At 40.3% G+C, this 116,220-nt stretch overlaps 2 protein-coding genes across 5 annotated transcripts; one reads left to right on the forward strand and one right to left on the reverse strand.

The window, feature by feature from the left end:
• Positions 1 to 60,363: 60,363 nt before the first annotated feature.
• Positions 60,364 to 68,562, forward strand: nprl2 (NPR2 like, GATOR1 complex subunit). 4 transcript variants are annotated; one of them, XM_079840970.1, is made up of 11 exons: positions 60,364 to 60,496; positions 60,651 to 60,742; positions 61,394 to 61,562; positions 61,643 to 61,751; positions 61,838 to 61,974; positions 62,510 to 62,607; positions 66,683 to 66,719; positions 66,798 to 66,891; positions 66,991 to 67,105; positions 67,255 to 67,397; positions 67,478 to 68,562. In XM_079840970.1, the coding sequence occupies exons 1-11, from the start codon at positions 60,413 to 60,415 to the stop codon at positions 67,543 to 67,545; spliced, it is 1,146 nt and encodes a 381-aa protein (XP_079697096.1). In that variant the 5' UTR covers positions 60,364 to 60,412; the 3' UTR covers positions 67,546 to 68,562. The 4 variants fall into 4 exon arrangements, with proteins under 4 accessions (XP_079697096.1, XP_079697095.1, XP_079697097.1 ...); XM_079840969.1 differs by having other exon boundaries at positions 66,967 to 67,105; positions 67,478 to 68,161; XM_079840971.1 differs by having other exon boundaries at positions 66,798 to 66,882; positions 67,478 to 68,161.
• On the reverse strand, positions 68,350 to 112,729 carry uqcrc1 (ubiquinol-cytochrome c reductase core protein 1). Its single transcript, XM_079840968.1, has 14 exons — positions 112,594 to 112,729; positions 110,897 to 111,158; positions 109,254 to 109,394; positions 99,264 to 99,350; positions 98,627 to 98,756; positions 96,622 to 96,820; positions 93,009 to 93,088; positions 92,790 to 92,905; positions 92,567 to 92,710; positions 78,165 to 78,325; positions 77,965 to 78,050; positions 69,591 to 69,679; positions 69,402 to 69,477; positions 68,350 to 68,853 (listed from the first exon to the last, which is right to left on the reverse strand). Exons 2-14 carry the CDS (start codon positions 110,957 to 110,959, stop codon positions 68,789 to 68,791), a joined length of 1,437 nt encoding a protein of 478 aa, XP_079697094.1. The 5' UTR covers positions 110,960 to 111,158; positions 112,594 to 112,729; the 3' UTR covers positions 68,350 to 68,788.
• Positions 112,730 to 116,220: the final 3,491 nt, after the last annotated feature.

Here is a 116,220-nt window from a genome sequence, read left to right on the forward strand (position 1 = left end):
GACTTTTGTGAGTCAAAGTTATAGCGCCACCAACTGGCAGCAGGAAGTGTGTCACTTTCAAAAATGCTTTGAATCACCATCTTATTTTCACCCCATTTACTTCAAACTTCATCAGTATAATGTGAAAACATGACAGATAGAGACGTATGAAATGGATTCCTGAAATTTCAAATACTGTTGCCATGGCAACGTGTCAAAGTTTAATAATCTTTTGGCTGTTCTGAGGCTCTTAGCATGCTTGAAATTGCTTGAAACTGCTTGAAACTCAACACACACATCAGAGATATCAGTCAGTACACAATGGCAAAGCCTCAGAAACGGGTGGGGATGAGGGGCTCTCTAGCACCACCTTTTGACAAAAGTGAAGGGCTTCGTTTCATCTACAATCACTAAACTCAGTATATATATTGACCTCATCGAGCCGGACAACTTTCTAATTTACAGTCATTAGCTCCGACCAACAGGAAGTCAGATATTTTGGTTTGAAGGTGAATTTTTGGTTAAATCGGGGTCTGAGTTTTTACGTTCTCCTCGTAGGCGATTTATTCAATCTCCACCAAACTCTATTGTGTCCAGCAAACGATTGTGGTAAGTGGTAAATTGGATTAATCAACAAACACGGTAAGTCATGTCTTCTCCTGTCATTATCACCTGCAGTGCATGTCGCATGTTTAGTGTAGGCTTCTCCGCTGGCGAACAGGGCTTCACATGTGATAAATGTAAGGAGATAGTTTGGCTGACGGAGAAGATTTCAGAATTAGAAACACGCATCCATACTTTATCTGAGAGTAGTGAGGATGTAACAGCTTTAGACACTGATTTGGATGCGAATAGCTTAGTGAACTCTGTACATTCTTCGGTTCCGGCTACAGGGCCCTCGCAGCAGGGAAACTGGGTAACAGTGAGGCAGCATAGTCGCAGACCAAAGAACCGCTTTTCCGTTCCGGTTAGAACATCAAACAGGTTCTCCCCTCTCAGTGAAGCACCCACTGAGTATCCTGTTGAAAGTGCCCTAGTCATTGGCGATTCTATTACACGGAACGTGAAGATAGAGACACCAGCCACCATAGTCACTTGTTTACCGGGAGCCAGAGCACCTGACATCAAAGCAAATTTAAAAGTGCTGGCTAAAGCTAATCGTAAATTCTCTAAGATTATTATTCACGTCGGCACTAATGATGTTCGACTTCGCCAGTCGGAGATCACCAAAATTAACATTAAAGAGGTGTGTGAACTCGCTAGTACGATGTCTGAGGCTGTTTTTTGTTCTGGACCGCTCCCGGCAAAAAGGAGTGATGAGATAGTTAGCAGACTATCATCACTCAATGGCTGGTTGTCTAAGTGGTGTCTGCAAAATAACATAGGGTTCATAGACAATTGGAAAAGTTTTTGGGGCAGACCTGACCTGTTGAAGAAGGATGGCATCCATCCCTCTTGGGGTGGTGCCGCTCTTCTCTCTAGTAATCTGGCACATAGTCTTAGAGCTAAACCTTGACTCACTAGGGCCCAGGTCAGGAAGCAGACAAACTGGCTAAACCGACCGTCTGCTAGCTGTCTCACGTTACCGGAGTCAGATAAATCCCAGCACATAGAGACTCTTTCACCTAGATATTATCATATAGAGACTGTGTCTGTTCCCCGAATTAGTAAATACAAAAAAACATCAAAACCATTCAACAGTAAAAATTTAATTGACGTCCAACAAATAAACAAAATATATAATACAGATGAACAATTGATAAAGCTTGGGTTGCTGAATATTAGATCCCTTTCCCCAAAAGCGCTTATTGTTAATTATATTATTACAGATAATAATCTAGATGTGCTCTGTTTGACAGAAACCTGGCTAAAACCTGACGACTACATTACCTTAAATGAGTCCACCCCCCAAGATTATTGTTATAAACATGAGCCGCGTCTGAAAGGTAAAGGGGGAGGGGTTGCTGTAATTTATAATAATACCTTCAGTATTACTCAGAAGTCTAGTTTCAAATATAATTCCTTCGAAGTTTTGGTGCTTTATGTAACGCTATGTAGTGTACATGATAAAACCCGTTCAACATTTGTGTTAGCTACTGTATACAGGCCACCTGGGCATAATACAGACTTTATCAAAGAATTTGCTGATTTTCTATCAGAGTTAGTACTGGCCGTAGATAAAGTACTAATTGTTGGTGATTTTAATATCCATGTAGACAACGGAAAAGACGTATTGGGATTAGCATTTAAAGACACACTAAACTCTATTGGAGTTTGGCAACACGTGTCAGGAGCCACTCATCGCCATAATCATACTTTAGACCTAATATTGTCACATGGAATAAATGTTGATACCATTGAAATTCTGCAGCAGAGCGATGACATCTCAGATCATTACTTAGTATCATGTATACTTAATTTAGCTAAGGTTGCAAAGCCGCCCCCTCGCTTTAAAAATGGCAGGACAATCACTGCCGCTACTAAAGATTGCTTTTTAAATAATCTCCCTCATCAGTATCATCTGCTCAGCATCCCAGATAGTATAGAAGAACTCGATGTTGCAACAGAAACTATTGACTCTCTCTTTTGCAGTACTTTAGACACAGTTGCTCCTCTGCGCTTAAAGAAGATTAAAGAAAATAGTCCAACGCCGTGGTACAACGAGCACACCCGGGCCCTTAAAACAGCAGCCAGAAAAATGGAGCGCAGCTGGAAGAAAACAAAATTAGAGGTATTTCGTAATTCGTGGAAAGAGCACATGATCACATACAGAAAGGCTGTAAAAACTGCTAGATCTGCTTATTTCTCAACTCTCTTGGAAGAAAACAAACACAACCCAAGGTATTTATTCGATACAGTGGCTAAATTAACCAAAAATAAAGCTTCAACTTCTGATGATTGTAAACAGCACAGCAGTAATGACTTTATGAACTTCTTCACATGTAAGATTGATAATATTAGGAAAAATTTTTTAACCATGCAGCCGTCTAATACAGCATCACAACAGACAGAGCATTGTAGTGTCACTGAGGAAAAATTACACTCATTCACTGCTATAGGAGAAGAATTGGCTAAACTCGTTAAATCATCAAAATCGACAAAATGTATGCTCGACCCTATACCAACTAGGCTATTAAAAGAGATGCTACCAGAGGTCATAGATCCTCTTCTTAATATCATTAATTCATCTTTGTCATTAGGATATGTACCGAAAACTTTTAAGTTGGCTATTATTAAACCACTTATTAAAAAACCGCAACTTGATCCTACAGATTTAGTCAATTATAGACCAATCTCAATTTCAAAATACTTGAAAAGGCAGTGTCTTCACAATTATGTTCCTTTTTAGAAAGAAATGGTATCTGTGAGGATTTCCAGTCAGGATTTAGACCGTATCATAGCACTGAGACTGCTCTCGTCAGAGTTACAAATGATTTGCTCTTATCATCCGATCGTGGCTGTATCTCTCTATTAGTGTTAAGGCCCATTTATACTTCTGCGTCGAGTGTACGCCGTAGTGTACGCCGTAGGCTACGCGCGTAGCCGACGCCGTCGTGAGCATTTATACTTCTGCGCTGTTGTCTGCGTCAATGTGCAATTCCACATGCAGACGCTAGTAGGCAGTGTCCTCGGGCATGTTGGTGTAATCAAGACAACAGCCGAAGAAGAAGCAGCTTGATGTGTAGAATCTGTACATTCATGTCGGAATATCAGCAGCAGTGAGAGAGCGGCTTTTCTTGCAGCTTGAGTTGTTGTATCTAATACAAATTTAGCATCTCTAGTTGATTAGTAAAGTTAAATAAGGCGATCTGGCGCTGGAATGCATTTGTGAAACCATGCGGAGCTCGTGGCCGCTGTTTTCAGCAGCGGTGGCTCAGCAAGCGATTGTTGTTGCGGAGACTTCATTCACGAAATATACCCTAATGTGTCCCTGTTCTTGATATACAATTACTGATTAACATCTTTGGTTTTAATGAGAAAATAAATAAACTATATTCAGCGGATCTATGTATTTATTTACTACCATAAAGAATCGCTGGACTGCAAAATAGTGTGTTATAGCAGACGTAAGGAACTATCATCCAATTTCTGGACACACACACACACACTCCTATCGCAGATTTTTTATTTATTTATTGACCTGAGGGAATGGTTCTGGCAGACCAATCACAGCGCTTGCGGTCCGCGTAGAATTGACGCGTTGTTACATTTTTGGTGAGGTGCGCGTCAGGCTACGGCGTAGGGTACGGCGTATCCAACGCGTCTATGCGTAGGGTACGCCGTACCCTCTGCGTGCACTCGACGCAGAAGTATAAATTGGCCTTTACTCGATCTTAGCGCTGCATTTGATACTATCGACCACAACATTCTTTTGAATAGACTCGAAAATTATGTAGGTATTAGTGGAATTGCATTATCATGGTTTAAATCATACCTATGCGACCGTTATCAGTTTGTAGTAGTAAATGAAGATATGTCACACCGATCGCAAGTTCAAGATGGAGTACCACAAGGCTCAGTGCTAGGACCGCTACTCTTCACCCTGTACATGCTACCACTGGGAGATATCATTAGGAAGCATGGCGTTAGTTTTCATTGTTATGCTGACGATACTCAGCTCTATATTTCTTCACGCCCTAAAGAAACTTACCAATTCACAAGATTAACGGAATGCATAGCTGATATAAAACATTGGATGACTGGTAATTTCCTGCAACTCAATTCAGAAAAAACTGAATTTTTAATTATTGGACAAAAAAGCTCCACAAGTAGTAACCTAGAATACTGTCTAACACTTGATGGCTGTTCTGTCAAGTCCTCGTCGTCAGTGAGGAACCTGGGTGTGCTCTTTGATACCAATCTTTCGTTTGAAAGCCACGTTTCTAGCATCTGTAAAACTGCTTTCTACCATCTTAAAAATATATCTAAATTACGGCACATGCTCTCAATGCAAAATGCTGAACAGTTAGTTCATGCGTTCATGACCTCAAGGTTAGATTATTGTAATGCTCTACTGGGTGGTTGCCCTGCTCGCTTAATAAATAAACTCCAGCTGGTCCAAAACGCAGCAGCTCGAGTTCTTACTAGAACCAGGAAGTATGACCATATTAGCCCAGTTCTGTCAACACTGCACTGGCTGCCTATTAAACATCGCATAAATTTTAAAATCTTACTTATTACTTACAAAGCACTAAATGGTTTAGCTCCCAAATACTTGAGCGAGCTCTTAACATATTATACTCCATCACGTCTACTGCGGTCTCAAAATTCTGGCCAGTTAATCATACCGAGAATATCCAAATCAACTGCAGGCGGTCGATCGTTTTCCTATTTAGCACCTAAACTCTGGAACAGTCTTCCTAACATTGTTAGGGAAGCAGACACACTCTGTCAGTTTAAATCTAGACTAAAAACACATCTCTTTACTGTGGCATACACATAAAACACTTTTTCAATGAAATGATTGTTAGGCTGCATTAACTAGGTCAGCCGGAACCGGGAACACTTCCCATAACACCTGATGTACTCGTTACATCATCAGAAGAATGGCATCTACGCTAATGTTAGTCTCTCTGTTTTATCCCGAGGTTTACTGCAGTCAGCTGGATCCGGGCCGTATCCAGTTCAGATGGTGGACCTGCGCCCAGAGAAGACCAACACAGGACCCCGAAGTGTCTGAGAGACCGTGATTAGACTCCCCCTGCTACTGCCTCATCGACACGGCATCTCAATAAACCCGTCTCCAGCGTGTTGCCTCCGATCATTCGAATATTGCACTTTAATAATTATTTAATCAACATCATCCTCAATAAACCCGTCTCCAGCATGTTGCCCCCGGTCCCTCGAATATTCTGATCTATTATGACCTCCGAGCTGTAAAACTGCCAGAATAATAATAATAATAATACGCTGTTTGTTAATTGGCCAGAGGAGAACTGGCACCCCGACTGAGCCTGGTTTCTCCCAAGGTTTATTTTTCTCTATTAGGTCACCTAATGGGGTTTTGGTTTCCTTGCCACTGTTGCCTCTGGCTTGGCGTGCTCAGTTGGGGACACTAAATTTTTCAACTAAACATCGAAATACATCTAAATAATAAACTAAATTAACCATTTAAACTAAATTACTGATCAAATTATTGATCTAAAGCCCACACTGTCACTGTATGATACTTGAAATTTTTCCAGAATGGCTATACAGCTGAATAAAATTATGCTGCATTATTTTCCTGTTTAACACTGTAAAGCTGCTTTGAAACAATCTACATTGTTAAAAGCGCTATATAAATAAAGTTGACTTGACGTGTGTGTGTGTGTGTGTGTGTGTGTGTGTGTGTGTGTGTGTGTGTGTGTGTGTGTGTGTGTGTGTGTGTGTGTGTGTGTGTGCTTGTTTATGTGATTTATTAGGGACACAAATTTGTATAATGACATGGGTATTACACTGTTATTACAACGTAGTGGTTAATGAGGACATTTCATGTGTCCACATAATAAAAATATCTTTAAAAACATACTAAATAATGTATTATTAAAATGTAACCAAGTAGCTTTAAAAATATACTACAAATTACAATGAAAACATGGTTTATGAGAATATTTCCTGTGTCCCATAAATTAAATAGCTTTAAGGGGTTTGTGTGTCTTTGTGTGTGTGTGTGTGTGTGTGTGTGTGTGTGTGTGTGTGTGTGTGTGTGTGTGTGTGTGTGTGTGTGTGTGTGTGTGTGTGTGTGTGTGTGTGTGTGTGTGTGTGTGTGTGTGTGTGTGTGTGTGTGTGTGTGGGCATGTTTTTGTTAAATATCAGGACACAAAAGTGTATAATGACATGGGTATGACATAGGTATTACAAAAAGAGGGTGAAATATGAGGACGTTCCCCATGTCCTCACTTTTCAAAATGCTTATAAATCATACAGAACAAGTTTTTTTTTCACAGAAAGTGAACTGCACAGTCTCCTGTGATGGGCTAGGTTTAGGGGCAGGGGCAGTGTAAGGGGATAGAAAATACGGTTTGTACGGTATAAAAACCATTACGCCTATGGAATGTCCTTACATTTCACAAAAACAAACGTGTGTGTGTGTGTGTGTTTGTGTGTCCACCAACTGGCAGCAGGAAGTGTGTCACTTTCAAAAATGCTAAATCACTGTCTTGTTTTCACCCGATTTACTTCAAACTTCATCAGTATAATGACAAAACATGGCAGATGTAGACATACGAATGGATTCCTGATATTTTACATACTGTTGCCATGGCAGTGTGTCAAAGTTTAATCATCTTTTGGCTGTTTTTGAGGCTCTTAGCATGCTTGAAATTGCTTGAAACTCAACACACACATCAGAGATGTCAGTCAGTGGAAATGGGCAAAGCCTCAGAAATGGGTGTGTTGGAGGGGTGTTTATTACAACATAATCATGGTTTATGAAGACATTTCATGTGTCCCCGTAAATCAAAATAGCTTTAAAAGTACTCAGTTTCATACTAAACAATGTTTTAATAAAAATGTAAAAATGCAGAATGTTTTCTGTGATGGTAGGTTTAGGGGTAGTGTGTGTGTGTGTGTGTGTGTGTGTGTGTGTGTGTGTGTGTGTGTGTGTGTGTGTGTGTGTGTGTGTGTGTGTGTGTGTGTGTGTGTGTGTGTGTGATATGTAGGCTTAGGGGTAGTGTAGGGGGATAGAATTTACAGTTTGTACAGTATAAAAACCATTAAGTCTTTGGAATGCCCTCTGCCTGTCTTTCCCCTTCCCCCTCTCTATCACTCTCTCTCTGTGTGTGTGTGTGTGTGTGTGTGTGTGTGTGTGTGTGTGTGTGTGTGTGTGTGTGTGTGTGTGTGGAGGGGGGGGGGGGGTCTCTCTCTCACCCTGTGAGTATGTGTGTGTGTGCCTTTCTCTCAGTCCTTCCCCTCCCCCCTCACTCTCCCTCTATCATTGTGTGTGTGTGTGTGTGTGTGTGTGTGTGTGTGTGTGTGTGTGTGTGTGTGTGTGTGTGTGTGTGTGTGTGTGTGTGTGTGTGTGTGTGTGTGTGTGTGTGTGTGTGTGTGTGTGTGTGTGTGTGTGTGACTTTCTCTATTTATTTTTTATATTGGACCACACATATTGATTTCAAATATATTCAACATATTTTTTTCAGAGAGTGAAATAAAAAAAACTTTCTCCCACCATTTAGATTTTATTTCTTTTTGTTGTTAAAATCTTGTGAATCTTGTTCAATGTGCAGAGTGCCTCTCTCTCAGTCCTTCCCCTCCCCCCTCACTCTCAGGCTCACCCTGGGTGTGTGTGTGTTTGAGTGTGTGCGCGCACGTGTGTGTGTGGTGTGTGTGTGGGGGTGTCTCTCTCACCCTGTGAGTTTGTGTGTGTGCCTTTCTCTCTCGGAATGATAATTTACCCCTTTCGTATCATAGACTATCACAAAAAACTATCACTTTAGTGTGAATAAGTAAAAAAGAACTACAAACACCTTGAATTAAATACTGGCCTTCTGGACTTACAAAATTTTGAGCAGGAAAATATAACTTTTATTTATTTTATCCTATGACATTAAAATTAATCTAGATTTAAATTACATCATGGCTGTGGCTTGTGGTGATAGTGGCACCAGTTGCTGCGGTAAATGTGGCATATTCGAGCGATTTCTAAAATATTCTCCTGTTTAAATGCATATTGCCTGCCGTGCACAGTTAAGCTGATGCCACCGGCGTGGCGGTGCCACCGGCTTGGGCCCGTCATCGCTGCTCGCAGCTTTAATTCTTCTTCTTCTTCTCCCGAATGAATCGCTTTTTTGGGGGCCTAAACACGCTCGAAAACTCACAAAACTTTCAAAACGCGTCCAAATTGGCGAAAATTTACGTCTGTTATGGTATTCAGAATTAGGCGTGGCAAAATGGCTCAACAGCGCCACCTAACGTAGTGCCCCTCCCGCTACGTTTCACATACAGCTATGAAATTCGGTATACACATGTAACAGCCCAATACCTACAAAAAAGTCTCTACGTGCAAAATTTGAAAACCAACAGGAAGTCAGATATTTTTAATTTTTTGTTGCAAAATGTGCCATTTCCAGACGTTGTACTTTAACGAACTCCTCCTAGAGATTTAATCAGATCAACATCATATTTGGTCAGTCTAATCTAAAGGCCTTGGTAATGTTATATTGTGAAGATCTTGAGTTTTTCCTGAAGGGCGTGACCGTGGCGGCCTGACAAAGTCTGATGTTTCGCCATGACACAAGAAGCTGTTGTAAGTCAGGCATACAATGTCCAACCTGCCACAAACTTCATATTTTTGATAAGAGTCCTGGCCTGAAGACATCTACATATGAGTTTCAGAATTAGGCACTGCAAAATGGCTCCATAGCGCCACCTACAACATTTCAACTAAGTGCCCCTCCCGCTACGTTTCACGTACATGTATGAAAGTCGGTAGACATATGTAACAGCCCAATACCTACAAAAAAGTTCCCTGGTACGAAATCTGAAAAACCAACAGGAAGTGAGATATTTTGATTTTTCTTTACTAAATTGTTGCAAATTTTCCCATTTCCAGATGTTGTACTTTAATCAACTCCGCATAGAGATTTAATCAGATCAACATCATATTTGGTCAGTCTAATCTAAAGGCCTTTGCAACGTTAAATTGCGAAGATCTTGAGTTTTCCCTGAAGGGCGTGTCCGTGGCGGCCTCACAAAATCTGATGTTTTGCCATGAAACAGGAAGTTGTTTTAACTGGGACATACAAATGTCCGATCTGCCCCAAACTTCACATGTTTTATAAGAGTCCTTGCCTAAAGACATCAACATGCCAATATTCAGTGACAGTCATAGCGCCACCTGTGGGCAACAGGAAATTACATGTTTAACACTGTGATGAACTCCTCATTGAGATGTAACCAAAACAACATCCTATTTGGTCAGTCTAATCTAAAGGCCTTGGTGATGTTATATTGTGAAGATCTTGAGTTTTCCCTGAAGGGCGTGTCCGTGGCGGCCTGACAAAGTCTGATGTTTCGCCATGACACAGGAAGCTGTAGTAAGTCAGGCATACAATGTCCGATCTGCCCCAAACTTCACATGTTTGATAAGAGTCCTGACCTAAATCCATCTACATGCAAATATTCAGTAAGTCATAGCGCCACCTGCTGGCAACAGGAAATGGCATGCTTTATACTATAATTCACTCCCAGAAACACTTTTAAATATGCCATGAAATCCCAAACATGCTAGAAACACAATGAATCTTTCAACACATGGATACGTGCTACTGTATGTGATTTACGGTATTAAACAGGAAGTTGTTGTAACTCAGGTATACAATGTCCGATCTGCCTCAAACTTCACATGTTTGATAATAGTCCTGACCTGAAGACTACATGGCAATATTCAGTTATAGTCGAAGTGCCGCCTGCTGGCAGAAGGAAGTGTGGCACATTGAAGTGAGTTTGCCATATTTCTCCTATATTGACCCGCTTAAATGCATGTCGCCCACTATTCACTGTTTTCCTGAGGCCACCGGGTGGCGGTGCATGTGCGAGGGCCCTTTCATCGCTGCTAGCAGCTTTAATGGGGTTTTGGTTTCCTTGCCACTGTTGCCTCTGGCTTGGCATGCTCAGTTGGGGACACTCAATTTTTCAACTAAACATCGAAATAAATTAATAAACTAAATTAACCATATAAACTAAATTACTGATCTAATTATTGATCTAAAGCCCACACTGTCACTGTATGATAATTGAAATGAACTGATGACATCAGCGTTTTCTCCAGAATGGCTATACAGCTGAATAAAATTATGCTGCATTATTTTCCTGTTTAACACTGTAAAGCTGCTTTGAAACAATCTACATTGTTACAGTTTTTCTAAATTGCTTTGGCACAATTTTCGAAACAGTCTTAACATTCTCTAAACCAGTGGTCACCAACCTTTTCAAGCCAAAGATCCCTGACCTCAGCCTTGATGAAAGGCAAGATCTACCTATAGATTTTTCATGGCCGATTCAGAGGTTTTTTTATTTCCGAGACCATCTGTCGCTTTTTTTTCTTTATTTAAGCAAATTAATTTGTTGTTTATTTGCTCTATAACAGGCCAAACTGACCTTAAAAAAAATTGCCATTTGAAATGTGAGGCAACCACTGCATTTTAATTACGATCCAAACAAAGATACACATATGTAGCATGAGCAGTTGTTTTTTATTTAAATTATTGCATAATTTCAAGACTTAGAGTAAATACAGAATGCTCTGACTTTAGCTTTGTGAAATTGTAACATAAGACACACCTGCACAAAACAAAAACAGATGGACTGAATAAAAATGCTAATTCACTCTCTGACAGTAGGAGGTGCTTATGGAAAACAAGCGTTTATTTGGGGACCACTGTAAAATGCCATAGAAACTATTCTGAAGACAGTCAGTTTTGTTCAGGGATACATTCATGTAACCCCCCCTCCCCAATTCAATATCTATATTTTTCTTCCTGTAGTTCAAGCTTCCCAAAGAGTGATCTTGCTGGGCCTATTAGGCTGGTCCACTTCCACATGTGTTTTTACAGATCAGATATTTATCTGATTTATAACCATTCCATTTACACTTGGCCACATAAATGTGTCTCCACAAAACGGATATAAATCCAATCTTCAATTCCCACGCTATATGCCTGTTCACATCATCACGTATATGAGTTCACATCACCAACATTTTATTGATCAACAGTTAAAGTCCTCATGAAATCAAAATCGATCTTATTTAATTTGTTAGCCCACATTACAGGTCTTAGGGTGAACAACTAATCCGTGCAAGTTAATACACAGAAAAAAATTGTTTGCCGCGGTAATCTTTAATCAAAATCTGAAAAGTAACTTCCGGTCTTGAATGGCGTTCCCTTTCCGATGACGACTATGCGCCGGCTTGGGTTTGAATATCCTTAACCACTCCCCTCCATCCGTTAGTCCGCTATGAGCGCGAGATGGAGAGGAGGAGCGCTGAAGTAAAACCCTGCCCTCTATTCAATATTCCGTTTCACCTGGAAATACGTCACAGCACTGAAATAAAGTCAGTTGCAACTTCCGGTTCACTGGGACTTTAATTCAAGGACCGCGAAATGAGAGAGAGAGTGGCATAAGAACTGATCAATTTGTTTCTTTACCTTTAATGATGATGATGATTGTGTATTGAGCGTCTGCAACTTTTACTTTAATTTGCGTCAGTTTGCTGAAGAGATATTCAGCTGATCGTGTGCGGCGATGCGTGCTGCAGTAGCGCTGTCCTATCTAACTATAACATCGGTCGATTTGTGCTGTGCGAATTTTGAGGTTGCAGAGAATACATTTTGGGAGCATATGTAGCTATTTCGTGCCTTGATAATGTGTTTGTAACGCTCGTACACAGAGAGGCCGGATAGCTGGCCTGAATGGTTGTAGCCAAGTTTAAGCAAAACTCACGTATCTTTCACAGGGGTTTATTATCAGCATCGTCAATCCCACGCACACATGGGGCAGTTTGCAAAACACTCCACTAACAACAGCGTTACTGAACAGAAAATAAACAGTGCAAAGAGCAACAGAAATACACGCATAAGCCGCGTTTCCACCGAAATTACCCGGAACTATTTGTACCAGGAACTTTTTTCCCAGGAACTTTTTCTCCCCCAGACCTGCTACAATCTGCGTTTCCACCGCGGTCTAAAGTACCGGGGAGATTAGGCAAATTAGTCCTGTGACGTGGGAATGCGCGCGACTGCTTCTCCCAGTCACCGACGGACAGTAATCACTTTTGCGCGATACTGTCTGCAACAATAACAAGTGGAGTCTTCCTCAAATTTGAAATGAAGCAGGACCACACTTATGGCTTCACTTAAGTTGTGGTTATAAGTTATTATACTACATTCACATAGTTATACATTTAAAAATATAATATTTGGGTTTTCTAGATATGTTTATGTGCATATTCAGAAAGACTTGCGAGCAGCAGCCCTTTTATTTGCTTCCTACACTATATGAATACAATTAGAATGTGGTTATATAGTTAGAATGTGGAAATTAAAGACAGTGACATTTTACACATTTGACTTTATTTTAGACAGATTAGTTCTTACAAGATTAAAATAAAAGTGTGTAAAGACAAATAAATTACTAGAACAATAAAATGAAAATATAAAACGTGAAAACAACAATATAAAAAAAAAGTGTATTTTTCAGTAACCTGTCCAAGAGCTGTGCCAACACGTACAATATATAAAGTACAAATGTGGTAGTGCAAATGCTTCATTCAAGCGGCTGGTCATTGTGGCTACTTCTTGAATGACTGGACAAACTGTCCAAGAACAGACAGAAACCCGGTCTGAAAGTCCCTCTGCTTTCTTCTGCTTCTGACTGGTGGAATGCCAGCTCTTGCCTCCTCATCTCTCCTCGGTCTGGCTCTCAAGTAACAGCTGAATATATTGGTCACGCTGTTCTTGTCCATGCTGCAAGACGGCCCGGTTAGCATCCTCCATGTCCCTCAGTGCATCAAGAAAGTCACAGTCCCTTTTCCTTTTCTCTAAGTAGAAAAATTGCACAGAAACACATGGAAATTAAAAGGCAACCATGAAACAATAGAAACCATAAATTAATTATTTAAAGTGTTTTCACTACAAATAATGAACAATTGTTTGCCCAGCTTGAACAATGCCCAGTGTGCAATTTTTATCATGGGCAATTTAAGTTTACAATTAAAAACAACAAAACTACTCAAAACCATTAAGGATTATACATCAGTTTTTAAATATATACACATTTTTGTCAGCTTTATACCTCGGCGTGTGTGTGTTTCGGCAGGAGACACGGGACGAGGGCTAACGTGTACTGGTGACCGAGGGGGAAAACATGCTGGTCTCCGTTGCCTGCAATTCATTGGGGCCACTCGTTACGTCTGGAAAAGCACGTTGAAAAAGTTACTGCAACGTGTTTAAACACTGCAACGAGTTTAATAGATGATACCAAGATGAGATATTTACCTTCAACCCACTCGGATTCCTGGATGGTTTCCAACAACGCACTAGCAGAGTCTTTCGTTACCGCTGCACCAGAAAAGGACGGTCTGTGTCCCAACAACGCGTCCAGGCGGTCATACCACTTGTTGATACGCCGGTCGGAACCGCTCCGGTTGTTATGATCCTTTAATTTCTTGTAATCTTGTCTTAATTTCTTCAACTTCTCTCTGCACTGTTTTCCAGTGTGACTGGAACTGAGTCGATATCTTCAGGTATACCTTTTCATTGCGGGTCGCCGTTTCCAGTTCCCTCTGGATGTCCTCCTCCGCATATATGCTCAATAAAGCCTGAACCTCGTCGTCGGTCCATCGGTCAAATTTTTTGTTGAACTCCATTGCTGCAAAGAAAATATTTACTGAACGCAGAACCCACGGAACCCACCTCGCAAAAGACTTGTAAATATGGTGGTGGAAAAAAAAATGCTGCGAGAGCTCAACCAATCAGCATGTTCAGCGCCCAAGTCCCACCCTCGAAAGTTCGCGAACTTTTAAAAAGTACCACCTCGCAAGCAGGGCCGTTTGGAGGGGGAAGTATTTACCCGGAACTTCATTTAGACCCTGGTTCCTGCGGTCGAAACACACCGAGTTCCCCCCCAAAGTTCCTAGTTCCGGGGGAAAGTTCTTGCGGTGGAAACGCGGCTTTACATGCGATGTTCATAGATCAAGCTCCATCCACGAACTGCCCACTCATCAGCGAGTGAGTGAGTGCATGCGTTCTGCCTTAAAGGAGCAGTACCTAATTCTACTTGTTACATGTTGTTAATTATTTTTCGGTTATTTATCGGGAGCTACCGGGACAGTGATAAAGATCGACCAGTCGATCGCGATCGACGGGTTGGCGACCACTGCTCTAAACTGTGAGTGCAAATGTCATAACTGTTTGCAGGAACTTCAAAACTCTGCAAAATGTAGTTACTCACCCAAAACATTTAATTCATGCTTCAAAACCTAGTTATTGTGTCAATAATTTGGCCAAGGCCACCAAAATCTAAAGTATTTTTGTCATTGTGTGACCCACACTGGTCAAAATGTTTAGTTGTTTTTTCACCACAACAGTCAACCATGAAAATGAAGGGTTTAAACAAAAATCTCATATTTGTTAAGAAAAGTCAATAGCATGTAGAAGAAAAAAAAAGTCTATGAACATTTGTATTTTTACAGTGTTTATTTTTGTACTTCATGTGTATATACACAATACAAGTGTATTTACTGTACATATAAAGTAACTGACAAGAGTAACAAGATTTCACTTTAAATTTCATATTTGTGTATTACCACAAATACACAAACAACAAATAACATTCATGAGGGAAAAAAAAAGAAAAAAAATTATTCTTGGTGGACATCTTGTCGCTCACGTTGGTCAGGCCAAAGATTTTCATCAACATCACATCTGATGTTTTCCATTGCCACACACCGTGGAAAAAATCTCCTTGAATGCCGCACCCATCCCCTGCAATGGTCAGCTGTGATGTCCTCACATGCATCATTCATGGCATCCAACAAAGACATCTGATTTTGTGGTCTATGATCATACACTTTCCACCTCCATGCTGAAAAAAACTCTTCTATTGGATTTAGGAATGGAGAGTATGGTGGAAGGAATTCCACTGTTATCCTTTCATGTGCAGCAAACCAGTCCCTAACACTGTTGGTTCGGTGGAAGCTGACATTATCCCAGACAACAACATAACAGGGACGTCACTAGGATTGGAAGACAGGGGGGGCTTAGCCCCCAGGGTATTTGTAACTTGCGTTTGCAAAATCTTTGCACTCACATCTAGAGCTACACTGACGTCAACAACCAGTCAAGAAACCAAGATTTTAAGAAGTAAAACGTGACAGACATATCCTCTTCTTCCATTTCTACTCTGTTAAAGAAAAGTTACTGTAATGTTAGCTTTTAGACACATCAAAGCTGATTGGGGAATTTACTTAGGTCAGATTTTGCTCCTGATGAGTTACTATAAGCAATGACTTATATTGTCTGTCTGCTCATGTAAATGTATGAAAAGGTAATAGCATACTATATCTAATTCCTCTCTATATAAGATAAGTTGTCCACAGAATGCTATTTAATTACACAGAACCGCATGTATTCAACCCATTTTTTTCAACCCTAAAATACAAATATACCGCTAAACCTAAAATTGAGCTAAACCTATACAAATAACACAGCTGTGCAGTTTTCACACCCTATACTAAATTTACCCTATACAATAGCCTAATTAGATAACATTGTTTAATATTTGAATCACAGCTTATATAGTGTTTTGACATCGACAACCCAAGTGCATTTTACCTCAAACTTGCGACTAGTTAACTTTCTAAAATAGCAATCGCTTCTCGGGTCGACATTAACTCACTGACAAAATTATATTCTGAATTAAAAATATTTTATACCACTTTTTAATGTGTGATTGTGTAAAGGTGTTCACGAGATACCAACCTTTCGCGAACTTGCTTTCAACGTCGAACACTCGTTCTCAAGAAGACGGCGGTGAGCACGGGCTGTGTGTGTGTGTGTGTGCGTGTGTGTGTGTGTGGGTGGGTGTGGGTGTGGGGCGCGCGTGAATGAGAGACGCAGGGAAAGGAGATGCAGCGGAACGTTATTTGCTCTATGAAAGACATTGATAATAAAGACAAAAACTTAGGACATTTAGGCCCGGTTTCACAGACAGGGCTTAGACTAAGCCAGGATTAGGCCTTAGTTCAATTAGGACATTTAAGTAACTTTTATAAACGTGCCCAAGAAAAAAAACATTACTGGTGTGCATCTTTAGACAAAACAATGCCACTGACACATTTAAAGATTTGTCAGTGCAAGATTCTTTCAGTTAAAATAGCTCAAACATGCATTTTAGTCTAGGATTAGCTTAAGCATTGTCTGTGAAACCGGGGGGATATCTATCATTTTATTTTAGCTAGTTTTGCCAAACACATTATAGATTTGGTTAGTTATCGTTTTTTTGTAATGCCTCGTTTTTATTTTTATTTCAGTTAACGACAACCCACCTAGTTTTCGTTTTTTCGTTAATGATTATAACCTTGGTAACGGAGATGAATCCTCCAGGCAGTTTCTTGCAGGAGCGCTCCGGTCTGCAACGCTCTGAAAGCTGCCACAGTTCACCAACGAGACGCGATCATCTTGATAGCACAACGACTCTTTGTACTTCTGTCCAAATACCGACTTTTCGGCTATTTTTTTGTAGCTGGATATATATAATTTGTTGCATCTAAATATGAATGAGGATACGGTTATTGATAAATCAAATTGTTATTGTTGTTCTTATTATCATTTAGGGGGGCTTAGGAACATTTTGGGGTAGCTTCAGCCCCCCTAAAATAGGCCTAACGACGTCCCTGCAACATAATTAGGCAAATGTGGTCTAACTAAACCTCTTTCTTGTTCTGGAATCAGGTCTCTGTAAAGTGCATTTAGGAAGGCCAGGAGAAATTGGGTATTATAGGGCCCAATGTGTGGAATATGTGTGCTCACACCGTTCTCTGTAATGGCAGCACACATTGTAATATTGGCCCCACGTTGGCCTGGTGTGTCAATTGTGTGTCAAAAACAAGAATGTTGGTCGTTTCATGTACTTCTAACTCCATGATTCTCTATGAAGAAACACAGAAAAAAATTTAACAGTAAATGTATTTTCTTATGGGTTTCTGAAACTTACAGTAAAGTAATACAGGCATCTTAGAAAAACAGGAAAACTCACTAAGTGCACACCAATGGTTTACCTGGACATACTGGTACCGCAACGCCTTGACTCTTTCACTGTTCCTCTCAAATGGCACCTTATAGAGCTGTTTCATAGTCATCTGATGTCTTTTTACAGTTTTTCTCCATTGGTTTGGCTCATTTCTTGAAACAGAAATTACATTCTCAAAATTGTAAGATCATTTGGCAAAACAGTCTTACAGTTCAGCACAACACTATAGCTCACTTGCAAAAACTAATATCTCTCCCAAAACTGTTCACTCATGCTTCAGAACTAAATTCCTTTCCCATATAAATAGTTAGTGCCACGAAAATGGTAAAGATCGTTCTCAATTGCTTTGGCTCATTTCTTGAAACAGACCGGACGTTCTCAACACTCTTAGTGCTTTTGCCAAAATAACGTGGATGGTTCGGCACAACACCATGGTTCACCTGCAAAAGCTCATACCTCTCCCAAAACAGTTCACTCATGTGCCAAAACTAAATTTCCTTCTCATTTAAACAGTCAGTGCCCTCAAAATGCTTCGTCCCTTTGGCATTGTGTAAGCACTGCAAGTCAAAATGTTTAGATGTTTTGTCACTATGACAGAGGACCATTGAAATATCCTTCATGTCCACCTTTCAGTCTTAGCCCAGTCCTTCATTTTTGTCTAGCTAACAGAATACAATTGTGTATAAAACTGAAAAAAGAGAAATGGGATTTTAGGGTAAGAGCAGGGCTGGACTGGTAATCTGGCATACCGGGCATTTTCCCGGTGGGCCGACGCACTTTGGGGCCGATACAAGGTTATTTATTTATTTAATTTTTTGCCACGGACTGGCCCATCATGCAGGGACAGCGGCCCATTGGTTTGTCTTCTGAATTGACAGGCCAAAGCGAGAAAGACCTTCCCTCCTCCATAGACTGTGTCCATATTAGGCGCTGTTTAAAAATTTGGGCGCATGAAACTGCAAAAGGCGAATATCCGCGCAACAGCGCTGCCGCAGACGAACGTGCGTTTCATACATGAAATGAATTAATATGGGAACATTAAAGGTTCTGTGGTGAACCAGCTGAAAACAGCCGCGACCATGTAAATACATCACGAGGTAAATTGGAAAACAGCAATACACACAACTACAAACTTGTCACTCTAGCACAATCAAATTCAATAGTTTATTATTATTTATTTATTTATTTTCGAAACCATATACCTATGGTAATGAGGAGCATGATTTTACCTATGACTACCAGTTAAATGAAACTGACCTACAGTTAAACTCACTCTCAACCAGATAGAGCAACTATTGACTACCATAGTAGGAAAAAAAATACTATGGTAGTCAATAGTTGCTCTATCTGCTTTGTTACAAACAAAGGTTTGGAACAACTTGAGGGTGAGTAAATGATGACACAATTTTCATTTTTGGGTGAACTATCCCTTTAAGGACAAAGCTTTTTTCTCTGTAAATGTTTTATGAACTTTTTAATAGATCTAATGAAATTTAACAAAATGTTATTTCAATGAGAACCTCATGAAAGATATATATATCAGTGTGTTACATAAATTAGGTGTTAACTCTCGAACATTTTTTATTGTTTTTAAAGGGGTAGTTCAACCAAAACATGTGAACATTTACTCACCCTAATGTCATTCCAAACCTCAATGAATTTATGTCTGTGTAACATAAAAGAAAATCATTTGAGTCTTTTTTTGTCCATACAATAGGCTATTCAATGGTATAGCCTACAGTTTGGTTGCCAACATTCTTCAACATATCTTCTTTTATGTTTCACGGAAGAGAGAAAGTCATACAGGTTTGGAACGACATGAGAGTGAGTAAATGATGACAGATTTTAAAAGCAGTAAATTCACTTTAATGTATCCTAGCTCAAAATCAGTGGTTTACTGTCAAGTGCATTTCTGTGTGACAAAAGTCAACAATATTACGTTTGTTATCTGCATTTGCAGTAAATTCGATAATATCCATCATTAGTTTTCCTAGATTTATGTATTTACTCCAATTTAAGGCCCTAACCCCAGTTAAAAAATTTAAGGCCCTAACCCCAGTTAAAACATTCAAGAGGAACTCATGGGCCAGATGGGCTGGATTTGCCAGGGCCGAATTTTAGCCCCAGTCCAGCCCTGGGTAAGAGTACCCTCCAAGGTTTGACATCACACATTGCACTTATACTGCCAAGGAAATTGTAACCATTATCATTCACACACATAAAGTAACTTCCATACATCAGAGTAAAAAGAAAATGTATACAGCATAATATACTGCAATATAACACACAAACAAAAAAACAATGAAAATTACCGTCCTCACAATATACTGTAATATAATACACAAACAAAAAAACAATGAAAATTACCGTCCTCACCCTCCTGGCCATCCACACGCTGCTGTTCTCAATCTTACTGTAAACACTTGTAATATTGTAAAATTTCTACTTTTCTAATTATATAATCTGGGTTTGATTTTTTTCAGAGATATTTTAAGAGTAAAGTATATGAAACAGTACACAAAAGACTGGTACTGCATATTGATGAAAATATTTATTTCTCTCCACTTTGTAAAATCATTCGATTCATTCATGCATTTTCAAAGGTTTGTTTCATCTGCTGAGGTTGGGCTGAAGTCTCTGTCCAGCCTCTCTCAATGTCAACCCATGGGTACTCAGTAGAATCGCATCTGATAAATTTGGTCCCCGTCTTCTTTGGCCACCGCCTACTCCAGGTCTACCTTTTCCTACCCCCCTCTTCCCCTTCCCCTCTCTTCCCCTCTCATCCCCCCTTCCCCTCTCTACCCCTCATTACCCCCTTCCCCTCTCTACCCCCTTCCCACCCCTCTCTACCCCTCTCTACCCCCTTCCCATCCCTCTCTTCCCCTCTTCCTCCATGGGCTCCCCCTCTCATCCTCTTCCTCGAGCAGGCAGTTGCCCTTGTTCATTTACTTAGCCAAGTGCCTCCATGTTCAGAAATTGTACTGGACCTGCATGGTCAAGCTCTTTACATACATGTTTGGCAGCTTTCAGTCATGGACAGCACCTGTCAGGTAACTAAACATACTGTTTGATTGGTCATCTGAGATGTGTGAAAGTCCTCCTTCATTAGTCAAGATCTAGTTTCACCTGACTGTCAATTGCTGTAGTAAATTTATCAAATGTTTCAAGGGATTCATATATGGTATTCATGGTATTATGTTCTTGTCTAATTTTGACAATTGAACAGACTATTGTGCATCTAAGGATTTATAAAAAATGACGCTGATACGTTTTGGAGCGAACAACCATTAGACTGAGAATCAAACAATCAGTTTAGTTCAACAAGATCTATTCACTTGGAAATTTTGCTAAATGTAGGCTACCTGTACTTAATCATTTGCAAAGATGTACTGAGACATTGAGACGTGTACTTAGACATTTGCAAATTGAAGAAATGAATGAGAAATGCTATTCTGTTGTGAACAATTGCCAAGTGGTTTGGAGATTTGTCCATGTTGTTTTGAGAATGTAATTTCTGTTTCAAGAAATGAGCCAAACCAATGGAGAAAAACTGTAAAACTCTGTCTATGGTGGAAATGCTGACAGAATTTATATTTGCAAAGACATTATTGTCATTTTTGATTGCACTTTGGATCTCTCTTAGCCTGATGGAATTGTTGGCTATGACCATGTTGCAAATTTCTTGTTCTTGCAGTTGGTTAAATACTGCTGCTCTGCCACCAGCGCAAGGTTGTCGTGCAGTTCTATAGAATAAACAAATAGACTTGCATTTACCTTTACAGTATTGTTGTTTATAATGTAAAAATACTTTACATACTGTAAAACTAAAAAAAACATATTTACCTGTTTTCCCTACGAAAGGTGTGCACAATTGATGACACTGTAGACCTGTTTACATTAGGCTGTACTCTTCGACCAGCCTCTTCCATTGTAAAACCATGATTTATGACATGATCCACAAGTGTGGCTCTGATTTCATCAGAGACTCTGACTCTTCTATTTCCACCTCTTCCTCGATTATTTCTTCCTCTACCACCACCACCACGTATTCTTACACGCCTTCCAATTGCTCTTCCACAAGCATGTTGCTGCAGTTCAGGGTTGTGAACGTCCTCCATTCTCAAAAACTTCTACAGCAGTGATTGTGCTGTGGGCAATCTACATATATATATATATATACTGCCAAAGTTGGTATATATATATATATATATATATATATATATATATATATATATATATATATATATATATATATATATATATATATATATATATATATATATATATATATATACTGCCAAAGTTGATTGGTTACGTAAATGGTTAAATGGTTGATTCATATTAGAGGTAATTTGCAATTAGATTGCGAATGCAATTAGAGGTCATGTGCCAATTTAGCAGACATTACAAATAATGTAAATGTTAGATATATTTTAGAATATACATTCATGTATACTAATTATGATAATTGAATAGATCGTTTTGAATGTGATGGCTTACACAATAAAAAATGTCTGAGAAGTTCTGAAGTGTTTGACAGTGTAAGTGAGAATCGAGTCATCTGTTTTGATCAACAAGCCATATGCAATTATTTGTTGTCCAAACTGCAGACAGTTGTATGTACTCTTTGCACACATGTGCCAAAGCATTTGCAATTTGCTCAAATCAATAAGAAATTCCAATCTGATGTGAAAAAGAAGCGAATTGTTCAGAGATCTGAACTTAATGTTTTGGGAAATAAAAAAATAATTTGAGAACTGAGCCAAAGCAATTGAGAAAAACTGTAAAAGCGCTATATAAATAAAGTTGACTATAGAAATATGCTTGACATATTATGACAACTTGTTCAACCATTTTGCATGTAAAGACTTATGCTATGAACTAATGGCTAAATGTTGTGGGGGGTGAGACTATTCAACAGAGACCCATTATAATACATTTTAATCAACATGACGTAACAGCAGAGAATTGTACATAATCATTTGCATGGATGTACCAAAGCATTTGCAACTTGTTCAAAGAAATGAGAAACTGCTTTTTTGATGTGCACAAGTGACACAATGATGTGAAGATTGAACAGGTAGTTTTGAGAATTTCAATTCTGATCTGAGAAATGTACCAAAGCAACTGAGAAAAACTGTAATAAACTCTAGAGTTTTCTGTGTCAGTGTCGGCCGACGATGTTGATTCGCCAAGAGAAAAAAAAAGCACATTTCATTACATAATCAGATAGTAGCCTATTTCTTTTCGTTTTGAATTGTTAGACATTTCAAGCGACATTTCTCATGTCTGTGAGACACGCTCCAGTTTGCATGCAATGCAATTAAATTGCGCCAGCACCTCCATGTCACGATTATATTGTCTGCTATATTTGCTTATTGTTTATTAAATCCAGCCAATTGGATGAAACATTGATTAAAATTAAGATACAATTTATACAAAACGAAAAAAAATTTAAAAAAAAGGCTTTTTATAAACCATAACTTAATGGAGTGGTCAAAATAATTTCTTACTCATGCTGTTCACTTTTCATAATCAACATAGCCTGAAAAAAATATATATCATTATAATATTTAAACATAAATATGAAACAAAATCAATTTTCTTAATGGCTACAACACTATAGTAGCCTTCAGTACAGATACATTTCATGTCAGAGGGGATTTGAACGAACGTAGTTTTACTGTTGAGCGGTTCATGATTGGAGCGTTTTGCCGGATTTTGCCGGAAATGCAGAAATAAGCCATCATTTTGTTTTATTTGTAACTCTTTGGTAGATTATACATTTATAATTTCTATTGCACTACTACTAGGCCTACTAATAAAACCGATCTCTGTGGTAGAGACCTGCACTCCCGCGGGAGCCATCGCAATGGAGCGCAGCACGGGACTAGATTTGATGGCCAAGTGCGGGTGGTAAGGTAGCTACTAGGGATGGGCAACAGTGGTCGAGTACTCGAACGTGACAGCGATCATCGATCAAGAGAACGATGATCACCCTGAAAAAAAAATATTTGTCTCTTTTTTTATTGGTTATTGCATCGTTTTGCGCGGTACCGGAGGTCTGATTGGTTAGTGTTATACAGCACACCTCCAGACCGCGGCAAAATAAAGTGAAACTGAGGCGTTCACTGCAGTGATGTCTGGAATCACTGTGATCATTGAATGGTTAGTGCAAGCATAGCATTATAATGAGAACACGATGGAAATAGAATGCTGTAAATTATCTGTGCTTAGTTCCCTGTGTATCAGCTGTTAAAGGAAATCCACAGAGAAACTAGCGAGAACACTCAGACTAGCGCATGAAGTTCATGTGCGCATTCGCGTCCTTTTCTGCAGATGCACGTTGTAAGATTACTTTTATGTTGTCTATCTGATTAATCTAATATAAGAAGCGTTTGGTTGAGCTTGATAAGCTAGCAAAGCGCTGCCGTAATACCGGCTGTTGTTCATTCTCTTCAGTTTCAGCTCAAATGTTTTGCTCGACATGATGGTTTAGAGACAGTCATATTCTTTTTAGATAGGCTATTTCTTTCTCAGAATCATTGATCTTAGTAATGCAGCAGTGCTATACTGTTCTCATATTTTTTAACAGTAGACCTAGTTTATTTCATGTCCTTTTGTGGTGATTTATGTCGTAATAGGTTCATAATAATCTTCATATTAATATTGATATAGGGTGCGTTTGGTTGAGTTTATTAACCAGCTTGCAAGCTCTGCAGGGTGGTGTTATTTCACAGTTTCAGCTCAAAGGCAATGCTCAATATTACTGACTTGGTTATTTGAGACGGTCATTTTATTTCTTTTTCAAAGACATTTATGCATCATAATATAGCAGTTATTTTTTGTTTTATATGTTCATGTTTTCATATACCTGTTTTCATGTCACGTTTGTATTTGTCAACAACCATTTTCATAACAGTTTTCATTATCTCAATGACGGACATGCCCCGCCCCCTGCACATGCCCCGCCCCCGAGTACTCGAGTAATCGTTTTTGAGACCTATCGATGATCGAAATGAGAAATTGACAAAAATGCCCATCCCTAGTAGCTACTCATGTGTGTGCGGGAGAATAAAATGATTCTAACTATTCAAATAAATTGTTATTCATCTATTGCACAAAAGCAACAAGAACAACTAAAACAAAATAAAACCTATTTCAGGTTTAACCTATTAAAAAAAAGGACAAATAAAACCTATATGTCCTGCCTGATCGAGTGTTTGTAGCTCGGTACAGCTTTGCTTTTGAATCTCTATTTTATATATTTTCTTTGTTGTTTATACTCCTAAATATAATTTACTCATCACCATATATTGTTTAATATTGCCTATCACGTTAAATTTGACATTGCTAACTTTTAATCTAAATCACTATCACAACGCGTTAGCATTTCACTAACCTGTTAGCCTGCCATCCGTGCATCCGGGTCTCCTGTTTTGTCTCTTGTGCCTTTTACTAGTCCATCAAACAACTGTGGTGAATTTGATTAGTCAACAGAGTCCATCAAACAACTGTGGTAGGTTGGATTAATCAACAAACACGGTAAGCAATGTCATTTTCACCTGTTATTGTCACTTGCACTGCCTGTTACATGTTTAGCATATCCTTCTCTGTCAGCAAACAGGGCTTCACATGTGATAAATGCAAGGAGATAGTCAGGCTGATGGAGAAGATTTCAGAATTAGAGACACGCATCCAGACTTTATTTGAGAATAGTGAGAATGTAAAAGTTTTAGACACTGCTTTGGATGTGACCAGCTTAGCGAACTCTGTACATTGTTCGGTTCCGGCTGTAGAGCCCGTGCAGCAGGCCACTGGGTGACTGTGAGACGGTATAGTCGTGGATTAAAAAAAACGCTTCTCCATTCAGATTAGAACATCAAACAGGTTTGCCCACGCTCAGTGACGCACCTGCTGAGAATCCTGTTGAAAGTGCCCTAGTTATTGGCGATTCTATTACACAGAACGTGACATGTTTACCGGGAGCCAGAGCGCCTGACATCAAAGCAAATTTAAAAGTGCTGGCTAATGCTAATTGTAAATTCTCTAAGATTATGTATTATGTCGGCACTAATGATGTTCGACCTCGCCAGGCGGAGATCACCAAAATGAACATTAAAGAGATGTGTGAACTCGCAAGTAAAATGTCAGAATCAGAATCAGAAAGAGCTTTATTGCCAAGTGTGCTTGCGCACACAAGGAATTGTTCTTGGTGCTGAAGCTTCCATTGCACATATACAATACAAACACAACAAGAACATAGTAATACAAATTCTAAGAATAAAAATATGAAAAATAGTATAAAAAATATAAGGTCACAGTTACGTTTAGTCAGAATAAACATTTACAGATTATGAACATATTTACAGTATTTGAGTAGTATGAATATATAAATATAAATAATCTGCTGAGTTTAGAAGATTGCACTAAACAGTCAGAGTATTGCACTTTGGGGGGGTTAACTGTTCAAGAGGGAAATGGCCTGTGGGAAGAAACTGTTCCTGTGCCACTAGATGTTCTAGTGGCCAGTGATCGGAGTCGCCGTCCTGATGGTAACAGTTCAAACAGGAGGTGTCCAGGGTGAGTGGAGTCTGTGATGATTTTCCCTGCTCTCTTCCTCACTCTGGAAGAGTACAGGTCCTGGAGGGTTGGCAGGGGAGCACCAATAATCCTCTCCGCAGTCCGGATTGTGCGTTGTAGTCTCTTGATGTCAGATTTGGTAGCTGAACCAAACCAGACAATGATGGAAGTGTATAAGATAGACTCAATGACAGCCGAGTAGAACTGAATGAGCAGCTCCTGTGGGAGGTTGAACTTCCTCAGCTGATGAAGGAAGTACAGTTTCTGCTGGGCCTTTTTCACAAAGGAGTCAATGTGATTGTCCCATTTCAGGTCCTGAGAGAGGGTAGTGCCCAGGAACCTGAATGACTCCACTGCTTCCACAGTGCTGTTCATGATGGTGAGTGGGGGGAGAGCTGGCTGTTCCTCCTGAAGTCCACTATAATCTCCACCGTTTTGAGCGTGTTGAGCTCAAGGTTGTCATAACTGCACCAGACAGCCAGCTGTTCAACCTCCAGTCTGTAAGCAGACTTGTCACCGTTTTGGATGAGGCCGATGACAGTGGTGTCGTCTGCAAATTTCAGGAGCTTCACAGAGGGGTCTTTAGAAGTGCAGTCATTGGTGTACAGGGAGAAGAGCAGTGGGGAGAGAACACACCCCTGGGGGGCGCCAGTGCTGGTAGTGAGAGTCCTGGATGTGAGTTTCCCCAGTCTCACGAGCTGCTGCCGGTCTGTCAGGAAGCTGGAGATCCACTGACAGATTGAGGATGGCATGGAGAGCTGGGTCAGTTTAGCTGAGAGAAGATCAGGCATGATGCTATTGAAGGCCGAACTGAAGTCCACGAATAAGTTCCTTGCATAAGTCCCAGGTCTGTCGAGATGTTGCAGGATATAATGCAGTCCCATGTTGACTGCATCATCCACAGATCTGTTTGCTCTGTAGGCAAATTGAAGAGGATCCAGCAAGGGTCCAGTGATGTCCTTCAGGTGGGCCAGAACCAGTCTTTCAAACGACTTCATGACCACAGACGTGAGAGCGACAGGTCTGTAGTCATTAAGTCCAGTGATATGGGGTTCCCTTTCAGTCGGTCACGTTCGACGTACGTCGGACCTACCGACGAATTGGGATCACTTCTGGGAGCCCCTATCAGCTTCGAGCTATATAGAACCGACCAATGAACAATTGGTGTGCGAGATTTGCATCTCGCGCTCCGCCCCGCACTGCGGGTATAAACAGGAAGTGAGAGCAAATGAACGCTGTCATTCACTTCTGAGCCAAACGGCGATTGAAGAAGACTCTCAAAATCAGTTTTGAGTTCACAGCTTCTATCAGGGAGTTATTGAAGACCGGAGAACGAGAGAGAGACGAGAGAGAGACGGCACATTCCAGTGGGGTCGCGCTGACTCATCGGCTGCCTCTGCGAGACAGAGAAAAACTGCTGTTTTCACAGCAATTCACAGTTGGTCTGGTGGGCATTTTTCCTGTTTTGAGTACAGGCACGGGCTGCACCAAACCCTGTGCGCTGTCACGTTTCCCCCTGAGTGCTTCAGCACAGAGCGTTTCCTCACAAAAGAGCTTCACGGGTGACGTTGCGTCTTTCTCAAGATGGCATTCCACCCGTGCGTTTCTGGATGCGGTCGTTCCCTGGCGCCTACTGACGGTCACAATCGCTGTCTTACAGGCGTGGCGGCGAGGCGGCGTTTGTGGATGGTTCATGTTCCCACTGCGGGAACATGACTATCTCGGAACTAAGATCGAGACTCTCCTACCTCCGGGGAGGCGGAGTCCCCTTACCCATCCCACGATCTAGTGCTACCCCTAACCCGGGTAGACCTACTTCTTTGGATGGCCAGGGTGATCTGAGGATCACGTTTAGGGCAAACCCGGCGAGTGAAACTCCGCAGGCCCCTATTCCCTCGGTTCCGCAGCCGGCAGAGCTCCCGAGAGAACCCGCTGGTCCCTCCCATGGGCGGCCAGTGGTGACTTTCGGAGCTCCAGCAGACGAACAGATGTCGATCGCTGCATCGGAGGGGGAGTTTCAGTCCTCGGAGGATGAAGGGTCAGCTGTAGTGCCTCCCTCTGGGAGAGTGGCAACGGCTGCCCCGGACCCTGAGATGACTACTATGCTTGCCCGGGCCGCCGAAAGGGTAGGGCTCGTGTGGAACCCTCCACCGTGTCCCGAACCCTCTAGGTTGGACGATTGGTTCCTCGGGGCGGGTCGCGCTGGTTCTCCGACACCTTTCTTCCCGGAGGTGCATGAGGAGCTCACGAGGTCGTGGACGGCACCTTTTTCTGCCAGAAACCGGCCGAGTGACTCCTCCCCCCTCACTACCCTCGACGGTGGACCAGCCAAGTGTTACGTGGGGATCCTGCCAGTGGAGCGCGCCGTCGCGATGCAACTGTGTCCGGCGACCGCCTCCAACTGGCGCGGTGACCCACGTCTCCCGTCCCGAGCCTGTAAGTTCTCTTCCAGTCTGACTGGGAAGGCTTACAAGGCTTGCGGACAGGCTGCGTCCGCTTTGCATGGCATGGCGCTGCTGCAGGTCCACCCGGCCCAAGCGCTCCTTGACATGCACGATGGTAGGCCTGACCCAGAGCTCCTCCGGGAGCTCCGGACGGCGACGGACCTCGCCCTCCGGGCGACGAAAGTCACCGCCCGTTCCATCGGTCAGGCGATGTCCACGCTTGTGGTCCAGGAGCGTCATCTCTGGCTCAACCTGGCCGACATGAGGGAGACCGATAAATATCGGTTCCTGGACTCCCCCATCTCGTTGGCTGGGTTGTTCGGCGATGCGGTCGAGAGCTTTGCCCAGCAGTTCTTGGCCGGCCAGAAGCAGACGGAGGTCATCAAGCACATCCTGCCCCGGCGGCCCGCTGCTGCCTCCACCCCGCCGCCGGTGGCACCGCCTCCGACTGCTCGTCGCCGAGGACGTCCACCCGCCGCCTCCGCCCCCGCCCCCGCCAAGGCGCCGCAGCAGCCTAACACCAGCCGACGGCGTGGGGCCGGCCGTGGGAAGGATGTCCAGCCCGCTCAGCCCGCTCAGCTCGCTGCCAAGCCAGGTGGCAAGTGTCGTCGCAAGCGACCCTGAGACGGGCCGCCCAGAGATGGAGGAAACTGCTCTTAGGGAGATGGCTGCAGTACCACTCCCTCCCCCGGAGGAGGGCCGGGGGAGAATCTTTTGTTTGAATTCTATTCCGCCGCTGGCCCCAGTGACTTCACGCTGGCACCCAAAACTTCAATAAAAGAGCAGTTTCCAATATCTCTGGGTGCCAAGAGGGAGCGCTTGGCGGTGGTCGACGCTCCCATGCCTCGCCACCCTCAGGTGCCTCTCGCCAACAGGGGACGCCGGCTGTCGGGACTTACTCAAGCGGCCTCCCCACACTCGCACGTCCCCTCCACGGATGCAGGTAAGTGTTGCACAGCACACTCAGATCCCGCTTCGGGCTGCTCCCATGCTGTCCGAGCCGGATCCCTGCGTTCCGCCTCGCTGCCCCGCTGCGGGTACGTCTGTGGTGCCATTGGTCCCCGTAGCTCGGAGTCTGGGAGCCTGGCTAGCGCTTCCCAGCCCGTCTCGGTGGCTCCTCCGTACCATCAGACTCGGCTATGCGATTCAGTTCGCCCGGCGTCCCCCCAAGTTCAGGGGCGTTCACAGTCCTACTGGCGAAGGACGCGATGGAGCCGGTCCCTCCAGCCGATATGAGGTCCGGGTTCTACAGCCCGTACAACTTCATTGTACCCAAGAAAGGCGGCGGGTTACGACCGATCTTGGACCTGCGATTCCTGAACCGGTCCCTTCACAGGCTACCGTTCAGGATGCTAACGCAGAAGCGCATCTTCGGGTGTATCCATCCCCAAGATTGGTTTGCAGCGATCGACCTGAAGGACGTACTTTCATGTCTCGATTCTCCCTCGACACCGGCCCTTTCTGCGCTTCGCGTTCGAGGGACGGGCATATCAGTACCGCGTCTTGCCCTTCGGCCTGTCCCTGTCGCCCCGCGTCTTTACGAAGGTTGCGGAGGCGGCCATTGCTCCCATGAGAGAGCATGGTGTTCGCATCCTCAACTACCTCGACGACTGGCTGATCCTTGCCCAGTCGCGGGAGCCGTTGTGCGAACACAGGGAAAAGGTGCTCAGTCACCTCAGCCAGTTGGGACTTCGGGTCAACTGGGAGAAGAGCAAACTCTGTCCCGCACAGAGGATCTCTTTTCTCGGTATGGAGATAGACTCGGTCGCCATGACAGCGCGCCTCACCGAGCCTGTTGAACTGCTTGAATTCGTTCAAAGGCAGGACAGCGGCACCACTGAAACATTTTCAGAGGCTCCTGGGGCATATGGCATCCGCAGCCGCAGTAACGCCGCTGGGATTGCTTCATATGAGACCGCTTCAACGCTGGCTACACGACCGAGTCCCGAGATGGGCGTGGCACAGCGGATCCCTCCGCGTCCAAGTGACTCCGAGGTGCCGCCAAACCTTCAGCCCCAGGTCGGACCCTTCGTTTCTACGGACGGGAGTTCCCCTAGAACAAGTGTCCAGGCACTCCGTTGTCTCCACGGATGCCTCATCCACGGGCTGGGGTGCCACGTACAATGGGCTTGCAGTTTCGGGTCTGTGGATGGGGCCTCAACTGCAATGGCATATCAATTGCCTCGAGTTGTTAGCAGTTCGTCTTGCACTCAGCCGCTTCAAAGTGCCGCTCAGAGGCAAGCACGTTCTGGTCCGGACGGACAACACTGCGGCCGTAGCGTACATCAACAAACAGGGTGGTCTACGCTCCCGTCGCATGTCACAACTCGCCCGCCATCTCCTCCTTTGGAGTCAGAAGCATCTGAGGTCGCTTTGTGCCATTCACATTCCGGGCCTGCTCAATCGTGCAGCCGACAAGCTGTCACGTCAGCCGGTGCTTCCGGGAGAGTGGCGACTCCATCCCCAGGCGGTCCAGCTGATCTGGAGTCATTTCGGGGCCGCACAGGTAGACCTGTTTGCCTCCCCAGAGACGACCCACTGTCAGTGGTTTTATTCCTTGACCGAGGGAACCCTCGGGTCGGATACCCTGGCCCACAGCTGGCCCCGGGAAGAACGCAAGTATAAGTTTCCCCCAGTGAGCCTTCTTGCACAGACACTATGCAAAGTCAGGGAGGACGAGGAGCAGGTCCTGTTGGTTGCTCCGTACTGGCCCAACCGGACTTGGTTCCCGGAAGCGATATTTTTTTCCCAGGATGGTAGGGAAAGTACTGCCTTTTTCGTCTATGATTGGCTAGAAGGGCTCTCCTCCGATTGGTTATATATCTCACGTTCATGGCAGGCTGTCAGCTAGTCTGTTTTGATCGTCGTTAAACGAAGTCAATCCAACATAGCCTACTAAGAAAAGCGCTATATGTGCGTGTCTTCAGATTTATATTTCAAGTTCACAATTTCATAGCCTGTTTAGATTAGTCTTAGCTGTTTCCTAACCCTAACTCTCAATACCTGCGCCAAAACCATTTATTACTGGAGCTGTTCTCCCTGTCCGTTGATTTATACCTAATCCTAACCTCAAGATGATCCGGTATGATGTTCTCCAAGTTCTGGGACAAGACCCACCCACTTTTTACGATCAATGATATTGGACCCACTCTCTTTTATCGTCTCTAACATTCAGCACATGTCTGTTTACCTACCCCTAATCGATAAACACTTATTATTAAACACATATTAGACGCTTTATTTCCACTTTTCTAATATTTTCTTAATTTGTATTGAAAATAAATGCCTTTCCGATTTGATATGTGATTGGAAAACGGAGAAGATTGATTTCGGCGAAAGCCGGACTCGAACCGCGGGTCGATTTGTGTCAAAACTAGATGCCGTACGTCTTACCCCTACACTACTGTCACTCTCAATGATATGAAGATTTACGTAATTTTGTCTTCCGACCTATACGTTTACCTAGTAAAGCGGTATATTTGTACTTAATGTAATTGGCATCTACTCCAGTAAAAAATTTCTGAGGACCCACCCACATTTTTTTTGCTTCCGACGCCCATACACACACACACACACACACACACACACACTAATTACTAGTAATGTTTAACATACAGTTAATGTTGATGCACTAATATTGTGTAATCCTTACCTTGAAATGGCTAACAAATGTTATTTGTTTTGGAAAGAGATTGTTTCTATAGAAGATGGGACGAATCAGTACATTAGCATGACACAGTGGCCCTTAACCACCACATTTCTGTGTGGCTTTAAAGTTACTGTACAGTCAATTTACCCATAGTGTTTGCCTCAACTAGATACACCATGTGAACTTGGATTATAAATCTGATGGCACGCACACGACAGCCTGGCCTGCCATGAACGTGAGATGACGTTTCACGGCCAAATCAAATAACCAATCGGAGGAGAGCCCTTCTAGCCAATCATTGACGAAAAAGGCGGTACCTTCCCCTACCATCCTGGGAAAAAAAATATCGCTTCCCGGAACTAGTGCTCGTCGCGACAGCACCTCCCTGGCCCATTCCTCTGAGGAAGGACCTCCTGACTCAGAGATGGGGCACCCTATGGCACCCGCGTCCAGACCTCTGGAAACTCCATGTCTGGTCCCTGGATGGGACGCGGAGGTTCTAGATGACCTACCGCAAGCGGTAGTTGACACCATCACTTCCACTAGAGCCCCCTCTACGAGGCGCCTCTATGCGTTGAAGTGGAACCTTTCGTAGATTGGTGCTCTTCTCGCCGAGAAGACCCCCGAAGATGTTCGATCAGGTCTGTGCTTTCCTTTCTACAAGATGGGTTGGAGCGAAGGCTGTCTCCCTCCACCCTCAAAGTCTATGTTGCCGCTATCGCCGCTAATCATGAGCTAGTAGATGGAAAATCTCTAGGTAAGCACGATCTGATTGTCAGGTTCCTGAGGGGGGCGAGGAGACTAAATCCGCCTCGCCCTCCCTCCTTACCCTCTTGGGACTTAACTCTGGTGCTGACCTCACTACAGAGAGCGCCCTTTGAGCCTTTGCAGTCAGCTGAGTTGAAAATCTTGTCGTTAAAGACAATACTCCTGACTGCGTTGGCCTCCATCAAGAGGGTAGGGGACCTGCAGGCATTTTCGGTTGACAAACCGTGCCTGGAATTCGGGCCTGTTAACTCTTATGTGATCATGAGACCCCGGCCTGGATACGTGCCCAAGGTTCCCACTACTCCCTTCCGGGATCAAGTGGTGAGCCTGCAAGCGCTGCCTTCGAAGGAGGCAGACCCAGCCCTAGCTTTTCTCTGTCCCGTCCGTGCTCTCCGGACTTACGTGGACAGAACGCAAAGCTTCAGGACCTCAGAGCAGCTCTTCGTCTGTTACGGAGGACAGCAGAAGGGAAAGGCTGTCTCCAAGCAGAGGATGGCCCACTGGATAGTGGATGCCATCGGCTTGGCGTATGAGTCCCATGACGTGCTCTGCCCGCTCGGGTTAAGAGCCCACTCCACTAGGGGTGTTGCTTCTTCCTGGGCGCTGGCTCGTGGCGCCTCGCTGACAGATATTTGTAGAGCTGCGGGCTGGGCGACACCTAACACGTTCGCTAGATTTTATAGCCTCCGTGTAGAGCCGGTATCTTCCTGTGTATCTTCCTGCTCTCATCAGAGTTACAAATGATTCACTCTTATCATCTGATCGTGGCTGTATCTCTCTATTAGTGTTACTCGATCTTAGCGCTGCATCTGATACTATCGACCACAACATTCTTTTGAATAGACTCGAAAATTATGTAGGTATTAGTGGAATTGCATTATCATGGTTTAAATCATACCTATGCGACCGTTATCAGTTTGTAGTAGTAAATGAAGATATGTCACACCGATCGCAAGTTCAGTATGGAGTACCACAAGGCTCAGTGCTAGGACCGCTACTCTTCACCCTGTACATGCTACCACTGGGAGATATCATTAGGAAGCATGGCGTCAGTTTTCATTGTTATGCTGACGATACTCAGCTCTATATTTCTTCACGCCCTGAAGAAACTTACCAATTCACAAGATTAACAGAATGCATAGCTGATATAAAACATTGGATGACCGGTAATTTCCTGCAACTCAATTCAGAAAAAAATTAATTTTTAATTATTGGACAAAAAAGCTCCACAAGTAGTAACCTAGAATACTGTCTAACACTTGATGGCTGTTCTGTCAAGTCCTCATCGTCAGTGAGGAACCTGGGTGTGCTCTTTGATACCAATCTTTCGTTTGAAAGCCACGTTTCTAGCATCTGTAAAACTGCTTTCTACCATCTTAAAAATATATCAAAATTACGGCACATGCTCTCAATGCAAAATGCTGAACAGTTAGTTCATGCGTTCATGACCTCAAGGTTAGATTATTGTAATGCTCTACTGGGTGGTTGCCCTGCTCGCTTAATAAATAAACTCCAGCTGGTCCAAAACGCAGCAGCTCGAGTTCTTACTAGAACCAGGAAGTATGACCATATTAGCCCAGTTCTGTCAACACTGCACTGGCTGCCTATTAAACATCGCATACATTTTAAAATCTTACTTATTACTTACATAGCACTAAATGGTTTAGCTCCCCAATACTTGAGCGAGCTCTTAACATATTATACTCCATCACGTCTACTGGGGTCTCAAAATTCTGGCCAGTTGATAATACAGAGAATATCCAAATCAACTGCAGGCGGTCGATCCTTTTCCTACTTAGCTCCAAAACTCTGGAACAGTCTTCCTAACATCGTTCAGGAAGCAGACACACTCTGTCAGTTTAAATCTAGACTAAAAACACATCTCTTTACTGTGGCATACACATAAAACACTTTTTCAATGAAATGATTGTTAGGCTGCATTAACTAGGTCAGCCGGAACCGGGAACACTTCCCATAACACCTGATGTACTCGTTACATCATCAGAAGAATGGCATCTACGCTAATGATAGTCTCTCTGTTTTATCCCGAGGTTTACTGCAGTCAGCTGGATCCGGGCCATATCCAGTTCAGATGGTGGACCTGCGCCCAGAGAAGACCAACACAGGACCCCGAAGTGTCAGCAGAGACTGTGATTAGACTCCCCCTGCAACTGCCTCATCGACATGGCATCTCAATAAACCCGTCTCCGGCGTGTTGACTCAGATTGTTCGAATATTACAATTAAATAATACTTAAATCGATATGTCATCCTCAATAAACCCGTCTCCAGCGTGTTGCCTCCGATCATTCGAATATTGCACTTTAATAATTATTTAATCAACATCATCCTCAATAAACCCGTCTCCAGCATGTTGCCCCTGGTCCCTCGAATATTCTGATCTATTATGACCTACGAGCTGTAAAGCTGCCAGAATAATAATAATAATACGCTGTTTGTTGATTGGCCAGAGGAGAACTGGCACCCCGACTGAGCCTGGTTTCTCCCAAGGTTTATTTTTCTCCATTAGGTCACCTAATGGGGTTTTGGTTTCCTTGCCACTGTTGCCTCTGGCTTGGCGTGCTCAGTTGGGGTCACTACATTTTTCGAAATAAATCTAAATAATAAACTAAATTAACCATTTAAACTAAATTACTGAACGAATTATTGATCTAAAGCCCACACTGTCACTGTATGATAATTGAAATGAACTGATGACATCAGCGTTTTTTCCAGAATGGCTATACAGCTGAATAAAATTATGCTGCATTATTTTCCTGTTTAACACTGTAAAGCTGCTTTGAAACAATCTACATTGTTAAAAGCGCTATATAAATAAAGTTGACTTGACTGACTTGACTTGACTGTGTGCTCACTTCCCATACTCAGTAACACCGAAGTGCCTGTTCCAGTGTCGGCTTGCTGCGCCATTCCCTCCCCTATGGTAGACGGATACGTGCGCTTATCTGCTCCAGTCGAGTTCCCCAGAACGGCGAACCCTGTTGAGTCCTCCGCAACCCCACGGCAGTCGGACGTGGCGGAGCGTTCGACGCCAGGTCTAACACTCCTATGCATTGGTGGAACTTGTGTTAGGCTGGGTTCCATATGTTGTGACCCCCACGGCGGTCCCATATGTGTATTCTTCCACGGTACGGCTCCCTACGGCCCATGTCTTTCCCTCGGCAGAGTCTCCTCTGCTGTCTCAGGAAGGTGTTGTCCCCCTCCTCTAATTGGCCGGGGCCACCCCTGGGACTTCCGTAAGTTGTGCTGCACACGGCCAGCCCATACGTGTTTTCTCCACATGGTAACTCCCTCTGGGCATGATGTGGCTTCTGCAGCTGCCTTCACGGGCACGATTTCCCAGCGTTATCCAATACAGTCAGCTGAGTGGGTCTCGCGGAACAGCAGCTTTGACTCTCCCTGCGTGAATCTCCCCGCCCGCATCAGATCGGGGTCTGAGGGGCTCATCGCTGGGCGCTGGAAGTGGTAGTAACTATGGCGTTTTCCAAAGGGATCCCAAAGACGTACGTCGAACGTGACCGACTGAAAGGGAACGTCTCGGTTAGGTATGGTAACCCTCGTTCCCTGAAGGAGGGAACGGAGACTTATGTTCCGTCGCCACAGTTGCTGTACCATCACTGCAGGTCGAGCCACTAAGTTTGGCTCCTCAGTGAAAAACAGCGTGCATTCGCTCTCGCTTCCTGTTTATACCCGCAGTGCGGGGCGGAGCACAAGATGCAAATCTTGCACGCCAATTGTTCATTGGCCGGTTCTATATAGCTCGATGCTGATAGGGGCTCCCAGAAGTGATCCCAATTCGTCGGTACGTCCGATGTACGTCTCCATTCCCTCCTTCAGGGAACGAGGGTTACCATACGTAACCGAGACGTTTTTTGGGGACGGGAATGATAGTGGACCGTTTGAAGCAGCAGTGAACTTCACACTGCTCCAATGATCTGTTGAAGATCTGCGTGAAGACTGGGGCCAGTTGGTCAGCACAGGCTTTCAAACAGGCAGATGAGATGCCGTCTGGGCCTGAAGCTTTCCTAGTCTTCTGTTTTTTGAAGACTCGGCTCACATCCTCCACACAGACCTTAAGCTCGGGTTGGATGACAGGAGGGGGGAGGAGAGGGGGAGCAGGAGGTGATGGGGGACGTGTGAATTGCAGATCAGAGCGGGTGTGTGGTGTGAGACTGAGCTTTTCAAATCTGCAGTAAAAAGCATTCAGCTCATCGGCCAGTTGTTGATTCTCAGCAGATCGGGGGGGGGGGGGGGGGGACTTGTAATTGGTGATATTCTTCAAGCCTGTCCAAACTGAAGCAGGGTCGTTGGAAGAAAACTGGTTTCTCAGCTTTTCAGAGTAGCTTCTTTTAGCAACTCTGATCTCCTTTGTCAGTCTGTTTCTGGCCTGGTTATACAAGACTTTATCCCCACTTCTGTAAGCATCCTCTTTGGCATGACGAAGCTGTTTGAGTTTCCCAGTAAACCATGGTTTATCTTTAGTGAATGATAAGAATGTCCTGCTAGGAATGCATGTATCCTCACAGAAACTGATGTATGATGTTACAGTATCTGTAAGCTCATCCAGATCGGTGGTAGCAGCTTCAAAAACAGTCCAATCAGTGCAATCGAAGCAGGCTTGTAAGTCCAGCTCTGCTTCATTAGTCCATCTTTTTACAGTCTTTATTACAGGTTTAGCTGATTTCAGTTTCTGCCTGTAGGTCGGTATAAGATGAACCACATAGTGATCAGAGAGCTCCAAAGCTGCCCGTGGGACAGAGTGATATGCATTCTTTATTGTGGTGTAACAGTGGTACAGTATATTACTGTCTCAGTATTTTGGCAGTTCAGGGGAGAGATTTGCTTTATTAAAATCCCCAAGCATGATTAAAAGAGAGTCTGGGTACCTTTGTTCAGTTTCAGCTATTTGTTCAGCCAGCTGTTGTAGCGCCGCGCTCACACACGCGTCTGGAGGGATGTACACATTCACGAGAATGAACTAGGAAAACTCCCGCGGCGAGTAGAAAGTGTAACAACAATAAGTTTTGGGGAATAATTAATTCAAATGGTATGAATATTCATGGGTTTATGAATATTATTAGCTTGTTGTACAGAAAAATTAACGTATAACGGAACCTTTAATCATTTAAAAGTAACCTTTATCCAAATTGATTTCTTCATCAATTATCAATCTTACAAACCTTAAGAAACATTGATCTGTTTGATCAGGACAAATAATATCTCTTATGTTTGCACAATTTGTATTACTGAAGTAGTAATACATGAAAATCAAGCTTAAATGGGTAGCTTAGATCTTACGCTTCAGTGACTTCGAGATTTGTGAGCAAAACAATAAGGATTCAATTTAATGCAATTATTGAGTTTTAATAAAACACTATAGAATACAAAGCTACGAATCACACGGGGGTAAATATGCATATATATAGGAGAAACAAACGATATGGTACAAACAAGGAAAAATCAAATTTAACGAATAAAATCAAAGGGAAGAAAATGATGGAAAGAGAGAATCCACGAGGGAGAGAGAGAGAGATGAGAGAGAGAGAGAGAGAGAGAGAGAGAGAGAGAGATGAGAGAGAGAGAGAGAGAGAGAGAGAGAGAGAGAGAGAGAGAGAGAGAGACAGACAGTTCACCACAGCCCTTCAGACATTTATGATTTCGTGAATCAGGATTAATTTAAGACAACCTCGTACAAGCAGTTTAAGGTGAAATATAATACTTGCATTAGGCTCTCTCGTGTATGTGTCTGAGTTCGAATCGTCGTGGAAGTTCGCTACGGAGGTGAGTGTCCGGGAGAATAGCTGTGAAGTTCAGGAAAGTGGCTCCAGAAGTTGCAGGTCCGTCTCTCTCTTTTGGCTTGGTGCCAAAGGGGTCCTTCTCTCAAGGGGAGGGGCCGAAGGCCAGGGTCGTATTTTCCTCGTAGTGGCAGAGCGCAAGGAGTTAATGATAACTTCTGCATTTATAGATGGAGTGGCCGAGCCCGACTTATGGAAAGATCCAATCACGTCCGTGGAGAGATCTTCTCGAGAAGGCGCGAGTGTTCCATTGTTCTCTGAACCCCCCTCCTCTGAGTTAATCAATAGGGTGGAAATTCTAAGCCTCTTTTCTTTAGAAAGCTGGTATTTCTGAAATTATGCATCAAAATCTGATTTTTGAACCAAATTTGGCCTAGTCATAATTTTGCGATAACAGAGATACTAAGAACGGTCATTCTGCGATTTGCGCGTCCAGATATACAAGATTATCACAGTTACTGGCATACAGGTTTTGATTTACAACAGTAAACATCCTAGTTATTCTAATACATTGTATAAAGACATGAAATCAACGGATTATATATATTTGAACATTATTAAGACAGTTCTTTAAGTCCCATGTTTTAAGTAACACGTGTTGTGCAAGAATTGTCTTCTTTCCTGCGTGCTATGTATGTATGTGTGAAGTCATGTGGATGCCTTCAGGCTACACCATTCGATGCTCCATTCTTTAGACTCAGACAATCTGGCGGACATCGTGGTTGTTCATTAACGTCGATATCTCTTACACACACACCCCATTGTCTATGTCTGATTTGATTAGGAGAGTCACGAGTTGGTGTGTAGAAGCCTCATCCGGTGATGTATTCGGCCCAAAATCTGATTGAATCGGGTCATTGTTGCTACAAAAGGTTTACAGTTTATGAAGTGTGGCTCTAAATTAGGAGAGCACATCTTCTTCAGCGTTGTTACATCTGAACACCAACTTTCGTTAATGTAGAAACACAATCCACCACCTCTCGTTTTCCCTGTTATTTCCGCGATGCGATCCGCTCGGAACAGCTGGAAACCCGGCAGATATAGTGCGTTGTTCAGGATGGCTTCACTCAGCCAGGTTTCAGTGAAGCACAGTGCAGCAGAGTTTGAAAAATCTTTGTTAATGCGGGTGAGGAGAAGAAGTTCCTCCGTTTTGTTAGGAAGGGATCGGAGATTCGCAAGATGAATACTAGGGAGTGCAGTGCACCGGCTCGCTTTCCACGTCTGCATCTGGCCGCGCGTTTTGAAGACACAGCTGTGGCTCCGACGAGGATATCAAACAAAACGTCAGAATAATCAAAAACTGCAGAAATGTTGTCTGGTGTGTGTTTCCTAATGTCCAGTAGTTCGTCTTTGGTGAAACTGATCGGAAAAGAATGACTGAACGCAGAACAAACGAACAAAAACAACACAATAGCTGAAGAGCTCCATACCGAGGCTGCCATCCACAGCGCCATCTTGTAAGACATATAGACAGGTGAAGTAGTTTGCTCTGTTCCCCTCCCTGTTCGTCGGAGTGATGAGATACTTAGCAGACTATCATCACACAATGGCTGGTTGTCTAAGTGGTGTCCGCAAAATAACATAGACAATAGGAAAAGTTTTGGGGGCAGACCTGACCTGTTGAAAAAAGATGGCATTCATCCTTCCTGGGGTGGTGCCGCTCTTCACTCTAGTAACTTGGCTCATAGTCGTAGAGCTAAACCTTGACTAACTGGGGCCCAGGTCAGGAAGCAGACAGACTGGCAAAACCGACCGTCTGCTATCTGTCTTACGTCACAGAAGTCAGATAAATCCCAACACATAGAGACTCTTTCACCTAGATATTCACATAGAGACTGTGTCTGTTAATATCCATGTAGACAATGAAAAAGACGCATTGGGATTGGCATTTAGAGACATTCTAATCTCTATTGGAGTTAGGCAACACGTGTCAGGACCCACTCATCGCCGTAATCATACTTTAGACCTAATATTGTCACATGGAATAAATGTTGATACCATTGAAATTCTGCAGCAGAGCGATGACATCTCAAATCATTACCTAGTATCATGTATACTTAATTTAGCTAAGGCTGCAAAGCCATCCCCTCACTTCAAATATGGCAGGACTTTCACTGCCGCCACTAAAGATTGTTTTGTAAATAATCTTCCTCATTAGTTTAATCTCTTCAGCATCCCAGATAGCCTAAAGGAACTCGATGTTGCAACAGAAACTATTGACTCTCTCTTTTCCAACACTTTAGACACAGTTGGTCCCCTGCGCTTAAAGAAGATTAAAGAAAATAGTCCAACGCCATGGTACAATGAGCACGGCTGGAGCGCAGCTGGAAGAAAACAAAACTGGAGGTTTTTCGCATTTTGAGGAAAGAGAGCATGATCGCATACAGAAAGGCCGTAAAAAACTGCTAGATCTGCTTATTTCTCGACTCTCTTAGAAACAAACACAACTCTAGGTATTTATTCGATACAGTGGCTAAATCAACCAAAAATAAAGCTTCAACTTCTGATGTTTGTGAACAGGAGAGCAGTAATGACTTTATGAACTTCTTTACGTGCAAGATTGATAATATTAGGAAAACAGTTATAACCATGCAGCCGTCTACTACAGTATTACATCAGACATTGTAGTGTCACTGAGGAAAAATTACACTCATTCACTGCTATAGGAGAAAAAGAATTGGCTAAACTCGTTAAATCATCAAAATCAACATGTATGCTCGACCCTATACTGACTAGGCTATTAAAAGAGATGCTCCCAGAGGTCATAGATCCTCTTCTTAATATAATTAATTCATCCTTGTCATTAGGATATGTACCGAAAACCTTTAAGTTGGTCCACTTATTAAAAAAACGCATCTTGATCCTACAGAATTAGTCAATTACAGGCCAATCTCAAATCTACCCTTTCTGTCAAAAATACTTGAAAAGGCAGTGTCTTCACAATTATGTTCCTTTTTAGAAAGAAATGGTATCCGTGAGGAATTCCCGTCAGGATTTAGACTGTATCATAGTACTGAGACTACTCTCATCAGAGTTACAATTGATTTACTCTTATCATCCGATTGTGGCTGTATCTCTCTATTAGTGTTACTCGATCTTAGCACTGCATTCGATACTATCGACCACAACATTTTTTTGAATAGACTCGAAAATTATGTAGGCATTCACAAGTTCACACTTATATATAATATAATTATGGAGAGTAATTTAATGCGTATTTGGCGTGCTGTCCCAGGGGGAGAGGGCTTCGAGCTCAGACTTGGCCCGAACCCAGAGTACCCCCGTCTATGTAAGTGGTTTAGAATTAACGTGTGGAGAAGGGGTGGTGGAGGGATGCTAGGAAACTGTCGATGGACAGAGGTAAGACGGCTGCGAGTATACAGGTGCTGGTCATATAATTAGAATATCATCAAAAAGTTGATTTATTTCACTAATTCCATTCAAAAAGGGAAACTTGTATATTATATTCATTCATTACACACAGACTGATATATTTCAAATGTTTATTTCTTTTAATTTTGATGATTATAACTGACAACTAAGGAAAATCCCAAATTCAGTATCTCAGAAAATTAGAATATTACTTAAGACCAATACAAAGAAAGGATTTTTAGAAATCTTGGCCAACTGAAAAGTATGAACAGGAAAAGTATGAGCATGTACAGCACTCAATACTTAGTTGGGGCTCCTTTTGCCTGAATTACTGCAGCAATGCGACGTGGGATGGAGTCGATCAGTCTGTGGCACTGCTCAGGTGTTATGAGAGCCCAGGTTGCTCTGAAAGTGGCCTTCAGCTCTTCTGCATTGTTGGGTCTGGCATATCGCATCTTCCTCTTCACAACAACCCATAGATTTTCTATGGGGTTAAGGTCAGGCGAGTTTGCTGGCCAATTAAGAACAGGGATACCATGGTCCTTAAACCAGGTACTGGTTGCTTTGGCACTGTGTGCAGGTGCCAAGTCCTGTTGGAAAATGAAATCTTCATCTCCATTAAGTTGGTCAGCAGCAGGAAGCATGAAGTGCTCTAAAACTTCCTGGTATATGGCTGCGTTGACCATGGACCTCAGAAAACACATTGGACCAACACCAGCAGATGACATGGCACCCCAAACCATCACTGACTGTGGAAACTTTACACTGGACCTCAAGCAACGTGTATTGTGTGCCTCTCCTCTCTTCCTCCAGACTCTGGGACCCTGATTTCCCAAGGAAATGCAAAATTTACTTTCATCAGAGAACATAACTTTGGACCACTCAGCAGCAGTCCAGTCCTTTTTGACTTTAGCCCAGGTGAGATGCTTCTGACGCTGTCTATTGTTCAAGAGTGGCTTGACACAAGGAATGCGACAGCTGAAACCCATGTCTTGCATACGTCTGTGCGTAGTGGCTCTTGAAGCACTGACTCCAGCTGCAGTCCACTCTTTGTGACTCTCCCCCACATTTTTGAATGGGTTTTGTTTCACAATCCTCTCCAGGGTGCGGTTATCCCTATTGCTTGTACACTTTTTTCTACCACATCTTTTCCTTCCCTTCGCCTATCTGTTAATGTGCTTGGACAGAGCTCTGTGAACAGCCAGCCTCTTTTGTAATGACCTTTTGTGTCTTCCCCTCCTTGTGCAAGGTGTTAATGGTCGTCTTTTGGACAAATGTCAAGTCAGCAGTCTTCCCCATGATTGTGTAGCCTACAGAACTAGACTGAGAGTCCTTTGCAGGTGTTTTGAGTTAATTAGCTTATTAGAGTGTGGCACCGGGTGTCTTCAATATTGAACCTTTTCACAATATTCTAATTTTCTGAAATACAGATTTTGGGATTTTCCTTAGTTGTCAGTTATAATCATCAAAATTAAACGAAATAAACATTTGAAATATATCAGTCTATGTGTAATGAATGAATATACTATACAAGTTTCAATTTTTGAATGGAATTAGTGAAATAAATCAACTTTTTGATGATATTCTAATTATATGACCAGCACCTGTATGTACCTCTTATGTTGATTAGCTGAGTGCTCTCCACCTGTGTCAATTATCTGAACGTGCTTCTCCCGAACTTCGTTAATAAAACATAATTCAGTGGAATTGCATTGGCATGGTTTAAATCATACCTATCTGATCGTTATCAGTTTGTAGCAGTAAAGGAAGAGATGTCACACCGATCACAAGTTCAGTATGGAGTACCGCAGGGCTCAGTGGGGACCGTTGCTTTTCACCCTGTACATGCTACCACTGGGAGATATCATTAGGAAGCATGGCGTTAGATTTCATTGTTATACTGACGATACTCAGCTCTATATTTCGTCATGCCCTGAAGAAACTTACCAATTCACAAGATTAATGGAATGCATAGCTGATATAAAAATTTGGATGACCAGTAATTTCCTGCAACTTAATTCAGAAAAAAAAATTTTTTTAAATTATTGGACAAAAAAGCTCCACAAGCAGAAGCCTAGAATACTGTCTAACACTTGATGGCTGCTCTTTCAAGTCCTTGTCGTCAGTTAGGAACCTGGGTGTGCTCTTTAATACCAATCTCTCATTTGAAAGCCACGTTTCTAGCATCTGTAAAACTGCATTCTACCATCTTAAAAATATATCTAAATTACAGCACATGCTCTCAATGCAAAATGCTGAACAGCTAGTTCATGCGTTCATGACCTCGAGGCTAGATTATTGTAATGCTCTACTGGGTGGTTGCCCTGCTCGCTTAATAAATAAACTCCAGCTGGTCCAAAACGCAGCAGCTCGAGTTCTTACTAGAACCAGGAAGTATGACCATATACAGTTCTGTCAACACTGCACTGGCTCCCTATTAAACATTGCATACATTTTAAAATCTTGCTTATTACTTACAAAGCACTAAATGGTTTAGCTCCCCAGTACTTGAGCGAGCTTTTAACACATTATACTCCATCACATCTAGATGTCTCAAAATTCTGGCCAGTTGATAATACCGAGAATATCGAAATCAACTGCAGGCAGTCGATCCTTTTCCTATTTACCACCAAAACTCTGGAACAGTCTTCCTAGCATTGTTCGGGAAGCAGACACACTCTATGATTGTTAGGCTGCATTAACTAGGTCAGCCGGAACCGGGAACACTTCCCATAACACCTGATGTACTCGTTACATCATAAAAAAGGATGGCATGTTGGAGACAATGTAACAACTCTATGGCTGATTATTTTCATATATTTTGGAAATGTCCAGCAATTCAGTCTTTTTGGTTAGAGATAGTCACTGAAATAAAATTGATAATGGGATTCGAAATGGAGAACAGCTTTGGTACTATATATTTAGGAAACATACCAACTGTATGTACCTACCAGTACCTACTTAAAGGATTATTGGTTGCTAGTAAAAAAAACAATAACTAAGGAATGGTTGCGTGAGAATCCACCAACAAAAGAAGAGTGGATTGTGATTGTAAGAGATATGTATAATATGGAAAAACTGACCGTCTCTCTAAGATTAAAAATGGATACATTTTACAAATACTGGTCAAAATGGTTAATGTATAGGATTGTGGATTGGACATAAGGAGATATTGTAAGTGTACTGAAATTAGTTTGTTATTCATTTCAGACATTTGGGAGAGTAACCCCTGATATAAAATTAACTGTATATGAACACCGTAAATGTACATGATACCTGTAATTGAATGTGACACCCATTGTGACCTGTCTGTTCTGTTTTTTTGGGTTTTTTTGTTAGTTTTTTGTTTTTTTTGTTCTACTAAAATCTCTGTAAAAAAAATAAAAAGTATTACAAAAAGGATGGCATCTACGCTAATGTTAGTCTTTCTGTTCTATCCCGAGGTCTACTGCAGTCAGCCGTATCCAGGCCGTATCCAGATCAGATGGTGGACCTGCGCCCAGACAAGACCAACGCATGACCCTGAAGTGTCTGCAGAGACCGTGTCAATTACACTCCCCCTGAAATTGCCTCATCGACACGGCATCCTCAATAAACCCGTCTCCGGCGCGATGACTCAGATTGTTTGAATATTCCTATTTAATAATTGTTAAATCGATATGTCATCCTCAATAAACCCGTCTCCGGCCTGACGGCTCCGATCTTTCGAATATTGCACTTTAATAATGGTTTCATCAATACGGCATCCTCAATAAACCCGTCTCCGGCGTGTTGTCTCCGATCTTTCGAATATTGCAATTCAATAATTGTTTCATCAATACCGCATCCTCAATAAACCGTTTCTGGCGTGATGACTCTGATATTTCGATTATTCCTATTTAATAATTATTTAATCGACACATCCTCAATACACCCGTCTCCAGTGTGTTGCCTCCAATCTTTCGAATATTTCGATCTATTATGACCTCTGACCTGTAAAGTTGCCAGAATAATAATCATACGCTGTTTGTTAATTGGCCAGAGGAGAACTGGCACCCCGACTGAGCCTGGTTTCTCCCAAGGTTTATTTTTCTCCATTAGGTCACCTAATAAGGTTTTGGTTTCCTTGCCACTCTTGCCTTTGGCTTGGCTTGCTCAGTTGGGGACGATAAATAAATACAATTTTCAACTAAATATCCAAATAAATCTAATTATTAAACTAAATTAACCATATCAACTAAATTACTGTCACATGAAAGATAATAAACAAAATATTACTTAAGCGTTAACGAAAGTGATTTAGACCTGGGTTATCATGTCCTTGTTTTGCGCTAGGAAAACCAACATATTAACCATATGTGGTTTCAGGGAGGATCGCATGGGGGTAACAATATTCCCTGCGGCACTGAAAACCCTTTCCGGCGGTGCGCTGGTTGCACAAATACACATGTATTTGGGCACGATTTTGGACAGCAGCGGAAATCTAGACTGATTATTGCGCCATCAGGACAGTGGATTCGCGTTGGAGTCGATGCACTCCTCATGTAGATAGCTTGTGAGCTTGCCCTTCGTATCCAACCACTGACGCACTGGCAGCGATCTCTTCGTCCTCCACTCCAACCATCTCTTCAATGAGTGCAGCTTTTGTCTCCGTGTCATTAATATGATCGCCCCTATATCGATCTACTAATTAGCCTACCAAAATAAATTCTAGGCTATACATTTTAAATTAGGCTACACACGTCAGTTGTGTTTGAATTAATGTTGATTCTTAACACAAAATGAGACAGAAAATATATTATTTTATAAAATGCTATACTGTGATAAAGGCTATGTCGATTAATGTTGCATTATAGATTTATATCATTCTTATGAAAATTCCCGAGATGGCTTAAAGAACACAGTTAAACACAGTATCATCGCAATCGTGAGTTTAATTGTCTTCATATTTCATTCATCAGTGAAAATGTCTCTATCTGCATGTTATTCAGCTGATGTCCATATAAGGGTTTTCCTGGAACGTCATAAGTTTAATACTTCTATGAATCTCACTTGTGGACTTTCCGCCTCCATATTGCTAACATCGCCTCATTTTGGGCAAAAATAGAAAAATAACACTAAAGTACTTTGTAACGTAGTAACTTGAGTAGTTTTTCAGCAAACTATTTAAATGAGGCCAATTGCTTGTTGAGTGCCTCCACCTCCCGAACCACTGAAGGTGGTGGGATAAGTGCAGACGCCCTCTGAGAGCCCCAAAGGGAATCTGGAAGATGATGGAGTGGTTTAGCCAGATTCCCTCTGCTCCCTCTGAGAAGATGCTGTTACGTTCCCTGACAGAGAAAACAGGAAGATCTAAAAGCGAGTGAACAATGATTTATTAGTCTCAACCAACACAGTGGCAAGGCACAGAGAAAGTTTGAGGTGCAGGAAAACAGGTGGTCCGTGATGAGATGAAGGTGGCAGGTGGAAGTAGGGATGGCAGATGCGAAACAGACGTTTCGGGGCTTTGCCGAGATCCCGAAGCGCAGATGTTTCGAAACACTGCTCCGAACTGTGATTCGAAACACCCATGTCACGTGACTATGGCTAAATGAAGCTTCAAAGTGTTTCATCAGGTGGCGCCTTCCGAAACTGCGTTGATTAAAGGGGGCGGGAACAAGCCACACAGTCACACATCTGTATAAACCTAATTCACCACAGTTTAAAAGTGAAGTAAATCCATCTTCACCTTGTGGATTTTTGTGAGAGGAGAGTGATTTTGTGATAGCAGTGATTTTGTGATAGCAGTGAGATTTATAGTGCGCTTTGGTTAGTTATATTTAGGCTAGATTTAAATTAGATATATTGACTGATAGGTATAGACAGTGACATATAGTTAGGATAGATATAGTGACACATTCATATAGGCTAAGTTAGATAGTGACAGATAGATAGCACAGCATAAATTAGATATATAGAATTATATAGATATAGATTCATAGGTGATATATAGATAGATATATTAATAGAATATATAAAAAATGGAGGCTGCACGCAAGAGATGCCGTACATCTGTGGTGTGGGAGCATTTCCATTTGGAAGCACCAAATAAAGTGAGATGTGTGTATTGTGATAGGCAGCTAGCCTTCTGCAACAATACATCATCCATGTATTTACATCATCCAAAAATATTTGTGCATGCCAGCAACAAGTGTCCCTTGTGAGAGGATTTTTTCAAAGGCTGGAGAAATTATATGTAAAAAAAGAAGTCAGCTGAGTCCTTCAACAGCAGAGCAATTCATATTTTTGAATAAAAATGTTTTGTGACAAATGTGACACGTTGTGGCTTTATTTATTTTATTAATGTTCATTTTGTATAACAAACAAAATATATATAGTTCTTTACAATGACGAGGCTACAGGTTACAAAACCAAGATCATGTAGTTGTCAGACAGATGTTAAAAAAAAATTTTTTTACATGGATAATTGTCAAGGTATTTCAGATCAACACATGGAAATGACCACTAGATGGCGCCATAGAGACAGGTGTCAGATTGATTCGAAGCTTCGAAACAATATGACACATTTGCTTCAACTGCTTCAGTGCTTCACGAAGCCTCGGTCTGCCCATCACTAGGTGGAAGAAGCCGACCCAGTGACGCAGGGAAGCAACAGGCAGACAGGATCAGTGGAATCCAGGAATCCGGAACGAAAGGAACTCCAACGAAGAACACCGAACAGACAGGAACCCACAAGACACACTGCAACGATCTGACAACAAGGCTGGGTAAGAGACAGGTACATGTAGACCAGATAATGAGTGAAGCAGGTGAGGGCGATCAGATGATCAGCAATCAGTAACCATGGCTCCAACACAACCATACAAACACAGAGAGAATGAGACAATGGATTCATGAACCATGACAGATGCTCTCTGGATCCGGGGCCCAAAGAAGTCACGACTGCTTTTTCTTGACTGTTCTAGCAGAGATGACTTACCTCAGGTCAGTCATCCCCCTAGGCAGCTAAGTCTGTGTGGCCTTTCAGCCCACCTTTCTTTGCTCCTCTCTCTTTTCTTTCTTGGACCTAGGCTCCGGTCAAGCATGGCTGGAGGAAGCTGCCCGGCTCTTGGGCCCAGCGAGGGATTAGCTCCTTGAATGCCGGCGATTAGCATTTTTGCCTACTGATACCTGTCAGAATGTGTTCCTCGTTCTGCCTGAATTTGCAGAGCGAGCTTCAAGATCCAGAACGGGGTCCTCTGAGTCAACCGAAAGAGCCAGAGATAGGGAATTATCCATCTAAAAATCTCCTTCTACTAACTCAACCTGTGAGCCCCATGCCTGGAGTCGCCGCACTGCCTCAGCAGTAGCAGGAACCAAACAACAAAGTGCAGACACTTGACTCTCATACCTTGAGATGAGAGCCAAGTGGGATCAGAGCTTGTGGATGCTGAACGCCCCGCAATGCTGACAGTCAAACCCCTTAAAGGGATACTTCACCCAAAAATGAAAACTCACCCTCAAGTCATCCTAGGTGTATTTGACATTCTTCTTTCAGACGAATAAAATCGGAGTTATATTACAAAAGTCCTGGCTAATCCAAGCGTTATTATAGCAGTAATAGTTGTTCTATTTTTGAAGTCCATAAAAATTGCATCTGTCCGTCAAATAACGTGCTCCACGTGGCTCCGGGGTGTTAATAAAGGCCTTCTGAAGCGAATCGATGCGTTTGTGTAAGAAAAATATCCATATTTAAAACTTTATAAAGTAAAGTTTCGTCCGACCGCCTTCCATGTTCAATTAATGGAAAAAGTGTTGAAAGTCCTCTGCCGATCGAAAGACTAACGCGACCAGGTACGCTTGTCATGACGTCATGTACGCATCTTGAGTTTCACTTTCAACTTTCAACACTTTTCCATGGAAGGCGATCGGCTGGAACTTTACCTGATAAAGTTTTAAATATGGATATTTTTCTTGCACAAAGCATCGATCAGCTTCAGAAGGCCTTTATTAACACCCCGGAGCCGCGTAGAGCACATTATTCGATGGACAGGTGAATTTTTTATGGACTTCAAAAACAGAGCAACTTTTATTGCAGTTATAATGCTTGGATTAGCCAGGACTTTTGTAATATAACTCTGATCGTGTTCGTCTGAAAGAAGAATGTCATATACACCTAGGATGACTTTGAGGGTGAGTAAATCATGGGCTATTTTTCATTTTTGAGTGAACTATCCCTTTAAGAACTGACCTATCATCAGATGAGAATCATCAGATGTAATATAGTGAGGACAAGGAGTCACAGGACACACATCCTAAATCTCACCTTTGACATGATAGAAAGCTTCTGACTCAGACACAAGACATACGCTCAACAAACACATGACTTATGAAAACAAAGAATCTTCGTTGCTTCGTGACGTCCATACATTCGTCCAATTGGATTAGTGCATTTTAGTGTTGTCAGAAGATCGGTACTTCGGTACCAAGTCGGTACTAAAAAAATGTAAACGTCACGGTACCAGGTTTTCTTAAGTACCGGTGGTACCGAAAACCCGGCCAACCCGGTTCTGGATGCGGAATCCGAAAGGTGCGCAGTTGCGTCGTCTTCATAACAGCACTGAGACATGGCGACCGGTGGTGCTGATGCAGTGGCTGTAAATCCACTTGTTGAAAAGAAAGGAAAGAGCCACGTATGGAAATATTTCGGATTTGTGGCTGATGGCGAGGGGAACATCATTGATCCTCAAAAGCCAATCTGTAAACGATGTAACAGAAGTTTTCTCTCAAAAGGAGGAAAAACGTCGAACTTAAAGGTCCCGTTCTTCGTGTTTTTTTGAAGCTTTGATTGTGTTTACAGTGTGCAATATAACATGTGTTCATGTTTCGCGTGTAAAAAACCACAGTATTTTTCACACTATTTACTTATCTGTATACTGCTGTTTCCACTGTCCTAAAAACGGCTGGTGATTTCCTTGTTCTATGAAGTCCCTCCTTCAGAAACACATAACGAGTTCTGATTGTGCAAGCGGTTCCTGTGCTGTGATTCGACCACAGCTTAGCGCACGTGAAAGCGGTTCCTGTGTTGTAATTTGACAGCAGCTTAGCGCACGTTGGAAAGGTCACGCCTCTTAACGGAGAGATGTATGCGTTCAATAATCTCTACAGCGTCCCTGGGAAAGCCAAACAAAGGTGATTTGACTCCTGGATGAAAATAACAGCGTCTCGATGACATGGCGATAAACACACTCAACGCAACAGTTCATTTTCTCCACGCGACCGTCCGCTTCTCCACGTGGGACAGCAACAAGACCGCGCCCCCTTTTTCGCGTTTCTTTGTGGGCGGAGGTTAGTCTGTTCTACTGCTCTACTGACGTAATTAAAGAAGGAAGTACCAGGATGTAGTCCAAGCCAGCCGTTCGCTGTAGGCTTTGAAAGGGAACTTCTGTTAAATAAAATATCTCGCTTGGCATTGAACTTTGAGCTTTATAATTTTACAGGTATTATTTATGCTCTAACAGCAACATTACACACTAACTAAAGTTTGAACAATGGAATCGCGAAGAAGGGGACCTTTAATAAAGCACCTCAAAGACAGACACCCAGATCTGATGAAACAGTTCAAGCAGGTAAGTTTAAATTTTATTTCATATTTAGAGCTTCTGTTATGAATAATATACCATATTTTAATTTTAATGTCGGATTGAAATAAACAAAACGTTAGCCGTTTGCATAGTAATCGTAAGCATATGTGGTACGGCTAACGCTATAATGAGTGTTAGAATGACGCAGTTTAGATTAAATAAAAGTACATTAATATAAAACACGGGTTATCTTCTGTTCACTGTGCTAAAACTATACAGTTAGATAGTACCATTCATTAACATTAGGCTACTTCATGCATTATCTAACATCAACTTACATTGAGTGAACAATATATTTTTACAGTATTAAATCATGTTTGTAAATGTTATTTATTTAATACAAACACTTGATCGTTCCTGTTTGTTCATTGTGCATTAAATAATGTTAGTAGATAAAACTGTTGATTTTAAAAATGTAAAGGTACATTTAATTAACGAATAAAAATAATAAAATCTTTTTTTTATTCAATATTTTTTATTAAAAAATAAATTAAATATTTTAGCTGATGTCAATGATCTAATGTTGCATTTGATCAGATTCAGCCCATTGTTTTACTTTTAAATATTTCCTTTTACAGCTGCAGGCTGAGGAAGATCAGGAATCATCTACAATGACACCCCAGCAAACTCGAAAACAGACAACAGTTACAAATGCTTTTTGGCAGCAGCAGAAATATGACAAAAAACTCACCTGAAGCAAGAAAACTGAACCGAGCTGTTGCTGAATTCATATGTATGGATAAAGTGCCCATTTACACTGTTGAAAAATTGGGATTTCAGCAACTGCTTCAACACTTTAACCCAAAATACCATCTTCCAAGCCGAAACTTTTTTATGTACACAGAGATTCCCCGCATCTACAATGACACCAGAGACCTCATAATCCAGAATCTTGGAGAGAAACCGTTTTACAGCTGCACAACAGATCTTTGGACAAGCAGAACTGCAGACACTTTTATGTCTGTAACTATGCAGTACATTACTAAATCGTGGGAATTGCAATCCTGGTGTCTTGGCTGTTGTTGTGTGACACTGTCACATAAGAGACATGTTTTATCCACTCTATTTAATTCAATTATATGTATAATAGAGTTTTAATTGGTTTACATGTTTTCTAAGTCCATTTTATTCCTCTTACCATCTCAAGTGTGTATATATCGTTAAGTAGTTAAGGGTTGCCTTTTATGTGACCAGTCACATGACAGGAAGAAGGAAATGCATTGGTATAAAGAGAGCAGCATGAGAAACAAACAAGAGGGGGAAAAAAGATCACTATCAGACACTAAATACTACCTTCTGGATTGTGGAGTTTCCAACCTGTGGACTCACCTTTTCAGTCACAACTGCACACGTTTAGATTATCTTTTTCTTGGGTTGTGTATATACACTGGAGGATACTCACATTGGGACGTGACAGCACACTAGGATGCTTGGACTGTTTTAGGGTATGGTACTTTGGACTCTATGCTTTTAGCAGCCTTAGTTTTCCTGGTTTTACTGTGTTGTTTTAAAGTCTCAGGTGAGCTTTGTAAATACACCATTTCAAATTAATCTCATCTCTAGTTCATGTCTCATTCTTTTAACACCTAAATATCTCACACAGTAAAATCTGACCCCATTTCAAATATTGTAACCCACCCACTTGGGCTGAACGTTACATATGGTGGCCCGTACGGGGAACGTTTGAGATTATAAAGGCTGTGTTGAGAAGAAGTGTTAAAGATGACGACTCAGTTGGATAATGATGATGCTGCTGCATTTAAAACATCTGTGGATTTTAAGGATGAATGGATGTTACCCCAGTGTAATTGTGAACAGCTTCGCTCTGAAGTACTTTCTCTTAAAAACCTTGTTTTAAAACTGGAGAAGGATTTTAAAGACTCGGTTGGAAGCCATTTGAATCGTGAAGTATATTTTAGAGAGGCTGTGAATGTGAAGTTCAGTAAGATGGAGGAATATGTGAAAAAGGCTGTGGTGGAATTAGAGAAAGAGGTTGTTGAGTGCTTTCGGAGGAGAGATAAACAGTGGGCGAAACAAAGAAAGGAAATTAAATCCCAGGAAGCCACTGTCCCACCTCCTACAGAAACCGCCAAACCTCTGCCTTCTACCATCAGCTCCTCTACTCCTCAAACTGACTGTTCCACAATCTCAGCAACTTCACTGACCAACAGCAGAGCAAAGGAAGGAACTACCTTCGCCAAGACCTCATCAGGACCAGATGTCACCTACATCTTCTCTGTCCTTCCCTTTTCCAGTGAGGAAGTCAACAGTGCACAGCAGGATGATGTCACACTTCCCATCTCCCCTTCCACACACCAGACTGACGGGATCACAATGATAAACCACCAGGGCTTGCTGTACCGACGGATCCAGGAGGAGGATGGCCAGCACCGTTTGCAGCTCATTGTTCCGAAGGCCTTGATCCAACGAACGCTACAAAGCATACACCAAAGGACCACGGAGAGACATCACGGACAGCTAAAAACTCTCCTCAGCATCCTAGAGGTAGCCTGGTGGTCCACGATTCGGAAGGATGTCTGGCAATATGTGGGAGACTGCGAAAGGTGTACCTTCATCAACAAGAACAAAGAACCATCTCGTCACCCTGCATCAACACTAACACCCACATCAACCATCAAGTCAGGAAGGAGGAATTTACCGGGGGAACGGCGTGCGGGCAAAGCTGGGTATAGAAAGCACCAGGGAGGAATCGCGCAACCTATCCAGGGTTACCCAGGCTGGTATCGACTTCCACCATTCTGTAATGGTTCCCCAATCCCTTCCAGCCAACTAGTGCCTGCATGGGAGTGCCTGGTTTTAGCTAATTTATTTCAAAGACATTTCAAGACACACTTTGAAGTGGATACCCATTTTATGGACAATGGATGACAGTACTCTGGAGAGGCTGGTTTCTTGCCCGTGGTGCCGTAGGCAAAGGGGGGAGACTATGTGACACTGTCACATAAGAGACATGTTTTATCCACTCTATTTAATTCAATTATATGTATAATAGAGTTTTAATTGGTTTACATGTTTTCTAAGTCCATTTTATTCCTCTTACCATCTTAAGTGTGTATATGTCGTTAAGTAGTTAAGGGTTGGCCTTTTATGTGACCAGTCACATGACAGGAAGGAGGAAATGCATTGGTATAAAGAGAGCAGCATGAGAAACAAACAAGAGGGGGAAAAAAGATCACTATCAGACACTAAATACTACCTTCTGGATTGTGGAGTTTCCAACCTTTGGACTCACCTTTTCAGACACAACTGCACACGTTTGGATTATCTTTTTCTTGGGTTGTGTATATACACTGGAGGATACTCACATTGGGACGTGACAGCACACTAGGATGCTTGGACTGTGTCATGTCATTGGTTCATTGGGGCTACTTTTATTATTAAAGCTACACTGTGTAACTTTTTTAATTTATTCTTAGCTAAAAACACTTAGTTCTTTCAAAAATATATGTGCTCATTAATGTATATTTACTTCTTTCAAGTAATAAAAGTATTCTCGTAAGTTTATAATATGCCATTGAAAATACATACGGGTAAGGTGTTTGAATGCGGGTCGCCATGTTGCCCCTCCATCTTGAAAGTACATTAGCCAAAGAGGGACATACCCGTAAATTCAAGCTTCGCCTTTCGCGTTTTAACACTCGATGGCACCGTGTCGAATGTGGACGAGGTCGAACTGGAAGCCATGTTAATCTTGGACTAAATCGGCCACCGTAGGAGTTAAAATTGAATTGAGAATTGAGAGGAACAGAAACTAAAATTCTCTGGATGGTCCTATATACCTTTTCACCACTAGATGGGGGAAAATATCACACAGTGTAGCTTTAAATTAATATTACAATTAATTTGCCCCGCAATATTTCACAGAGCATTAACGCATAACCGAAGTGCTGCGAGGATATAAAGATTAGTTAGATTAGCTTACTCCTATTTAACACAAAATACTTCTTGATTCATGAAAAAAAAAAAAAATTCAAAATGGGCCACAAGTGAAATATTAAGAAAATACATTTGATTAACCTCTCATCGTCTCTAAGAGAATATGTGTTGTAATAATTTCACTTTTGGGCCCAAACAAGGGGGCCAATTATGTAGTGAATTTACCTTCGTCCATCCAAGGACGTTAAGTAAGGTAGTGATTGGTACTCACGTCACCGCTGACGTTGTGATTTTTGGATCACACGTCACTTAAGGTGTGGTTATGAGTACATCAGATGACCACCTTCCCCCTTTCTTAGTTTGGACACTAGTCAAGGTCTTCTACCTTGGCTCTATGAGAACTCCAAACAGGAGGCAGTTCAGTCATTTTAGATTGAATGTAAAGTGGGGAGAGTTGGTCAGCTGATTTATCTGAAAGATTGGTGAGATTTCTAACTTGTAGAGCCTTTTCTGTATTATCAGCACAAGTAAGACACAATTGTAATAAAATAGATTTTATTAACAAAAGATAAACAAGAATAACTAACACAACTACTAAGTGAATACAATGAATGATAAAGGAATAAAGTGCATAAGAGATACATAAAATACATGTGATTAAGTTGAGTGTGGCTATGGAAGAGTTGCGTTATCTTATGGAAAGATATACTGTTGTTTCTCTGAAAATAAGGTGAAGAACCTTATATGTATGCATCAAACAAATAACGAAAGGTTATTTGGTATTAACTAGCATCAGTTAAATTACCTCTAATGTAAATTAGAAAATCATATACTGATAATATACAACAATGCCAAGGTTTCTGGAAAGAGGTTTGGTTAAGTAATATTTACGTTCCACTTTGTTGAGGAAGCAGTCCGATGGAGGTGACTTCTTCCAATGGTTGTGCTGGGTGACAATGCAGTGGGAAAGGAGCTGGAATCCGTTTCAACAGTCTTGAACACGAAGATCTGTGGGATGCTGATCTCCTGGAGCACCAAAGGGTCCAAAAATCTGGAACACGCAGATGAGGCCCTGAAGTAGGTAGAAGGTCCTTAATCTGGAACACGCAGACGAAGGAACCTCAAAGTGAAGGTTTGCTCTCCTGAGCTTAACCTTGTTGCAAATGTCTCTGTGTGTCTTCTGACTCTGTAGGTCAGACACTCAGGACTTGGTCAATCCCCTATTGTCTCTCTGGCATGGAGACTCGGGACGTGCTGTAGTCTCGCTGGACTAAAACTCTGAACGTAGTGGTTGTTAATGTCTCTTTCCTCACAGGCTGGAGGCTCAGAACGTGGTCGTATCTGTTGCTGCCTCAGCAGCTGTAGACTCAGATCCTCAGATCTTTTGTTGTCTCTCTGGATGAACCAGAGGCTCAGAACTTGGTTGCTCTGTCACAGTCTCATCCTCGCAGGAGAAACTCAGAATGTGGTGAATTGTTACAGTCTCATCCTTGCTGGTGAGACTCAGAACTTGTTGAACTGTTACAGTCTCATCCTTGCTGGTGAGACTCAGAACTTGTTGCTCTGTCACAATCTCTCTCAAGGAGAAATTCAGAACAAGATGTGTCTGTTGAAAGGGTACCTTTATTCTTTTCCGAATAGGAGGAGATTGCAATTTGGCGCTTCTCCATTCCAGTGTTGCGATTGGCTGCTGGCATCAGAGGGGGTCCACAGTGAGACTCACCCTCCTTTCTCCTGTGGAACTCATTTGCATACTGTACACAGTTAGAAGTCTTTAAAGGGTCTTTAAAGTTTACCAATGCATTTCTCACTTTCCAAACCACCATCAGAATACCCTTGGCAATATTCTAAACAAATAGAAACCAAATATGATGGGAAAAGATTGAACTGTTCATTCATTAACAGCTGATTCTGTGTAAGATGTTGCATTACAAATAGCTGTCACTGAGAATACTTATTTCTCTTAATAAGTATGAAATGGATGTGTGTAGTTTACATCAGTCTTAAGGTTTCCAAACATAGTTATGAATGGATTTAGATGAATCATTGTGGTCTTTGTTTCACCCACTACTGCTGAGGTCCTGTGGAATTTTTATGGCAGTCATAGACCAGGACACTAGAGATGTGGGTGAAGGGCAGGTACTGCATTTGGGCCAATGAGATGTCTTGTCCTTCCTGGGCTTGGTACAAGAGCTGGGCTGCGTTCAGCCCCGACAAAACGTTGCAAAACGTTTTTTAAATGGGAACGGTGCTGCGTTGAACACCCTGTTCTGTTGAGGCAAGAGTTGTAACTATGGCAGCCGAGAAGGCCATTCTTTGTGTTCTTTTTGAGGAATTTTTGGAGCCTGATGAAATCGATATAAATGCGTTTTTAATACTGCAAAATACATGCAATCACTGCCCTTGCCGTCCAGAATAAAAGACAACATCCCAATCCCATTTAATGAACCTTTTTATCTCCTGGTAATCAATTCTAACTTAAATCATTTTATTTCTAGTTCTTACTTTTTTAATAGCTCGTATTTTCTTTCTCACTTTATGTCAAGCAATTACCATATATGAAATTTGGTATATAAATAAACTTGCCTTGCAATTAAGCTAAAGATATAAATAAATACATCATCATGTTGATTATATAGGCTAATATATATATATATATACATATATATATTAAACAACTTTACTTCCATTGTGTGAGCTGTCTCTTTAATGCTGCGTGGTTTATACACATTTTGCCGCTGATTGGGCTGTCATTTTTGACACACCCACCAAACGAGATCAAACGCATCTCAAACCCGTTGCACACCGTTACACACCGTTTCCAGGAAACATGACGTTCAACCGGAAACCGTAGCAAAACGTTGCGCACCGGTTTGAGCTTTGAACGTGCCCCTGGTCTTTTTGGCCTCTAAGAGGTGTCTGGATGTTGTCATAGCATCTTATCTGATGGCGTTGGACAGTTTGTTTGTTCCAGGAAATCAAAATGTAGCAAACCTTTGTCCACGGTTATGGACAGAGAGTGGCCCGGCCATAAACTGGGCCCTGGAATGTGCTGTCCACTACAGTGTCGTTAATGCAGTGCCAGATTCCATAAGCTCTGTTAGTTTTCACTTTCAGTTTCTGTAGTGAATAATTGACTGCCGTTTGAGACCTCTTCATTTCATTTCAAACTTTTTTCATCTCAGGAATATTGCCAGGATTAGGCCTTTTCTTTCATTACCTGATACAGAAAGGCTGCATTTATTACTTCCAGGGTTGATTACTGTAATGCCCTTTATATTGGCTTACCCGCAAAGTCTATTAAGCGCCTGCAACAAATTCAGAACTCAGCTGCATGTGTTCTTACACATATTCCTTCTCTTTAGCATATCTTTGGCATGCTTAGGGACCTGCATTGGCTTCCGGTCCATGCCAGGTTTAAAACTTTCATTTTAACATAAAGCTGCAGGAGGAACTGCACCTTCATACATATGTGATCTAATTATGCCATATTTGCCTTCTCATTCTCTCTGCTCTGCTGACTCTTTCCTCCTAGCCTTGTTGCAGATTAAAAACTATGGGTAAAAGAGCTTTCTCTGTTGCAGCCCCTAGATTATGGAATGCACTTCCTTTAACTGTTCCTTTAACCCATAAGGAATGCCCCCACATTAGGTAGTTTTAAGAAACCCTTCTTTTTAACAGTGTTTATGTCTTAACTGGAGACACTGGACACTTGATGTATATTGTACTGTACTTGTAGCATTGTGGTCTTTGTCTTTTTTTTTTCTCTTTTATGGATGTATTTTGTACTGTACTTGTAGTGCTTTAGGCTTAAGAAAAATGCATTATAAATAAAATGTATTATCATTATTATTAATAAAAAGAGAAAGTAGCCTATATTACATTTTTTGTTATGAGCAACATGATGTGTATTGAACATTAATTTCCATTACAGTTCCCCAAACTGGGATTCATGAAGGAACTCCAAAGGGTTTATAAGTTGATGAAAAGCTAAAAATTATTTGAATCATGTAAATTGTGTCGAATTTAAGTATTTGAATAAAAACAAATCAAAATAAAATACTTACTAGAAAAGATTAATTTGTTTTACCTGCATATATGTGACCTTTAACCACCTTTATCTTGATTATTCAATTTAAAATCTAAGGGGGGTGCTTCAAATATATTAGATTATATTAGATATATTATTTATATATTTTTTTAGAAAAGAAGATTTAAAATAGGCCTATAAAAAAATTATTAGGTGAATTGTGAATTATCCACTGCAATTCTGTAAGGTGATCATGAAATTAAAAACGTGATTATATGCATAGCTGTTGTAAAACGCAATATAATCAAGTACTTTTTATTAATCTAATTACGTAAACCAGATTACAATCACTCACTACCCAGCACTCGTTATATATTTGTGCAAATATCTCGTACAGTTATGCCATTTGAATTTAACTTATTTGAAATCAGTAGCGGAAAAGCACAGTAGGTGGCGGTATGCACCTATTTTGTTATTTTGTTACCCTTCCATGAACACACTGAAGAAGATTAACGTTACATCAACATTTAGACGAGTTCAGTAATGAACATGGGTACATACAGACGAATTGATTGTATATTTTTCAGTGAGTTTCATCCAACGTTAGGACCAAAGATCACATATCAGGTAACATCATTAATATTTTTGTGCGAAAGAGAATAAATAAGTACAAGTACAGCCTGGTTTTGTGTTTGCAAACGAGACTTCATTATGCACACAATCAAATGAATGTTTATTCAGTTATATTGGAACAAAATTATTCATTTGTGTTTCATCGAAGGTTCCGGAAGAATATATTTCGAGGGAACTTTTTGATACTGTGCAGGTATACATCATCACCAAACCTGAACTGCAGAACAAGCTCATAACAGTGTACGTACTGAACATTACTTACTAAGTCATCTCATTGCGGCACTCATTTTATTTGTTAAATTGTATTTGTATTTGTACTTGTTTTAGAGCACACACCAATATCATTCCAACTATATGTATATGCTTGTTCATTTAAAAATAATTTCTTAAACTTTACTAAATTTAAATTGATGTAAAGTAGATTAATTAGGAGCAATATAAAAACTACTACTTAGGAGGCAACATCCACATTTTAATAAAATTATCCTAGTATGGCAAAAACATAAGGGATAATTTTTCACGTTTAAGAACAGCAGTCATCTCAATTTCTGATACAACATATTTGGTTCTTGATTTGAAATATGTTATAGAAACAGTTAATTTCAGTCCTTCCTCATTCATGTATATTGGAGCTTTACTTCCATAGTTAAAAATAGTCCTTATGAATTAAACTGATGTGTGTGTGTGTGTGTGTGTGTGTGTGTGTGTGTGTGTGTGTGTGTGTGTGTGTGTGTGTGTGTGTGTGTGTGTGTTCGTGTTCCTGGCTCTTGGTTTAAATACATCTTACACCTGTGAATGTTTTATATTTATTTATTTTAACATTTGGTGTGAATTGACTTTTAGAGTTAATGATAATGACCTGGTTGTGTTTTATCTGTGTAACTGATTAAGGACTGCCATGGAGAAGAAACTGATTGGCTGTCCAGTGTGCATTGAGCATAAGAAGTACAGCCGGAATGCCTTGCTCTTCAATTTGGGTTTAGTCTGTGATGCCAGGACAAAAACATGTGCTTTAGAACCTATCGTCAAAAAACTGTCGGGCTACCTCACAACTCTGGAGGTACAAATTAATTTCATACGTATGTCTGTTGTGGTACTTCAAAAATTGGTCTAACATTGGTCTAAAATGTCTTTGATTAGCTTGAGAGTGGATTCATTTCAAACGAGGAGAGTAAACAGAAGCTGTTGCCAATCCTTTCCACCCTTCTTGAGGAACTTAATGTTACAGGAGCCTGCACCCTACCAATTGGTTATATATGTTTTTTATATCTCTCTGTTTCTCTGTCAGGTATTCTCACTGATTTTATAATCACCCTTCTCCCTCTCTCATAACAGATGACTCTAACACCATCCACTTGAAGCTAATTGAACAAAGGAAAGATCCTCTAGTTGTTCAGGAGTATGATGTACCAGTATTTACCAAGAATAAGGACCACTTTATAAAGTCACAATGGGATCTCACCACACAACAGGTCTACAAAAAGTCTTCCCCACTGTTTACTTTTACTCTTACTATTTGACTTAATTTCATTTTTTGTTTTTTATTAAATCAGACTTAAGCTCTGTTTCATATTGCACGTGTTAGTGGTGTATGAGCAGAGTGGTGTTTTTGTTCAGTTTGGAAGCAGGAGAAATTATACATTTCACAAAATTGATTTGTAGTGTAATGTGTTGTTATGTAGTACTTCTGAAAAGTAAGGGGAAAAAATGTACCCGTTTGAAAAGGTTCTAGTGTCTGTCTTGGAGTAACACACACAATCTAAGCAGTTTTTAAACTCAAGGTTTGGTTATACAACAAGGTTTGATTTTACAATTTAGGTATATTATAAGTTATATTATAAAAAAATAAGTTTGTAATACTGACCATTGATAACAATTGTTTTGCATGCCGTTCACACTTGCAGTGTGAAACAGGTATTATATTATTTTATTTAGCATACTGTTTTAAAATATTATTTGTTACCCGCAAATTTTCATTTATATTATTTTTCTTCTTTTTTTTTGTAGATCCTACCCTTTGTAGATGGGTATCGACACATTCAAAAGATCTCTGCTGAGGCCGATGTTGAGCTTAATTTGGTGCGGATTGCTGTTCAGAATTTATTGTAAGTGTGATATTATTCCTATTTTGAGCTGCTGTCATAATCTCAATAATAACTTATTAAAATGAATATTCTATGTTAAGCCGCGTTTCCACTGAAATTACACAGAACAATTTGTCCCAGGAACTTTTTTCCCCCCAGACCTCCTTTAGACCTTTTTTCCAGCTGTTTAAATTACCGTGAAGATTAGGCAAATTAGTCCTGTGATGTTGGACTGTGCGCAACTTTCCAGTTACCACTGGAGTTCGCCCTCTGCATATAAGCTTAATTAAGCCTGAACCTCGTTGTTGTATTTTTTAAACTTTATTGTTGATTCAAATAGCAAACAACTCTTACTGCACGCACCGCAACAGACTTTTAATAATGTTGGTTGAAATAAAATGCTGCGTGGAGTCAACCAATCAAAATGCTGCGTGAACTCAACCAATCAGCATGTTCAGCAAGTCCCTCCCCCAAATATTTCCTGAACTTTGAAAAAGCTACTGTGCGAGCAGGGACTTTCTGGGGGGGTGGGGGATTTTTACCTAGAACTTAATTTAGATCCTGGTCCCTGCGGTCGTGAACACGTGTATATATATATATATATATATATATATATATATATATATATATATATATATATCCCCAAAATGTGGAAAAGTACTTTCCGAATATATATATATATATATTCGGAAAGTACTTTTTCACATTTTGTTATGTTACAGACTTATTCCAAAATGGATTAAATTAATTATTATTTTCCTCAATTCTACAAACAATACCCCATAATAACAACGTGAAAGAAGTTTGTTTGAAATCTTTGCAAATTTATAAAAAATAAAAAATGAATATCACATGGACATAAGTATTCACAGCCTTTGCTCGATACTTTGTTGAAGCACCTTTGGCGCCAATTAAAGCCTCAAGTCTTATTGAGTATGATGCTACAAGCTTAGCACACCTATTTTTGGCCAGTTTCTCACATTCTTCTTAAGCTCCATCAGGTTGGATGGGGAGTGTTGGTGCACAGCCATTTTCAGATCTCTCCAGAGATGTTCAATCGGGTTCAAGTCTGTGCTCTGGCTAGGCCACTCAAAGACATTCACAGAGTTGTCCCGTAGACACTCCTTTGTTATCTTGGCTGTGTGCTTAGGGTTGTTGTCCTGTTGAACGTTCGCCCCAGTCTGAGGTCCAAAGCGCTCTGGAGCAGGTTTTTATCAAGGATGTCTCTGTACATTGCTGCAGTTCCTGCCACTAAAAAACATCCCCACAGCATGATGTTGCCACCACCATGCTTCACTGTAGGGATAGTTTGGCCAGGTGATGAGCAGTGCCTGGTTTCCTCCATACAGTTATGCTTGCCATTCAAGAGTTCAATCTTTGTTTCATCAGACCAGAGAATTTTGTTTCTTGTGGTCTTTGAGTCCTTCAGGTGTCTTTTGGCAAACTCCAGGCGGAATTTATTGAGGAGTGGCTTCTGTCTGGCCAATCTACCATACAGGCCTGATTGGTGGAGTGCTGCAGAGATGGTTGTTCTTCTGGAAGGTTCTCCTCTCTCTAGCGAGAAACGCTGGATGTCTGTCAGAGTGACCATCGGGTTCTTGGTCACCTCCCTGACTATATGAATTTCATTACAATTTCATTTCAATTTCATTACCCCCGATTGGATGATGAAGGCCACTGTGGGGACCTGCAATGCTGCAGAACTTTTTCTGTACCCTTCCCCAGATCTGTGTCTCAAAACAATCCTGTCTCAGAGGTTTACAGACAATTCCTTGGACTTCATGGCTTGGTTTATGCTCTGACATGCACTGTTAACCGTGGGAACTTGTATAGACAGGTGTGTGCCTTTCCAAATCATGTCCCATCAACTGAATTTACTAGGGCTGCACGATTAATCGAAATTGAACCGCAATAGCGATTTGGCTTATGTGCGGTTATGAAAGCGTAAATGCAGCGATTTTAATTGTGTTTTTGAGAAAGAAAAAAAAAAGACAACGTTTAATAACATGTTTTAACTCACTTAATATCGACAATGGAGTGTTTGATATTTCCTTTTTGTGAGCTGATGTTGCTTCTTATCACAGAATGAGGCCGATGATTGTGATACAGTGAAGAAGTCTATGTCGTTTAGCACTGCATTATAATATACTTTATTATTATGAAAAATACTTTAGATAATATTCTATCTTTTTTTTTATTCAGCTACACAGCGCTTGCTTCACATTAGGGATTTCCTGAAAATGTCATTATATTACTTGTTCTCTCTGAGGCAAATGCGGCTTTTCTGCTCGAGGGCGCCCTCTGGCCTCCAGTATGAATGAAACGTGAATGAGTGTGTTTAGTGCCCAGCAGTGCTCACTCCATCCTATTATTTCTTAAAAATTAAGAAATTGATATCACAGATATTTATAATTAATAATATAATATTTATAATAAATCCTTAGACATTTCTAGTGATTTTTAGTCATAGGCTGCCTGCATGTTAACAGGTTACCCTGCAATTTTTTGTAAAATAAGATTTCTGTAAAATTTAAATATAATAATAATAATAGTTATTATTATTACTATTATATTGTTATATTTATCTTTAAAAACTCTATTTTCTATTTTGAATAATGAAAATTGTATTGTAATAGTAATATTTCTTATTTTGTTAAATATTATTATGTATATTATGTTATTAGCAATAATAATCGTTATATATATATATATATATATATATAGCACACTCTTCATTGTAAAAAAAAAAAAAATATTGTAATCACTTTTTAAATCGCTATTTTAACCAGAATAATCGTAATTAGATATTTTCCCCAAATCGTGCAGCCCTAGAATTTATCACAGGTGGACTCAAATCAAGTTGTAGAAACATCTCACGGATGATCAGTGGAAACAGGATGCCCTTGAGCTCTGTTTTGAGTGTCATGGCAAAGTATGTGATTATATATATATATATATATATATATATATATATATATATATATATATATATATATATATATATATACACAATTCCAAAGAATTTAAACAAACTTATTTCACATTGTCATTATGGGGTATTGTTTGTAGAATTGTAACATAACAAAATGTAGAAAAAGTGGAAGCGCTGTGAATACTTTCCGGATGCACTGTGTGTGTGTATATATATATATATATATATATATATACACATATACACCGATCAATATGATGTGTGTGTATATATATATATATATATATATATATATATATATATATATATATATATATATATATACATACATATACACCAATCAATATGACCACCTTCCTAGTATTGCAGTACTCTTTTCGGACACCTTTCAGCATGAACTTTTTGAGCTCCTCTGTTTGATCGGACCACACAGGCCAGTTTACGCTCCCCACTTGCATCAATGAGCCTTGGCTCATTGCCAGTTCACCACTGTTCCTTCCTTGGACCACTTTTGATAGATACTGACCACCATCCTAATATTGTGTTGGTCTCCATTTTGCTGCCAAAACAGCCCTGACCCGTCGAGGCATGGACTCCACTAGACCCCTGAAGGTGTGCTGTGGTATCTGGCACCAAGATGTTAGCAGCAGATCATTTTCTGTGGGACTGTTCAGCACATCCCACAGATGCTTGATTGGATTGGGATCTGGGGAATTTGGAGGCCAAGTCAACACCTCAAACTCGTTGTTGTGCTCCTCAAACCTTTCTGGACCATTTTTGCTTTGTGGCAGGGCGCATTATCCTGCTGAAAGAGGCCACAGCCACCAGGGTATACCGTTTCCATGAAAGGGAATTGCTCAAGAAGTTAGGGTTGCTTTGCATTTTGCCAATTCTGCTTTTAAACGTTTTGCAAATGTATGGCAGTTGCTTTTAACCCAGAATATTTTTGTAATTTGGAAATACCTCCTGACATAAGGCATCACTTGACCCTTGACAAAAATGTATAGATACAATGATGAATGTGCCTGATTAAGTTTTAAAAATGCAATGCACTAAAACCTTGAATAGATCATTACAATAGTTATAGTGTTGCAAAAACTACACATTTCATACATGTAATAGCAGCTAAAAAGTAATGGACTGAACAATGGTACTGTTTCACAGGTATTATGAAGTGGTAACTCTGGTATCCATATTTCAGGTAAGGTTTTTGTTGTTTATTCTAAATTTTATTATAGATTCTTTTTCTTACATTGTTTTTGGTTTTCATATTCTACAGTACTCAAATGTTTACTGCACAACACCTAAAGTACAAAACTTGATAGATAAGAAGTGCCTTCAGGAAGAGTGTCTACATTACGTCAGTAAGCTAGGTGAGCAAGTACAGAGATTCTAAATGTACATGACATGAATGTGTATGAGAGTGAAATGTTTCTAGTTCACAGTAGACATTTTACTTTGCATGTCACCAGGCCAGAGGACAAGTCTCAGGGATGTGTTCCAGTTGTATTGTGGTTTGACCCCAGGTACAACTGTCCGTGACCTGTGTTCTCGCTATTCTCACCAACTTCAGAGGGTGGATGAAAGGCAAGGCCATTTAAATTGTATTGTCCACAATTAACATGCCACTAATACGTTTGTGTCCTGTTGGCTCATTTAGTTGTTGGTTAAGTACTAGTTTGACCTTTAAAAAAAATGTTATATAAAATAAATATTTTCTTTTATTTATGTTGTAGGAAGTTGATTCAGTTTGGCTTGATGAAAGGTCTGATTCGACACCTGCAAAAGTATCCAGTCAAGGTTGTTAGAGATGATAGGAGCCGTCCACCTAGACTTTACACTGGCTGCCATAGTTATGATGAAATCTGTTGCAAAACAGGCAAGTATTATGTATGTTATTCACATGAATATTCTTTTAAATATTCCAGTGACATTATTATTCCTTGGATGTGTTTTCAGGCATGAGTTACAGGGAGTTGGATGAGCGCTTGGAGAATGATCCGAACATCGTTGTTTGCTGGAAATAGTGCTGCTGTGACAGAACTGTGATTACAAGAGAGAAAAAGATTGTAGTGCTTTTGTGGTCTCAGACATTCGGTTCTGTACCTTTTATGTATTGTAAATCAACTGCACTTCACATGTATTTGATGCCATTATAGTTCAAAATATGAACACACAAGCTTGCTGAATGAATCAGATTTTAAGTTTAAAATTATTTGAATGTTTCAGGATGTGTAAACCGCAAAAATCTGTCATAGTTCTATGAAAACCCATCACTAGTTTTTAAACAATTTCTTATGGTTTATGTGGCAGGCTATAATGTGGTCTGATTATAGACAAGCGGTTATAATTTAACCTAATCTTTAAACCTATTTAACTTTCCTTACTCTGAGGGGGGAAAAGTACATGGACAAGGCCTCCTGGGACCAAGTCTCCTTTTGCTCTTAAATCCATTGTATTTTTTTTTTTAAAAAGTGTTAACTTGTGCAGTCGATTTTAAATAAATCTTAGAATGAACAATTCAAATCAAGAATAAAAAAAATAAAAAAAAGTGTTCACTTTACAGATTATGTAATTTGTGGTTGCACAAATATTTGATTACATCCCTCCATGGCTGTCCAATAAAAAAAAAAAATTGTGCACAAGTTTGCATAATGTAGCTGATTTTTTTTTACTGTAGCTCCTCTAAAAGAATCACTAGATTGACATCACCAGAATGCTATCCTATACAAAACTAAAAGTGTATGTGTGCTTGTGTATTTTGATAGTTGCAAAAACAGCCAATCATCCTTAAATGGAAAAATTTGTTGTAAAATATTTTGACACAGCTGTCAGGTAAATGTCCTTTATTCTTCAACAATTTATTTAACAAATACACATTCCCCCTCTCTCTTACCCACTAGTAAGTTTACAGCCCATTTATATATTTCTAAGCTGAATGAGTTACTTTTTCATGAAGTAACCAAAGCAAATCAAATAAACACTGATGTGACGGTTTTATTTAAAGTTGGTATGAGAGCTATTGCTATGTACAAAAAGGACAGAAATAAAACAAAATCACAAATTCATAAATAGCTCTGCTCCATGTTTGACATTGTAGATGTAAATGTACCAAATTATTACTTTCCATCTCTTCATCTGATCTTTTGTAAAAGAGGTAAATGGGCAAATATGCTATCCATCAAACTCATACAAGGGTCTGAATTTGACAAGAGGGCAAAAGTTGCAAAGAGACAGCACATCAGTTAGAGCTGACAGCAAAAGGAACATTTAAAACCGGAGCCAGTACATAGCACTTCTCATTCTGTTATAATCTGGCAGCTGCTCTACTGGACCTGCATGGAGAAAGAAAAGTGTACAAGATTACAAATTTCAATACCACAGCATTAGACTTCTATTAAATTCTGATAGCAGAATTAATTATTGGACCAACTGTCAAGTAAACAGCAGCTAGATCCAGAAAATATAGCCATATTAGGGATGGTAATGATTAGAAATTGATTAATCAGGGATAATCGAAATTACGCTAAACTATTGATTACATTTAGAACAGAAAGTTCCGTGATCATGAGAGCAGATGGTAAAATTGTATTTAATCGACCAAACAGGAATATTTATATGTAAATCATGATATATATAAATGTAAATCTGAATATATAGTTATAACTCATAACTATATGTGCAGATTTACATCTATATATTCAGACTTGTGACTATTTATTCATGATTGAGATATAAATGCCTGCATATATGGGGGGCCAAACAGGAAATAATTATAATTGACATGCTAATATAAAAAAGAGAAGCCCACGTTTATTCACTTCAGTGTAGAATAGCAAAAAATATAAAATTGTATATTAAATATAAAAATAAATGGACCCACCGACTGCAGACACAGCTGGGCATTTGTCATAGATGTATTTAGAACAGACATCCCGGACAATCCTGGGAGTCACAGCCTAGTAAGACACAAACAAACAAAATAGTATTTCTTAAAATTAAACAATCTTCAAATTAATCTCAAACAGTGCAGTCACTCATCCACTGTGGGATTGTTTGGTGGACATTTTACCTCAATTCTGGCATCCCACTCTGCCAATGGGATGCGGCGACCATAATTTAGTATGTGCCTGCCAATATCATCACAAACAGGTGTAGTTCCTGAGAACATAAAGAAGAAAGATGTTATACATATTTTAGTCAAAGACATAAGCTGAGAGAAGGGGTAATGTATAAAGTCATTATTACAGTTAAGAAAAAAAGAAAGGTGAATGTGTATTACAATCCATACTGTCGGTGCACATATATTATTGGACAACAATGAATAAAATAATCATACTTTTCTTGATACTTTAACTTAAAAAGAGTTATATAATACATGTATGCACCAGAGAATTTCAAATTACTTGCGTGTAGAGTACTTAATTAAAATCTAAAAAAACTACAATTACAAATTACAGTGTTACAAGAGTGATAACTTTCTTAAAATATTATAAAGCATTTTTTTAAGTTATTGCTACATAAATTATGTAAACAACAACAACATGCTACTTAAATGCTGAATGGTGAATGACCTTCAAAAGGTACTCGGAAATATCGTAATTACGAGTTCCAAGCACATGAATGACCAAGCAAAGTCATTTTACAAGTGAGAAACTTGAAATTCTAAATGATACACAATTTGGGGCACTAAAAGTCTATATTGGTGCATCCCTAGTTTAAAGTTCTCTATGTAATCAGTGTTCATTCAATTATGTGGCTTATAAGCAGAGCTGAATCAATTTACAGCAGCAGGTCACCTTGTTTGTTTGAAAGCAACCCAAATGGCCGGTCAACTAGACAACAGCACCTTCACCAAAACACTTTTTTTGTATGGGAATACCATTATACCTGAATATTACGACACGAATGAATCACAAAGCTTTGTTTACAAAATAAATAATAGGTTAGCAATTAAATGGTTACATCGCAACCATGGAAACATTTGGATTCATGCCCATAAATTTAAGCCATTTGTCAGCTTTGAATTGTGTTTTGCAATTGCATTTAACAATATAACTAATAACGGAAATAAGTGTCTGGTTTAAGACACGCTTTTTTTGGGCGGTAAATGGCGCAAATACCTGTAAATTGATGAGCGCAAAACGTAGTAAATTATTTGTTATTATTAAATTATTAACAGAAAGCATTTTAAATATCCACAATAAATGAACAAAACAAAAAAAGCAGTGGACTCTCAGTCTGTTAACAAACAAATGCTCTTGAATAAACAGCTGGAAAACTGCAGTGGATGATTGCGTTTTAGATAGTGCTGGGAATCCATAAATTTTTTTTTACTAATTAATCAAAAAAAAATCTGTAATTAATCACGATTAATACGTTTTTAATGTTTTGATATTGTAATAATTTCAGTTACTCTCCAAATTAATGTAGAAACAATTTATTAACAGCATATTTTAAATGTGTTGTATTGTCATGTTTTTATGAATGACGGCACTGATGTCTCTATGAAACATTAATGACGTTACATTGCAGTATAACTGAAAGCTCCCAATTTCAACATTTATTAGGCTTTAAAAAAAAACTACTTTTAATTTAAGTGAACTTAAATCAATCTTTACATAAACCCATTATAATAAATGTTTTTACCCGTGCCTTCCCTGTTAGACATATGTAATAGTTATCAAACACCTTTCTTAACTGCATACAGGGTTTCTGCAGGGTTTAATCAGTCAAATTTAAGACTTTAAGACCTTTTTATGACCATTATGATTTAAATTTACGACCTACACGAATTACGATAAATAACTTCAGTCATTAAAATTCCTTTCAAAAGTCTTTATTATTGACTTTCATTGAAAGTAACAAGTTTTATTATTTAAAGACTAATTCTATTATTTCTTACTTAAGATTAAGAAACTGAAGCCTTCGCCTTCTTTTTCTTGAGTATCAAGAACACAGGAACTAGGGTTGGGTATCGTTTGGGGGTTTTTTTCGATTCCGGTGCCAAACCGATACTTTTAAAACGGTTCCGGTGCCTAAACCGATACTTTTTTTTTTTTTTAAAGGCCACAAAACGAGGTGGATGACATTAAATGGCTTTTTATTTATTTATTTTTTATTTAAATTGAACCATTTATTAAAAGTTTAATGTATACTTAAATGTATGAATATAAATAAATACAAAACACAATTTACTTATTTACAAATTATAATTGACTTATTTACAAATTCACAGTAAAACCTAAGCCACCTAACCCAACTACAACAAGCCTAATATAACTCTTAATTACAATAATAACAGCAGTCGTCTGTATTCTTGGTATGCTACTAACCAGCTTCGAGCTTCAGCTCTTTTTTGAAATACGATCATATTCTCTGGCTAAATATTTTAGAACGCATCGTCTTAATGTTTCCATGGCGACGCGTCATGTTTCTCACATGATGACAGCAGCCGCAATAGCGCTGACAGCTCAGCTGTATCGGGTTTATTTAGTTTTTTCTTTTTATTCAAAATATTCACAAACTTCTTAACTGTGTCACGAACTATCTGATGTTCAAATGTGTGAGTGAATGTGTGTTAGTTGATCTATAAAGTGCAATGGGCGGCGCCATGTTAGTTTGCGCCTCAGAATCGGATCTGTCGGATTTACAACACTTGAGAGCATTCTCGTCTCACGAAATACATGAAAGTAAGTGACCAGTGAACTGAAAGAAGAATAGAGTAAATGCTATAGTTACTATATAATGTGCATGTATCTGATGTGAATAAAACATGTAACGTTAGTCAAATTATAATCGTCTGAAAGGATTGTCATAGCCGCTTTCATAGACATCAGGGTGTGTTTTTTGCTAGTAGCCTACTTATGAGCATTTAAATGTCTGAAACCTGAAATAAACATGATGTCGTTGAAAACACTGAATAGTTGTCATGAGTTGTGATGTGACCAGCGCTGAGCGTCTGTCTCTGGCTCAGCCAAAGCGCGAAAGCACGTTTGAATTTTGGCACCGAAATGAAGAACCGAAATCTGCGTTCTGATTCGGTCCGGTACATACCGGTTATATAAGTACCGGTGCCATATTGGAACCGGATTTCGGTACCCAACCCTAACAGGAACACTTAATTGTAACATTGACGGATCGCCTGCACCCGCTGCAGGCCTTTTACAGCAACGATATGCTTTTCCGACTTTGCATGCGACTTCAAGGCTTTTATGCCTAAACTAGACAGCTCCAACGTCTTCTTACACAGAGTGCAATTGGCTTGATACCGATTGTTAGCGACGGGCTTGAGCCAGGCCCGGTTCCAGAATCAAATCACTGAGGGTACTTCTGAAATTACTGAGGGTGCTCTAGTAAATGTGCTCCACCACAGCAGTGTACAGTGAGAAATGTATGATTATTTATTTACTATTCACTTTTACCAATAATTGGAATTTCAAATATTTTGCTTCAAATTGTATATTAATCTATTAGTCTGCCTTTCCATTGCTTTAATGCGTTACTAGTATTTTAACTCATCATCTTCCTTACCCCTTTTCCACCAAAGCAGAGCCAGAGCTAGATCGGAGCCAGAGCCTAGTTTCAAATCGGTTCTTTGTGTTTCCACACACAAAGCCCCAGCTCCGAGCCAGGAAAAGTGGTTCTTAAGTAGCACCAAAACATTGCTGGGCTAGAACAGGGCTAGAAGTAAGAACCGATTACGTCAGGCGCTGGGGGCGGGGTCAACAAGACGAACACAAACTTGAGATCCGCCATGTTTGAAATAGCAGCTAATGGAGCTAACAGCTGCTGTTCGTTTGTAATCTCTGTCTATACAAATTACGGCAAACTGCATGAATGCGTTGGATTCGCTGTGTTTGCGTTGTGTTTTGATGCCGATGTAGGATCGTAAAGCCATGTGAATGAATAGTAACGCAACGTTTGCATTGTTGATGGAAGGCTTGTTCGCAGCGGTGCTGTGCAGAGACCGATCGCCGTATGATAACGAGTCCAGCGAGAGCATATGACTCCTTATGCTTTTGATTCACTCATGCGTTTTTTTTATATCATACGTGGATCGGTCTGCGCAGTGACGATGCATCTCGAACAAGCCTGGTGTGTGTGTGTGTGTTTCCCGCTGCCCAGGGTTGCCAGGTTTTCACAACAAACCCGCCCAATTGCTACTCAAAACAAGCCCAATCGCGCTCCAGGGGGGGATTCCCCAGTAGAAATCACATTTGGGGGTAAAATATGTGTTTATTGGCATAGTTGCCTCCTAAATTTCGCAATATGGGGCTAAATATCACATAATTGGGGTCGCTTCATCCCGCGGACATGAAAAAACAGCCCGCGGCAAAACCACATACTTGGCAACATTGCCGCTGCCTCGCTAGCGTTGCTGAGAGAGATGAGACGTAAACAGTGACGTAAGACCTGGCTCTGTTGTGGCTCTCAGCAGGTGGAAAAGCAAACCGGTTCTTAGAAGGCTACTCAGTCGAACCAACTATGAACTGGGACTAGCTCTGGCTCTGAATTAGCTCTAGCACTGCCTTGGTGGAAAAGGGGTACCTGAGAACCAGAAAAAAAGTTTTTGTGAATTTAGATTTTTTTTAAGCCATTACATTGTTTGGAGCATAAAAAAAAAATCCTATGTTATATGCTATATCCTCTGCTCTGTAGAGGACACCAGAACTATTTATTGAGAAAATGAAAAGACATGAATAGACAAAAACAATGGGATTTTTTTTTTCATTCACCAGTCAATTTTTATGCTTCAAGCTTTTTTTATCCAAACTTTGTATAAAGATGATTCTCAATGTTATGAAAGATATAAAAGAATAATTTGATATACCATTTTACTATGCAATATGTGTGTAAACATGGCCATATGCCATTCCCATTCTATGCAATGCATCTATACACTGAATATAATTTGTATATTCATGTGTTTTGGGACAATATGTAATTGTAAAGAGACTTGTAATAATATTTTCATAAGAATGTCTCATTTCATAAGAATATCCAGACTTAAAACTGTGCATGTTGTCAGAGAAATTTGCTAAAATATAATTAAAACCTCTATTCTGGGTCTCAGGAGGATATTTCTGTCTCGAGCAGAGTGACATTTATATTTAGATGTCACTTCCTAAACTTTGCTGCATGCGATTGGCCGTCGGTCCTCTTAGAAATAATAGTTTTATTCAATGAATGTTACAGACTGTAGCCTCGAAAGCCAGCCAAGATCGCTACGATCACTAAAATGCTGTTGCTTTGTCAGTTCATCGCAATCTCACAAAGATTTTATAAAAATTAAGTTGTCAACAATAAATATCTTACCTACATCGTGTCTTGTTAATGAGAGGTTTCGCGAGCCTGCATTAACTGCATAATGTTAGCCTAAAAACGCTGCCGTTTTGAGCAGTTAGATTCTGATCGCGTTCAAGAGATCAATAACTATATCTGTGATTGCAATCATTGGCTGCAATACTCACCGCTGCAAACACTCGCTGTAATACATGCATTTGACGATCTCCAGAGGAAACAAATGTGCAAATCTGCCAAATCTGTTTCGCCAATATTATTACAGTATCAACTGAGGGTGCTTTTACTTGCGTTTGAGGGTGCTTAGCACTCTAGCACCCCCGTAGAACCGGGCCTGGCTTGAGCCAGCTACTAATACCCCTTTTCCACCAAAGCAGAGCCAGAGCTAGATCGGAGCCAGAGCCTAGTTTCAAATCGGTTCTTTGTGTTTCCACACCCAAAGCCCCAGCTCCGAGCCAGGAAAAGTGGTTCTTAAGTAGCACCAAAACATTGCTGGGCTAGAACAGGGCTAGAAGTAAGAACCGATTACGTCAGGCGCTGGGGGCGGGGTCAACAAGACGAACACAAACGTTAGATCCACCATTTTTGAAATAGCAGCTAATGGAGCTAACAGCTGCTGTTCGTTTGTAATCTCCGTCTATGCAAATTACGGCGAACTACATGAATGCGTTGGATTCGCTGTGTTTGCGTTGTGTTTTGATGCCGATGTAGGATCGTAAAGCCATGTGAATGAATAGTAACGCAACGTTTGCATTGTTGATGGATGGCTTGTTCGCAGCGGTGCTGTGCAGAGACCGATCGCCGTATGATAACGTATGAGTCCAGCGAGAGCACATGAATCCTTATGCGTTTGATTCACTCATGCGTTTTTTTTTATATCATACGTGGATCGGTCTGCGCAGTGACGATGCATCTCGAACAAGCCTGGTGTGTTTGTTTTTCCCGCTGCCCAGGGTTGCCAGGTTTTCACAACAAACCCTCCCAATTGCTACTCAAAACAAGCCCAATCGCGTTCCAGGGGGGGATTCCCCAGTAAAAATCACATTTGGGGGTAAAATATGTTTTTTTGGCACTAAAATTCGCATTCCCGGGGCTAAATATCACATAATTGGGGTTGCTTCATCCCGCGGACATGAAAAAATAGCCCGCGGCAAAACCACATACTTGGCAACATTGCCGCTGCCTCGCTAGCGTTGCTGAGAGAGATGAGACGTATACAGTGACATAAGACATGGCTCTGTTGTGGCTCTCAGCCCGTGGAAAAGCAAACCGGTTCTTAGAAGGCTCCTCAGTTGAACCAACTATGAACTGGGACTAGCTCTGGCTCTGAATTAGCTCTAGCACTGCCTTGGTGGAAAAGGGGTATAAACGCACCGTCTTCGAGCCATAGATCGTTAAAGGTACATTTTCCCATTGTGATAGCCAGGAAAATTTCAATTAAACTAAGCAGTGACTCAGTATGTTCGGAGTTCGCGAGGGTTTCTGTGAAAGTCCTTCCGACAAGTCTGTATGCTGCCGCATGGACCTTGTAGTTCTGGAACGCTGTGATACCAGTGTGATACCACCCAGATTCCTCATACAGAACTACAACTGGCGAAACAAATGAATGCCATAGCCGCCGCAAGCGCAGTTTGATGGAAGAACAAATTAACGGACAAGCATATCAATTTTAGACGTGGCTAAATGTTTTTTTATGACCTTGTATGGAAAATCTGGACGTTTTTATGACTTTTTATGGCCTTAAATTCTTATTGTTAAATGTATGACTTTTTATGACCCCGCGGAAACCCTGTGCATAAATAATAAATTAAATATAGATTAATCATCATTAAAGCTATAATTTTCTATGTTCCCGTTGTTCTTTGATGAACATTAATGACAGGCATCATCAGTGCTCCGGTCACTTTAAGAACAGCCGCGGATCTCACGCGCAGAACTCTTTAAGTTCTTTTAAGATGTTATTTAACTAATTTAAGACTCCTAATATGAGAATACTCAAAATTCTCTGTGTTGTTGTTATTGTTTGTTCAAGAGAAAAAGAGAACTCGACGCGAGTCTGTCTGTGCGTCGAGTGTGTGTGTGTGTGTGTCAGAGTGTCCCGCGATTAGCTGACATGAGACGCAGACACACAGACAGGACACTGACACACACACACACACACACACACACACACACACACACACACACACACACACACACACACACACACACACACACACACACACACACACACACACACACACACACACACACACACACACACACACACACACACACACACACACACACACACACACACACACACACACACACACACACACACACACACACACACACACACACACACACACACACACACACACACACACACACACACACACACACACACACACACACACACACACACACACACACACACACACACACACACACACACACACACACACACACACACACACACACACACACACACACACACACACACACACACACACACACACACACACACACACACACACACACACACACACACACACACACACACACACACACAGGACATTGACATTCAGCGAGTTCTCGTGTCTTGTCGCGCTTAGAAGCATTTGTGTATAAGAGCATGATCATAATGGAACGCTCTGCAAAAATGGATATAAAAACGGACGCTGGAAATTATCGCGTCCGGAAAAATTATCGAGCTCTTTTTTTATCGTGCGATTAATTGATTTATTAACTATCGCAACAGGCCTAGTGATAGCCAGACAAACCTCTTCCATCAGAGGGCTAAAATCAGGGTATAAAATGGCAATTATACTAACATTATAAGTGCACCTCATAAAACAAAAATACAGTTCATGACACCTTTATGCCAAGTAGTTAATGTTTTCCGAGCAGTAGGATAACCGTATTTATCCACACTCACGCATAGCCAAAGCACAACATGTTCTACCGCAAAATGCATGCAGTTTTGTTTTTTACCGCTAGAGTCAAAAGTTACATAGTGTGCCTTTAAAAATAACATACTAAAATTAAACTGAATCTGTGCTAAATACATACAGTGATCAGTATGACTATTATGAGTTTTGATGCAAAGAGAGAGAATGTATAGACTGTGTATGGGTAATGAGTATGTTTGAGTTTATTACCATTGAGCTGTCCCACTAAGCTAGCCTTCAAAGCATTTTTGGCTCGAGCCACATCACTCTCAGTCACTGTGGTGCACAAATTCATCCTGTAATACAGAAACATCAACAGCATGTATTCATCACCTCAAATAGGACTATAACACAACTGATGACAATTGTATCTTCTGTCAAGAATAGCTTAAGGCATGCCAGTGACTTACCAGGCATTCTGTGCCCAATGCATCATGTCCTCTATTTTATGTTTGTCAGTAACAAAATAAATACCCAGCAGTCCAGTGTCACTGTATGAGGAGTGGAAAGCCTGGAAACTTTGACACAGGTTCAGCTCTGCAGCCAGGCGAGCCAGGCGACTGCTTAAGTGCTATATACAACATACAAATAAAGAGTAGCATTATTTCATGATCATAATGCAACCACCACTTTATTTGATAAATTATGTGGCGTAAGGTAGCATGTGTACCCGCCACTACAGCAGTAACAAAGAGGGAAAAGTGAATGAGCAGTGTGTAATTCAGCCATTAGGGCTAGGGCTAGATCTCCTCCTCCACACTTGATGATAGAGAACAAAAAGTAACAAAAATAGCTTTAGATGTTATGATATTAAAAATAAGAAAAAAGACAAATTAAACTGCAAAATACAAGACCGATAAATAAAATGCATAATTTTTTCCAGGTAATAATATTTAAGAGTAGTATTCAAGGATAATCAAGTGTGAAAAAACATGACAAAGACTTCACTCTATGAATTAAAAATACATTGACCTTATTAAAGCTAAAGTTATTCAGTCAAGAGCAGTGAGTGAATCGTTTTCTTTTGTTGTTTGATTCACATTAACACCATAGACAAGAATGACCTTAAGACCTTAAGCACTGACACACAACTGATTTTTTATTCACTTAAAAGGTGGGGTAAGTGGTATTTCAAAACTGCTTTAGAAAAGTGTTTCGGGCCGAGTACCAAAACAAACTAGGGGTGCACCGATCCGATATTAGGATCGGATATCGGCCGCGATACTGACAAAATAGCTGGATCGGGGATCGGAAAAATTAACAGATCCACAAGCCGATCCAGGTGTTTTTTTCCGTCGCAGCAGAACCTACGTCATTCGTCAGCTTCACGTGTGTCGCATGTTAGAAGGGAGCGAGCCAGAGAGTCGGCTGTGTGGAGGAGATATTTCACGCTTGCCACGCCAACTAGTTCGTCGCTGTTTCGAGGGTATTACTGCAAAGTCAGGGTCTTTCCTGCATTGACATTTTTTTGACGGCCAAAGCCTAATTTGATGAGTTATTGTGATTTACGAGTGATGTAGAACAGATGCTGCGCTTGTGACTGAGTGACAGAGAGACCGATCTGAGAGCTCCTCCCCCGCGCGCGCTCTCTGGGTCTTCAAAATAATCAGTGTTCGCTCTCATATTTCACATATTAATCCAAATCAAAAGCTCGGAAGACCGAAACCATGTTGCACGTGACACATTCGGACAATTTTGTCCTTGAATTATCACTGGGTGTGAATTGCGCTCAAAAAACATTGACTCTTCTCTGACCAGCTGACATAAAGCATACTTTCAATAAGCGGGAGACAAATTATATCCAGTTATGAACTGTTTTCTGTGTGTTGACATCTTTCGCGATGTTCTAACAGACGGGATTCGCACACAACGCGTCTGCTAATGTCCGATTCGTGACCTAATGACTCCTTTGAACCGAATCATTTTAACGACTGGCCAGAACAACTGATCTGTCCAACACTGAACTCATGAACTCAGTTTATTAATTTACTCAGAACGCAACTGAAATGAGAACACAAGTGTGCTTACCCACTTTAGCAAGAGTGGGTAGTAAGAATTATTTTTAATTATCAACAGTATTTCATCTTATTTCTGTTGACAATGTGTAGTAAAATAAAAAGGCCTAGCCTACAATCATTTAATCTGGAGTGAGGTGAAACCAGAACAAAGTTGTTATTAGCTAGCTGAAAATTTTTATTAAATTGCATATGGTAGAAAATTAGACTATTTGTTAATTTGTAATGCTACTTTTTAATATTGATATGATTATATACCAAAACAATTATCTGTAGTGTAAAAAATGTTTGGTAACTGTCAGATTACTATTGTATGTTTGACCAATACACTGTTTTTTGTTTCCACTGCTACATTTTATTTATTTAAAGAAGTTAGATTACATTCTATTTTAGATTTGAATGCACAATTGTTTTTTAAATAAATAAGAATTCAACACCTTACATACATCTGTTATTTTGTCTTAGTTATGTTTAGTTAGTAAAGTCTGGTGCCTTTAGTCTCTTCAAGGAAGGTATAAGGTGGAAGATATACAGTTTATTATTAATTCAACAATATATCGGATCGGTATCGGGTATCGACAGATACACAAAGCCCAGGCATCGGTATCGGTATCGGGACTGAAAAAGTCGGATCGGTGCACCCCTAAAACAAACTTATAGCCAATCAGCAGTAGGGGCGTGTCTACTAATGACAGGGAGAAGAGAGCACTCAAAATTCAAAAGACACGACACAGGACAGACATTAGCTGAGCGACGACAGAATGAGAGAGATGGCAGATAAAAAAACAAATGTGGAAGATGTCTGTGGAACAAAAGAAGGCTTACGATCAGGCAAGAAGCATCAGCTTTCCAGCGCTGGAGAGAACTCAAGGAGCGAAGGCCGAGGTTGCTTTATTTCTTCTCAATAGGCGAGTAACATTGATTTTGTTTTGTTGTTTCACAGAACTAATATATGCTGGCTTTTGCTTGCTTGTCCATTTGCGATCGTATTGTCGTTCACTTCAGCGATGATAAAGACCCATTCATTTCCACACCCGATAAGCCTTGAGCATCTAAAACCTCCTCGCTGTCTGTTTCAAGCGTCAGCTCCCAAGTGTGTCCGAAAAGTAAGATAATATACTCCTAATATATGTTTGTTTCCTTTGGTTCCTCTTTTAGTGATCGATATAACCCTCTAATCTTGTTATTTGTAATATGTTCGTTAGTTGGACTGTTGTGCTCGTGCTATAGGGTTGTTGATGAGAACTGTTTGTGTTTTTGGAATGGAAGGGATGACTTTTTCACTGAACATTCGACCTGGATTACCATAGTAACACATTGCTTTCACTTAAAATGTATTTATTATTATTATTAATTTGTAACACACTTTACATTAAACAATCTCAAAGTGCTACAGATTTAAAACAATAAAAAAATAAAATAAAATAAAAATAAATAAGAATAAATAAAACTGAAAAATTAAAGTAACAAATCAATCAAAAGCTCTACTAAAAGGTGGGTTTTAAGATCACGTTTAAAAGCATCTACAGTCTGTGGGATCCGCAAGTGGTTAGGGAGAGCATTCCACAGACTGGGGGCAGCTGAGCAGAAGGCCCAGTCTCCCATAGTACGGAGTTTGGTCTTGGGAGTTTTAAGAAGATGCGTTGAAACAGAACAGATTACGTGTGGATGTTTGTGTGGTGAGGAGTTCTTTGAGATAGGTGGGTGCGTCACCATGGATGAACTGGTGAGTAAGTAGGGAGATCTTACACTCAATCCTGAGCAAGACAGGAAGCCAGTGGAGTGATTTGAGAATGGGAGTGACATGGTCGTATTTGCGCACCCTCATCAGGATCCTAGCATCGCTGTTCTGAATATACTGCAGTTTCTGGAGATTTTTGCCTGGGATCCCGATAAGGAGTGCATTGCAGTAGTCCAGCCTGGAGGAGCCAAAGGCGTGGACAAGCTTCTCCGCATCTGCCAGTGTTAGTACGGGACGAAGTTTAGGCAAGATTTCTGAGGTAGAAGAAGGAGGTCTTACTTTTGAAGCTCACATCAAACATCTGTGTAAGTTGCGATTCCATACTGACCCCCAGGTTGGTGACTGCTTTCTCTGATTAGGACATTCCACTTTCTACATCAATGCTGGTGATAACAGATTTCCAGACCTGAAGTGGAGTGCCGACTAGAAATGCTTCAGTCTTGGAGCTGTTTACCTGCAGAAAGTTGCTTCATCCATGCCTTGATCTCATCCAGGCAAGTGGTCAAAGTGGAAGGAGTGAGGTCAGCAGAGGGGGAAGAATTTGACCTTAGGTAAAGTTTTGAGTGTCATCAGCATAGCAGTGAAAAGAAATCCCATGCCGGCTGATGACACGGCCAAGGGGGAGCATGTAGAGGATGAACAGGGTGGGGTCGAGCACTGAGCCTTGAGGGACACTGCAGGTGACGTTGTGTGACAGGGATGTAGCTTCTCCCAATGCAACATATTCAGTTCTCCCAGTGAGGTAAGATGAGAACCAGTTGTGGACAGAGTCAGAGAGACCGATGGTGGAATGTAAACAGTGAAGGAGGATGTTATGATCAACAGTATCGAAAGCTGCAGATAAGTCCAGGAGGATGAGAGAGGATGGGGAACCAGCATCTGCCGCCATCAATAGGTCGTTTGTGACCCTGACCAAAGCTGCTTCTGTGCAGTGTCCTGTCCGGAAACCAGACTGAAATTTCTCATAAAGATTGTTTTGTTTTAAATGGACCTGAAGCTGTGCAGCAACAACTTTTTCCAGCACCTTAGAGAGGTATGGAAGGTTGGAGATGGGTCTGTAGTTGTCAATAATATCTGGGTCTAAAGTGGGTTTTTTAAGAAGTGGTCTGATGATAGCAGTTTTTAGTGATGAAGGAACATGGCCAGCCTGGAGAGTATGATTAATTATCTTGGTTATAAACGGACTTAAGATACAGAGGTTAGATTTTACCATGGCTGTGGGAAAGGGATCCAGTGCACAGGTGGATGGTTTCATCTTTCTGATGATGTCCTCAACCTCGCGCTGTGTGATGATGGAGAAGCAGCAGAGATATTGGTAAGTCCCAGGCTGTGGATCGACAGTCGGGACAGGCAGAGCGGAGGTGCTAGATAGGTGAAAGTGGATGTTGTCTACTTTGTTCCTAAAAAAGGTCATGAACTTATTGCACCTCTCTTCTGTGGCTTCTGAAAAAGAGTGAGTTTGCGGTTTGAGGATGTGATTTATAGTGGAGAAAAGCAAAGCTTCGAGTTTCCAGGGTTATTGTTAATTATGCAAGAATAGAACTGTGACTGAGCATCTCTCAAGGACCTTGCATAGGCCTTCTGATACTCTCTATAGGCTTGCTTATGAACAGTGAGTCCTGAAAGCTTGAGACACCTCTCAAGTACACGCCCAACCGTCTTCATCATTCCGGAGTTCGTCTGTGTACCAGGGGGCTGAGCGCAAGAAGGTGACCATTCTAGTTCTGACAGGGGCGTGAAGATCTAGAATGTTGCTCAGATTGGTTGTAGAAGTCAACCGACTCCATGACTGAGGAGAGATCAGCAGAGGAGAGTTGCTGGAGGTCTATAGTTAAAGTGTCTTGGTTAATCCTTTTCAGGTTCCTGAAGCAAATTTGACAGGTATCTTTGGTATGTGAAGAGTGGCGTGGCAGCTCCATTGAGATGGCCTGGTGGTCAGACACACCAAGAGGTTTCTAATATGAGGAGAGTTGGAAATGACCAAGTCCAGAGTGTGCCCCCTAGAATGAGTGGGGACATCCACATGCTGTTGGAGATTGAGGCAGTCCATAATTGCAGAAACTCATCTGTCAGGTGGGGGTATCTACATGAATATTAAAATCTCTTAATATTAAAAGGGGTTGAGGTCCTGACTCTCTGTGGTCATTAAAAATCCCAGGATGTCCTTCGATATAGAGTAGGGCTGTAACCCTGGCATCCTGGCCAAATTTGCCCATTGGCCCTCTCCATCATGGCCTCCTAATCATCCCCATATACAGATTGGCTTCATCACTCTGTCTCCTCTCCACCAATCAACTGGTGTGTGGTGGGCGCAATATGGCTGCCGTCGCATCATCCAGGTGGATGCTGTACATTGGTGGTGGTTGAGGAGATTCCCCCTTCTATATGTAAAGCGCTTTGAGTGCCTATAAAAGCGCTATATAAATGTAACAAATTAATTAATTATTATAATTACTTGCCAACATTTTATAATTATAATAATTAGAGCAGATTGTTGTAAGAAAGTCATGCATCTCAGAAATAAAAACAAAATTTGTTTTGGGGGGGCCGATAAATAAGGAGTATTGTCAAAGAAAAAGGGGGTTCACATTTAAAAAAAAAAGGTATTCAAATGATGACACTGTGGGCAAAGGGAGAAAAGACAGCTCCAATGTTTGTCTATGAATTACAGCTAAAGCCGCGTTTCCACCAAAATTACCCGGAAACAATTTGTACCAATTTGAACTTTTTTTTACAGGAACTTTTTTCCCCCCAGATCTGCTACTGTCTGCGTTTCCACTGCGGTCTAAAGTACCGGGAAGATTAGGCAAATTCCTCCCAGTCAGCGACGGACAGGAATAATTTTTGCACAACACTGTCTGCAACAATAACGAGGAGATGCAAGCAGCGCTGCTTTTGGAAGTTATGTATTGTTTTAATAAAGAGGTCAATAACAAAACGGCGGAAAAGAGACGAGCACTGATACTAAAGCGTATTCTGAAAGCTCGTAAAGCTAGATTTAAAATAAGACAACGTACGTTATCAGCTATTATTACGGACATTGACCGTGAGATGGCGGAGACGAACGCGCGCCATCGGACCGAGAGCAAGACTGATATTTACTGAACGCAGAACGAAGAAACCTCGCAAAAGACTTTTAAAAATGCCGGTTGAAATAAAATACTGCGTGAGTTCAACCAATCCACATGTTCAGCGCCCAAGTCCCACCGCCGAAAGTTCCCGAACTTTGAAAAAGTACTACCCCGGGAGCAGGGCCGTTTGGAGGGGGAAATATTTACCTGGAACTTCATTTAGACCCTGGTTCCTGCGGTCGAAACACACAGAGTACCAGCCCAAAGTTCCTAGTTCCTGGGGGAGTTCCTGCAGTGGAAACGCGGCTTAAGCCACCAGCACGACCAGTGTAACGGGCTTTCTCCAGGTAGCTGTAACCAGGGGTACAGGCTTCATTTAGTGCTGAGTAAACTGCAGGCTAATGCCATGTTTCCGTTAAGCACATAAGGTCTAATCCCTTATCCATGATGTGGTCTTGGATGAAAGATGATTTATTTGTGAGGGATTGTGCATTAAAAAGTTCTGTTTTGAGCATTGATGGGGTGGTGAATCTCGTTATTGGCCGTAAAACACTAAAATCCGCTCCACGTTTTCTGTCATGCTCTGTGCAAAAAGATCTTGCGGTGTTCCCCATGCAGTCCAGCTTAGATTGCTGAGATTTTGCTGTGTTTTCCGTGTTATCAACACAGAGAGCAACACTGTTCTGATGACGCGGTAGATGTGCTACAGTGGTCCAGATGGATGGTATGGCTGAAGCAGAGTGTTCAGGCTGATGGTAAACAAGCCCACGACGAGAGCCTCTACGGATGTAACGCGGTCGGCGCAGAAGTCCATGTTCCTTAATGACCACAATGCACGCCGGAATGGTGCGGTTGTTGAAATTTAGCAGCTGCGGGATGGAATATTTGAGCTTCATGACGGCCGCCGGAAGGTTTTGACTAGCGCTAGGCATTAGCCAAACACAGAGCTGGAACACTGTCAGGCACAGCGAGAAGATGTGATGAAGTTGATCGTGTGATGTGATGAAGACGGTCCATACCATGGCCAATGAGTGCATAAGCCAACTCCCAGCTAGTACTGCAAGGGCAGCAGTCCTAGGTTCGAGGCCAAACTGCAAGTGAGTAAATGTTCTTCAAATTAGAAGCAAACCGTAACCATCCATTTAAAGGTTTAGACGAAGAAAAGAGTCATCGGAGATGATAAGATCCATGCAAACAGTCCCAATTTTAGCGCTGACTGATTTTACTTAGTCATTAGAAAATAAATAAAATCTAAATCTAACATTACAGTTTAAACTAGAGTCGGATGGAAAAGCGGCGAACAGACAACGCCAGCGTCCTCTCCACCTCGTTGCTAGGCAACCTTATTGATGGCTGAATCCGAAATCGCCCCCTATACCCTTAAATAGGGTCAAATTGAAGACTTTTTAAGACCTTTTTAAGACCATTATGAATTAAATTTAAGACCTATATCACACACAAAAAAAACATACAAAGGAAATGCAGAATCACAAAATTACTTGCAAATTAATTTATTCCAATTGAATAAAGTATTAGTAAACTTGCACTTCCTCATAGCTCAATCTCATATATATATATATATATATATATATACACACACACTTTTTGTTTTTTGTTTTTTTTACTCCTTCTGAAATCAATTTTGTGGTGGTCATTTCCAGTTGTTTTTTTCATAGGATGCTACATTTACCATATTAGATGCACAATAGTCACACATGACAATAAAACAAACAAAATGCATGAATCTTGTTTGGTATTACAAAAAAAGGCTGGTCCAGTGGTGTGCTATCTAGCTTTAATAACATTATCGCTTAGGGTGGGAAATATGACAAATCTTAAAAGTAAGCAATTGCTTAATATAAGTAAAAAGTTCTCAAGTAAACGGTCATTAATAAAATAAGAACTTATTAACCAATTACAATAGGACAAATAAATACAACCTAAAGATACTGATACAAACAATGCTTTAAGTTGAAGTACCTTTTTTTCCCTGTTGTTGTTTGTTTAACATTAACACACAGACAGGAGCGGGTATAAGCTGTATTAGTATGCTTTCACTTTAAGAACTACAGTAATGTGCAGATCCAATACTGACACACGTCCCAAACTTTTTTACTCAAGATCAAGACATAACTGCCAATAAGAACATAGGGATATGAATGTGTGTATGATCTAGGGCTGTCAAAATTGCTCAAAAATGACGATCGAATATTTCCTCTAAAAAAAAGCATGAATATTCGAACTATTCGAACATCTGGTTGCACATTTTATCAATGACGCGCATTACGTCAATAACAGGACAAATGAATACAAAGAGACATAACTACTTGTATAGGTAGTCTATTTAAGTTTAAACATATTTGACAACGTATTACCTACACAAAAACAAGTAAATCAACTAATGGCCAAGACCGCAGACCTCACTCTCTCTCGCCCTCACGCTCTCTGCGCATAACAGAAATGAACGAACAAATTTTGAGTGCTGATCAAGAGATTTGTGCAAGCAATTTAAGGTTGCGACTCTTGTCCCAAATATAGCAGGCTTCATTCAGTGATTGAAACAAATATTAATATAAGTTTTACAGCATATTATTGAACGCTCTGAGCGAGCTGTGCTGTGGTAAACATAGAACTTTTCCTTGACATGAAACGGTAAATAATCAAACCAGTGGAAGCAGTGCATTTATCCTTTATTCATGCAATATCTATTCAGTCAGTCCCTCGATTCCATTGCTTGACAGAACTCCCTGAAGCCTGCCCCATCCATGACACTGATCGCTCTCTTGTCGTGTTGCAGACAAAGAGCTTGTGGCGATGCAAAGTAAGGGTGGTCTAGTTTGCACATACAAATTAGCTGCTTATATTTACAAAACAAGCTTACAAAAGCATAAAAAAACTTGTTTAATAAATAAAAGTTCACGAAACTAAGTGAAAACTCACGAAAGTGTTTACTGAAATTAGGAAACATTTAGAGATCATAAATTGAGTTACATTTCTACATACATTTTGTTCTCATGTCACAAGTTATATCAAGGTTTATTTTGATCGATTTTACATGATTCTTTTGTAGTGTGGTTTTTGGTGAAGTGTACTTAAATAAATATTGTCACCTGTGTACATTAGCCCACTTCTCTACGCTTTTTCCTGATGGTTTATAGAACAATTACTCCGAGTCGCCCTCTGTCGTTTCAAAGAATAGCACAACGGCGAGCGCGTCAAGTATAAAGCCCCGGGTATACTTCACTTACGTCACGCGCTCAGCCCTGTCCGCGCGTCTTTCAAAGTATACTATACAACGGATGCGCGCGGATGATCGCGTTCGACACATGCGCAGTAAAAAAGTGTCTATGCTCTACCAGACATCGGAGGGCAGCACTGAGTCCTGTCATCAACGGGACATTCGCTGTGCATGATCGGAGAAGAACTGTAGTGCATCCACCATTGCAACAGTTTGGAAGAAACACTGAAGAATCAAAAATTCTCTCTTTTTTTCAAGTGTGTTGTTTTTAAACCGGTCTTTGCACACTCTTCTTCGACGGCTGAACACTGTGCTCAATACTGTGCATATTGCCACCTAGTGGACTCTTCTGTACTGCTGGCGCATGCGCTGTTGCACGCGGACCGTCCGCCGCGGTCTCAATTTGGGCTGCGCGCGGACAGGGTGTGCGGCCGGCCGCGAGCCCTCCGAATGACGAAAATGACGTCATGCGGGCGGTGCACGAATGCGGACGGCCGAAGTATACCCGGGCCTTTAGAGGTAGCGTTACATGGACGTAGGATAATTTAAGACCCGTTTAAAACTATTTAAGACCTAGAACTCAATACTTAAAAAAAGTCTTAAATACTCTGAAGGCCTAAAATTTAGATTTTGAAATTCAAGACTTTTTAAGACTTTTTAAGACCCCGCAGGAACCCTGGCACTATTTGAGGGCGACAGCCATTTGTAGTGGTGTCCGAAACCATAGTTGCCGTTATTGAGTGCACTCATTCTATCCCACATTGCACCGAAAAAATGAGTGTAAAGCCGATGCACACAGCGTATACACTCCTTCAAGTGAACTGTATTAGTGGACTAAAGTAGGGAATAGTGATTGAGGGTTTAGGGGGAGATTTCGAATTCAGCCAAAGACATTATACCCTTGGCCGGCTGGTACAGCAGTACAGCATGGTACTTGCACACAGTGCATGGTACTTGCACACTGGTGCTTATGTGAACAGTGTAAGAGAATACACGAAAGAGAAAAGATTATTGAATAGTCGTTATTGGTGTTTGTTTTACGTGTAAAAGTATTATAGTCGCTTCATAATAGGGCTGTGCAATTAATCGAATTTCGATTTCGATTTCGATTTTGCCTCCCAACGATCACCAAAATAGTACAATCGAGAAAAAACGATTATTTTGCCTTGCTTTCTGAATGAAACGCGCATGCGTTCATCCGCCCCTCCCGAAGCCACAAACTTTCTCAGGTCGTGAGTCTCGTGTGCATATCATCCGCTGGAATTTAAAAACTCGGCGCGAGTAAAGATGGCAGAAGGAGGGCAGTTACAGCAGCGTTTGGTGAGCAAAAAAGACAAAACCAACTCCGTTGTCTGGGAACAGTTTGGCTTCGAGTAATCAGACGACGAGCAGAAACATGCTACGTGCAAGATTTGCTACATGGTAGTGGCTGCAACGCAAGGGAACACCATGAATTTGTTTAACCACTTGAAAATGAAACAGAGTGACCTATGACAATCTAATAAAGAAACAAAAACTGACGAGAGCAGGGGTGCCGTGTAAACGTCCTTTTTTCCCCTCATATTTTTCAAATAATTCTCTCTTTGTAAACTTTGTTCAATGCATGCGAGTGCTGCCGTATGTTTGAATATGACCAGTCGTTTTCACCGTCATCACCCGGGTTTAGTGACAGAAGACGCGAATGAGAAGCCGCTCGCGCAAATATTGAGTTCTCTTTCAAGTCTTGCTCTTGAATGGACAAACTCACACAAAACGTATGTCAACATGTCCATCTTGATGAGTATCCTAGCAGACATAGTCTGTATATGCCTTAAGTGAACTTTATACAGTCGATAAAGACGACGCATATCCGATCCGGATTGAATAGCTTTTGTAAGTTTAATAGGATTCATCTTTAATTTATGCACTCAAATATGCAATGTTATTTTACATTTGAGACATTTCTGTACCTGAAAACTAATGTTAGACGTACCTGAAAAGCATATCTAGCCGAACCATATTGTTGATCTTATTTATTTGTGATTATCATTTTTACGTGAATACTTTTATACTTTGATTTGAATATATGTTATATTATTTATTTTAATAATTCAAAAAGTACAACAAATGTTACAATTTCAATTGAATTGTTGAAAGGTGTATTTTTAATAAATACAACACATTCCCAAAGTCATGTGAAATAATCGTGTTACATAATCGTGATTTCAATATTGACCAAAGTAATCGTGATTATGATTTTTTCCATAATCGAGCAGCCCTACTTCATAACATTACGTTTGAACCACTGGAGTCACATGGATTATTTTAACGATGTCTCGACTACCTTTCTGGGCCTTGAAAGTGCTAATTAAATAGCTATAGAGGGGTTAGAGAGCTCTCGGATTTCATCAAAAATATCTTAATCTGTGTTCTGAAGATGAAGGAAGGTCTTATGGGTTTGGAACGACATGAGGGTGAGTATTAATGACAATTTTCATTTTTGGGTGAGCTAACCATTTAAGACAAAACCGACTGTGTTTAAGTGAATACTCACCAGACAGGCATTGTGACATTATTCTGTGTAAATTGTACCTTTTGGTTCAATTCCTCAGCTGGGTATTGCAATACATTTCCAGTATCCTACATGCTTATGCAATAATTGAGACGCATTGAGATGCAGTATGGAGACGCACAAGAAAACAACTTCTCAATGTATGGATGCACGATATATTGGTACCATATCATTTATTTTTTATGGTACCAATTAGGGTTGTGCCGATGGACGATGATGACCAACATCACGATGGAGCGCGACCATCGTGATGCCACGCCCCCGTTGCGAGTCTGTTGTGAGTGCGACACACACTAGTCCTCTTCTATAATATTAGTTAAACTAAAAACTTAGCAGGAATTGCTCTGTAAATTAAATTGAGAATGTAACTAATGCATATGCTTTTTTAAATACTCTAGTCTATGCCAGATATATATATAGCCTACATTTTGAAATCATTTGAGGCTGAAACATCCATATGCATGCGTGTTTAATTTAGCACTTCCGTCAGTGAAACAACACAGCCTATAAAACATTTAAACGATTTTCAGTAAATAATCGTTACCTCAAGAATATAAGAAAATTAAATATTAGTTAGAAAAATATTTTATTCATACCATTTCCCTGCAAAGATGCGTCATATACCGATCTGCGCTTTCAGAGGAATGGGACACAAGCTGGATAGACAACTTCTCGAATATCTTCATGTTTTCTCCTGATGTTGCAAGGCAACACTTGTTGTAAAAGGTCTGAAGAGCGGATTTTATCTTCTATCTTAATGTTTGATTATTCACTGCCAGAGAAAACGAAACTAAAATCACCGGCGTGTGTGTGTGTGTGTGTGTGTGTGTGTGTGTGTGTGTGTGTGTGTGTGAAATGCGCTATTCAAATAAACCAAACTTAACGCACCTAACCAAGTTTAATAACAAGAACAAACTGTGTTAAATAAAATTTGAAGTTAAAAGGCATTCGCCCTACAGTGTTTTTTATACTTTACCACAGTAAAGGATGTGAATAGTTATAATAGACTTAATTATAAGTAAACGAAAGGAAGAAACGTTTATAATCCCCTGCGAACATGGGTGCGACGTGAGAAGATTTGGGAAAAGAAACAAGATGTCCATGTCCATTGGGATAAAATGGACTGGGCCTATTGTTAAAATTCACGGAAAATCCAGTGACCAGATCCAGATCGCAAAACAGAATGAAAAAGTGCTATCTGACCATTATTTTCTTTCTGGGCTAAACAAAGCTTTGTGCTTCACTCCTGTGGTAATATTCACGAGAAACAGCATTCACATACAAAACACTGGGTTAGTAAAATAACGAAATTATTTTTTTAAGAGTAGAAAATAGTATTTATGTAAAGAGATATATTAAAATAAAAAGAGCTCAACTCTTTAGTGGAAGGAAGCTATTTTTTCCCCCTCACGTGCAACCTAGCATGAGTCATTATTTGGGTTAGTAAAATAACGAAATTATAGTTTTAAGTAGAAAATAGTATTTATGTAAAGAGATATAGTATATTATCTACCTATTTACATAATTACCCCCCCCCCCCACGACGATATCATCGACCATCACAATGTTTTACTGTAAACATCGTCAACTGCCAATTTAGGGGACATCCCCAACCCTAGTACCAATTACAATGTACTAATATTGGTCACTATTGGACATACATCGGCCAATACTGGATATTAAATTCATTATCCCAATGTTTATGTCATCTCTCACTGAAAAATGTAATCTTTAAAAAAAAAAAAATCCATATTGTACACTATAATGTTGTGAAGCCCAAATTTACTGGTTGCATTTAAAATGTTAATGTTCGTTTTTAGCATTTTATTTTTATTCATTTTTTTATTTTTTATTTAGACAAATTGTGTAATGGCATGAAAATGATCATCAGTTTTCAAAACAACATGAAAATGATTTGAACTTATCTTTCCTGTGCATGTAGAAATCAAGAGACAAACTGGTTAGCAATGGGCAAGTTTAAGGTTTCTCTTTGCGGCATTTCATTAAAACAGAAAGAAAGCCTCTCATACTAGAATTTCCCAGGAGCCATCCTGCCAGAGATTGCAAGAGGAATCAAGAATCCCTGAAGCTAATCAGAATCAGAATCGCAAAGTACCTAGATTCCCACTTCTACTCCATACATGCAAAAAGTAGGTTTAAGAGATTGAAGTTTAACCAAAGTAATAATAAACTAACCTTTCCACCACCGAATGTGATGTCATAGCTACCAATGATGGAATTGGCAACCATGAGTGGCACAATATCAGGACTTGCAGCTCCAGCTCCCTCTACAGCAATAGCAACATGTGCTAGTGGCATGGCATCATCACGCATACGAATCTAAAAGCAAGACAGGATTAGACCGCAAGTCAAGACAAAGTCAATGGCAAGAAAAGAGACCCTCTCATGCAATTCATACCTCACTCCCAGTGAAACGGCACGGGGACAGAACAGGTACAGCATCACCCTCGTATTCAAAAGAAACACCACTGAAATGCTGCTTAGCTAGAGCCACAAGCTCATCGTGGTTCACTCCTACAGCAGAACAGAGACCGTGTTTAAGCAATATACTTTGCTGTCTGTATCTTTTCTATTACACTACTGCATGACAAGTTTGATAATAGTCCAAGAGCAGTACCTCCAGCTGTAGCCAGGACCATGCGAGGAGCTTTATAATGGCTACTGATGTATTCCACCAAATCATTACGAGTTAGTGTCCTTGAAAATTCAGAGCAAAAAAAAAAAAGTTTGATTAAATTGTGCATATAAATATGGTTGTCAATCCAGAAACTTTGCAAAGTACTAAGCAGCATGAAAAATTTAACTTGTATTCAGATTGTGAATGGGTAATAAACAAAGCAAGAGAAGAACCCTCTTTATAAATCACCAAGGCTGTCAATCTCTAAAGTGCAAGTTCAAGGAGTTCTGCACTCTAGTGAAAACTCCTGTTATAATAAAAATAAGCGGTCTTAATTGTACAATCAATATCTTATTTACTTTGTGTTTACACTATTGGTTCTATAAGAGGATTTGCGAGTGACTAGCACCGATAGGCCATTGTGTTTACGTGCCAAATAGATATGATTGTGATTGGCTACAATGCTCAATGCTTGTAAAATGACATTGAGCATAAAATGTTTCTATTTACAGAGCGCTCAAATAAACACGAACAGCAGCATTTGAAGGCAGCGTATATCAGGTATCGTATCGGTAGTACTGGTACGTTTGAAACCCTATTTACATGCACTAATTTTCGTCAATCCAAATTGATCCAATCCAATTTCAGATTCTGAAAGTTGTGTTATGAACCCTAAACTTTGCAATCCGATTCACATTTTCTTTTACGTGCGCATTTATGTTTTCCGTACAAAACTTCAGCGTATGCGCAGTGCCCCAGTCACTGCATTTAGAACCGGAGAAATATGTCACCAGCAATATTCCCTCTAAATTGCGTATGGAAAGACGAAAAAATGTGTGAGGAAATCCATTTGAATGTAGTTTAAATGAGAAAACCGCTATAGAGTTAGTGTCACTATAAAGTTAGAACTGGTGAATGTTGTTTACAGGTTTCATAGAAAGAGTATGATATGAACCAAATCAGCTGCAGTAAGAATACGGTCATGTTTGCGAACGAAATAGCTCAATACAAGAGGCTACACGAAACGCAAAGACGAAGTAAAGCGTCATTATGTTTTAAAGAGTGAGAAGCCAAATTCATTGTGTGCGCATGACATCTCACATGAGAAAACTTGCCGAGCTGCAATAGTCATGTTAGAGACATTTAACGAATCACTCACCAAAACTAAAGTCTTTGTTCAGAATTTTCCATTCGTTTGAAACATTGTGCAGTAGTTCAGCAATATTCGATAAGTCATTCCAAAAATTATACCACGGATGTTGGCAGGTTTATGTCCCGGCCACCGCATCGGAGACATAGGAGTGTTATTAAGCATTAATGGCTAGGAAAGCGCCTTATAGCCTACTTGAGCACTACTTCGTTATTTTGGCTCAGAATTTTGTTTGTTGGAAATATGAACTTAATTTAGAAATGCTTTTGAAATGAAAAACTTTACATTTAATAAGCAAAATACATTTTTGAAAAGGGGAGGCAGCCGCAGCGAGCGCAGACACAGAGCGGCCAGAGAAACGGAGGAGCGACTGCTAGGCCTGTCATGATAACAAATTTTGCTGGACGATAAATTGGCCAAGAAATTATTGCGATAAACGATAATATTGTCGTTCTGATACCATTTTCATCTAAAATAATGATAATGGCATAATAATACAGGTACACCTTTTCAAAGATCAATAAACTTTTATTTCTAAAGACTATTTAACACTGAAAACGGAAAGCATTTTAAATATCCACAATAAATGAACAAAACAACCAAAACAAAAAAAGCAATGGACTCAGTCTGTTAACAAAAAAATGCACTTGAATAAACAGCTGGGATTGCAATGGATGATTGCGTTTTAGGTAGTGCTGGGAATGGATTAAAAAAATGAACTAATTAAATGAATTTTTCTGTAATTAATCACGATTAATACGTTTTTAATGTTTTAATTTTGTAATAATTTCAGTTACTCTCCAAATGAATGTAGAAACAATTTATTGACAGCATATTTTAAATATGTGTTGTATTGTCATGTTTTTATGAATGAAGGCCAGTATCACTGTTGTCTCTATGAAACATTAATGATGTTACATTACAGTATAACTGAAAGCTACCAATTTCAACATTTATTAGACTTAAAAAAAAAATAACTTTTAATTTAAGTGAACTTAAAACAAGCTTTACATAAACCCATTATAATAAATGTTATTTTTACCTGTGGCCTTCCCTGTTAGAAATGTAATAGTTATCAACACCTTTCTTAACTGCATAAATAATAAATGAAATCTAGATTAATTATCATTAAAGCTACAATTTTCTCTGTTCCCGTTGTTCTTTGATGAACATTAATGACACGCATAATCAGTGCTACGGTCACTTTAAGAACAGCCGATGACAAACATGCGTGGGACAGCGCGTGAGATCCGCGTCATCTCATTTCCTCACAACTCTAAGTTAATTTAAGACGTTATTTAACTAATTTAAGACTCCTAATATGAGAATACTCAAAATTCTCTGTGTTGTTGTTATTGTTTGTTCATGAGCAAAAGAGAACTCGATGGGAACAGGAGACTGCGTCGACACACACACACACACACACACACACACACACACACACGACATTGACATACAGCGCATTCTCTTGTGTCTTGTCGCGCTTAGAAGCATTTATATGTATAAGAGCGTGATCATATAATGTAACGCTCGGCAAAAATGGATATAAAACGGACGATGGAAATTATCGCGGCCGGAAAAATTAGAGCTAATTTTTTTATCGTGCAATTAATTGATTTATTGACTATCGCGACAGGCCCAGCGACTGCTGTAAGGCGTTTGTGCAAAACTGCGGAAAAACTGCATAAAACGTGCGGGTGTTGAACCCTCTCACCGGGAAAAGTGTCCCCACGGGTGCGACGCCCCTGAGCAGGTCGTAGTTTGTCCATTTTATCTTAAACGAAGCCAATTCACCAGCATACGAACGCTCGCCTATCAACGGGTTTTTCTGTTTGGCCAGTGACCGCGCGCGCACACAGTGGTGAAGTGGCCGTTTGAATTGAACACAGAATCGATTCTGAATTTTTGAGAATCGATTCTGAATCGTTGGATAACAAATCGCGATGCATCAACCTTTTCTCCCACCCCTACTAAACCTACTCTAGCTTCATGCAACAGGCCTCAGGTGTAGCGTGCCAACTCAAAATGCATCAGTTACATACCTCAGATTTGTGTGTGTGGATTTCAGGGATGTTTAGATAACTATAAAAGAGTTCACATGTTCACTTTTCTTGAAAGTATTTAGCTATTAGATCTATTTAGATGCTTCAGTTTGTTTTCATATTATAATAATATAAAATTAAAAGAAATTGAAGCATTTAAAACTGAAGAATGTTTTTGCTTAGGTGGCCAAAATGTCAATAGAGAAAAGTTTTGCTCGGCAAAAAAAAAAATTTGAGGGAACACTGGTCACCAGAGCTACCACGAGCATAAGCGTTTTTTGGCCTTGATTACATGCCTAAAACGAAAGCTGACAAATATGTCAGAAGGAATTTACATGATGTCTTTAAATCTGAATAACACAAACTCAAGCATTTGAAACATGAATTACAATATCTTGCATCCTGGAGGCAGTGTGCATACCTGGCGTTGACAGAGGGACCAAGAACACTATGGCCCAGAGGAGTACCCTGGAAAGCAGTAGCATGAAGCAGATCCAGGCAAACATCCTGCAAGCTACCTTCCACTTCCTCCAGCTCTCTTAGCACCACACTCCTCTGCTGCTCGATCTCAGCCTCACTCAAAGATGAGTTCTGCACTACTTCTGCCAACAGCTCCACCGCTAGAGGCAACAATACAATAAAGAGACATTGCTAATAAGATCTTAAAAGGTCCCATGGCATGACATTTTCATTTTATGAGGTTTTTCAACATTAATATGAGTTCCCCTAGCCTGAATATTGTCCCCAAGTGGCTAGAAATTTTGATCGGTGTAAACCAAGTTCTGGCTGTCTTTCTCTGCCTTTGGGAAAATGACAGCTTAGACGAGCTGATCTTGAATTGTCCTGTTATGACGTCATAAATGGAACGGTTACCTCCCTTTCCTCCACCCAGAGAATTTGACACGCCAATGCGAGCGCCATATTTGTTTGTCCTCGAGAGATCATGGCTCGTGAACGTGTGAATGCTGGCAGTTTCTCAGTGTTTGGATGTATAAATGAAAACAGAATTCTTTTTTCAGTTCCTTCTGATCGGTGATCAGTGATTTCTGAAGTATAGCTAATTATTCAAGTTCACACAGAACTTTATTATTCGTGCACACGCTGCGGCTTCTCTCTCTCCCAACAGAATGGTGTTTTCGTGTTTTCTATCTTGTGAGTCAGTGTTTTTGTACGTCCTCGCCGCGTCTATCTGTTCTAAAATGTGCATAGTCGTGAGTTTCTGCTCAACATCGGCAGAGCCACATCTTCAGCGATAAACCTCACGCACGCCGAAGCTCGGGCTGCACTGACCGGTCGGCCTTCAACATCACCGACCCCCAATACTGCATCTCGCCCACAGCGGAGGCGCCATACGCAGCGCAAGATTAAGCAGAAGGGGGGTAAGCGTGAGGGCATCCGATAGCTAGGCAAGCCAGCTATCCCACAATAAACTGGATTACATTCGATTACTGCACTGTTGTGTCTTTGTTTGCGCTGTGTACTCAATGCCACTGACGCTTTTCATATCATAGGAAAATATCAAAAAATAATCCTATAATCAACACTTACTCGTAACTCGTTCATCTCGACAGCTGTAATGGTACAATACATGTGTTACAAAGTTGGTAGAATAAGGAGGAAGATGGGCTAAGCGTGACTGGGACTTGTGTTTATTCAGAACTCTCAGATACAAACAAAATAAACTTGCGCTGACAGCGCTCTCACAACTCAGTAGTTACAATATAACTTTGTTAGCAATCACTCCGTCTCTGGTGATGTCCAGTTCGTGGACAAATCGTTCTTTTGGACAGGTTCTTTTTAGTGAACCGGTCGAACCAGTTCATGAAATCGGACTGAATCGTTCCAAACGGTTCGCGTCTCGAGTCAGCGCTGATCCACAATTTACTAAAGTTGCTAACTTTCTGACATGAGTGACAGTCTCTCTGACTAGAAATAAACTAATAACCTGAAGTATATGCTAGTAACTACAACAGTTCACTGAACTGAGACGTGCTGAGAGAACAGATGAGAAGTGAACTCAGGTCCATCCGTCTCTCGGGGCAGGCTCGTGCCTCATAGACCTTGTTAAACCACGCCCCCTCCACTACAAGATCTAATACTCATTTCAAATGCAAAGATGTCAGCCAATCACAGCAGTGGGCGTTTTTACTGAAGTCTCACAGCCGACACGCCCCTTGAAACAGAGCATTCAGCCAGAGGGCAAACATCAGTATAGAAAAAAATGCCTTTTATTTCTAAATTATGACATTTTATGATGTAAAAATCATACTAACAATATAAGTACACCTCAGAATACATAAAATAAAATAAAAAATCCATGCCATGGGACCTTTAAAATACCATTTTAGGTCACTTAATATACATAAGCATAAATAAGCTGCGGCAGTTAGAGAAATGGGTCGATTTTAATATTTTAGTTCTCTAACCTTTAGGTAAGTCCTTGGCAAGGGTCTTCATGTAGTAAGCGGTATGTTCCCGAGAGGTGTATGCACTCAGGTGAGCTCCCATAGACTCCACTGCCTGTTCAAGAGCAGACTGAGGGTGCTTCTTTGTGCCCTTGATCCAAGAATAGTTTGGAATAGGAAGGAAAGAATGCAAATTAGTGAATCAGATTTTAATTATTTGGCTAATGGAATGTGTTGTGCATGCATTCTAAACCATTTCTAAAAGGAAGGCTATTTTCCCAAAACCATATTAATTTTTGTTTCCACTATAAACAAAAATTCAGAATTTTACACCATGTGCTCATAGGAAGCCCCATGAATAGAAATGGATACAAATAAGTTCTTTAGCTTTGAATAATAGAAAGTGTTAAAATTGGACAGCGAAGTGAGAAGAGGTGAATAAGGAAAAGAACTGTCATTTCAATGAATTTGCACTTTTGAATGCAAACATTAACCTTAAACTGTAATAGTTTTGCGTGGCAAAAATTAAGATTGAACATGATGTGAATATATTATAATGCTTTATGCAGTGATATAATTGCATCATGGCATGTATTGTGAAGCAGCAATACCCCAGCAACATTAATTTAGAGAGAACGAGTTAAGATATCATGTATACTTTAAATGCCATATGCTCCAGGAAAAATCCAGCGCCATTATTCTTCTCAGACTCGTATCTGCTCCCACAACCTATCCAAAGGCCGACCTGCAAAAGCCAGACAAATGAAAAGCACAAAGGATTAAGTTAGCAGTATTCAGCACTTTTGCAGTTGATTTCCTTTTGGTTAAACATGCTCATTTGTAAATGGAAAAGGACCCCTATTTAGGTTTTCTACTCCTGTTATTTTTATGAACACGCATACATACACATATACATACATACATATACAGGTGCTGGTCATATAATCAGAATATCATCAAAAGGTTGATTTATTTCACTAATTCCGTTCAAAAAGTGAAACTTGTATGTTATATTCATTCATTACACACAGACTGATAGATTTCGAATGTTTATTTATTTTAATTTTGATGATTATAACTGACAACTAAGGAAAATCCCAAATTCAGTATCTCAGAAAATTAGAATATTACTTAAGACCAATACAAAGAAAGGATTTTTAGAAATCTTGGCCAAGGGAAAAGTATGAACATGAAAAGTATGAGCATGTACAGCACTCAATACTTAGTTGGGGCTCCTTTTGCCTGAATAACTGCAGCAACATGCACATGGTGTTGTGCAGCGTGGCATGGAGTTGATCAGTCTGTGGGACTGCTCAGGTGTTATGAGAGCCCAGATTGCTCTGATAGTGGCCTTCAGCTCTTCAGCATTGTTGGGTCTGGCATATAGCATCTTCCTCTTCACAATACCCCATAGATTTTCAGTTTGCTGGCCAATTAAGAACAGGGATACCATGGTCCTTAAACCACGTACTGGTTGCTTTGGCACTGTGTGCAGGTGCCAAGTCCTGTTGGAAAATGAAATCTGCATCTCCGTTAAGTTGGTCAGCAGCAGGAAGCATGAAGTGCTCTAAAACTTGGTATATGGCTGCGTTGACCTTGGACCTCAGAAAACACAGTGGACCAACACCAGCAGATGACATGGCACCCCAAACCATCACTGACTGTGGAAACTTTACACTAGACCTCAAGCAACGTGGAGTGTGTGCCTCTCCTCTCTTCCTCCAGACTCTGGGACCCTGATTTCCAAAGGAAATGCAAAATTTACTTTCATCAGAGAACATAACTTTGGACCACTCAGTAGCAGTCCAGTCCTTTTTGTCTTTAGCCCAGACGAGACGCTTCTGACACTGTCTGTTGTTCAAGAGTGGCTTGACACAAGGAATGCGACAGCTGAAACCCATGTCTTGCATACGTCGGTGCGTAGTGGTTCTTGAAGCACTGACTCCAGCTGCAGTCCACTCTTTGTGAATCTCCCCCACATTTTTGAATGGGTTTTGTTTAACAATCCTCTCCAGGGTGTGGTTATCCCTATTGCTAGTACACTATTTTTCTACCACATCTTTTTCTTCCCTTTGCCTCTCTATTAAGAGCTCACAGAGCTCTGTGAACAGCCAGCCTCTTGTGTCTTGCCCTCCTTGTGCAAGGTGTCAATGCTGACTTGACAGTTGTCCAAAAGACGACCAGTCTTCCCCATGATTGTGTAGCCTACAGAACTAGACAGAGACCATTTAAAGGCCTTTGCAGGTGTTTTGAGTTAATTAGATGATTAGAGTGTGGCACCAGGGGTCTTCAATATTGAACCTTTTCACAATATTCAAATTTTCTGAGATGCTGAATTTGGGATTTTCCTTGTTGTCAGTTAGAATCATCAAAATGAAAAGAAATAAACATTTGAAATATATCAGTCTGTGTGTAATGAATGAATATAATATACAAGTTTCACTTTTCGAATGGAATTAGTGAAATAAATAACCTTTTTGATGATATTCTAATTACATTCTAACATTTTGGGGGGTGCTGGATGGCAGAGGCAGGCTAAATACAGAGCAGAAATACAGAGCTAAATACAGAGGCAGGCTAAATGGTGAGAGCATTTTCTTGTGGTGCCCCCCTCAGCACTTCGCCCTACTTCACCCACTTCGCGTGATGCGCGTGGTGGGAGCGGCGGCACTGCTGTCACTTTAAAGGGTCATTAAACCCTAAACCAAATGTTCTGAGATTTTAACAGAGTTATAAGTGTTTAGCATCACAGAAGTCAATGTTACCATCTATTCATTTTGATTGTAGGAGAAAACTAGTTAATTAAAAAAAAAAATCTGCTATATTCAACTTCCGGGTTTAAATTCATCTTTGTATCAACGTCACAGAATGTGATGCTTTGTCGTACTATAGTACAGCGATGACTCATCGATTCTCATAATTATTCATGAGTCTGTGTGTCCTTATCAAATGAGAAGAGGCCTCACTTAATTATTCATGAGACTGTGTGTCCTTATCCTTTGAAAAGATGCTTGCTTAATAACTCACAAGTCTGCGTTTCCTTATCCTATGAGAAGATGCCTCGCTTAACACAGCAGCACGCGTTGATTTACAGGCGCTTCAAAGAGTGAGATCGCATTCTTAAGTGAGATCGTAAGAGAGATGCATTAATGGATCAAAAATGAGTGATATTTTTGCTTTGTATTAGTTTCTGCGTCGCATAAGTTCTCTTCAGTAGATCCTGAGTCTTCATACAAACGCGATTCATCCACACTGAGTGTAACCACTCTTTATAGCCCATTAACCAATCGGCTCATAAAACACTGCAAAATAAGCCTCAAAAAGTTATCAATGATGCAACAGCGTGTTCGTATATATTTTCGATACAGAGAAAATGCGAATGGCTGTGCATTTATTTGTGCAATACATAGCTGTCATAGGATATGTATTTTATGTATTTGTTTTATGTAGGCCTGTCGCGATATTCAATAAATCAATTAATCGCACGAAAAAAAAAAGGAAAAAGAAAAAGAGTTTTGTGAACCGTGCCACCCCTAATATGCACCTAAAACACAATCATCCGTTGCAGTTTTCATCCATTTTATAATTTTTTTTGGTATTTATTCAAGTTCATTTTTTTCAAGGTTCAAGTTCAAGGCCGAGTCCATTGCTTTTATTGTTTTTGGTTGTTTTGTTCATTTATTGTGGATATTTAAAATGTTTTCCATTTTCAGTGTTAAATAGTTTTTAGAAATAAAAGTTTATTGATCTTTGAAAAGGTGTACCTGCATTATTATGCCATTATCATTATTTTAGATGAAAATGGTCTCAGAAGGTACGTAATGATATTTTGCAATTTGTTGGGAAGCGTTGTTGTTTTTACTGAGAGTGAAATAATACTCTGAATCAGAAGCCGTTGCTATGTTGTTGTAAGTCAGTCTCCCCTCATCCCCCTCCACTCCGCAGCTTAACCACGCCCACTTTTATAGCATTTTCAAAACTGTGGTGAGAACTGACGGCTGCTTAAACAGGGGGTTTCATGACCCTTTAAGATCTTTCGCTGTCGCAGATGAAGCGGTGAGACACACACACGTCTCGTTTTCTCACACCTCTTTAAGTTCATTTAAGACGTTATTTAACTCTTTTAAGCATGGGCGTCGAAACCATTATATGTGGGTGGGACAAGACCCATCCACTTTTTACGACCAATGATATTGGACCCACTCACTTTTATCGTCTCTAATTAAGGGCATGTCTGTTCACCTACCCCTAACCGATAAACACGTATTATTAAACACGTTCGATGCTTTATTTGCACTTTTCTAATATTTTCTTTATTTTTATTGAAAATAAATGCCTTTCTAATCTGATATGTGATGGGAAAAGGGAGTAGAGCGAGTTCGGCTAAAGGCGGATTCGAACCTCATGTAGATTTGCATCAAAACTTGATGCCATGTGTCTTACCCCTACGCTATTGCCGTTCTGAAAGATTCAGTGATTTATAGAGATGCACCGATTGCAATTTTCTTGGCCGATTCCGATTTCCGATTTTTTGTTAATGAGATCGGCCGATTCCGATTTTCTTTCTAAGAACTATAATTGAAAGCATATACAAACAAAAATCCACTTTTTCTTCAAAGCTAAAATTTTTTTATTCTAAAATAAATTATTAAACATTACAACAGGATCTTCTCTCACTTAAACAACTCTCAAAAAATAAGTGTTCTGTGCCTGGAAAGAAGTAGAAATAACAAATAACTGAAAATCAGTTGCTTTATGAAACAAAACATTATAAATTGACCTTTTTCTCTTTTTTACTAAAATACAAAAGATCATATGAATGAACAAACCTGAAGTGTACAGTACTCCTCCAAATAATAGTTCAGTAATTTGGGTAATAAATGTTGCCGGCTAGGGATGTCACGATACCAAAATTCCAGTAGTCGGTAGCAATACCATAAAAATTTTATGGTACTCGGTACCAATTTCGGTACCACAGCTAAATGTTTTTTATATACATACATATCCACATACATATATACATATACATACATATATACATATATATATACACATACATACATAATATATCCCCCGCGGTTTATTTTAACCTTACATGTTTTACAAATGGCATAATTAGTGTCTTCTAGTGTTTGCATGCGGCTGTGAGCGCGAGTGTGGCTCTGACGTCAACGTCGCGGCCGCGCTCGTGCTCACAGCCGCATGTAGACTGATCGGCTCAAAATCGGAGACACGTGAGACTGATCGGCCGATCACCGATCATGCAGAAAATCGGCCAATTCCGATCCCTGGCCGATCAATCGGTGCATCTCTAGTGATTTACTTAATTTTGTCTGGCCCAACCAGACATTTAGTAAACAAGGCGGTATATTTGTACTTAATGTAACAGGGTATCTGCAGGTTTCACCAAGTCAAATTTAAGACTTTTTAAGACCTTTTCAAGACCATTATAGGGCTGTAATCAACCAAAGAAAATCTTGGTCGACTAAAGTCCTGAAATTTTCGACTAAAAATCGACTAAAATGACGTTAGGAAAAAAAAGTTAAATGAATAAGCTGCACACTGTGCGCAGTACTTGGTAGCCTTGTTGTCTGCCTAAATTAATTATAAATAAACTAGTAGGCTATTTGCAGAATATTAAATCGTTTTTGACCTGATTATTTTGCACTGAAATTAGTCTTTTGACACATGAGTCTGTCAGCTCTGACAGCGTTGCATCACGTGCACCTGCGCAATATCATAGTACTATATTTTCGGAAGTCATAGACTATGTTGTCAACTAGATATCATCACAAGAACTTTTGAGGAATATGCAACATAATTTAGACAATTGTTTTTGTCATTTGTATTATAATAACTGACAGACACTATCATTTCAGCCACTCTGTGCAGCTCGAACAGGAGCTGAGCTCAGCTTCGCGGCTGAGACACGAATAGACTATTAACTTAAAGCTTTTACTCTTAAACACAAAAGGCACGTCCACTTTAATAAAAAGGGAATATTTATTAAACAAGCCAGATCAAGAGCAGAAAAAACGCTCTCACAATTAGATAAATAATATACAAGAAAACTAGCCTTCTTCAATCTGTCTCTTCTCCAGTGGGTTGGGCTAATCCAAAAGAAGTCAAAACAATGGGCGTGTTCTGAAGGCAGACTGTTACCTGTGAAACAGGGGTGCTCTGAAAACACCCCCATTAGCAATTAGTGCTTTCCACCTCATGAAAATAAACGCGGCGCGGCAAAACTGATGAAATAAACGCAGCAAAACTAATGAAATGAACGTGGCTCGGCAAAACTGATGAAATGAACGCGGCAAAACTGACAGAACAGATCCACTTAACGCGGTGTTGTGACGCTTCCCCTCATGTGTATGTTGATGGGCGTTCCTCAAATTTACCGCTATGGGTGTGCGTTTGAGCCAGCGGGGAATGAAAAACAAAGGACCCGCGAGAGACTTCTCTTCGCCAGTTGGCTGGGCTAATCCAAAAGAAGTGGAAACAATGGGGGTGTTCTGAAGGCAGACTGTTACCTGTGAAACAGGGGTGCTCTCAAAACACCCCCATTAGCAATTATTGCTTTCCACCTGATGAAATGAACGCGGCGCGGCTAGGGATGAAACGGTATGGAAATTTAACATCACGATTATAGTGACCCAAATTATCACGGTTATCAATATTATCACGGTTTTGTTCAAACGAAATGAAAGTGTTCAAAAAGAACAGATGCACACACTTAAAACATTTCAACAAGTTTTATATTTGAAATTCAACAAACAACAAATAAATCAAGCAGCTCTATGCACTTTTTTAAGCTAGATTCTGTGGGATTTCCTTCCTTAATGGCCGTCGTCAATAGCAACGCATAACGCATAAATAATAATAATTTGTCGTAAATATAATCTCTAATATTATCACTGTAAATATATTCCCAAGCAATATTCTCATCCGTGTTCTATCAGACACATTTAAATCTAGCATATTTTGTGTTAGAGCCCAAACAGTATCCTAGTGAAATAATGCATATCCATATTTCCATATGATTTGACAGTTTATTTTATTAAATATCAAAATGTGTGCATCATACCGGACACCTAGATGAACACTTTACAGTCTTTTTATGACTGTCATTCTCTTCAAATGCTATTGAAGTTTGAAACGTGTATAACGTTACCAATGTTGTGTGTAACTTTACAGACGGTCCCTAAATTCGCCTGCGTTATGCCAGTCATATCAGATGCACTGTGGTTCTGCTGTGTTTTTTTTAAACCATTTTCGCTGCTGAAATAGAACAAAAAAAGTCATCCACTGTATGATGAATGAATCTCCTGCGTACAGCACACGTTTATCTCTGCTTTGAGTGCAGATTTCAGCGTGTGAGAGCGGCGCGCGCTCTGAACAAAACTCCGCTAATCTGAACGCCTCTGATTATGAGATATTGCATTCATAAACTCAATAGAAGCACGTGTAAGTGGCTAGTGTGCAGCCGAAATAACGTTACACTCGCAAATGGCGGTTGTTAATGTCAAACCCTGATTATTATCCCTTAAATGTCACCCTAGTCTTGTCTGAATTTGTTCGTTCGCTTCACGTTATTATTTCCCAGACGTAGGTTTGGTATTGAGGTCAAAGTCCACTTGCCTTGTGTTCGTAGTTTTGAAGTGTTTTCCCTATTACAGCGACTTTCTTCTGGCATGTTTGCAGACAGGGTGACCATCTTAGATTAAGTTTCCCTCAGGACTTTTGTAAAAGCCAAAATATGACCACGCCTCAGATTTTGTCCTTTTAGAGGCTGAACAATCCCCCGAGTGCTGTCACTGCTTTCTGCCATTTCTCCTCATTCAGAAAACAGCGGTGCGCTGCGCCAGACTGACGTTGACTGGACAAGATTTACCGCGATTTTTCACAACCGTGATAATCACACGCGGTTTTAATGATAATAAAATTTTATACGATATTACTAACCATCACTGAATTTTATCGTGGTTTATCGTGAAACCGGTAATCGTTTCATCCCTAGGCGCGGCAAAACTGATTAAATGAACGCAGCAAAACTAATGAAATGAACGCGGCAAAAAAAATCGACCAATCAGAATTTTGGTCGAGCCAGAACGTATCGACTAATAATCGACTAATCGACTGGGAGATTACAGCCCTAGACCATTATGAATTAAATTTAAGACCTATATCACGCAATTAAAAAAAACGTACAAAAAGGAAATGCAGAATCAATTATTTTAGGATTCTTTGATGGATTGAAAGTTCTAAAGAACAGCATTTATCTGAAATAGAAAGTAAAAAATGGAATTTCTGTAGTAAAATCTAGTAAAATCTGGCACGCGATATTGGCGCGAGTTTTCAATGCGTCAGACAGCTCGTTCTCTTTGCCTCGTCGCTCTTGAAGGGTTTAAAAGCATTTGCATGAATAAAAGCGTGATGTAACTCAAGGCAAAGGATGACAAAAAACGGATGCTGCGTGAAATATTTACCACCTGACTGAGTCTTCTCCCGGTTCCACCAGTGATGCTTGATTCAACTTCCCGCGTCTACTATCTGCGCAGATCAACAGCGCAACTAGGTTGTAGGTTGCCAATGGGTTGAAATTTGTATGTGTCCTTTTACAGTCTATGTATGTTTTGATTCTATGAGTAGGATGCATTTCATACAAGATCTGGCAACTGAACAACCTTGGAATAATATATTGATGTGATTATTCATATAACGATGTTTGGGCTATACAAATTACGGGAGATTCCCGGGAGAAATCCCAAAACAGGAGGGGGTCGGGAGATGGGTGTGAAATACGGGAGACTCCTGGCAAAAATGGTGTGGACAGGTATGGTCTCCATGTGCCCTACTTCTATTGGATAGTCGCGTCGTGTTCAACAGATTAATTTGCATAAAGATGGGCTTCGGCCAGCTTTTTTGACACTCAGCATTTGTTCAAATGCAGCACCGCCTTCCCGGAATGCTTTGCGGGCGCGTTAAAGTCGCTTGATGTCACCCATAGGAATAAAGTGGGGTGCGGCATGACAGAAGTGTCGCACGGACAAGTGGATCCGCACCCTGCCACACACACACAAACGTGCGTGCGTCTCGTGCACACATCGAGCTCTCTTTCGCTCTTGAACAAAAAAACAACAACAACACAGAGAATTTTGCCACAATGTCAGTTTTGTCGAGTATTCTCATATTAGGAGTCTTAAAATAGTTAAATAACATCTTAAATGAACTTGTGAGAAAAGATGCACGTGACAGCACGCCAGATCCGCGTAATGGTCGGCAGTGGCCGATCTTAAAGTGACAGCAGCACTGATGATGTCTGTCATTAATTTTCATCAAAGAACAACGTGAACAGAATTTTTTTTTTTTTTTAGCTTTAATGATGATTAATCTATATTTCATTAATTATTTATTCAGGTAAGAAAGGTGTTGATATCTTTATTCAATTTCTGTGGGAAGGCCATGGGTAAATATAACATTTATTATAATGGGTTTATGTAAAGATTGTTTTAAAGTTCAATTAAATTAAAAGTTGTTATTTTTTAAAGCCTAATAAAAGTGGAAATTAGTAGCTTTCAGTTATACCGTAATGTAACGTCATTAATGTTTCATAGAGACATTAGTATCAGTAATACTGGCTTTCATTCATTAAAAGATGCCATTACAACACATATTTAAAATATGCTGTCTTTAAATTGTTTCTTCATTAATTTGGAGATTAAAGGTGAACTATGTAGGATTTTTGCAGTAAAATATCCAGAAACCACTAGGCCAGTGTTATATATTTTGTTCAGTTGAGTACTTAGAATATCCCAAATGTTTTAAACTATTTGTAAATCGTGAGAAAATTGCTATTTTAACCAAGGAACCGGGACGTGTGAGCTATGCGTGTGAGGGAGTCGCCTGTCGATTGCGTCATATCTGCGTCACCCTCGTCTCCGGTTTTATTCAGTGAAACACTTTACTCTCACTGCATTGTGAACAAGTGTCATAGCAGCCGCCGACCGAACGTCATAACTTACTTTTCAACACACTCAGATATATCTAATACGATAAACAGAGTTGCGTTACCTCAGACTCATGACTGGAAAAGAGGAAGTAGCGCCGGCAACCGTGTCATAATAAAAGTCCCGCCAGCGATTATGCCATAATAACCTTCCCGCTCTTCAATCGCTCCTGCGGCCTTGCTCAGCTCCACAACACCCGCTCCTGCTCTACTTCAGACTACAGTAATGTTAATAATCGCATCCATGAACATGATTTCTGCCCGAGTCCTATCCTGACTGTTTTCCACCGGCTGTGAGGTGAAGACCACATGTCCCGAGATTCTGCGCTCAAACGTGCCGTCATCAAACTACGCCTTTGTTTTGAACAGGCGACCTCTAGTGGACGGAAAAGTTACATAGTGTAGCTTTAACTGAAATTATTACAATATCAAAATATTAAAAACTCCAATGTTTTTTTAATTGCGATTAATCATAATTACAGAATTGTTTTATTCATTAGTTAATTTTTTTTAATCGATTCACAGCACTAATACACACACACATATATATATATATATATATACACACATACATACACACATACATACACACATACATACACACATATACATATATATAAAAACATTATCTCATTAAATCACCGTGCATGTGGCCTGGTTGGTCTCTTCAGAGGCAATCCTCAAACCATTGCTTAGGGTAGTGAGCCGAGTTTCTGGAGCTCCGAGCAGGCTCTGAGCATATGACACAGAGGCCTGTCCTCGTCTCAGAGACAGCAGAAGAGGCTAAAATAAAAACAAAGACATAATGGTGCACATTGCATTAATCTTTTTTTTTTTTTTGCCTTGCTTTTTGAAATTAATACAATGATATGAATTAGAAAGACAAGATTTGAATAAAGTGCTTGATTTGGCCTGTAGCTTAGAGATTTGCAGTTTTGGTTTTGTGTTTACACTTTAAAATAAAATTAAATAATAAAAAGGTCAGTGTGTCATATAAAAATACATACATGAATGATGTACAAGGAGGAGAGAGAAAAAAATAAAATAATTTTAACTCTAGTATTTTTAAATGAAGTATATTGTATATACATATGCCCTGAATATGAACGTTATGCTATGTTCATGTTTCCGATTTATGTATTAGACCATTTTCTATAAATGTAAACGGCTGTTTCTGTGCTCATGCATTCATGTTTTCTGATGCCACTTCCCCACTTTAGAAGCATTCCAGTAAACACTGCTAATAAGGAATAGAAGTGAAAGTGGGAGAAAATAGGTTAAGCATCCATGTGAAAACAAACTTGAAAAGAGAAAATCTAGAAATTCATAGTGCATTCCAGTAAATTACTCATGGGATGTATTAATTGTCTATTTAATTTAGAGAACAGACCAAAAGTGCACAGTTTCTGTTGTCTTTCAATTTCGTATTCTTTTTCATACAAAGAAAAAATTGTCAGGAGAAACAGAACGCAGAAGACTGGAAAGAGCTCTTGCTACAGATACCCCCAACACCTTCACCTTCTTTGGGTCAATAATATGATCCTCTTTTTTTGCATATATTTTTTTTTAATACATTTATTGTGGGGATCAAAAAGATCAGGGTGTAATTTCTGTACTAATACTATAAAGGTAAAAAAAAAAATCTCGACCATTAAATAAGTTATTTTAAACAGTATAGTATAGTTTTTCAAAATTACATTAACCAAAATAAACGAACAACACATTTTAAACGAACAGCATATTTGAATGTTCTTTAAAATTAGCTCTTCGTCAAACCAGATTGTATGTTGTTTTGTTGCAATTTAATACCGCATTGAGGAGACAGCCCTCCAGCTAACGTATTTTTGTTATTTGATTAAAATTGACGAAAGGGAAATGTCACAAAAGGTTAAAAAATATCTATAGTTTCACAATATAAAACGAAAAAGTATCTATATATCAGGACGACGTCCGTTTACAATGACCTTGTCAGATAAACGTTCAGGTTCAGTTAAACTTAACAAGAAGAAAAAGAAACATAAAAGTGCAATATCTATCTTAATACAGTTAAAACGTGACTTGCTCACAGAACTATTAAAAACTCGTGTCTTGATCCTCAAAACTCTCACACCGGTAAGAGATCTAACCTTCAGTGTAACTGAGCTATCAGCTAGCTCACCGGCATTGACAAGGCCAATGACAGCCACTGTGACCATGGAGATCGACTGGTTAATATGCGTGTACTTAAATATAATGTTTGAAATTCCTCAAGCCAGTAATACATTTCAAAGCCATCAAATACTCACGTAGCCAGATTTAGCAAAAGCTCGATTCACTGCCCCACTGATCCGCCACAAAGAGGCAACCATCTTGTCCACAGTGTGCTGTGCACCACCTACCCGTGCGCTATCTTCTTCGTCTTCTTCTTCGTGTGGGATTCCGGCTGTGTAGACGCTACTAAGCGTGTTACTGCCCTCCACAGGTCAAAATTTAAACTAGATTCTTACATACAGTCCTGTGTCAAGCAGGAATTGTAGAACTGCCTCGGAGACCAGTTTATGCTTGTCACTGTGTCCAAACAAAGATAAAACAGAAAAAGCCTCAACTCCAAGTCCGGTCAATTTAACAAAAAAATCCTTTCTTTCTGCCCTATACCTTCTACATTCCAGGAAAACATGTCCTACTGTCTCCATACTCCCACAGTCACACAAGCCAGAGACATGCTTTCCTACAATGCACAAATAATAATTTAACCCACAGTGCCCCAACCTCAATCTACACAGTTTAACTGAATCCCTACGTAAAAGGAAGTCACAAAGACATGTTTTCCTAACATCAGATTGTAAAGAAAAATAGTGTCTTCCCCTGCTTTCCTTTTCCCACCCACTCTGCCATTCTTTTATTAAGCCCTCTTTAATTATTTCTCTCAGTTCCACTCTCCCCATTGATACATGGATATCTATTTCCCTTCCTAAACTCTCCTTTGCAATGTGGTCCGCTTGATCATTCCCCCTCACCCCACTGTGCCCAGGAACCCAGCAAAAACTGACGTTGCATACAAACCTAATCCTAAAAATAACACTCAAGATGTCATTTACAATGTCAGGTCGAGCTTTAGATTGTCCTACTCTTAAAGTTACCAGAGCAGCAGCAGAATCAGAACAGATAATAACTTCCCTATGTCTGACTTCCTCAATCCACCATAGTGCCCATAGAATTGCCATTAACTCAGTCGTAAGTACAGAACTTCCATTGGAAATGCGTCGGCCAATCCTCAGCCCTAGCTACTCTACATACACCCCAAATCCCGCTCGTCCATTAGCTGGATCTCTAGATCCATCTGTAAAAACAATCATAGTATCCTCGCTTATTAAATTAAGATATTCAACTATTCTTGGTGTCACCTCCCACTTGTCTTTTCCTTCAAGAAAACCCAGCTCAATGTTTAGTTCAGGCAGCACCCAATAGGGCATAGGTAGCCATCTAGCATGCTCTACAATACTTCCCTGTTTCATACTCATCTTCCTAGCCCACTGATTTACTTCGGCAAAAAATATTGTATAGTACCTCCATCCGACTCTTGTAACAGACACCTTGCTGGGAAGGTATAATTACACCCACTAAGTTTTACCCAGTATTGTAACCCTAGCTTAATGCGCCTTAACCATAAGGGCATTTCTCCAATTTCAATGAGCAGAGCAGGGACTGGGGAGGTTCTGAAGGCCCCACAGCAAAGCCTCAAAGCCCTTGCCTGCAGCACATCTAACCTAGAAAGAACAGTTTTAGAGGCAGACCCATACACAAAGCATCCATAATCAAGAGCAGATCTGATCATAGCCTGAAAAATTAGCAGCATTGTCTCCCTATTAGCCCCCCATTCACATCCAGCCAGACTTCTCATAACATTCAGCACTTTTTCACACTTCAACACAATTTTACCTACATGCACAGCCCATGTCATACGCTCTTCAAACCAAACACCTAAAAATTTAAAAACCTTTACCTTCTCCAGAGGAGACCCATACATATACAGCCCTTGATTGGGTAACTTTCTTTTAAAACCAAACACCATATATTTACTCTTTAAGGCAGAGATCTTGAAGCCCCATGTATTTCCCCATTCCTCTACAGACGCGAACGCTCTTTGAATCTGTTTTAAAAAAAACTCTGCATTACGCCCTCTTTTCCAGATAGCCCCGTCGTCTGCAAATAAAGAAAGGCCAAATCCTCTCTCTACTTTACCAAAGATATCGTTAATCATTATATTAAATCAAACTGGACTGATAACACTTCCCTGTGGGGTTCCATTTTCTATTTCCACAGTCTCTGAACTAACATTACCAACCTTTACTTGAATTGTTCTTTTCATTAAAAAAATCCTTAATCCAATTAAATATTCGTCCCCTAACTCCCAAGTCAAAAATTTAAATCATTAATCCCTCCTTCCACAAAGAATCAAAAATACGCTCACTACTATTTCCTTATTACTAAATGGCCTTTTAATATCCTGATCTAAAACTGTAACTGACTCCATTGTTGATCTTCCATTCCTAAAACCATTCTGGACATCAACAACGAGTCCTCTGGTTTCTAAAAAATATACCAGTCTGTTGGTTACCATCCTTTCCATAACCTTACAAAGCACTGCCTGTGCTATAGGTCGTTATGAGCTAGGGTCTGATGCCTCTTTACCTGACTTCAAGATTGGAACCACAACTGCATGTTTCCACTCCTTGGGCAAATAACCTTCTGCCCACACCGTATTAAACAAAGCTAAGATTTCTTCAAGTACATTATCCTCCAGATGTTTAAATAACTCATTAGACAAGGAGTAGTATTTGACCCAGACATAATTGCATCCTTCAACTCTTTCAAAGTAAAAAATAGATTAATAGGATTATCATTTTCTAAATTCCTCTCCAACTTCCACTGGTTATTTGCCATCAGTTCATCCCTTTTCCTACCCCTTTCAACCCCCATTCTCTCTGATCTATGCACTGCTTGAAAGCTATCTACACACATGTCTGCTTTTTCCTTATTAGAAACTGCTACCACCTCACCCTTCTGTAATACTGGTATCGATTTTCTTTTATATACCCCTGACATTCTACGTACAGCAGACCACAAATGCCTCACTGGAGTCTCAGGGCCTAGCGTCCCACAAAACTTCCTCCAACTATTTCTCTTTGCATCCTTTATAACTCTTCTTGCTACTGCCCTTAGACGCTTGTACTCTACTGCATTAACCAACATTGGATACTTTCTTAATCTTCTATATGCTTTGTTCCTCCTTCTAACAACTTCATCACATTCTTTATTCCACCAAGGAACAAGTATACGTGACCTTGTTTCCTGCTTCACAGGAATAGTATAGCTAGCAGCCTCATGTACCATGAGACTAATTGAAGTGTTCCAATTGTCTACAGAACCCTCACTATCCACATTTCCTAATAAGCTTTGAGCTTTCTCCTGGAATTCATCCCATTTAGCCTGATAAAAATTATATCTAGGGACTCTCTTTTCAACTTCCTTTCTCAAATTCCTACCAAACTTGCATAAAATTGGACAGTGATCACTACCCATTATCTTCTTCGTCTTCTTCTTCTTCTGGATTTAATGGCGGTTGGCAAACCATTTTTACTGCATTTCCGCCACCTACTGGGGTGGAGCCTTAATGTAGAAGGGGGGGGGGGGGGGATTCTTCTAATCAAACTTTTTAAAGATATTCTAATAGAACTGTGGGCACTTTTTAACTATTGTTCAGTAAGTTATTTAATGTTAACCTTTTTATTACAGCATTAACCAATTTGAGCTGAGATCTTTCTTCATTTTAACCAGCATATTTGAGAAGAACATGTTCAATTGTTTCTGGTAATCCACTTTTGCTGCACAATCCTGTATTGTGTTTACCCATTTTATTAATAATAATAATAATAATAATAATAATAACGCATTTTATTTAACGGCGCCTTTCAAAACACCCAAGGTCACCTTACAGGTAAACAAGCAATAACAATATCACCTAAAGGATTATTAGGAACACCATACTAATACTGTTTGACCCCCTTTCGCCTTCAGAACTGCCTTAATTCTACGTGGCATTGCTTCAACAAGGTGCTGAAAGCATTCTTTAGAAATGTTGGCCCATATTGATAGGATAGCATCTTGCAGTTGATGGAGATTTGTGGGATGCACATCCAGGGCACAAAGCTCCCGTTCCACCACATCCCAAAGATGCTCTATTGGATTGAGATCTGGTGACTGTGGGGGGCATTTTAGTACAGTGAACTCATTGTCATGTTCAAGAAACCAATTTGAAATGATTCGAGCTTTGTGACATGGTGCATTATCCTGCTGGAAGTAGCCATCAGAGGATGGGTACATGGTGGTCATAAAGGGATGGACATGGTCAGAAACAATGCTCAGTAGGCCGTGGTATTTAAACGATGCCCAATTGGCACTAAAGGGCCTAAAGTGTGCCAAGAAAACATCCCCCACACCATTACACCACCACCACCAGGCTGCACAGTGGTAACTAGGCATGATGGATCCATGTTCTCATTCTGTTTACGCCAGTAGTAAGTATGCTATGCCATATGCCAAAATGATTAATGGCTTTGACCTTTAACCTTTAGGGCGGGCCTTCCGGGTTAGGAGGGGCCTTCCAGTATAGGGGTGGGGCTTCCGGTATAGGTCAGAATGACCTTTGACCTTGTTGTTTCCCCTCCCCTCCGGTATAATATATCATGTTTTGACAGAAGATTTGAGTTCTTTGAAGTTTTTGACAGAAGATTTGGTTTTTTTGAAGTTGGTATAATATATCATGTTTTTGACAGAAGGTTTGGGTTTTTTTGAAGTTGGTATAATAATTCATGTTTTTGACAGAAGGTTTGAGTTTTTGATGCCGCTGTAATCAGGATCTCCCTCCCACCCTCCGCATTCCAGAGCTTATCTGTACTGTGAAAACTGAAGTGTATTTCATACAAGCATTCTGTTCTTTTAAAATAATATAAATGAAAATATACCTCACAAAAGTTGAATGTTTATAAAATAGCTTACTAAAAAATCCAAATGTTTATAGAGTTGAAGAAAAACATACTGCTTATGAAGCAACGCAATGTATGAAACAGGATTCACAATACATCATGTTTTTGACACAAGGTTTTTGTCTTTTGAAGACGCAGGGGTGCGTGTGTGTGTGTATGTGTGTATGTGTGTGTGTGTGTGTCTGTGTGTGTGTGTGTGTGTGTGTTTGTGTGTGTGTGTGACAGGTTCGGGTAAATAACCATACCGCTTTAGATCTCTCCTAATTTATTACCCAATTATAATCTTTTTGGAGCGTAGTTCATCCCCAGGATCCTCCTCCGCATTCCAGAGCTTATCGGCTTTACTGTGACAGTCTGAAGCGTATCACACACACACACAAGCATTCTGTTCTTTTAAAGTAATATAAATGAAAATCTACCTCACAAAAGTTGAATGTTTATAAAATAGCTTACTAAAAAATCCACTGAACCAACCATTTCGGTTTAAATAAAATGGAGTCACAAAAAAATTGCAATCAGTTAAATGTTTATAGAGTTGAGGAAAGAAGCAAATGCTTCTTTCATGAATGGACTCTGGGGAGCTG

Source organism: Gobio gobio (genome assembly GCF_949357685.1).
Source record: "Gobio gobio genome assembly, chromosome: 17".
In the NCBI taxonomy this organism is placed as follows: domain Eukaryota; kingdom Metazoa; phylum Chordata; class Actinopteri; order Cypriniformes; family Gobionidae; genus Gobio; species Gobio gobio.

Coding starts and splice junctions, on each gene's coding strand:
- nprl2 (XM_079840969.1), top strand. CDS start 60,413: ATGAACATGGGTACATACAGACGAATTGATTGTATATTTTTCAGTGAG. Junction 60,497..60,650: donor GACCAAAGATCACATATCAG/GTAACATCATTA, acceptor GTTTCATCGAAG/GTTCCGGAAGAATATATTTC. Junction 62,608..66,682: donor ATTGCTGTTCAGAATTTATT/GTAAGTGTGATA, acceptor ACTGTTTCACAG/GTATTATGAAGTGGTAACTC.
- uqcrc1 (XM_079840968.1), bottom strand. CDS start 110,959: ATGGTTGCCTCTTTGTGGCGGATCAGTGGGGCAGTGAATCGAGCTTTT. Junction 96,821..98,626: donor TGCCAAGGACTTACCTAAAG/GTTAGAGAACTA, acceptor TGTTGCCTCTAG/CGGTGGAGCTGTTGGCAGAA. Junction 93,089..96,621: donor GGTCCCTCTGTCAACGCCAG/GTATGCACACTG, acceptor TGAATTTTCAAG/GACACTAACTCGTAATGATT.